Below are 135777 nucleotides of genomic sequence, written 5' to 3' on the forward strand. Positions count from 1 at the left end.
GCCCAATGCATGCTGAGTTAGGGTCCAGCACCCTTATGATCTTGACCAGAATTAAGCGTGTTTGATAATGGATGGATGGATGGACTGATGATTCTCTAAAGTAACAGTTGAAGCTATCATATGGTTTTAGATCATTGCCCATGATTAGACAAAATTGTAATATTCTTTCCATTGCATCTAACCTCATCTTTTGATTATGAACTTCTAGTTTACCCACTACAACTGACACACAAAACTGCACATAAATTATAAACCCATCTGTATGCCAAAAACGGGTCACATTAATTTCAAACGTATAAGTATTTTCATTCCAAATCTGCAGATATTTCTTTGTTTTAAGAAAACATTCCTTATTCCCCTTAACCATTACTCCTCAGGATATCAGTACCTTTATCTCAGTGTTATTCTGGATATTTTGTGCCCACTGCCTTTACACTGCCGAGTCACACCACTTTTCTGCCAGATCCCATAATGAAATGCCCCTGCGAAACAGGGCTAGGACCAAGGGGGGAGAAACAGTGGTATATGTGCTCACACATACTCCACTTCTCTTATCTCTTACATCTTATAAAGATTGAAATACCCATTTAAATCACAGAGGATGTTATGTCTAATAATGCTGCTTTGTTTCTGCTTAATTTTATCATTTTGTTTGCCACGTGAGAGCAAAGACAACTCTCCAGCTAGTTTAAGAAACACCTGCACAGTGGGTGGATAGAGGCACTGCCAATCCTTTTTCTTCGAACTCATTACAAGTACTGACACTTTTCTTTGAAACAGAAGCATACTTTTGAAATACCATGAAAGCATACTTTCCCGTCATTCTCAGCTCCACCCCCCCCCCCCCCCCTCAGAGTGATGACTCGCAGAATTCTGTGAAGAATGTTCCAGCAGTATTATTCAGCAATATTCACAGCAGCAATGATTAAATGGCATGGTGTTCACAACCTGGGATCCAAATTTTCATCTGTCCCTGTGATGGGTTTTTGTTGAAACACCATCATGACCATCCTGGGTTTCTGCACTAAAGCAACGTTGGTAAATAATGTTGATGGTACTCTATTCTAGGAATAGGGATATTGATACCAAAGTAACTGATACTAAGCTCCAGTATTTATAGAAAAGCTTATTTTGTAACAAAGTGCCCTTTTAAATAGCTTCACCTCATTTCTTAAGTCTACACAACAAGATCAAGAGCCAAACCGCTAATTGTGTTAATGAGGTTAGTCAGAACATTCGCTTCTCCATGCCCAAGCAGAGTGCAGATTTTTCACGATGGGGTCATTTTGCAGTAGTATCCTCGATTAAATGAATTAGGCTAGTGGAGGGAAACCACTCCATCATAAGAATGAAATAGCAGTAGGAATTTGAAAGAGCTTGTAACTGATTTGTACCCTGTTTTGACCCTAGTAAGTACTGTTCCCAAGCCTGTCCTGCTTTGCACCCTTGTGAACTCTAAGCATATTAGCTTTGAGAACATCACAAGACCAGGTTTCTTAAGGACAAACTATTGCAACCACTTGGGTGGGCACTGTGGCTACTGATAAAAGACTTGCAGCACACAACTGCCAGAGTCTGTGCTTACCTTGGGTTCTTGACCAGCAGGGACTTTATGAAATCAATGGCCAGGGACGAAACTCCCTCAAAGACATCTTCGGAGTAGTCAACATTGACCTGAGAGATGTTGAGGTATGTCTCCTGCTTATCATTGCCCAGGAAGGGGGATTCACCAGCCAGCATGACATAGGTCAGGACTCCAATACTCCTGATTGGGAGAGGCAGTTGAAAGGGTCAGTCGAGGACTAAATCAAACTTATTCTCCTAATTCACCAGGATCCTCTTAGGACCTAGGGACATCCCTCAGCTAATGGAGCCAGTCAGTCTAGTATTGGTTGCCAGGTCAAATTTCCTTTTGACATGCATCACTGGTATAATATGGAGATGTTTTTCCAAAGTTATTCACAAAGACTTGCAAGTTTTAAGTTTCATCAAAGTTTAATAAAATTTCCTGAGCTCTAACAAAACCTCATGTAGAAAAAAATGTCACTGTGGTTAATATATTTCCACACAGAACAAAAAGGACCATAGCTTGTTAGCTCATGCTTACCACATGTCTGTTGCTGTGCTGATTGGTTCATAGCTCAGGATCTCAGGAGCTACAAGAAAATGACAGAAACAATTAGCTCCAATGACAAACGGAATACTAAAGTAAGAAGAGATACAAAGACATGGATTAAACATCAAGGAAACGTTCAGTCTGCTTACCTACATACTCTGGAGTGCCCAAGATTTCTCGCACCTCCTTCATGTTGTCCATGCGTCGGGACAGGCCAAAGTCTACGATGCGGATGTCTCCCAGTGGCCGAGCACTGGTCAGAAGGATGTTCTGAGGCTGGAGGAGGACATCAAGCAATTTTAACACATATTCAAACAGAAGGACTCAAATTATAAACTGCAACAGATAATCTGTCATCCGGTGGAAGAAGGATGGTCGAAAGCATTATGTAACCTTCCATTTAAACAGATGCACAGATGTGTCTTCTAACTGGCGTATATACTCTTAAAAAAATAAGCCATTTTAGTTTATTGGGTTCCATTGTTTCAATCACAAGTAATCATTTGTTTCACAAGCCAGTTTGAATGCAAAACTAAACTGGAAAACCACCAACAGAGCTTGATGCAGGCTGGCTGACCTCAGTGGTAAGGTCAACATTGACATTCTGTGGTGAGATTCCTCCGTTGACACAGTGGTGTAAAACTCTTAACATTCAGTTTTTTGTATTGGCCTTTGGCTAAGAGCCAACAGCATGGCAGTGTGACAACTCGTTGTGTCTCAGACATCTAGAGGCTAAACTGGGGCTCTAGTTACATCAATCTTGTGTTCATTGGTCTGCCTGGCTCATCCCTTCAACGAATTAGCAAAGGACGATAAATGTCCTGATGGTATTAATTACTTAACGTGTCAATGCTGAGTGATGGTGCCAACAGAAATTCCATGACTGAAATCTTACAAATGAATGAAAAAAAATAAAAATAAGATTTGGTCTTATCAATGGAGACAAAGGCAAGCCACTGCCCCCACCACTTCACAATCAAGAGACCATTTCAAATATATTAAGGCAAAAAAATTCTGTTTTTCATTATGACATATTGTAGTCATTTAGAGTAAAAAACAAAAACAGTTGGACAAATCAGAGTGTGTTTCCAAACTTTCTACAATACAATCAATTTTTAAAAGAAACTGGCAACTTTTGTAATCTCTACGACTCTTTCACCTTCTAGTGGTAAACATGGGTGTTGCACCATCACCCAGAATCAAAAAGGTATTCACATTCACGTTCTCAAAGACACTTATTCCCAAGATGAATGACTGGACTTCCAAAAGAGAACATCCTGATCGAATGTGGTCACGATGCCGTTTACTCCACCCAGAACACCATGATATCCCCTCTTCATGCCTCCCTTCTCTACTGACCTTCAGATCCAAGTGAACCACATTGTTACGGTGCAGACAGGCCACGCCAGTCAGGATCTGCCTCGCCAGCCTGATCACATCCTGCTCTGTGAAGGCCTCATCATTGTCTGCCACGCACTGGTTGAAGATCTCTCCACCAGCAGCACTATGGACAGGGAAAGGAAAATGGAAAGCAGATGAATTACCAAAAGCTACAAGAAATTCTTAACACTCTTATAAACTGATGCTAAATGATCCGAGCTGAGAGTTAACAGGGGTTGCTTTCCTTCAACACTGGGAAGCTTTAAAAACGTGTTGGATACACAAAGGTCTGTTCTGAACATGAAAACAGTTCACGCTTAAATCTTTATTTCAAGCTTTTCACTGAACACAAACAAATGGTAACTCTTACTGCATATGACAACACATTTCCCATACACTGACAAATCGCAAACAAAACTAGATGGGATTCAGGAATTTTAAGAAAACAAAACAAAAACAACCATTTGCACCAGCTCCAGAAATATGCTATAATAGTCACTGTATGTTCTTCCAAGAGGAACCACATTGGCTAAACCAATTAGGATTTCTGAGAAAAAAGCAAATGCCCTTTCATTCTTCTCTCTCAAATGTGTAACTGCAGGAACACACCAAACCTCAAATCAGATGGGCTTCTAGGCAATCAAATGAGGGGCAGTCCCGCCAAAACCACGTGTACGGCTTTTAGCCCTACAGATGTGTTTCATCCGCAGAAGGGATCTGTTAATGCCCTATGGGCACAACAGATGTAGCTTTGCCTCTCGAACCCCATCTCCCCCTACCGCATCCCTTCAACTGCTTCCTCCTCACCCCGTGTTCACCCCCCCACCCCCAGCTGTCAAAATATGGGACTTATTTTTGTGGACATCTCTAATCCTCTAATCTCGCAAGGGCACATGAATGGAAAGGGGGATTTCAGAATGCTGTGGTGTGTAACCAAAAAGTTACATAAATCAGGCTGTGCCCTCTGGTAAAACCCAGGTTTACTACACATGAAGCTTATCAGCAGTTCAGTTCATAGGGTTAACTGGAAACAGCAAAGTCTCCTTCCAACGTACACACGCTCAAACAAAAACAAAAAACAAGCAAGCCTGCATTAATACATGGTAATACTGCTGGCCACTAGGAATAGAGAAATGATGAAATGGAGCATGAATGTAGTTTGTCCTGAAGGCAATTTATACAACTGCAACATGTGTAATCATAGTTATAAAACTGGGTTCTGATGATGAGACTGAATTAATATATTTAATTTTTAAAAATTAGAACAAACCTTCCCAAGGATGCAAGTTACCTGCATGTTACTATTTACAGCAGTCATGTTTCATTCCATGCCATTCCCAACAGATAAAGCATGTAAAATAGACAAGTTAAAACCAAACCCAGAAACTTAGCATACTTGTTTATCATGGTCATTTTCTCCTAGTAAGGGGAACATCAACCAAGAAATTTCCCAAACACAAAGTACGACACTGCATGGTGGAAATGAATCCACACTTTTGTATCCAGCTGTTTTCAGGGACACGTCTATCGGCCTGAATGTGCCTAAAGAAGATTCAGCACCCTGTGGTTAACCAATGCCCATGAATGAGAAGAGGAAAGACAGAAGGGGAAAGGTACCGTCTCTCTGACTTCCTTTCCCAGTCTGACTTGCTTAGGCTTAAGAGCTCCTAGAATAGGCCACAAGTGGTAAACATGCAGCACCAGTTCCTTCAGTGCAGTCAACTCATGAGGTGAGGCTGCGTACACGGACATCTGCTACACTTCTTAAAATCTGACCCCTCTGGCAAGACCTGATGGCGCTGCTCAGACTGCCATCTTTATTGAGTGGCTCATTTCAGAGAAGCACTCTGGGGCAGGGAACACAATGAATAGAAAATGTGCTGTGCTAAACAGAGGAAAGCGATGCTTGCTTCTTCAATTTGGCATGATAGCCTACAGTGTGTGGCTGGCCTTTGTTTCCTTTCTAAAACAGATCCCATCCAGACCTTGGGAACAGTTAACATGATCGACTGGTCAACTTCGTACTTTGCTGCAAAGACATTTGCATTTGTGCCGATTTCTTTTTCCCAAAGATGATCCAGGGTGAATTGTTTTAACTTGACATTTTCACGACATATTAAAGTGTTGACGCCTTCTGTGGGCAGCAGTTTCCTGACGAAACCAGACAGAGAGCAATTTTTAAATAGTGTGGCTTTATATGTTGAGCCCACAGGCTTAGACTCTTAATAGTCCAATAATCTTAGATGCCCTTCAAATAATCAAGAACACAAGTTGATGTCTAAACCTGTTAAGGACATTCATTTCTTTTTCTATTTGTGATAACATGCTGTACTTGGCACGATTAACAGTAAAAGCTAACTGAGGTAATCACTAATGACATCAGTGAATGAGCCGAAAGAACATCCAAATAACAAAACAGCCTGGTGTACCAAGAAGAGAACAAAAAAAAAAAAACAATGTGACACTGATCAGAAATGCAGGCATTTCCAGGTTACATAAGGATTTGTTAAAGTTGCTTGTGAAGAAAGATCAGATACCATCATGTATGAGCAGATGAAAAAGGGCTCAGAGAGGAGTGGGAGCAAAAGGCGGCATTTATTTAAATTAAAACGGGGCTGAGAAAGATCAGAGTCAGTCATATTAAAGTCCACTCTTAAACCCCAGGAATGCCACGGTCGGTCTTAAAAGTTCAGCCAGGCCTCTAGAATTACACAAGAGATGTATTTTTGTGAACAGATGCGGTTAAGCTGGCCCAAGTGCAGAGAGTTGCAATTAAGCAGACAAGGAGAGAAGGACCCAGGCTTTTTGGGCATTGAGGGGTGGACTGCTGTAATTTCAGGTATCACCCCTCAGTCAATGGCAAAATGAAGGGACACAGCAGCCCACACTCCCGTCCTGTGGGTTCCAGATGAAGGCGCATTCGCGATTGCACAGCCAGCCTTTGTGCAAGTAAATGCCTCCAAAGAAGGCAAAGTCACAGGGGAAATACTTGTACAGAAAGTGACTTTCTGGGATCACGTGCGATTGCTGATGCACTTTGCCCAGCAGGTACGCTGAATGAAAGAAAATGTACAGAATGCAGGGCCAGGACGTTCACCTCTGGTTCACTGCAATTGTTCCAGTTATTCAGGTTTTCGCATTGGTATCCCTTCAGTTTCCTGATCGACGAGGCAACGGCTTCCTACAGCTCAGCTCCACGAAAGGCCTTTGCCATTTCATTGAGAGAACACTCTGGACACAGCAGGAGTGTTCAGCTTGGAGCAATTCAGCGCTCGGCCGTGAATATTCACAGTAAACTGCGGCATTTCGGATGAGAACTACAGTGGAAACAATGGGGAGCACAGCGGACATTTCCACAGTACACAGAGGACATGTAGGCACCAGACAGGTCTTCTGACCTAACTCAATCAAGCCCTGGCAGGACTCTCATTGTAACAGACCCAACTATTTGGGAGGGGGGAGGGTGGTTGGCAAATTTGATGTTATGATTGACGATCAATATCAATGTTATATTGCTTTAAAATTTGTTCGATCTGTATGATGAGATGTAATCCCTTGCCCAACCCAAATGCAAGGATCTTGCATTTCAGGCCCATTAAAAACTGTACCAGACAGGTCTGAACCATAGCTCCAATCTGCCATTATGATATGCATGTGCAAGCCTATGTACTACACTTAAATAACCTGAAAGGCTACAATCCCACCACCCTCATACATGCCTCATTCAGATATGCTTGCTTTTCATGCTTTTGGTAAACCTGATCATCAAATGGTGCTGGTGACCAATGTTGGCCAAGTACAAAAGTCACCTTAAAGAAAAACGTTCAGCTGAGCCTTTTCTAGAGCAGAAACACAGACCATAAAGAGATCTTAACCTAAACCATCTTGGCAACCGAATACCCGAGTCACATTGCAACAATTCTTGTGTTGAACACTTGAAATCTATGGCATGTATGCATACAAACAAGTAATGGCTTCACATCTGATTGCATTACATAACCTAATATGGACAGGCGTCTCCCTTTTCTCTGTATGGACATAGATCAGAGTGGGTGGCTTCAGTGCTGTATATACTGTAGGCAAAAATCCAGGGCAATACATCAGAATTACACAGAAAGCAAAAGCCGCAAATTTACTTTAAAACGTTACAGCATATCAGTTCTAAGGTATCGCGCCTTCATTTCACCGAGGAACTGTGTTGGGCCTGCCAGTAAGTGCTCTTTTTTAACATGCAGAAAACGCATCAAAACTGAATGGGGAGAAGGCAGCGCAGCTTCTCGTTATCTGCTTCTCATGCAAGCCTAAGGATGTGGTTGCGGCAGTGCAAGTGCGAGCGTGCGTGCTGCTGCTTTTGGGTACGCTCCGGCTCACCGCTTTCACGCCAAAGGAAATGGAACATTTCAGCTTGCTCCGCTTTACATAGAAAAGCACCCACGCTATGGTTGGAGCGCCAAAGAGAGCTGCATCTCTGGCAACCACAGCTGACAGGCACAGGTCACGTGGTTTTCTGCACTCTGGTTGTTTTTTAATTTTTTTAAAAGGCTGTGAGGCAACGCTGCTTTTGAGAAGAGCCCCATAAGTGCCTTTTTGGGGGGAGAGATCCCAAAGCAAAGACGGGCAATGCAAGGTCAAACTGATACCGCTGCCCTTTTTCACATTGAGTGAGGCAGATGGGGCTTTCAGTTCTCAGAACATAAGCCATGGGGTTATTAAGAGAGCGTGCAGCGAGGTGTTGTTGGAGCACACAGGATGCACTGGCTTGCAAAAAGTGTCACAAGAGCAGCTGACTTGAAACTTGTTGTTTGGGGTCTGCGGTGTCTGGTCTGCTTCCTGGGGCGGAGCGCTAAGTGCCGCAAGCCTCGGGGCGGTGTAGCCAGGAGGCGACCTGCAGCTGGGAACGGCCCAGGGGCCCTTTCTGCACAGCGGTAATGCAAAGGTGATCAGACAGCTCAGCTTCTCCGCTTCCCCTTTCACACTTTCAGCAATGCTAAGAATGTGTATTCCACACTTTGTGCTCAAGACACAAAAAGAGAGTTGGTTGAAGAACAATGATGGGAGTGAGCTGCTTCTTCAGCAGGGGCCGAAGAAGGCCTGTGTTCACTTCACACCACTTCCCTTACAGTGACAACAGGTTAAAAAACAGGACAGGGATATATGCTCTAAACTCATTCCCAACATTTAAGCACTGACCTGACTCTCCAGGGCTGCATCTGGGCCAGAGTAATGGTGCTTTTGAAAGCCAGTAACCATGCATAGCACCAGTGACCTCACGCTATCTCACCCAGCCAACAGTTTCTCAAGAAATCACCAGCTTATTTCAGCATCATGTCATCACAACCCAGCTCAATCGTGATGTCTCACATGGACATGTGAACAAAAAACCCTGAGCACCGAAACAAATGATATCCATTCATTTAAAGAAACAAAAGCCAGGAGAAGAATCAGAAGGATATTGTGATACTCTTAGCACAGAAATCTCAGGACACTCTTGAGGTAGCAAGATGGGCAATTTTAAGCAGGACTGCAAAGATCTCCTTATCTCCTTATAAGGAAATAAGCTTATTGCTGGGGCCAACTGTGGTTTAACGGTGAGAACAGTCACGTAGCACTATGACGCCTAGATCATCTTCCGTAGAAAGGCATGCTCAGATGTTTCTGAACTGAAGATCTAATCTCTCATTTCCCATCAATGAGAAACCCAAGTCAGCAGCACTACATCCTGCCAGCAGTTTAAAAACCCTTCATGACTAAAAAATCAGTCAAATCAAAACTTCTGAACAATACAAAGAACCACAGACTGAAAACCCATTTTAAACTGATTTTGACTGTCTTTTCAACTGATTTTTAAAAAAAGACCAGGTCAAAACCTAGTATATGGTAGGACCTAACTCACTTCATCCGGCCAACCAATGGTGTAACTTCATAACTCGGCCGAACAATGGTGTAACTTCATCACTCAGTCAGATCACTCAGTCACTCAGTCACAGACATTCGCGTTTGTAGGGCTGGCCCCGCTGTTGCAGTCCAGCCAAAAAGAATAATTTCATTTTTTTGTACAGGTAGGTCAGTTATCCAATAAATATATTTATATGACCTGGACTTCTTTTTATAAATAAATAACTATTATTAATGTTGCATTTTCTTGTATTTATAATTTGTTATGGTGCTTTGTAGTGATGCTGTGATGTTACTTCTGGTCTATTACAAGAATGCAGACATCAACAAGCCAATTATATCTATACCAAGTAATCTATTGCGATTTTAGGCTCATTACTGAACCATTACATACACCAATTTGTTGCATGGGGGAACATCTACTGTATATCTACTGCTGTAAAAGTTCACAGGAGATACGTCATTGCGAAACGGGGTTAATCACTGCACTCATTTCTAATGCTTTTTAAATACAATATACAATCTCAGAGAAAACTGAACAGAAAAATGCAAAAAATTATGGAGTGAAAGAATTCCAGGAATAGTACCGTGTTGTGAATTCCGTTCATGGAATGATTTATTCATGCATGGAAACTGTTAGAAGGGAATGCCATGAAAATAAACAATGTGTCAGCCTGTTGTATCTTGTTTGTTATTACTTCCAGAATAAGAACACTGAACTTGGAAAAACATCCAACACATGCTGGCCCTTTCTGATAGAAAGTAAATGCACTGAAGATGAGCAAGTCTCTTCCCAGGAGGGGGCTGAAAGAGCAGGTTAATGGTCAAATCAACAGGCTGGATTAAATCCTTTATCACCGTGGTCAATCATGCAAATCATTCAGGGTGAACATTAAACAGTAATTCACAGACATATGGTAACAATGACATGTATTCCTTGAGGAAATTGTTCAGTAGTGGCCCCCCAAACAATGTGGTCAGTAAACACAATAGGGCCCATTTGGCTACAAGCGGTTTCTCCATGGCATTCAGGAAAGCTGTCAACACTGCATTCAAGGTGGGGTACGAGTTCACTTTCCCATTTCTTAGACTAGCGTGGGGATAAACTTACCACTCCAGGACAAGGATGATCTCTGAGGTAGTCTCGTAGACCTCGTGGAGTGACACGACGTAGGGATTGGACTTGGCGAACTCCAGAATGGCGATCTCATTGATGATGTCCAGCCGGCAGTCCTCGCCTTTCCTCCGCTTCCGCAGGAACTTGGCAGCGTGCTCCTTCCCCGTCTTCTTCTCAATGCACTTCTTCACCACCGCAAATTTCCCCCTGTGGAGATGAGCATGGAGATAAGGCAAGGTCTTCTTTCAGCAGGAAATTGCCTACCTGTTCTGAGATATGTTCATTAGTGGGAAACCACGTCATGTCTACCAAATCTGAAGACCTTGATTTAAAGTAACTGCATTAAATACTAATGCAGTCAGCTTGATCTTAGTGAACTTTTCCAAATGTTACGGCATTTTAGTTACATTTTCTAGTAACCCAAAAGCATTTTAGTAACATATCTAAGCTTGGGCCTCATATATTCCTTGCCTACTAAACACAATTGGACATTTTTTCTGAGGTCATAATTAAAAAAGGTTTGGAAATGGAGAGCTTGTTGTGAACAACTCATGAAAGGTGGCCACTGCTTGTACTGAGATGTGATGTTTTTAAAAAACCTATGCCCATCAAAAACTGAACTCTTGCTACTAAGTGAGCTTATTTCAGGCTGATCAGACACATCCTCCATATAATACTTGCCAGTGTCACACTGCAGACATCACTGTAAGGGAAGAAGAGTCTGACACTCAAAAGATAAAGGGGGATGGTTAAGCTTGAATGCCTGTGAGTGAGGGAGTGATAAGACCAGTTACTGGAGTGTGGACCATTTAAGCCCTATTCATATTTCAGTGTAGACAGAAAATTATTTCTGTCTGGCGCTACCCACTACTGGAAGTAGAAAACCACTCACTCAATTATACTGCCAAACTATTAGAAAAAAATTTTTAAAAAAAATAAATAAAAAAACACTAAAATCAGGAGATATTGGAGAACCCAGGCAAAAAGGGGATGACAGCACTGATGGACTGAAATAACACATGCCCAGTACCTACTTCCCCACACCCCTCATTTCCCAATTCTTGAATTGCAGCTTGTAAAAAGGACAAATGGAATTACCAACACCTCCACCCAAATCAGGGCTGAAACCATGATCCCTTGTGCCAGCCTGACAATGGGACCTCACATGGCTGCTGGGACACATTGCCTCGCCTGAGACCGACCGGACTCATCTCTGCTAAAGCACTTTCTGTATACTGCACCTACTGAAATCAGGGTGACATCAATACAACCATACCGACAAAGTATATCCAAGCTGTTTCTGCTTTACCAGCCAGTAGAGCCTTGCAAAGGAATCCCTGTACTCAAAGTCTATGGGTTTCTTTATAAAGCTGTTTTAGGGAGGGAAAGAATGATGGATTACTTCAGTGCCCCTTAGGGTTTCAACTTAGACCTATCAATGAATAGCCTGCTGTAAAATGATTAAGTAAGGGCATAGTAAGAGGTCTGAGGCCTGCTCACACTCTCAGCGAGTGGGGTGTAATGCTTAGCAGATGGGAGACAGGTTCAAGTTCACGTTTCCACTACGAGGTGAGGAGGAGGCAGGGGTGAGAGCAAGGTAAGCACTCGAGGAAATCTCACAGATGAAAAACAATGGCCCCACGCCGTGCTGCAGAGAGGAATTAAGAATAAAGTGGATATTCAGCTCAGCAATTGCATTTCACACGTTTACTCATGGAACGTTGCGCTCTGTAGACTACAGCTTAGCTTTTTATAATAATGTGCTGCATTAGTAACGGGGAACTTGGTTATCCCACAAGTGCAAGGGCGAGCTAATGCTTGTAATTCTATAGCTTTGCACTTCAGTGAGCAGGGGCAATTGGGCCCACACTGTAACAGGAACAGCCTTAAGCTCCCTTTGAAGGTTTGAGTAGAATAATTAGTTGGAAGATGATGTAGAGAGGCCCCAGCTAGGCATATTTGGACCTTTCAGGTATTCCACTGGTTCCACTCAGTGATGTTGAAGCATAATCCATAACACAATAACCGAGGAGTGCAACCGAAACATACGCATTGATTTATTACTTAAAACCATGTCACCAATGCCCTTATTCTACAATTCAAACCACAGCCAACCAAAGAAGGTGCAAGCAACAGCAAATATTTCAATGAACTGAATGCGCATTATGACCCAGAACAATACTCTAATCTAACACTGGTTTTCCTGTGTAGTCAGTGTTTCAGTCTCTCTCAGTATCAGTCACATCTTAAGGGCTGTAAGTGAATTTTTTTTTTTTTTTTTTTTAAGAGACACAGAGAGAGAGAACCATCCCAACCACTTTTCTACTTAGACCGGTGATTAATGTGAAGAATTGACACATTAAAACTTCGCTCTTGCTAATGCTGACTGACATCTCACCTGCTGACACACGCACTCTCTGGGTTATGAACTGACACAGTAATCGCATCATTCAGAGAAATGGAGCACATCAGAGCAAACTCAGCAGCAATCTTTCCTGGCCTTCAAAAAAAGCAAACACTAGGCCTACTTGACTTTAAATTTGGCTTCCCGTTCAGTAAATATCAGCATCCCATTGTTCATATTTAAAGCACTGAGTGTAGAGCTAAGTAACAGCAAAGGTGCTGATAGAGATGTTCTCCCACCATTCAGTCTGACTTCCAGTATATCCAACCACTTCAATTAATTAAGTCTAGGCCTGCATTCATTCAGTCACCCCACAGAGACATTTTAGTCCTTCTAGATGCAGACTGAAAGTGATGAACAAAGAAGAAACCAGAACAAAACGTTCAGAACAGGTCTCCCATGCAACCCCTAGAAGTCAGGGAAGTTCCCTAAAATATGTCCTTTATTAATAAAGTGAATAGAGTGAATAAAGAGACTGTATACAAATCAGGATTAAGCATCATATAGAAATGTGTATTGAACACCCGAGAAAGCTGCATAGGCTATGGAATGCCTTACTATAATGCTCACTGGAACAGTAACAACACTTTCAGCAGCTTAGCCTGAGGGGCACTACCTTTATAACCTTTGTATTAATATGTAGAAGTCTCCTTCGCATCCACAAGCATACAAGCAATAGGGTGCGGTAGCTGGAAGCCCATAAAGCAGTTTCAGCAGCCGGATATGGCTGGATTCAGGCCTAGCAGTAGGTGTCATACCATAGAGATAGCTTGACAGCCTTCACTGCTCCATTACTGACCTTCTAATCTTGACAAGCTAGTCTCCTGGCATCATCTGGCATTCCTGCAGCTAATTAGATTGACTAGCTGTACCTGGAAATGCATGCAGGGGTGAAGAGGGGGCAGCAGACAGAGGGCAGCAGACAAAGGCTGCACAGCCAACAGGCCCTGGGTGCTTGCCCAGAATATCCCATAATGTCTAGCGAGGAAATATCTACAACCAGTTGGCTGACATGGAAGTGTTTATTTATAAAGACCTTGTTATACCACTGAAGTTCTTAGTGAAGGTGGGTGGGATGGGGGGGGTCTTCCTATTGTTCTACATAAAATTAAATTATAAGGCAAGACAAAAATAAAAAAGAGCAAATATTACAAGGTCCAGGTATGTTTAATGAAATTCACACACAATGCATGTTTTTTTGGACCTGTCCAGGGTTCAACACTAACCTCCAAGGATGTATCCCATTTATGCTCCTAAATAATTTTTCTAATTAGCACACATCAGATTTCAGGAGCAAATGCTCTTGAAGGGAGCACTGTATAGTCCAGCCAGTGCACATTTTCTACCAGCTGACAATGTGATGAACGAGAAAAAGCAAACAAGTCAAAAAAAAAAAAGAAAAACCTTTAAAAATCCAACTGTGTGCACAGGCATGTGTGTGTGTTTCTTCCAGAGCCACAGACTTAGAAAAGAGGTCAATTACACTTTATATGGAAAGGTAAAGGGGAAACTGTGGAAGCATTTTATTTCACAGAACCTACAAAAACAGTTTTTGGAATAACCTAACGCATCCTCAGAGCAGAGCCTAAACTGCAGGGCAAATTACCCGTTTACATCAATATAAATAATGTTCTGAAATGTAATTTCGCGCACCTGAGGTCTTCCTCTACAATTCCCTCATCACCTCTAACGCACAGGAGGGTGCACCACCGTATGGGGCAGTAGATATACTGAAGGCTTTCTTTCCATCGCATATAGTACATTTTTTGACGTTAATGTTTTTTTTAATATTTTATTATTGCTGTAAATGCAATTTGCTAGAAATTGGTGGTTGGGCGTTCGGAAGCTGATCATCATGTAATCACACAGACCACAACAACGTTATGAGAATGAACAGAAATGTGGGCGCACAAATGAATAGCGATGAAAAGTCTTTTGCCATGTAATTTCCCCGTGTTTTCCTCATGTTATCTAAAAGCTCAACTAATAAATAAATGTAACTCAAATTCACAAAAGTCATGATTGATTGCTATGTAAATGAGTGACCACGTTGATCACCAAATGTTGATTAATATTAGCCTACTCTAATTCTTGATCTAACCATCGAAGGGAGGCACCAGCCGCGGCGCAAAACCAGAAAATGTAGCCTAATGCTTGACATAATCCCACAGAACAATTAAGACTGAGAATGTTCACTCGTTACCGAAACCATTCGGAAAACTTGAATCTGTGCAGATCCGAGAACAATCAGCTGTTAATAATCATACTTTATTTCAATAACTGATGTTATATCCAACTCCAACGTTAGGACCTCTCGGACTTACGGTTCGGAAGGATTTACATTCAGCTTTAAGTGCCTTCAGTTACATCAATGAACATACAAAAGAAACGGCGTGTCTGCGGCGGGTTTATCGATGGCAACATTCACTCCAACCTTGAGACTTACCTGCCCAATTCTTTGCCAACCAAGTCGTAATTGTTCTTGAATAGATCGGTCCTTATACGGGTCTGTATACTTGACACCATCCCGTTCTTGTTCATCATCCTCGAATCAAGCATTTGTTAAAAAACGCAGAGTTTAGCTACTAGCTTTAAGAAGCCTACGTTTTAGACGACCTCTCAAGTTCGTATAAGGCAACAAAATCAAGCTGATGAATAATTAAATACACAAGCTCTAGCAACTAAAACGCCAAACACGACAGAAAAGTTGTCACACCGGCAAATACTCATAACACTAGTTTGAAACCTGCCGCACATCCCCAAACACCAAGCCATTTCCCAGAACCAGCCCCTTTTAATGACGCAACCGTAAAACACCCAATAACTAACTATAGTTATATAGAAAGGGCGGGGTAGAAGAAATTCACAAATCTGCTTTAAAATCTGTTGGGCAGACAGCAGAGGAATAGACTTGATGTGACAGAAGAGCACAACTGTCATAATAACGCATTCGCTAGATACGTTTGTACATTTTAATAAAAATCATTTTGCATACAGAAAACAAACACGATATTTTACAAATACTTATGTAAAGTTAATGCTACACATTCTTGTTATAGTGATAGGCTGTCTACCAACAAAAACAAAAAAAAATTTCTCCGGATTAGTAGTAGGCTAGGCCTATAGCTTAAAAGTTTGACAAAAATGGTGCACGAAATTGTTTAGCTATTAATTTAGCTAGCTTGCAAATGATGAGGAGAAAATAGGCTACATTGTTAATGCGTTCAGAACCCCAACCTGAGTTCTGAAAGCTGGTTTACAAACGAAATGCCAATTAATTAGGTTTGTTTGAGATGTTCATTTGACTACTTATCTGTAACTGGTATTGCTTAACAAGTACCAGCTGTACTTAATTAGCCTAGATACTGGCTTTTGGGAGTGCTTTTGCGAAAGATACGAGTGCAGTTTGACTGTACTACATAAGGCCAAACCAAAAGTCTTGAGATATGAAATTTACATTTTTTTTCACAAGAATTAATGAGCAGCTTTAGATAATACTCAACAAACTTGAGTTTGCTAGTGTCAACTATGTTAAAGGGCTAGTTCACGTTCTTGGGGTTTTTTATATTTAAATTGTTTTATTTTGACTGTTGTATACATTTGTAGGTGTGATGAAGAATATTTTAGATATTTAGAGAAGTGGCTGCGTTGGACTAATTTGAACTGTATTTTCTTGCTTTAGAACCACCACCCCTTGAATACCCTATACGTAAAATATCATCCCTCTAATAGCAAATGCACAAAAGACTGAGCTAATATATATATTTTTTAATTACAATTAGTGAACTCTCCTTTCGACTCTCAATTTTTATTTTTTTAAATCAACGGAACGTTACTGAACAGGCTGTTTCAATGACCTTGTATTTATCCGAGTGGAAGAGTTATTGTTATTATTATTTTGCTATTTCAAACGGATCCTTGTAACTGAGTGCCCATCTGAGTTGAGTTTATTGCGGTTCTCTATGTGGCCAGTTTGATTTTTATGGGAAATCTTTTAATGGAAAAGTAATTAAAAAAATTCCAATAAGTGAACTCGCTTTTTGGAGTGTTAAACCACACATGAACAGAATGCTTGTTATATGATGTAAAAATTGGTGTGATGTACATTCTCTGCTATGGCTGGTGACAGCTAATGGTAACGACATGCACGTAAATTTTCAATTCAGGTAGAAAAGTTCACGTGCACACGTGCAGTTAAGGCAGATGATCAGGACCTTGTTTTTAGTTATAGTAAATACAGCTTCAGATTATACATTGTTTAAGGAATAATTCAGCAATTTTGTAATGGTAGCCAACAATCTTGGCTTTCAACATCCCAAAAAGTATTTACAAAAAATATGGGTACCTCTCCCCACAAACACACATACATGTATATGTACACACAAATAATAATTTTGATTTGTAGCATTAATAATCACAAATCCCATGAGTGTTTTTGATGACAAAAGGAATGGTCAGGAATGTTACCAGTGCTGCTTTGCATAGCTGCAAACAGAATCCAGAAAGCGCTATTGAAAGTTAACATTCCAGCAGCTTGTGAAGCCATTAGGCTGAGTAATGACAGGTTACATAACTTTGTTGTGCTTTCTAAAATTGTTACCTTAAGTCTGTAAAATGCTCCAAGTTGTGACCCTGTGGCTGCCCTGTTGTTCATGAGAGGTCAGGGTTCAGACAGACCATGGTAGTGAGGGCTCAATTAGTCCCTTGAGGCCCTCAAAACACATACCAGTAAATTAGCCTGTCAGTTCTCAGCTAAACTTGCATAAGTTTGGGAAGTTTGTGTATATCCTCAAGCATTCTGGACAAGAAAAATATATTCAGGTTGAAGTCATTACTGTGAATGATATGCTTGCTTTGCTTCATTTGAACAATGCGTCTAGAGTATGGGTTTTGGATATTTGTCTAATACTTTGTGATTGTGATTCTACCAGGAAAAATAAAAGGTTTAGAAACACCAAAACAAAAATAGTAAGTTAAGACATTTTTATTGAAATACAAGGAAAGAATGTTTTTTTTTTCAGTTTAGGCGGGAAGGATCCATGATTTTCACATACATGCCTTTTTGACTGACTGTTCAACTGCCTTGAAACTTCAAAATCCCAACTTCCTTTGCCCCTTAGTGTGTTTGGCCTTTCAGTTGCCAACAAGAAAAATATCATTAACAAAATAAATTAAATTGTTCCTGTGGTTGGCTTGTTAATTCTGGCAGTGGCAAGCAATATTTACTTACATTAAGTTCCCAACAATAATTAATTGTACAAGTGAATCTTAAAATAATTATCGACTTGATATTAGTTCTTATTACATTTGGGTTCAACTGGTTAGGAACCTTAACAAGTGCTCAAAATACAAGGGACCAGGGTCACAGGACAAAAATGTATAGGTCTGTTCAGAACAACCTGATAGGATGGTTAAGCATTTATGTAGGCTGAAACATAAACATCGTTGGACAAATCTATTAGCCCCACTGACAATGTCAAATAAAATCTAGAGCTAGTCTGGATTTAACAATCTCAAGAAGAAATGCAATGAGAGAGTTGTTCACCCAAATGAGAAGATATGCTTCTCATTTTATGTATTGGGATGCATGAGCGATATTGGGTGGACTGTAATTTTTTGTTAAACTAGTTTGTGCAACAAATAGCCTTTTGTTTTCATAGTTTAAGACATTTCCTTCATGAACAGGACCATATAATGAAATGGCTATATATTTTTTTCTGCTGAGATCATGTGATAAACCTCCTGGGGGAAGTTCCATGAGGCGGGGGGTGAGCTGAGTAATAAAGATTTTCTTTGATTATGTTCAAACACTGGTTCTGTTTGACTTTTCCCTTTCTTCTCAGAAGGAACATGATGACCTGATTTTGTGTTAATGAGCCAGCCTGCTAGGGAAGGACTCTATAGCCGCGTTTCCACCGCAGGAACTACCCCGGAACTAGGAACCTTTTGAGGAACTAGGGTCTAAATTTAGTTTCTGGGGCTTTATTTTACCCCCCAAAAAGTTCCTGCTCGGGGGGTAGTACTTACCGAAAGTACAGGAACCTTTTGGGTGGCGCTTGCAGTGCTGAACATTTCTGATTGGTCGAGTACTCGCAGCATTTTTTTGTATTTATTTTCAACCGCCATGTTTGAAAATATGCAGCCGCAAACCAATTTATTTTCATAATAACTTCAAATCAAACTTGTATGTTATGCGGCGCAGTAGCCTAGTTTTGGTTATAGCCTGCCAACGTCTTGGAATTATAACGTGTGCTCTTCTGTTCTTTTCTTGCTTTAGTATTCGTTTTATAAAATGCTAAGCATTCGTGCTGGGACAGCATATTACGTAGGCTACCAAAACATTCAAACAGATTAATTTGGTTGCTGAATATTTTCTTCCGGATTTTCTTTGTTAGCCCGTTGTAATTGACTCAAAATGTTTGATACAGTTATGTGAGGTATGCGGTAGTTCTGCGTAATTCACATTGGTGATACAGTAAAAGCAAACTGGAAATCACCTTCTGCACTTTTTGTCAGGGTAAAATAACAGGTTAATTCTAGTAATCGTCCCTTTAGCTTTTTCAGACTGCCGTAATTTTACTGCCATTCGTCAATTCCACGAAAAGACCAGGAAGACTATGGACTAATTTATGGTGCATGGTTCGCATCTGGGGGGCACACTTCGCTGCTCGGCTAGCAGTAACTTCGAAGGAAAGCAAACGGTGGCTGTACCACTACTAATTTAAATGTTCACGCAAGTCCGAGTTTTCGTTCTATTCTTGTCATTTTGCGATTAGCCTATATGGAATTGACGATGAGAAAGTAATCAAACAGCAAATTGTTTCAACGTGTGCATGTTTTCTGCTGTTGTTGCCAGTTATATTGGAAATGTGAATGCATTCTGTCGCTTCGGATGTCAAGACATGAAAGCGAATGTTCGCATAAAAACATAATGAATGTGTTTGAGAGGATATATAAAACAGTTACAATCTGACTATTGGCCTATTATATACTATTTGTTGCAAAACAACGGTCCAAGTTCAACTACCAACGACATTTTTGCTTGACAACGGTAAAATATGCCCAAACGGCTGCAGAAGAATATTTCAATTCCAGGTGATTAAATCGATAAAAATCAATAAACACAAAAGTAACCATATACAGTCATTGTTGGTAGCCCGTTGTATATAAGTGGAATAAACCCCTCCGGGCTGTCCCGGTTATTAGAAAATAATGTAGGCTACTTCGGTGATAGTATGGGGTTACAGAAGAAATCATAGGACAGATGGACCGACGACAACATCGCTTTTTCATACGTCAGTGGGGCTAATTTGCCTAATCTTCGCGGGACTTTAGACCGCAGTGGAAACGCAGACAACCATGGGCTGAAGGAACCTTTCAGTTCCTTGAAAAGTAGTTCCTGGGACTAAAAGTTCCGGGTAATTTTGGTTGAAACGCGGCTTAAGTCTGTCTCAGTGCTCTGGTTGTGGCAGATGGAACATTGGGGGCAGGTATCGCATTTCACACATACTGCCACAGCTTATGCAACAACAGTAACAATGAAACAGCACTGCAATTCCTGCATACCATTCATGTAACTGACATGAATCCATATGTGATACTGCACATGTGGCTCCTGTTTAGGAGATTTGTCTTCTGTGTTCAGTTATGAGACATAGTTCCTTATATGTCACTGTTATGTCATGTCACCCCAAAAACTGCTTGTATTGTTTAGTATTGTATAATCACACTGCAATTCCAGGACACATCAGACAATCACATATACAATAACAATATTCAAGAAGTAAGGAAAGGAAGAGAAATATTATTCAAGGAGGAAAAATAAAGGAAACATTATCAAGTACCATTGGCCAATGTCTCGAACAACACGATGACATCCTAACTTGAATCAGCTTTAAATTACTTTAATATTTAGGGCTGTCAAAATCAAGTCCTCTAGGGGTTCAGAGTCCATAAGTATTTATGATTTCCTTTCATTCAACAGGCAGTTAAGATTTTGAGAACATTTGTATTTGCATTTAGCCAGAGCCCTCCAGCACTGGATCCTGACATCCGTGATTTAGTAGACGTCATGTAAAGTGACAGAGTACTGCATTAGATGTTGGATGTCTAAGTGGTGTATTTAAGTAGAAATGGTTAATTATGCAGACTATTTGCTTTAATGAAAGGTTGAGGTCACGTATGTTAAACTGTAATCTAACAGCCCATGGGACAACTATGCTAAAGGCCCCAACAAATACAAAACCTTTTTGCCCATGCAAATCACTTTTTTGAGCAATGAAATTTAATTTTGCTATAGTGAACACCTTTAGCACATGATAATACCTTTAGTAAATCCACTGATAAAAAGTATGAAATAATTGTCACACTTATTTACACAGAGGCTGCTTTTCTATTTTTTATCTCTTCATTTTCCTCCCAGTCTCTGAGCTGCTTGTTTGTTTTTATAGTAAGAAGCGGCATGTCTCTAATCATGTTTGATCATTTTTTCAGTTGATCTCAAAGTGATAATCATGTAAGTGCATCCTGGTTGCTGGAAACCAATGACATTCTTTAGCCTGGAATCAGGAGGTTGATTCTGAGCATGAATTACATTACATTACATTCATTTGGCAGACGCTTTTATCCAAAGCGACGTACAAAAAGTGCATTTTCATGATCGTAGACAACTGCTGAACACGGGTTCAGTAAGGTACAATCACTTATTTTGTACAGCTATTTCTAGCCGAGAACAATGAACACTATCCTGGTCTAACATCTGCAAAGCCAACTAGGCAGAAGAATAAGCTACAGTATTAGGACAAATACAATTTACCAAGAAGTGCAGGGATGGGGCAACATGTAACAAGTGACAGGAAAAAGGGTTTTTAAAATTTTTTTATTTTTATTTATACAGCGTGGTGGTGGTTAGTCTAGGTATAGTCTGAAGAGATGAGTCTTCAGGCCATGGCGGAAGATGGATAGTGAGGGGGAGGTTCGGAGAGGGACGGGGAGTTCGTTCCACTGAAGAAATGTCTGCCTGGAAACTGTAACAGGCAGAGATGGAAGGATGGTAGAGATGGCTGCCTCTTACCCATCCTTTACAGGTCTCTCCTGTTTGTCCCCTGTCCCTGAGTGGAGGACAAAAGGGAACTTGATGCTGTCATGCACCATGCCAATGCAATCACCATTGTTCTTACGAAGTATTGTGCTTCACCAAATTTCTAAAGACAGGTGTACTCATGGCGTACCTGATTGATACGCAATGACTGCTAATGCATTATCTGGATGTACATGTCTTACAATCAAATTTGCAGGTGAAAAACAAATAAACCTAATACAATTTGTATTTACTTTCGGAGATAGATGATCGTAGATCCGAAATTATGAAGTACAAAATGACTAAATGAGAGCTGATTTATTTTGCTTTGCATAGATAAGAACCATAATGCAGGCACTTCGCAATGAAATTCAGTAACATGTGTGGATCTTCATATAACCTTGATAAGCTAGAAATTACCATAGGCCATGTGGCAACTGACGGTAGGTTATGATATTATTCTTGCCAGCCTTATGATCAGCAATATGTCCTCACTGACTTAGCATTATATATCATATGTTTAATGAAAGCAATTGATATATACTGTTGTAATATGCATGTGCACTTATGATTGTAAATCATGATGAAAATATTATGCATGATGCAAATAATTATGGACACTAATTCAAACCCATTTAAAGAGTAACTTGGAATGCTGTAGGTCAATACTGTTTTCTCTCCAAAACGAAATGAGTTAATGTCCAGTATTAATCCTGCACTGCATGTACACATTTAACATTATGATTTAAAGCATTTAAAATGAACCCTTTAGGCTAACAAATTCACGCATACAAAACACACACACACATACACACACAGGTACGTACATACACACAGACACATGTGCAGGCACGCACACACACATACGCACACACAGACACACACACACACTTTAAAGTGTGTCTCAAGCTAGGAATTACCTCTGGGGGTTCCCTGTATCTTTTAAAAGGAATTATGTGTTTAATATTTTGTTTGTACTCCCATGGGCACAGACTTATTGGTTATCCAGACAGGCCAGTTTTTTCAGTCCATGTGTTTTTTTAACTGCATTCTTCAGTCACAGGCTACCATTCTGGACTGATTTCCACAGTCTTCATATGTCTTGCATGGGTGCAGTATTTTGCAGTTTGTCTATAATACAGGCATTAATTTGTTGAGCTGCCACAGGGCGCATTGTCCACTAATTGCTTACGGCAAAAAATTCAGGAAAACAGCCAAAGCTAACAACTTTCATTATGGATGTATAATATGAGCCAATGTTTGCACTCCCTTGCACTCTCTGCTTGGCAATATTAGTTCACGTGACCATAATACCTGCTAACTGACAAAGAGCTCTCGAGGACATCAAAGATATATGTATCAGTTGAAGTGAACTGGTCCATGACAGGGTCGTAGTTCGGTAATCGTTTTGCCTTGCACTATTTACAAGTTACAATTCTAGCATATTGCATATTTTTCTGTCTGGACCACACTAGTGTATTATAACGTACTGCTTATGCACTGTGAAATCAATATACAGTATTGGCAAGTTTCAGTTGAGAAAGTATGAAGAGCAGCTTACTCTGAAAGCAGGAAGAGGTAAGAGGTATGAGAGTTATTTTGAAAACAGGAAGAGGTTTTTCACTGCAGATGCTGGGCTCTACATTACAGGCAGATACAAACCAGACAAAAGCACAGGAAAGAGAAAATGATAAAGACTAAAGAAGAAAGCCAGAGTTGGGTCATGGTGACAGAGACATCTTTCCACATACTGTTGAACTTCAAAGCTGTCAGAGGTTTGAATCTACTGCTACAGAACTGTTTATCAAAAATCTTTCTCACACACCTATTCCCATCACACATGCACAGTACGTGAATGTACACGCAAACACAGATTTGCACTGTCTCTTGTGCAGATACGAAGACATGGGAAACATATGCTTCTGGGTGTAAATTGACCAAAATGCAAATGCATTTTCTGCAAAGTTCCTGATGGGAGACATTAGCAGAACACACATGCAGAGGCAAAGGCAGGGTCTCGTGCATTGTGGGTCGCTTGAGAGCTGGGCTGAGGGGAATAGTGAAGCTGAAGCATCTGTTGGGTTTGTTCCCTGTCAACAGAAGAGGCCTAGGCCTCAGCCCATTGTCAAGTGCCTCCAGTGACAGGCCAGCCTGGTGTATGAGACAGGCTCTTAATGCACAGTAATGAGATTTGAGCTCGGATTGATATGCCACAGGAAGACCAGACTGCAGGGGGTCTGGGCATCGCACCGCTACACAGCCACCACATTCAAATGAACACCTGGTTGGAGAGAGAAAGAAAGAGAGAGAGAGAGAGAGAGAGAGAGAGAGAGAGAGAGACAGAGACAGAGACAGAGACAGTGAGAGAATGAATTATGCTTAAATTGTTAATTGACATCCAAAATAACTATCACATTGCTAAGAAATCTACTTAATTCACCATGCACTCACTAGTCCAAATAACATGAAGCCTTCCCAGTGGTTTATACCATGCATTTCAAAATAAAATTAATATAAAATTAGTTAAAGTTAAAGTTAAAATTTTGTCATTATATAATGGGAACACAATGATTCCCGCTGATGTCACTCAGAATCTGGGGTATCAGCCACAACAGATGGATTTGGTCATGTGATAGCCAGCCATTTTTTTGGCAGTGGAGGAATCTGTGTCCCCTGACAATGCTGCCCCAGTCCTGTATTGTAGCCTCACCCAGACACAAGGAGCATGAGCAATGTGGCAGAAGGTCCCCTTATCTGCCTGGTCTAATCTCCTCCCCCACCATCACAGACAAGACATTATAAATATTTACAAGCCTGGTGTTCCTCAGCAGTCACAAAACTACCTCCAAACCAAACAATGTCTTAATGAAAGTCAGGTTCATCTCAGCTGTTGTTGCTGATGGACCAAAGTTGCCTTGCCTTTGAAAAGTCGAGAGACAGACTGTGGAAGAAAGGGCTGGAAACCTTGCATTCAATGGCATTTCTTTTGTGCATCCTAAGCAGAGAGCTCAAACAAAGCGAACCACCATTGTCTGGATGCACAAGAGCCATTGAAAAAAAGGCATATGGCAGAAAGTCATACAAGAACTCCTTAAAGCATGATCTCCACCAACTGTTAGAGTGTCAATGTGCCTTCCTGGAAAAAATAAATAAATAAAAAATTTTGGAATGGAACTTGACCTGTCAGAACTTTTCCTTAAGGCAAAGCTTCTGTCTGATGCTGTCTGCAGGCAAGACTAGTGCCTGGTGAGAAATATGGATGCCTCCCCGAGCTTGGGAGCCAAGATTCCTGGAGAGATTGAACTGTGTGACAGTTGAAGGGGAGCAAGGGGGAGAAGGGGGGCATACCGCCTTGTCAGTCCAAAGAGAGTGATCTCCTTAGTCATTGGATGGAATCTGCACAGTGTTTAACTTGGCTATTGTGAAGCCCCAACCTGGAAGTGTGGAACACTCTGGTTGTGGAAATACCAAACAGTGGGGACAGCAGCTGGAGTCACTCAGAAATGCTGCTGCTGTCTCATAAAATTTCTAGCAATAAACTTGCACTGTAACTTCAAAGTTTTTCCCATGGACTAGCCACTTTTAAAGTGCACTAATTTTATTTCCTTTTATAGCTTTTTTCTACAGTTGGGGTTTTGCAACTCAAAGCTAACCCAATTGGGCATTTAATTTCATTTTGAAAACTAGTGATACCAGCTATAACGTGCGTATTTCTTTGCAGGTTGAATATTTAATAGGTAAATGCCGGGCACCTTCTTCATCTAAGGCAAACATAATTAACAGCTAATAACCTCTCAATTTGTGTTGTGTTACAGCAACTGCTGGGGATCAGCCTAATGCTAATGATAACCTGCCCAGGTGTATGCTTGTTCTTATGTCTGGCTACCGTGGGAGGAGGCTTGCCCGATGATTGTGTCCTGTAAAACAATGCAAGCGTGCCTGCCTATTTTCTGTCCTTTATTACTGTAGACAGAATAGAGTAGGGTTACAGAGATTACCATCACCTGCATCAATTCTGAACTGAAGATAAATAGTACCTTGCCTTGACACCTGTTTAGACCACACAGATGTATGCCAGGAGAGCCCTACCAAAAGCAGAAAGCTGTGAAACAAAGTATTTCTACACCTGAATACAAAGACATAGAGAACAGTCTTGATATTCTACATGCAGATAAGGTTAAGTGGATGGAAACACTCATTGCAAATGACTGCCAGTACTATAGCCAGCTCTTGTATCACAGAGACCAATAGGAACTATTTTGAGGATTGGGCTTTTAAGGGATGCCCATTTTTCAAGTGCTGTGAAGAAATAATAACAGAAGTAAAACAAATGCAAAATTAAGGGGTTGTCAGGGAGAAGACCACATGCTGAGATTCTCTCCTGGCCTTAAAGAGCTTTAAGGGATGTGTGATATGTGTGAAAAAAACAGCTGAAGCCAAAGTTGTAGCACTCAGGGAGTGTGAGGGCCCCTCTGTCCTGTCAGACCACACAGAGGTATCTGCCATATCTGCATGGTGGTGGGGACATTTGTCTGCTGACAACCTGTACTTTCAGACAGAAGTGGATCCTGTGTGGTCTTCACATGCGAGTGGCCCCTTTGTGTCTCCCTCACAACTGTCACCTTTCTCTGATCTACAATCACCTTCAATATGTGGACCCCTCCTCTTGACCCAGCCAATCTTTTCTGTGTCTAAGTGCAGTTCCCAGCTCGTCAAATATAATGGTGGAGAGAATTCCACTTGTGTTGAGGGCTGGAATTTCTATATTTTATTTGCATTGATTTGCAAAACACAACCATGCCTGACACTGGTGTAATAGAGCTGACCTAATAGAAGGTCTGATGCCTCTCACTGTTTTAACTGCATCTGCACTGTAAAGAATATACACCAGGGTGTTACGCTACTTAACGTGTTTAAGTTTATACCAAAAGCAGAAGCCGAAATAAATTTTGGAACTCGGCTGAATATTTGCGAGAGAGAAGCCTGAGCCAAGGATCGTGAGAGTGGAGGACTTCCTGTCTTTAAGAGGGTGCCTTTTGTCTAGGAGAGTACCTCTCAGCTTATCATCATTTTCAGGAGGTGGTGGCCTCATCTACAGAGGCTCCCCAGCCATAGCTCTGAAACTGTCTTTGTTCTTTGAGAGTTCCAAATGGATTCGAACAGACATCCGTTCAAACACCTTTCTGATGGGCTTCTATGTGGGAACAGCCTCAGACACAAAGAACCACTCAGCCCCTTGTTTCCTGGCTATTGACTGCTGCTCTCCCCAATGCAAAAAGAGAAAATAGCACTGGACATCCCCCGAAATGCACATCCATTCCTGTCTTATTCAACATGGCTCTGAAAATAGCCTTGTCAAGTCCTATTAACTGAGCTATGGAAGGAACTCAGACACCGGTCTAGGTGAAAATGTATGTCCAGTCAGCCAAAACGTTTGAACAGGGAGTTAAAGGCAAGTTCTTCTTGGTCAGACTGAACAAACCTATAGGTAAATGCTTCCTACCCCACTTGACGGCATAAGCTGCCTTGTGCTTGCAGCTATGCTAAAATTTTGTTCATGGATAAAGTAGAATAGGAAGCAAGAAGCCTTCAGTCTCCTACTGGGCCAACTGGACTGTCCTCTAATACAAAGTGTCCAACGCCTGGGTGAGAAGAACTTAAGCTCGAACACAAAAACAATCCTTGTTCCCCCCTGACTCAATGGCCACTGTGGTCTCACTTATGCAGCACAGAGTACAGACAATGTATCAGTCCATTGCTGTTCCAGGGCATCACCATAAATCAAAGTGATTAAATATTCTCTCTCTCTCTCTTGCCAAAGCATACATATAAATAATATGTAAAATAAGAGTAATATTAAAATAATAATGATAAATGTAATAAAATATAGCAATAACAGAAACAACAACAACAGACGTAAATCAATAAATATGTACATGTTTATATGGGGTGGGTGGTCACTCACCGTCCCTCAGGCTTTGGCTGGCTGAAATGAACTGTGCTGCAATTGGGGCTGTTGATCCTCTCTCTCTCTCACACACACACACAGAAAAACAAACACTTACAAACATACTGAAAACATATTAAAAGAAATTCAGTGCCCTGCTAAGAGCCCTTGGAATGCAGGTGCCTGAAACCTGTCTGCTGAAAATATGAGAGGAAGAAATCACCTCTTCTTTCAGTCCTTTGTCAAGGTGAATTTAAGTTGACCACTGGGAGCAGGAGAACAAACTGTTAACAAAGCTAAAGCTATGTGAGCCATTACTTGCCCCTAGCATTTCCTGACCTGAATTTCTCTCATTGAAGCGAGACCGCGACTTGTTATTTCAGGGGGTATTTTCTCTGGGATCTGGGATTTCCTGTAAATTATATTTCAGAGTGAAGAGGAGAAATGGGGAACTGGTCTATTTTCAGCTCACTGCTGGTTCTCCGCAAGCTCCAGGGGACCAGTGTTTTCTGATCTTGCTTTGTAGTTCATTACCCTCTGTGGATATGCATGGCAACATTCATAGCAGCAGTCATACCTCTCTCCACATGCAACTCTGGCAGGGACCCAGCACTGAGTTTTTTTCCCTTTTCTCTTCAGCTCTGTATACTTTATACATTAAGCACTACAGTTAGTGCCCTGGTACTTTGCTATCCCAATGGTTCCTTCTAAAGCTATTTTTCAAATGTATTTCATTACACCGCAAAGATAAAAATGGTATTAATCAGACGTGTTTCTGTCCTGCTTCTTTAATGTTTGCTATTTTACCTCACATTAACTATGATACATTTATTTATGAAAATAATTTCCCTAAAACCACCTCCTGATGAACAATAATGATTCAAAACATTATTTGACTTGTGGCTTGAATGATTTGGACATAGTTTTGGCACAGGAGGTACTCTCTGAGCACTGTACCTTTATATTTGAAATAATTTAAAAATAAAACCTGGACAGCAAAATTTAATGTGTTTTCAATGAAGAGAAGAAAGAAAAGCCATGTAATTGGAAAAAAAGACAGTATAGGTCCGTTAAACTGCTTTTGCTATTTTCTGTGAATAATAAAAAAAACATATTTCTCATGTAATGTGACCCTCCACAGTGAAGAGGGGTCTGAGAGTTTCAGATTTAACAAGCATTGTTTTGGCTCCAGCCCATGGACTATTGGGGCCACTGAATAATATGGCCATAAAATACTCTGGCAATAACTTTATATCTTTGTCTGTTTTAATGATTGCAATATTCCCATGCTGTACACTTTCCAGAGTGGAGATTCAACTCTGATTTATGACAGGCCCTCACCTTAGTGCTTTGAAAACACGCCATTTAAATCATCATAAATCCACTATCAAATTTGATACTCACTTTGTTCTCCATAAGCTTTTTTTGGTCAGGAATGTACACCACATCCTCAATATGATTCATGGAGTTCAACCTACAAAGGTATTTTTTCCACATAAATTGAACTCCAGATATGGGTTTGTGGTTTTACACCACATGACTTTCAAACAACCTATTTATATCTGCAACAATCCCCTATATTCTGAAAGTATCACGCTTCACATTTTAAAATTAATTGTAGAAGTAATGGGTTATTATGCATAGTTTTCATAATAGATATTTGCACTATGAGAGCTGGAAACAGGTAGATTTGCAAAGTTATGGTTCAGAAAACAGTTTTGTTTTTTTTAAATTGAATTACAGTTCTTCAGCCCCTTAATGAATGAAGAATTGTAATTGTCATGCCTGGTGCCAGGTACTGTCCGTTAGGTAAAAGGATGAAATACAGTAGCGTCCTTTCTATCTACCTGAAAATTAAGAGTCATTCACATTGTTTTTGATAAAACATATTTCTATTAAAAACCATAAAATGGACTGCTTCCAGTGGTGTATTGCCCACTATTGTGTTGCAGAAATTTGACACCTGTAAATCTCTCCTGTTTGGTTTGGCCTGTTGGTGGCTATGATTGACTGAGTGTTACTCTGAAAATAAATGGAATGGAAACATGAATAGGAACTAGTCCGCATTTTGTACATGTAGTTAACTACTCATATTTCTCATTCTCCTGTCACAGGATTCAGTAGTAGAAAACCCTTTACCATTGGTTGAGGAGTTAGACCACTTGCTACACAAGCATTTCAGTCTTTAGAGATATCAGAGATGACACACAGTACAAGCAAGGGACAAAGCAGCCATCACATGGCTACAGTATGTCTCCTGTGGAATATTCATCTGTGGAAATTATAAGACAGAAAGAAATGAGGCTGTGGAGAGCAATCCGCTTGATTACTTTCATAGAAACACTGAACACAAGTCCTGAGCCCAGACATATTTCTTATGCTGTACAGCCGTGTAACCAGGTGCTACTCAACAACTCCGTTGTTACTTTATTGTGATAATGGCACTATAGTGCATGCATTATTCAAGAAGACAGCAGTGAATGCATTATTTAATGAAGACCAAAGGAAAGTCAAATTTTGTAACTGAAAATTACCTCATATACTTTTCTAGTTTGACATTACTTCAATATAACATTGTATTTTCATTTTTTATAAATGATTGTACTAAGAAAGTGAAAAAAATTGTAACCAACTTCTAAGCATTGCAATGCAGAGACTGAAATGTAACATAATACAAATCAATTGACCCTCACAGATGAGAGGGTCAGTTCAAACCCATGTTGGCAAAAATCTGTCCTGACCAGCATCGATTCAGCAGAGACATCAAAGACCATTAAGGGTATGTGCTGATGGTGGGAATAACTATGACTTTTGCCAATCTAACAAAGAGACAATACCTACTGTTTTTATTATTGGGATTTTTTAAAACTTATCTATTTTTCAAGAGTAGAATGGCTGCTGAATTGTTTTTTTGGAGATGAGGGCTGAAAGAACTGAAGACTAACTGATCAGCTTCATTTCACTTTACTGAGCAATTACAGAGGAGAGAGGTGGTTTTCTGAGACAGAGAATCATAATATTTCTTTTAAATTAATGCTCACAGTGGATAAGGCGTGTATTTATTGTAAAGGTGTTTTACAGACAGCACATTCTATGTGATGCTCAATCATAACCAATATATATAACAGTGGAGAATGTGTGTATGATTTCTCAAAATTTCAACAATTAATATTTGGCCCAATTTCTGTTTTTTTTTTTGTAATCAACATTTTTATTATCAGATAAAATTTTTTTAAAAATGCAGAGAATAGTCAGGGCTAAGGAACATAGACAGAACAGGTTATGCATATATTAAAGAATGAGAATAACATTGATAGTTCATTATTTCTGGACTATTTTTACACCTAGGAAATGATGTTTTTTAATGATAAGATGCAGATATGCCTACAGAATGCTTTTATGGGTACATCATCAGATGGGGAAAACCTATGAAAAAAGATGTCATTGTTCACCAGTCATACTATGGTCATTACTCGACATAGATTCTTTCAAAATCCCTTAGATCCTTTGTTGTACGCTTCTGAACGGCCTCCTTCAGTTAAAACCACAAATTTTTATACTGGTTTTTATGTCTGGAAACTGAGCTGGCCTTTGCAAAACAGTAATTCGTGGTCAGTTAATGGTTGATTTTGAGGTATGCTTGGAATCATTGTCTTGCTGAAAGATCCATGGTCCTGATGGGAGATTATGTTTCCACTGACCTTAACAAGAGCTCCAGGACTGGTACATGCAAAACAATAGCATCAAAGTTCCAATGCCATATTTCACCACAGGTTTGACATTCTTTTCTACATGCGCACCTGTCTTCTGATGCCAAATCCACTGTTGTATGTGTGGCCAAAATGCACAATTTGATCTCATCTGACCATAACACCTGATTCCAGTTGAAGTCCCAATGCTGTCTGAAACAAATTGCTTCACTGAGCATGAATATGTCTTTTGTTTAGTCGCAACATGGCTGTTGAGCATACAGTAACTAAACAAAGCCTGACATTAATCTCATTTAATCCATGTCTACATTCTCAAAACAGTTTACTCCTTTTTTATATCTATTTGTTTTTGTGCTGATGGTAGTAGGGGCAGTAAATCACTACAAAAGCATAGCTTTCTATATTGCATATACTGCATTCTCATGCTCTTGTTTACAACAACTGTGAGTCATTGTCACTCTCATCACTATTTGAATCCACACCCAGATCTAACGATAGGGAATAACAAAATAATTTCAATTCAAAATATTCCAAATATTTTAACCAAGCGCTCTCCTGCAGGACATACTGAACACCGTTTTCCTCAGGTGTCCATTCAATGGGAAGAGGGAAGATCGGTGGAGGAGAACATCTGGCCAGGCACATACTACCAGTTGGTCAGTAGCATGCACAGCATTTGACAAAACAGAACAAGAACAACTGGCATTCAAAAAATGAAAGGTCTTTCTTTCATTTTGTTCATTGCTTGCGCGTGCCAATTCGGGTAGAGGTTAATGAAAAATCCGAGAAGTCTGTTGCAGGAATGTGAAACTGTTTAAGGCTAAACAAAGACAGATAAATGAGCTGACGTGAGGAATGCAGTATGACCTCAGGTTTCAGTGGAAATTCAAGTGAATCACATTGCATAAATGTTCTCACATACCTGTCAAGAAATTGACATAATGTTTTCCGGGTACTGGGAAATGGCACAGTGGTATCAACAAGACTCCAAAAAGATTTTCATCAGAAAACAAAAAGCTTACATAAATGTATATACATTCAGTTTATCAGCATCCTGGGTCACTATTACTGACAATTATTTCTGCCAAGTAATGCATTAACAGCCATAATTTGCCAGATATTTGCCTGAATATCCTCTACCAGCTGAAACAGTCAAACTGAATCATTTCAGTAGTTCAATATGCATCTGTGCTTTAGGTCAAGTTAAGTGCGATCTATTTATAAAGATGTTTTTGTTGTTCATTTGCAGACTGATCTGTTATATTTCATTGGGCTATAAGATATCTGGCGGCTGAGATCACCCGTATTATTCTCACACAGAAAGCCTGAAAGGAAATAGATAATACTGGTAACTGAGAGTGGCACAAAAAGTAATCCTTTCACCTTCATGATGTCTCGAGATGGTTGTCTCAGTTCTGTACCAAAATCAGGTCCAACAGCAACCAGAAATACTGCTGTACAAAGGGCTTGGCACAGGTGATACAGGTTAAAGGAAAACCCCTTGATATTGATTGTAAACAGTCATTGGATGTAAATGGAAAAAATGTCAGATACACATAGTGAAACAATATATATTACAATATAAACCCTTAATCGGCCATCTTTGTTTTACCTTCCAGATCTTATCAAGAGCTGCCTGGCTGCCTGGAACCTGAGGCTCTTCCGAAAGGGAGGAAGCAAGCACAAAGAGGGCAAGAGCACCTAATATGAAGTCTGCACAAATATTCAGCTGTTTACTGTTTCCATGGACACAGGAATATAAACAAACTGATGAGTTTCTCACCCACAGAAAGCCCCTAGGAACCACTGGCATTTGGGCGTGTGAGACGGAACTGTGTTTCGGTATTCAATACACTATGTAACACCTACGGACACTCCTGCAGAAATTAGTTGCTTACTCACCGACAGCAATGTGTTTTGTCATGTCGCATTACTTTCCCACATTACTGGTCTGACTACAGGGCTTAAGAGTACCAGACAAACCATGGCTGTGACTCTTTACTTGGCAGCGTGGGTCTAAAAATCTTGTTTAGCCTTAAACAGGAAAATTCTTGATTGAGGAATGCAAATATCTGTTACTATTGTTCAAAATAACTTATTTTGCATTATTACTTGTTTGTGGCTTCATTGTCTTATTCTCCATTATAAAAAACCACACCCCTTAAATTTAAATTATTTGAAATATGTTTAGTATATTGTATACTTAAATCAATATTGCAATCATTTGCTGAGGTAGGGTTGTAACACAACACAGAAAGGTTCAGAGGGTGTATGTCATATTTGTCGCAGCCAAATGTGTGATCAAAAAAAATTTTGGTCTTGGCATTAAAAATGTAAGAACATACATTATTTCTATATATCTGAATCTTAAAATTGGATACTCCATTTCCACAAAGCTCCATTTAACAGCCAAGATTAATTTGTATCTTGTAACGTTTCTGTCAGTCAGTGCTGGCCTATTTAGCCTACAGATGTTTTACTAAACAGGCCTGCAGGAAGAGGATGTTAAAAATTACGGACAAGACTCCTCAGCAATGTCGCATAAATTCCCACGACACAATCCCAGGCATTTCCGGAACACTTGAACTGTGTATACTAACTGGTCCTGTGGAATTTCCAGCCTCCAAGCTTGGTTATGTTATGAAATGGGATAAAGGATGATGCTAATGTCTCCCTGGAGACTTCATAGCAGGCTATATATCCTCTGCAGCTGAGCATTCTGGGAAAACACAGAATCCGCAGAGGTGGGGAGGGGCCCACAGTCACATGTAAACTATACCACCTCACAACAGATGAAGAATTAACTTTTTTTTGTAAATCTATAAAAGTATAATGGCCTTTATGTATTAAAAGTACAGATTTATTTCTGTTTTAAGTAATGTTTCCTCAACTGATTGTCCATGGCTCTTTTGGTTTTTATAGATATTTGACTATGCAGTTTCTTTCTTTTGAACTGAAATAACGATGAGTATTCTAACTTGTCACAGTGACATTCTGACTTTTCGTTTCCCACTTCCCATACTGTATATATTCTCTGTTCGTAGACAGTTAAATAATTATTTAACAAAGGTCTTAACTGGTATAATCAGTGTTAGCGCAAATATTAATTTCCCACACCGTCACACTCACCTTTTTAATACCACTGTATTACAACTAATAGGGAAATTATTCCATTATTGACATTTCATTATGTGTTTATGAGCTATTTTCCCATAAAGGCATCATTTGCAGGAGCACAATGTGCCAATATTGGTGATTCATTTGTTTTTACACATCTCCTGAACACCGATCTTTCCAAATTAATCCGTAAATAATGCTAAATGGTGGTTACTCCAGCAGTCAAGATTCCAGTGATTTAAAAGTTATCCCATCCCATCTTTTGGGTCCATGTTCTTCAGCAAAGTATACAATTCTAATGCCCACATCCATAAACAGGAACAGGTGTTTAAAAAAAGATTTAACAAAGCTACGATAATGCAATTCTCACAAAACCGTTGTTCAATCAAAGGTACAGTGCCCGTTTCAACCCAGTCAGTTCTTGTCACTTGCAGTATATTCAGAGGAGCATTATACAGAGTGCATTAGATGTCACCGTTTTCACTGATCATTTTAGCTTTAGTTTGAGTCAAATCACGTGGTCATGGAGGGCCTCAGGCATGCCAGACTAGAAGGTCATCCGGTCAGCTCACTCCCCCAGCATCTTCACAACATGATCAATCTGTCTAACTGACATGAAACGTACAGCTTTGCCCAAAGTTCAGCTTCCACAAGTAAAGACTACATACAGAGATCTACATTCCCAGTTTTGGAAACATGACACCCTTCGGCTTCCAGCTCTAGATTTTTCTTTGCTGAGAGGGTGGTGATTGCTGCCATTGCACATTTACATAGCCTGTCATAATGTATGCATTGTATATGCTTATCAGTTTGTTTTAATGCTTCAATTACATTTAATTACTTGCTTTAATTACAGTATAGGTCTCCAAGCTGAGTACCTGGTGTGGTTGAGCATCTGACAATAATCTAGTCTCTAGTCAAAAGTAATTTAAGTATGTACTGAATTCTAAAATGCTTTTAATGGGAAAATACCTTTTTTTATGGGAAAATACCTTTTTTATTACATTCATTCCTTATCAGCAAATAATCCTGAAACTGAAACTACTGGACTGGGATTCAGAAACACCTGAAATCCATCTAACACTGATGAAAATTATTTTCATGCTAGAGCTATAGTTAGCATCCACCTAATACTGTTCTGGCACCGGTCAATCGGACACGCTTGTCTTACTTTGGAGGCTGGCTGCCTGGATTGGCAAAGTGAAAGAGATTATTAAGCAGGCCCAGGGACCCGCGCAGATGTTACGTCACACCTGTCCTTGGCCTGCCTGTGGCCTCAAAGGGACCTCCCGGGGAGTGAGACTGCTGGATTAAGAGGCAGAGGTATTTTCATAATGCTCGTCTGGCATTCTGCCACTGCCCTGCTGCCAAAAACACAAATACCTGATGCAAGGGACGGCCTGGAAGTAAAAAAATATAAGTCATTGCATGTGTGTGTGTGTCTGTGTGTCTGTGTGTCTGTGTGTTTGCGTTTGTGTGTGCATGTGTGTGTGTGTTTGCGTGTGTGTGCGTGCGTGCGTGTGTGTGTGTGGGTGTGTGGGAGAGAGAGAGAAAGATATTATTTCAATTAAAATGAATCATCATTTTTATCTGATCTTCAGAGCACATTTAATGAACTGTTCATTCAAATCAATGGTGCGATACAGATAAGTATGCATGAGCGTTTGTGTGGGTGGAGAAACTTAGGGTAAGCATGTTCTTAGTACTAACCAAAAAATCCAGCTCTGAATCACTCCCACAGGCTCAAAGGAGCACTGCAGTCTTAGATATAAACACAAAAACAAGAGACCGGAGGTATGAAAACCTGTTGTGCATACAGATCATGGTGTGCAGATTAGCAAAACCTCAATGGGTGCAAAATTCCTGTTGAGGTTTCATTTCCGCTAAACACAGCTGAACTGACTTCCTGTATGTTTTGGTACAGAGATGTACGTGCACAATTAATATTAGAAATACACTGAGAGTTTGCATGCTTGGCCTTGATATTTAAATCAAGAGGTTTCTATTCTGACTCCAGGTCCAGAAGCTTGGAGTTTGAGCAATGGCAATAGATACAATTTTAATAATGTGCAATAATATGAGTTTTTGCTTATGTTTAACATATAATCAAGCATCTTTAGCAGCCAGAATTGAATCTTTTGTATGAGTTGGGGATTGGGGATTGTCTCATTTAGAAACCCTGCTATCTCCCATTCTCATGCCCCCTCCATCAATCGTCTATGAACTAATGACTGTCTACAAACACTTTGCATCTGATTAATATGCAGTTGCTGCACAGTACTATTGCACCCCCCCCCCCCCCATCTCCCCACTCCTGGCTTTAACATGAGGCAGCTTGTATGGCTTCCACAGTTCCTCACACACAATAGGGAAACTTGTTTCTAGGACTAACAGCCCCATCTACCATTTCTTTTATATATATTTTTTTAATTAAATGATTTGACATCCCGCTGAAATTGGTCTATCATTTACTGAAATCTGGCATGCATCATGAGTAATTTCCCAAACATAGTACCCATCTACTCAAACAGCTCAAAGTTCAAATGAGCATTCTGTGTAGTCACATGTAGTGAGGCATGAGGCTGACAGCCCTGGGCATCAGTCAGTGCTATCAATTCCCTCTGATTCATAATCTAGACTGAGAGAAAGTTATTCTTCCACAAGCAAGTCAGAACAAACACTGGCAGTTTCTGTGAACATCATCAGGATATGCAATGATTGTACAGCACAAGATCATAATTTTAACACTTGTGGGTGTATGTACATGCACAAGCCTGTACAGACAGACAGATACACATACAGACACATGCGCACATGCATATGCACACACACACACAAACACATGTACACACACTCCAACAAATACAAACAGGTGGGATTGATTGACAGACAAATTATGCCTATCTGTTCTTACATGATATAGGTCCATTAGGAATTCCCCCCCTGTTTCACTTGTGGTTCTGCTAATTCTAATTCAGAGAAGGATATGCCGTTGTTACTGCTGAAATGTTCTTATCTCTCACACAGCCACTCAGCCAAGATGGTCTCAGGGGGATAAAAAATAACACCAAGAGTTTAAACAATATAAAATGACAGGAAATTCCATTCCATTTGGGTCGCTGTGACATATTTCACCAGAATAATGATCCACATTGATATTAAATAACAGCCAGGGTGGGCCAACTCAGAAGGGTGAAAATAGCTATTTAATGTTTTCAAAAAGAGAATAATCAAAGCATGTAGCATAATCTAATGTAAGAAGAGAATCACAGCACATGATGTTCCATATAAGCACATATAAAAATGTTTTTCTAAATGCACTTGCGGTAGGCAAGACCATGCCACTGATACACCTATATGCTCATTAGTCCATGCAGAACTGAACCCATCGGTCAAACTTCCCTTTTATGATAAAGATTTATGATAAAACACTAATATATTATTCTTGCAAACCATGGTTTGCAAAACAGTGCTTGAAAATGAATTACTGCCATCAGTACATCTAAATACATTGCATAGGAAGTGTGTAGGTCTGGAACTAAACTGATATCACGAAATGACTGAACTTTTATCACCACCTAGTGGACAAATAGAATATACAAGCTCAAGATCAAAGTATTCACAGATGAATTATGTTAAATATAATTTTGCATTACTGCCATAGGACAGTTCTATAAAGTGCCCTATCATCATCTGTAGAAGTGCTAAGAATTAACAGTAAAGTTACTTTGCCAATATGAACAAGAGTGCCGGCCCATATGAAAAATCTCTGGCAATTTAACAAAATTTACATGAGCCCAACTGACCTCACATTTTCTTGCATTTTTATGTCATATATGCATTTTTATGTTATATATTGAGTGACCAGAATGCTGCTGCTTACCTGATCAACAACTTCCCAAGGCTCAGCCATGTCACTCCACTCTAGCCTGTCAGCCACCCTAGGATAGAAGGCTCACTGATGATGCTGGTGTGGAACAGCCATTGGAAACCAGGGGTTGGGCCCCAATGATATTTTTCTGTTCCCCAGTAAAATAATGTTTTTGCATTGTGTTTAAAAACATATTAAGAGGGGCACATTTGGTGGTGACTATATTTTATAGTGTAGATTAGTCCCAGATAGTGACCACTATCACTGTAAAAAATAAAATAAACAATTACTGAAAATCCAAAAGAATAGGAAGAGGGCTTTGGCACTTCTAGAAAGGGTAAAGCCGAAAAAAGTATTGTGAAGGTTCTCTTTGGAAAAAACCGGGGGAAAAACTGACAACATTTTAGCAGTTCCTATAGATATAGATTTATGATTATTTTTGTACTGTTATTGTTTATATTTGTGTATTGTTACTCTCAATTTTCAATGGATTTAGCATTACACTGACCTCTGGTGATGACGGGTCTATAGTGTTTTCTGTACCAACTGATTTTCTGATGAGCTGTTAGCCATTTGAACTAATTGCTACTCCTTTGAATGTTTGCCTGAATTGCTTTCATTGTAACGCCCTGACGAAGGCCGTGTGAGGCCGAAACATGGTGTAGTTTTTAAATGTTTCTATATGAACTAGCTCTTCATTAAAGGCTTTTTATTCTAAGAAGAGTGCCTTGGACTTTCTGTACTCAAAATAAACAATTAGCTGACAACTGTGTAAATCTGTAAATATCTGCTCATTAAATTAAATAAAATTTTATTTGTTTAGCACTTTTTACAGAGAACTGTCACAAAGACACTTTACAGAGTAGCAAGGCAAAAGACAGAGCAAAGAAAAAGCAAACGCAGCAAACACCAGGCCTGTACCCCCAAATAGCAAGTACATAAGGTAAAAAAAACTCCCAGTTGGGAGAAAACCCCTCAAACGGCAGCAAGAATAAACTCTCCAACTTGAAGAAATCTCGAGAGGAACCCAGCTATAGAGGGGGAGTCCATCCATCACTGGTTAGCCTGGTGTAAAGTAGCAGACAGAAAATAAAATGGGTTGAGCAGGTTACAGCTGAGGTGAAAGCTAACAGGAATAATAGAAGACCAAATGGTATAGTTCAGAATACTGAAATTTAGAGGAGCTGGATGATGGATCTGGAGCTCCAGACAGCGTCAAGGCATGGACAGGGGAAGAACAAGGCTGAAATTGATGGCTTTTAATTGTTAGGACACCGCACTGCATTACCGGTCATCAAACCCATTTAAGAGAGGTAATGCATGGGAAAACACTTCATATGAGGGGAGATAAGCCACAAATCGTACGGAAGCCGGGGCTTTGCATGGTACACCAATTTTCCCAGGGAGAATGTAGAAATAAAAACCTATAGGTTATCACCGGTTAGCACATACTTGCATTATTTGACTTTGGTGATTTTCAGTCATTTCACAGATCGAGTGATCACACAATGCGCTCGATCCCAAATCGATTCCTAGCATTGGGAATAATCTATGCATCTTGAGCACGCGGCACCACACGTTGAATAGAAAATGCATGCAGGCATAACAATCCACAGCAGTACCCACCTTTTTCCATAGTCTTACTGCTTAGCATATTGTGTCCATAAACACAATCAGTGTGAAAAACGGTATGATACAAAGAATTTTATACTCAACTCACAAATGTTGCACACGCACAAAACTAATATACAACCGCTTGGCTGAACAGCCTCTTCTTTGGTGTTTTATGGTAGTTCGAATCCTTTGTAGTTGCATTACCGCCTCCTTCTGGTTTTAATCATTTATTGCTGGCTGGTTCTCTTATATCCTTTTACTTAGACCAGTTGTCCTCAAAAAACTAAATATCTCCTTCTTTCCCTCCACCGTGTCCCCACATTCAAGCAGATCTGTAATCCTTGCCTCCACTCCTAGTCTCTGTAACCCTGCAAACATTACCCTTCTTTCTTGATCATACTTCCTGCATACAATCAGGATATGCTCCACTGTTTCTGACTCCTGGCACTGATCACAACAGCCAGTTGGATGTTTTCCTATAATAAAGAGTGTGCTATTCAAGTTGCTGTGACCAATTCTTAATCTGCTCATGATTACTTGCTCTCTTCTATCGGTTCCACTGTTTCTTGCCATTCCTACTTTATTTTGTATTTTATGTGTTCCTTTTGTTGCACTATCCCAATGTTGTTGCCATTGTTTGATTACTCCCCTCCAAACTATGCTTTTCCCCTCTGATTTCGAAAGTTTAACATACTCTCTCCTGACTGCCTCCTTCGCCAATTTATCTGCTTTCTCATTTCCCTGGATTCCTGAGTGTGCTGGTACCCACATGAACTTTATGTTTTTCTCTTGATTAGTTATCCTTGAATTATTAAAGAACAATTCATATAATATATCTTGGTGATTATTTCCTGATCCTGTTTTAATGCTTGACAATGCTGATACAGAGTCACTACAGATGAGTATATTATTTGCCGTCACTTCTTCCACCCACTCTAATGCTAACAGAACTGTAATTAGCTAAACAGCATATACGTGCAAATAATCTGATGTTCTCTTACTGATTCCAGTCTGGTGACTGGGAATCACCACTGCAGCCCCTGTTACCTCTGTTATTGGATCCTTTGACCATTCTGTAAAAATCTGTAAATAATCACTGTAATTCCTGTCTCTATGCATGTAATATTCCAGAATTAAATCTGCTGTTTTATTTCTGTGCTTAATATTCAATAGTTCCATGTCCACACAAGCATTTTGCAACATCCAGGCTGGCCTCACAGGCCACAACACAGTTGGACAAAATTCAATTTCATGAACTTGCATTTGTTCTGCAACATCCTTGCCTACCCATCCAAAGCTTGTTTTTTGTGCTTTTTCCCTCTCCCAACTAGTCTCCAATACCTTCTTAGTTGGATGACTTTCTGCATGTCCCCTTAGATTTATCCAGTAATTGGCCATCAGATGTTTTCTAGGAGTGCACAGTGGCATTTCTCCTCAACAGAGCATTCACTGGCTCCGTTTTCACTGACCCTAAGCAAATCCTCAGAGCACAAGCCTGCACAACATCCAGGTCTGACAGCACAGTCTTGGCTGCTGAGCCATACACCACACTACCATAATTTATTCTTGCTGACTGGCTGCTGGATGTATGCCTTCTTTTCCCGGCTGTGAAGTAGCATCTGTTCAATCAAAGCTTCAGAAAAAATCTCTTAATTCATGTGGATCGGTCTGATAAACGTAACGAAAAAACAAAACAAACAAAAAAGAAAAAGAAAAACAGGGGCACATTAATTACACCTTTTTCTTGGAAGCATTAAGCAATCTAAACATTATATCCTTTTAATGAACATTTTCTTTCTCCCACTATCCATCATTTCTGAGTCTTTATTTTCAGTGGAATTGCATTCGTCTATTGTGATATTGGTGGGAAGCAGTTTGCAGTGCGGTATAATTCCTGAGAATGCCAGCCCAGCTCCATAGTATTTGACAAAGAAGTCCACTGCAACTATGGAAGTGATGGCAGATGCGGCACTACAAACGCTGAGCCCACATCCTGTTCCTCTGTTCAGCTGAGAGGGCCCGTGTGTGGCTGATAATGCAAAATGTTACTAATGTACTTGTTGCTTCCGGTGGAATGCAGTAGCTGCCTTTGGTTAGGTTTGCAGCTAAGTAGCAGCTAAGTAGCACTGCCATCTTATTACAATATGAATTACAGTCAACATTTGTTTAATTGCATGGTGGCACTATCTATGTACAGCGGAACATAAAATGCACTGGAGTATGTTACGTTTATTCGCATTGGAACCTGGACAATTTATTATTATCAATATATGCCCTGGTGTTTTCCATTCGAGGTGTAAAACTGCAATCTGAATGACAACTGCTACAATTCTTCGGCTGTTGTGTTGTTGCCATTCAAAAGCAATACGACATGAGCGGTCTGTTAATCGCCATCTCAACTTTGGACGAGGAAAAGAGTTTTTCCAGTCAGAACATTTTTTACATTGCTTGAGTGATCGTGACCTATATCAAACTAATTGGACTTCAAATGCACTGTTTTCGCCACTCCTCATTTGATTTAGTCATGTGATTAATAGTACAACATTGTTGCCGTCGTATACACATCCTCGGCTGTGATTGGTTGTGAAAGCTCTTGGTTAACCAAGATCGAACTCTGATTGGCCAATGTAAAGTAAGAAAACACGCTTCCTGTTCACTTTAAGAAATAAAAATGAATGTGTTGCATCGTCTTGCTCGGATGCACAGGCTGTTTGCCGCAAATGACTCTTTTCAAAATGACATATAACTTACAGCATTACAGTCTCTCGATTAGCCTACTCGTGATATTCGCGGTAACGTTTTCTGTAGATGGCGAGTTTCTGTCTCTGGATCATTTGAAACCTCAAGCAAGCGACAAAATTCAGACAAGAGCGGTAGCCGACCTTCTGAAGCGGCTTATAGGGAACAGAGCTCGAGAGTTCAAAGTGTTAGTCGACAGAACTTTGGCCAATGGCAGCGTTGACGTATGCGAACTCCGGTCAGCTAGTAACAACAGAATCGCCGCGACAGGAAGCACGGGGGTAGCACTGGCTACCGGAATATACAACTATCTAAAGTATTTCTGCAACTGTCATGTGTCTTGGTCAGGTAGCCAGCTGAATATTCCGCAACCACTGCCCGCCGTCACTGGGGTTCTGAGAATCAGTACCCAACACAGGTATGTGCACGAAAGCTCTGCCGTATTCAAACTGTTGCTTCTAGTTTGGCTGCACTCTAATGCGCAAGTGTCTTCTCTGACTTGGTACCTGTCATCATAATCACTTTACGCAGATAGAACTGTAAAGGTAACCAATAGCATTTCAGAAACGTCAAATTACGTTCATCGTTTCGATTTGCTGAACATTATGCCGTAGACTTGTTTAGCGCATCTCAGTCAGTACTGAATAACGCTTAAAACAAGCCAGTATAGTATAAAATCCATCGCAATTATTTAGAATGGCGTTATTGTTTCCAGTGCATTCTCCGTTGTATCTGAATGCTGTCACTTGTCGCTCACAGTTGGAACACGAAGAATCCTACTGTGCCACTAACGTGCCAAAAGTGATCATTTTGCGTTAATCTCGCACGAACGCTATTGAAACTCGTGGTGGGATAATTGCTCGTCCATGCATGACTACATAAATGGGCACATGGCTGGCTAAATGTTGCTAATAATTTGTCGGAATTCCACAAATCACACGCACAACCACACATGTAAGCACACTGAGTACCCCCCCCCCCCCCCCCCCAAGTACACAAGGAACATTGGCTGACCCGATTGCGTTTCTCTGTCTCTGGATGTGAGACAAAGAGCTTCTGTGAGAAGAATATTTTCATTGGATGAGGTGATTTAGGTATAAATTGAGGAAACGATTTCACTCAAAGCGCTTAGCGTCCAATTTCTTACTTTTCCAAAAAAAAAATTGATGGAATGCGTAATTGCATTTGTTTGGTTAGTATTCTATGTGAGGATGATGTTATACTATACTGTAGGTGTATTGTAGAGTACGCAATGATGGAGTATAGCCAGTGTTCTCTTTCATGAGCCCCACACTGTTAAGACCTGTTTTTGGTCTTGTTCTCAGATACTCTTTTTTCATATGCTAGTATTTGGCAGTATGTGTCTTTCACAGCTTGTTTTTGGCCTTTGTCTCAGAGCTCTGGCTCTTTGACTCTAGCATTCCCGCCCAGTCGAGTTTCCCGGTATGCTTTCTGTCTGCTTCAGTGAAGGACAGGGGTCAGTGAAAAATTGAGGCACAGTTGACATTTTGTTGTCGTTGTCCATTGTGAGCACAGCGGACACTTCTCCCGTGGCGGCACTCTGTGATCAGGCTTTAAAGCCCTCTCCAATTAACTGTGGCTCATTAGGAGCGCTCCAGCTGACCGCAGCTATGCGTGGTGCTTAGGCTGTAAACATACAGCTGCAACAGCAACAACTTCACACTGTTCCTTGGAGCGTACAGGTGCTGTGCATCCTAGGCACGGTGACGGCTACACTGCACACTGTGTGTATCTATGAGCAGGACAGGACAAAAATTAGCCTACAAGACAAATTAGCTTCAGGCTTTTTGATGCAGTTTGAACAATTCCTTAGTTTACCAGTGACCATCAACATGACTACCACACTGACGGGCAGTTTTTGCAGGGTTGCATACAGAATATATATGCTTTACATTGCAGTCAGTGGTGTGTTCACAGAAGTCACCACATGACTTCTCTTCTCACCATTTTGGTGTGATTTCTTTCTTCTGATTTGATTAATCAGGCGACATTACTGTACAGTCACTTAAACTCTCTTCTGGGGTGTCTTACAGCAGAAGAATGTGATTATACTGTACCAGGGTAGCCTAGCAGAAAAGCAGAGACTCAGAATTCTGATTTGGAAAAACAATGTGACAGCCTGCTATTATCATAAATGAATCATGGCATACAATGACATAGAAGGCATGTAACATGTAAAGGATTACACAGTGCGAGTTCCATTGCTCAAATTTGACACAATGCTCATTTACACTTCTGGACCATTACTGCAACATTTCATTATAATGGGGTTATCAGGGCTGCAGTAGCAATATCCAATCCAATATTAAAACCGGTAATCTCATGTCCACAAACACCAGCTAACCGCTGCACTACAGTACTGCTGTTTCATATTAATTGGGATATGACATTAGATTGATTTGCAGTCCTGCGTGTGGTAGCTTACTTGTTCTCCTCCGCTGTGTTGGCAGGTTCAGGTATTACCAGAATGTGTGCACTCAGAGCTACTCCACAGTGTGGTGGGACTGGCCACGCTGGGAACAGGAGATTGACTGGATGGCCCTCAATGGAATCAACCTGCCCTTGGCATTTAATGGGCAGGAGGCCCTGTGGCAAGAGGTGAATGACTTTCCCAACATTAATGAGTGTAGGTATTTTAGACTGCAAGCGTGATTCTGCTTTTTGTCACTCATTTTCCCAACCCAGGGACAAGAGAACAATGTGTTTAAAAGGAAGTTTCTCTAAATGAATCTGCATCCTAATATAGCACCAGTTACAGAAATCCTAATATAGGCTAACGCCTGTGCAGTTCAACCAGGCCATCTGCAGCATGTCAGTCTTTTAATATTTATATATTTAAACTACTACATTCCCCAAAAAAGCTGTTACTGTCTAGCACCCTTATTAACCTTCTGCACATTTTCAAGGGCTGCAAGCATGTAGCAGAGGGCATGCAATTTTTTGGAAGGGGAATTCCAAGAGTGAAGAGTGAAACAATGGGGACAAAATTGAATGCTCAAGTGTGAGTTTTGTTGTCACATGTCCTGACGTAAGTTCAAGATGACGAACGTTTGTGGTGAACTATGTTTGCTGCTGCCAACAGTTACCGTTAGACAATTTTAAATGAACATTCCATTTAGTTCACCACCAACGCATTTTAAATAAAAATGGAATGCGACTAAACGACAAAAGCTACTTGGCATTACCAGAAGTGAAAAAAGCTTGGTAGATTAGGTCTAACAATGCTAGCCAGCTAATTTTTTGCTTACTTGGAATTTTATTAAAGGTCAGAACAAACATATTAATAAAAGTCAATTATAACAGCCAAATGATAAACTTATTTGTTCTCTCAGTGTCTTTCCTGTCAGCAGCCATTTTTGTTTGTGGCGCACTACCTCTCAGACTGTTAGGTAACGTTAGCTAATGTTCGCAGCAAACAGAAAAAAGTTTGAATATGTTTCAATATGTTCGTGAACATGTGGGAATGGTCGCTGTCTTGAACGCACGTCTGATCCATAAGGTTCTAGACTGCAGTTTTTGTACGCAACAGAGCTATATGTTATCTGCCATTACACTCTCTCTGCCTGTTGTCATCACCCAGATACTGTATCAGTGAATATCGTACATTCCTGCAATCCGAGCCTTTATATGTCTGTTTTGTACACTGTATCTTCTGACATCTTCTCTTTTCTCCCTCCCTAAAGTGTGTACATGTTCAAGAATTAATTCTAGCTTTTGTATCACTGATACTTCATAAATATTGGAATTTTGTAGAGCTTGACAATTGTTTTGACATACTTTGAAAACATTTACCAACGTTAATGTCTCTGATATACACAATCTAATATAATGTAGTGGCATAATATACAAATGTAAAAAGTCGATGGAGCTTATCCAACTTCTGTCCAGGTTATACCACTGACCAGTTGCGATTTGTCAATCAATACATTTTCAGCATTGACATTTTAAGTCTGTTGACAGGGCTTACCCATCGCATTTTGAATTTTAGCTGACAATGCAGCGTCTCCTCTTCTCAGGTGTACCTCTCCCTTGGCTTGAATCAGACGGACCTTGACAACTTCTTCACAGGCCCCGCCTTCCTGGCTTGGAACCGAATGGGTAACCTGTTCCAGTGGGGAGGACCACTGCCTCAATCCTGGCATACCAAGCAGCTGTACCTCCAAGTACCGTTACTTGTCAAAGTGCAAAGTGTCCTTCTCTTTGACCGTGTGCAGTTATTTCACTCATTATGATTTCTCTTGTCCTCCAGTACAAAATCTTGGGTCGAATGAGAGCATTGGGAATGATGCCAGTCTTGCCTGCCTTTTCGGGGAACGTGCCTCAAGCCATTACCAGGTTTTTGAATCTTCAGTTTCTGCAGTAACCTGAAATATAATCAGATTAAGTACATAATGTGACACAGACCAAATGACTTATTGCAAAAACGTGTAGTTTTATGGTTTAACTTGTATAAATGTTTGTGTCATCATCAATCATCTAAATAAAAACTGCAAAATATTCTTTTGGATGAAGAAGCATCTCTTCATCAGTGTATAATCAAGTGCTTTTGCACTCTTTACAGGCTGTTTCCTCAAGCAAATGTGACCAAGCTGAACCCATGGAGCCACTTTAACTGTAGCTACTCCTGTGCTTATGTTCTGGACCCTCGTGACCCCCTCTTCCAGCGTATTGGTGGTCTGTTCATGTCCGAGCTAGTAAAGCTGTTCGGGACGGACCACATCTACAACACTGACACCTTTAACGAGATGACACCCGCTTCTCCAGATCCGGCCTATCTGTCCGCAGTCAGCAGCTCTGTGTATTCTGCCATGACATCAGGTAAAAATGGCAACCAAGCCATCCCGAGTTGCTATTGTTGGACTCACTGTGGCTCGTAATTGTCCTAGTTTCATGTTCCAGTCCTGGTCTGTTTCTTATGTGGGCCCAGATGGTTTCTTTGCCCCCCCCCCCCAACTGTGTCTCCAGTCATAATGAAGGCCATGCTTTTCTTCTCTCTCCCACCATGTCTTTGTCTACAGTTGACCCCCAGGCAATTTGGCTGATGCAGGGCTGGCTGTTTGTTCATGATGTGGTCTTCTGGAAGCCAGCCCAGATCAAGGCCCTACTACATGGTGTGCCCATTGGCAGAATGATAGTGCTGGACTTGTTTGCAGAGACCGCACCGGCCTTCTCCTCCACCCAGTCGTTCTATGGCCAGCCTTTCATATGGTGCATGCTGCACAACTTTGGGGGCAACAGTGGGCTCTTTGGCACAGTGGAGAGCATTAACATGGGACCCTTTGAGGCTCTTCAGTACCCCAACTCCACTCTGGTGGGGCTGGGCATGGCCCCAGAGGGCATAGAGCAGAACCCTGTGGTGTACGAACTAATGAGCGAGCTCGCCTGGCGCAAGGAGCCTGTTAATTTGGGGAAGTGGGTCTCCCTTTATGCTGCCAGGCGCTATGGTAACACCACTGAGAACCTGGCCACAGCCTGGAAGCTTCTGTTTCGAAGTGTGTACAACTGTACTGTGCCACACTATAAGAACCACAACCACAGCCCCCTGGTGCACAGGCCATCCTTACGCATGTCAACTGATGTGTGGTATGACCCCAGGGACCTGTATGAGGCCTGGAGGCTCCTGTATGAGGTCGCCCAGCCCCTCGTGTCTGTGGAGACCTTCAGGCATGACCTGGTTGACGTCACACGACAGGCCTTGCAGCTGCTGACCGCCGAGTTCTACAGAGAAATTAGGGACGCCTTCCAAAGCCAGAAGTTGCCAGAGCTGTTGACGGCCGGCGGGGTGCTGGTGTATGACCTCCTGCCCGAGCTGGACCAGCTCCTGTCCAGCGAGAGCCACTTCCTTCTGGGGGTCTGGCTGGAGCGAGCGCACTCGCTGGCACTGAGTGAGCAGGAGCTGCAGCAGTACGACTTCAATGCCAGGAACCAGATCACATTGTGGGGCCCAGAGGGGAACATTCTGGATTATGCCAGCAAGGAGTGGGGCGGACTGATGGAGGACTATTACTCCCAGCGCTGGAGCCTGTTTGTCAACACCTTGGTAGAGTGCCTGGATAGGGGCTGGCCTTTTAAGCAGGAGACATTCAACAAAGCTGTCTTCCAGGTGGAGAAAGGTTTCGTTTTCAACCAGAGGAAATACCCGTCCAAACCGCATGGAGACACCTACGATATTGTCAACAGAATCTTCTTGAAATATTACCCACAAGCCTTGAAAAGACTGAACTGACTTTTTTTGTCAGTCAAGTAAAGACTGTTCTCTACTGCAGCACAAAGAATGTCTCTGCGTCTGTCTTCCCTGCTAGATGAACAAGGATAGGAATCGGTGTTTAGCAGATGCTGAGAAAGACAGTGCAGTAGGGATGTTTTATTCTTTTTTTGTGGGGAAAAATGGATGCTAAGATGGGATGAATGTTGTTGTGGCTTCTCTGTTAGTCACATACTATGTCCTGAGAGCAGTGACACAGTGAGACAACTTCATATACAGTAAAACCTCAGAGATATGAACCTTGAGAGTTATGGACCAACCAGTCAGTGGAACAGAGTATGAACCTGGAGATAGAAGGTGCAATTATGCCTTTTCAAGCTCTTTTTTTATAGATTCTTTTTTTTTATTATGACTGATCCAAAAAGCAGTAAATGGAAATATGTCAATGTTTAAATTGATTTTAAAAGTGGTAGTACACCTTGCATTTTATCTTTGCGTGGTGTGTTTCTGATGGAATGAAATGAAAACAATGGCATTTAAGTAGCCTATGGTTTTTTGGTGCATTGTTTGACAAGATGGTGGATGTGCTTATTCATTAACTGTGCTTGAAGCAGTGTAAGGGCTAATATAATACTTTTTGTTACTTACAAGTTGACTCTTCCAATCAGTTTTTTAAAACATTGAGGTGGAACACAATTTGGAAATGAAATGTTAAATACAGTATAGCTACTTTTATAAGCAGTGCCGTTCTGCTGCCAAACATTCTGCCTTTGAACAGACCAGGGATCACATATAGCTCTGCAACAATTTCTCTGGAAATAAATGTGCCAATTTAATAAGTATAAACCCGATACTGCCTCATGCAAGATGCATAGTAAGCTTTTAATTGTGGAATGAAAATAGTATGTGTTTTTCTCACATATTCACTAAATGTGAATAACTGCTTTTGCATTATTCATCAGTGGGTGGAGTCTTTATTTAGTATATTTTTTACACTGTGTCAATTTATTGCATTTTCATGATCATTTATCAGACCAAATACAATGTTTGAGATGGAAAGAAAGTAATTCTGCTTGGTGCAGAGCTGACATCAGTGGGCATTAATCTAGTGTGATTGTTGTTGAGATTCCATATGCATGAATATTTTTACTGAGTCCACTGTATTTAGTTCTTAACAGTAATACATAATAATGATTATTATAATTATCCGAAGAAAAAAGGAAAGAAGAGTTTCTACTTATATGCCCAGGTATCAAAACTGGTTTAATAGGGGTGGGCATTGGAACAGGCTGTGATATTTTTATTTGTGTCCATTGAATAGTGGCAAAATATAGGCACATACATGTGCAAGAAAATATTTTGTGAGAAATCGTCAAAAATTACACATCATAGATAGTCATTTTTCATAGAATCTCACATATTAGTGGATAATCACCAATGTTTTCTTTACATTGTGTGAACTGACAATTGATATATTGTTTTTATGGTTTTGTTGCATGCCATTTGTATGTATCTCCATTTCTGCCTAAACACAAATAATGTTTACATTTAAAATGCTGTATAAATATTTTATAAGCTTACTCAACAAATATGTTTGAAGAAATTCCTCTTAGTCATTTTAAGATATTGCAAGAAAATGTGATGATCATTCAAATGATATTGCTGCACTTTAAATAGCCCGTGGCGGTGTACTGTATATACAGGGCGACTGGCACATGCATACTGCACAGTTGCACAGAGGCTGTTTTATGCAGCATCAGATTGTTTTAGTTGAACTTGATTGTGTATGTTTGTATTCAGAGGATGTTATGGGTTCCCTATTCAATACAGTTTAGTTGCAACAATCAGAATGCTGACAGTATTGTATTGAGGATTTGTCCCCATAGGTGATTTTTAAGGGGGGGGGGGGGGGGTAAAATGCCTTCTCTTTTTTTGTTTTATTTGAAAATTGTGTATAAATAACTTGTATAAATAAAAGTACAAATTCAAATTACATGAAGTATAAAAAGCTTTTACAGTTATTTTAATGGAAGACCAATGATATTACAGGTCATTTTACTTTACATAACTTGTGGCTGATTATGAACCCACAAGAATTCACATTTTTTCTTACCTCTATGCAAAATGACTGATTTGTTTCACTTTGTGAAAAGTTGCATATTTGCTTGTCAATGCAGTAATCAATTGTTTCTGTCTCTAATAATTGACTCGTTGATCCCTACCACAGGAGAGGACAGGCAACATTCAATCTTAAAATTTGCTTGAAGCCAATGGCATGTTGCACAGCTAAGCAGGAACAAAATAGCATGACTGAGGTCATGAATTCCACTCATCTGATCACTTAATCATCCCCTACATCTGATTGGCTACTCAGTCTCTTGTATTTCCTGCCCACTTTGATTCCCCATGTTTTCAAATGAGACCAAAATTCTCTGTTGACCTACCTGATTAAATAGGGGGTAAAATGTTTTAATGGATAAACCTAAAATTTTTACTTCAACTTGTTACCTTTTTTTAGGTTTTCTGAAATTCAAATTTTAAGTCAATTTATATGAACCACTGCTAAAACTACTACTGGGATGGTAATGTCCTCATGTGAACCCCTTCAGCTGAAGAGCATAAATGGAATGCTAAATTGTTCCATGTGGTTACTGTCCACAGATACTGAGCTTGCCTTGTGACAATGCTCTGTCTGGTCATTGGGGGATCAGTAAAACCTAAATCATATTTTTAATAGCTTCTTTTGTTCTGGTTTGAAACTGATTTGTGTAGGTGCTGTTGCTCATGTCATGCATGCCAGTTGACTGGTAAGCCAAATAAAGTGATTCCAAAAGGGCCTCTTAGTCAACATCTGGTCACCAGTACCTCTTGATTTTGATGTGTGCTCCAACTTGATGCAATGCCAGGGCAATGAGGCAACAACTTGAAACAATGTGGGGTTGATAATCAGGAGAACCAGGGAGATCATTGGGCCGGTGACAACAGGGTTGGGACACTGTGATTTTATAAGTAGATCATGTAGCGTGGGCTTACGCCTTGACTTTTTACCCAGCTGGTTCTCTGAGCCTCACAGAGAATACTCAGCTGACATAACTTTGTTCCCCTGGAAATCAGCTGCACCAAAAGTGTAGTTACTGCACTTTACATTTGTTTCCACTTTGGCTCCAGTTAATGCAGTCAGCCTTGGGATTCAACTGGGGAACTACTTCACCCTCTCACAATTATTGCATGGTTTCATACAACTTTAAGAAACCATTAGACTTTATGAAGTAAAGAGTAAATAAATTCAAGTGAGATCACCTTATTCTGACCTGTCACAACAACTAACACACACTCCTCAGTTTCTTTATTATCAGAACTTTTTTTTTCTTCAGTTAAGTACACATCATGGGTGACTCTGACAGGTATCCTTTTTCAGTGTACAGTCTTATAGTTAAACACATTTGTAGCAAGTTTTCAGTAGCAATTCAGGACCTGGCTCTCCAGTCACTGCACATCATTTGGTCTCCTGCTGTACAGCAGCATTCTGGGAGTTTTCAGGAGCAGTCTAAATAGGTAAAAAGAAACCGGCGAGAGAACCAGTTCAGGAAACACAATTTAGGCAACACTGCAATATCACATATTACAGGCTTGGGGTTTATTACATTTTAATTAAGTAAATCTGGGAACTGCAATTCAACTAATGAATTAAAAAGTTCATGGATGGACATCAAATACTGGTAGACCAACCGCCAACAATCTTCACTGATGTTACTGCAGGTCTAAATTAATTATGGCAATCCATCACTTGCCGCAAATTGACCACAAATTACTATTCTCGTGCACAAGCATTTTATTCATGAGACAACGGCGGCCTCTGTCGAAAGATATCGAGACCAGACAGTCTTGCATGAGCCTAACTTAGCTGGCAAGCGAACTAGAACTGGATCTACCTACTCGAAACCAGAGACTGTAAAAAATATAATACTGCTCGAAACATAGACCTACTGCCGATAAGTCATATGTGACGAGTCTGATGTCAGTTTGCTTACAGTACACCGACAAAAAGTTTTCGTTGCTTTCACAAAAAATGTATACGGATGACGACATTTCCCAGAAATACATGGTCATATTGGTCATGTGACAAAACCTGTGCACCAATCAACATGCAGTACGTTATCAGACGGCTGTGTAGGTCAAAAGCCGGTTCTCATTACGGAAGCAAAACAAAACCCCTGCAATCGAAGTGTAGTTTATGAAGCGATTGAGTATAAAAAACATGCCCATCGCTATATTATTTTAACCCTCCCAGTACTTACACTACGATACGGTAATATATCATGCTGTTCTTTATGCATCAGATCCTTTCATTATTTAACGCCTAATTTTAGCTAGCCAACAGGCTAGTTTCTGCAGCTAACATTACCTTAATTACTAACTTGGCTAGCTGAAATCAGAAGCTGCCTGAACTTCGTCGCAAATTCTCTTCGTCGGCTGGCAGACTAAATCGGCGCGTTTGCGTAACTACCTAATTCATACTATTAAGGGCTTGCTTGACAGCTACCCTAGTCTTTATAGCAACCAAGTAGGCAAGACACGAGGTTTTGGATGTCCGATTTTCTGTGCCTTTTTTCAGTTCTTACTCTGTGGTAGCCAAGTCTGAAGTACTTTAACTTCCAGAATGTCTAGTTAACGGTGCTTTCTAAAGCCGTTGAAATAAATAATTTACAGAGGTGTAAGACTGGTCCTGGAGGGCCACGTCTGCTGGTTTTCTGTTCAGTGCTTCAATAATTCATTTTAAGTCATTGATTGGCTAAAATGTCGACCCACCTTGTTTCCCAGGAGTACATTGGCTACTGATTGAAGCAAAACGGCAAAAACCTGCAGACGCTGACCCTTGAAATAAAACTGGCTAACGCTTTACCTCGTTAGAGACTGTTAAAATACTAGTTTAGACTTTAACGTACTAATATAGAAATGCAGTCTTTTGACTCGTAAGACTGGGCATACTTCAAATGCAGATCTATGCCTCATCTTACTCAGTCTTCTTGGTTTTTTAGCGTTGTTAGCTGGACAGGACGTGGACAGTTACAGCAATAATTTAAGGAGATTTAAGCTCATATTGAACTGGAAAGATTGACTGCACTTTGCCCTTGTCTTCAGCTGTTAAGTATTGTCTTATTGCAGACATGGTTTCATTTAGTTAGGATTAGCTTTCGTTTGTCAGTCAGACTTTGCACTGTACATCTACTGCAATAAATCTGGTCTTTTAATTATTCATCAGAAAGTTGTACTGGTCCATTTTTCCTGACTTCCAGGCAGCCCCACTCCAGTGTGTGTCTGTCACCGGCCAGGCAGCATGTCTATGTTCAGCACGGGCATCCTGGTCCTCACGTCTCCACTGCACACCCTCCCGCTACGCATCGCACCCGTCCTCAGCTCGGCTGCCCAGGTGGTGGAGCGCACACTGTACGTGCACCTGCACCCGGGACTCAACCTGGGCAGCGCAGGCCAGGCCCGACCAGTCTACATCCCCCCGGCGGCAGATGTCTCCAGCCTTATTTCCCGTCTCTACAGCAACGCAGCCGACGTGTGCGGGCATCTGGACGTGCGGGTGTTGCTGACCAATTTCCGGGCTCAGCAGGGCCTGACGGGGACGAGGGGAACCAATGACCCATTCCCTTCCCCGCAGGCCCTGTCCCACTCCCCGGAAGTTGTGCTGACTGACTTCCCCCTGCAAGACCCGGGCCAGTCTTCGCTGGTGGCCCAATGCCTGCAGAGATATGCTGGGTGCTGCTACACTTGCACCCCGGGGTTGACTTCCGTGCTGCTCCATCCCCAGCTGAAATCTCTGCAGAAGGGTGGGGAGCGGCCAGAGGAGGAAGACCTGAAGCAGGCTGGGGAAACTGAACCAGAGCTTCTGCAGACCTACAGTGACGTGGTGGTGGGTGGCACATTCGACCGGCTCCACGGGGCACACAAGACCCTGCTCAACATCTCTTGCCTTCTGGCTAACAGACGCTTTGTGATTGGGCTTTGCGATACAGAACTGTTGAAAAGTAAGTGGATGGGAAGGGGCAAGTGGGTGTGACGTGTCAGGACTTTGACTTTAGATGGTTGCAGATTTGAGTTTCAGAGCATTTAGTGTACAGTCCAGCAAGGTATCAAATTTCTATTTCCCCATTTGTAAATATCGGAGTGTCAGATGATAGAATAAACAATGCAATAGTGTATTGTAATGGTGTTATGGCTAGCTTAATTCTCCAGTGTTGCCATGTTTAGCAATACAAAATTATATTCATACCTTATGAAACACTTTTCATCAATGGGCTTATGCTACAACTATTGAGGTTGCAAGACGGGTCCAGTGTCCAGTTCTGAAGGTTCTTGGTTGCTAACTAAAATTATATCTCCACCATGTGACCTGTAGGGATTTACACTTGTATTTCATTGGTTATACTCCAGGGTTCCCCATAGGCACTCCAACAGACTAGTCTAGTGCAGTGGTCTCTAGCCCTGGTCCTGGAGAGCTACAGGGTCTGCTGGTTTTCATAGTGACTCTGCACTTCATGAATCAATTAGAGCAGTTGATTACACAGTTAACTCAACTCACCTGGTGTCTTGGGTCTCAATTGGCTGCTGATTTTAAGGTGAAAACAAAAACCAGCAGACCCTGTAGCTCTCTAGGACCAGGGTTGGAGACCACTGGTCTAGTGACTACTCATACAGAGTTTCTAAACATTTCTGACATTTATAAATAAATAAAAAATTAGTTTATCTAATATGGGAAGAGCCAGGAAGGAAAGTGAACATGGATAAAAGTTTAAATGTTTTGAAAAGCATGTCTGTGAGCCAGTGTCCTCATTCCTGGTCTAGTCCTCCAGGGTCTGCTGGCTTTCGTTGTTACTCAGCACTTGAGGAGCACAGCAATTGATCAGTTAAAGCAGCTCATTACACAGTTAATTCAAATCAACTGGTTTCTTGGGTCAGAATCGGTCGATCTTAAGAAAAAACAAAAAGCAGCAGACTCTGTGGCTCTCCAGAACCAGGAATGAGTATCACTGCAGTAAAAAGAAAAACGCATTTGTTTAAAACAGCGGGGTCCAGTCTTATTTGAAAAGGACTGGTGTTGGTGCAAGTTTTTGTTTTAGCCCAGCACTAAAACTCCTGATTCTCTTAAATTACTGAGGTGGTGCTTTTGGGATAATGATTTGAGGAGGGGCTTGACAAAGGGGCTGTCGCGACCTCTATCTGGTGAAGGACTGAAGTACCATGCGAGAAAACAAGGGGAGCCAAACTGGTGGCCCTAGATAGGAATTATTGTGCCATGAGTGCATATGTTCCTCGGCAGTTGTGATTATGCTTAGAGTTAAACTTTTACCCCCGCCCCCCCCCCCCGGTCCCTGAATCCGTCCTCTCCTACTAAGTGGGCCAGGGCAGTCCAGCCAGCTCACGGCACTTGTGTCATCTCCCTCACCCCAGAGAAAGTGCTGAAGGAGTTAATAGAGCCCTACGATCTACGATCCGAGAGGCTCCTGGAGTTCCTCCGAGACATCAAGCCCTATCTGCAGTATGAGATTGTGCCCCTCTCCGAGCCCTTTGGCCCCTCCATCACCGACTCCGAGCTGCAGTGCATCGTGGTCAGCGAAGAGACAAGGAAGGGAGGCGAGGCCGTAAACAAGAGGCGCCTGGAAAACGTGAGTACCTCCTCTTCCATCAGCGGCGTCTGAAAAAGGACCTTTCATGCATCATGCCCTTTCTTTTTCTGCCCTTTCTGAGTCATGGCTAAGTGGCTGTGCTAACGGTTTCAGAACTAGCCCAGATATTGCTTTGTATAACAGATTTTCCATTCAGTAGTGGTTCAGATCATATTCTACAGGGGTAATGATTAATTATTGCTTACATTGAAAGGGTATTCATTATTGAAAGTTGAATCTTTGTTTTTCAGCTGTGTATGTTTGTCATTCCTTAAAGGGGCAATTAATCCAAAAATGAAATTAAGGTATGATACCACTTATCCGGTATAGTATCTCTCTATCCAGATAGTTTTGCTGAAATGTGATGAGTTTTCTAGATATTCGCTACAGCTTGTCCTGATAAAACGGATAGCAACGTCTCTTCCCAAATATAATCCCGCAGTTACTCACGAACATCCACAGAGCCTTTGGTTTAACTGCCCCTTTATAATGTGATGGCTAGTTCTGTTTATAATAGCATGATGTGGTCTTATTCCTGTACACAAATAGCTGTGTATAAAAGAAAGCTCTAATTACAGTTTTATGTGTTCTGGCTGTGCTGCGTTACACCATTTTCTTCAATCTTCAATTAGTGAATCACTGTGTTCGCTAAACTCAATGACTTACTTACTGGGTCCAGTAAATCACTTGTGCTTGAAAGTAGTTAAAATACAGGAATGTTACATTAATAAGGATTATCAGAGTTACCCAACATTTGCTAGGTCACTAGTTAGTCAAGCTTTGAAAAAAAAAAAAAAAGTGTTGTTTTGCTAGGTGAAAACAAATACATATACAAAATTAATTGTAAATGGTAAATGGACTGCATTTATATAGCGCTTTTATCCAAAGCGCTTTACAATTGATGCCTCTCATTCGCCAGAGCAGCTAGGGGTTAGGTGTCTTGCTCAAGGACACTTCGACATGCCCAGGGTGGGGTTTGAACCGGCAACCCTCCGACTGCCGGACAATCGGTCTTACCTCCTGAGCTATGTCGCCCCATCAATATGTCACCATACAATTACAGTGTCCCAACAGAAGTTCAAGCAGCATGGCTTCTACACAGTTAATTGTTTTGTAAACTGGTTTCCTTATTTACTGAACATATGTATAAACTCTTGGTAGCTAACAAATCTAAAGAAAATTGCCATTTCCAAAGTTATTGCATATAATTAGGGCCACCAGTTTTTCTCCACTTGTTTTCTTGCATGCACTTCAGTCTTTCACCAACAGGTGCTTGATTGCCTTTTTGTTGAGAAATATGTCAACTGCGCCACCCAGTCATTTAGCTTGATGAAGCAATTACCTCTAATTAAGGTAGTTGTATAATTAGTCACTTGTCTGTACCATTTGAGGGCCTCCAGTGACCCCTTGAGGATAACAGTTGAAAAACATGCTTAAGGCTGAATCAACCCCGAACTGAAGCAGAATCAAATTTCTAATGGCATTTCTAATTTCTAAAAGCCTCAATAAAACCAATGGTAACAGAAAGACTGACAGTATAATGTTGTGAGTTTGCAGGGTTTGTGTGTGCGCCTACATGAAATGCTCATGTGCTGATTGTTCAGGACGTTCTAATTCTGTGGTTGCAGATGTGTATGTACAATAGGTTATAGCCGTGCCTGTTTGCTTGCGTGTGTGTGCGTGCATGTGTGCACATCCGACCTGGGTCAAATACGTATTTGTTTTGGATTCAAATACTTTTTTCTACACTTCACTGATCTTGTCTGGTGCATTGGAACCAATGAAATACTCTCAAAAAGTGCAAACCCTGCCTACTGGTAATATTGGCAGGCTCAGTTGCACCAGGCAAGATCAATAGAGCACAGAAATGTATTTGAATCCAAATGAAATACGTATTTGAACCTGATCTGGTGCGCATGTATGTAGGTGGCAGTATAGTGCTGTATGATCACAGTACCATGCATGTGGTATGTGTGGCAGATGGGAGTTATCTGACTGTGTTTCTGTGTTTGTGCATGTATGTGCTGTCACTGTTACAGGGTCTCTCAGAGCTGGTGCTGCATGAGATCCAAGTGATCAAAGATGCCCACCACAGTGAGATAGAGGAGGAGAAGATCAGCTCCTCCAGCTTACGCTCCAGACTGCTAGGAACTCTGCTCACGCCCCCCAAGGTACCGACACCCCTTCTCTAAAGCACAATTTAAGGGCTCCCTGTATTTCAGCTGCCAGACAGAGTGTTTCTCATGTGACACCTTACAGCACACACACAATATTTTTCATCTATCATATTTTTTTCATCTATTTAGATTTGGAAACTCGCGCTGAACTTTTTATATATAATTTAGATTTACTATTCTTATCTGTTATTTCAATGAACAGCATACATGTGTTTCTCACATAGCTGCTGTGCATGTGAAGGTGTTGAACTGCAGTACACTGCAATCGTGCTAGCCACATGGCCGGCTCACAGAACGCTGAGTAGAAGCTCCTGCATTATTTCTTTCCATTGTGTTTCGTTGGTTTACAAATACCAGTTCCTAAATTGATCAATGGGGACCCTCCTTTGTAGTAAATAATTTTTATTCTTTAGTCGCTCAGAACAGGAAACGTGCTCTTAAAGTTCATCAAGAAGTCACCTGTTGAGAAATCTATGATTTTCCCCCATTTCTTTCAAATTATGTTCTTTCTTCGGTTGCTTGTTTATTTAGTGTCTGAACGCTATTTCATAAATTTTGCATTACACGTATTATGCTCTGGCTGTTCTCGTTATTGACTTTTAGGTAGTGGAGAAAATATATTTCAGGAAAAAAGTTTTTTAAAGATATCAAGGGAACATGAGACTGAAAGCCATCCATATTTAGCCGTGGAACACAACCAATCTTGTGCAAGAGTGCATATTTTTGTTTTTTATGAGGATGTTGTTCAAATACGATTCCAGGATTATTTAGTCGTAGGGCAATGTCATACTGCCCATTGCGTGTAAGTGTTGAATGGGGAGCTTGAGTCCTGGGAGGGCCTTTGTTTCCCTGTTCAAACCCTGTTTCATATCAAAGTGCAGTGATTCACCATGTTTCCTCACGACTAACAATGAGTTCATGGTCAGAGAACTACACAGATGGCTCTTGTTTCTTTGTGTGAATTTATGATGTCATTTTTCTGAACCCCACCCCCTTTTCTTTGCTGGACTAAGAAAGTGCCATTTTTTTTCTTTGTTAATAACGTTAGGAGGCTTTGCTCTAACTTGGTTATTCATTGTCCTTTGAAAAGCAGCAGGGTTTCCCTTTAATATTTTCTTTCCTGAGACAAGGCAGTTGGACTTTTTTTTCCTCCTTCATGGAGCTCACTTATGATGAACTTTGTCCATGGTATCTGCTGCCTTGTGCCTGGGATCCTGTTTTGACTCTTCACAGCAGACCATCACAGCAGTAAGGCAGGGTATCCTCCCTGTCAAAATAAAACCTTGTTTCTTCACCCTTTTGCCACTCGACACCATCCTTCTTTTAATCCTCTGGGGATAACTTGTCCTCCTTGTTGTTTGAAAGCAACTTCCCCATTCTTAAAATGACTCCTACAGTCCAGTCCTGCTCTGGAACAAAGGGCAAGGTCACAGTGAGCTATACGACTGCTTGCTAGTGGCAAATATGAAGCTCTGCTCAGGCATCAGAAGCAGATGGAATATTTTTGGCCACATCTCTTAGCTTGCCTATGTTTTAGCTTGCTTGTTGTAAATGCAGTTTTTCTTTGCGTTTGCTCTGGTTGGTGTTGTCAGGAACAGCATCTGGACACTCCTCCATTCATTCTTTTGTGAATTAAAATGACAAGGTCTCTTGAAGAACTTTACCATTCCTGTTTCAGGGTTAGTTGGGTCATCAACACCTTCTCACATTACTACCCTTGTTGTGGCTGTGCCTTTCCTGTTCTAGAATTGAAGTTTTGAAAACATCACGCTATTTTCATACATTAAATTCTTTTTGCTTCAGAGAAAAACAGGCCATCTGCCCTCCTTTTGCATTTTTTTGCTTTATACAGAGAGATATAGAGGAGAGAGGGTAACAGATAGAGAAAGGACTATGGCTAAGAAAGTGCTATAGTGGGGATCGAAGCCCCACCCTCACTGGAGGACCACATATGGCTCAAAAGTCAGCCGCCCTACGGACTGCTCCACACAACCTTTTTTCTAGCAATTTAATCAGCCTCAGTTAATGCGTCCAGATTTTTTTTTAAATTAGTATTTCAGTTGAAGTGGTTAAGTAATGTGATTAATGAAGTTAATTAGGTTGTTTTATCCAGGACAAGTAGGGCAATACACATTCCAGCCCCCCAGAACCTAGAACCTTGGAACCTCGAGTTGAATGCGTTTAGCCTACTCTCCCATCCCCTCTGTTACACTCACAGGACAATCCCCTCCTCCCCCCTGTTCCGTATGTGATCGGGCTGTCAGGGGGCAGTGGCAGCGGAAAGAGTTCCATCGCCCAACGTCTGGAGGCCTTGGGAGCGGTCTGCATCGATGGCGACCAGTTGGGGCACGAGACCTACCGTCCTGGGGCTGTCGCATACAGGAGAGTGGTAGAAGAATTTGGCGAAGGTGTGAAGGCCTCCTATGCTGTTCTGCTCTACATAATGATCCACTGAAGTGCTTAGTTAAGTGCTCTTAATTGGGATGGTAAGTATGTCATCCTGTCAAGTTACGCCTTGGCGGGGTGGCATACTATTTCAGGTTCCCTATAGAAATAACCACAATGACCACAGACTCTCAGCCCTTAAAAACATTAATTTCTGTACCTTCTGACCCCATTTCAACTGACAGAATTCACAAACACCTTCATATGTCCACACAATAAAGCCCCAAACTTAGGGGATTTTGTGTTTTTTGATTTTTCTCCTGCCTGATTACATCATCACAGATACTCCAGGTCCACAAATAATACGTATGTCAGCCAATAAAAACATTGGATGTGCATGCGAAATGGCATATAGAAGTGCACTTATTCAAAAGAGCAAAACTTTGCTGCTACTATGTCTCCTCCTGTGGTAGCTCACCGGGTAGCGCGTCTACCTGTGACGCTTTTGGATGAGTGACAGGCTAGGTTTGAATCCCCCCTCGGACTCATGAAAACCTCTCACTCATTACACTGCCTTACAGGGTAACGAGAAGTGAAAGATTTAAACTATTGCTTTTGCATCTGTATATTCTTTGCGGGAAACTCATTATTACCGGTAGGTAACATTACCGGTCGTATAGAAACGAGCGCAATTATAACGACTTCTTCATGGCAGGTATGTCAATTTTCTTAAGTGTCAAGTGCAGTGTCATGTCAAACAGACTGCTCTGCTGTTTCTACTGTTCGATACTTTTTGGGAAACATTGGGTAGCATTGCTTTGGAATACAGCTTGTTTAATTTGTGTGAGGTAAGAGTCAATATTATTTCATGTAACTTGGCACAATTTTGATATCAATACTTTTAATGGCAGGCCTAGATCTGAAGTAATGACTTATAGCCAGTGCTTTGTATGTGTGAGTAATTTGGTATTTTTGTACTTTGGAAACATGTTTCTCATCAGATTTAATTCTAATGGATTCTTTTTGGACATCTTAGAAGGTCTCGCAGAGCTTAAGGCACAGAGACTGCATATCAGGGCCAAAATATTTAAAAGCATTAAAGGAAAAGCTTAATATTGTGGATAACTACTGGTTCTGCATTTTTCCTCCATTACACCGCTAACAAATTGTGTTCAAAATTCAGACATCACGCAATAGGCCAGATTTACGTACATAAAACTCACAATGCAAAATTGTGCGTTTGCAGTCTGCGTGAAATTAAGGTCTTATTTACTAAGGCTACAGCTACAGCAATCAGCGAGTGGGACTGTCTACTAATCACATTTTGCGTATGAAACAAAACTTAAAATGTGCAGTTCAAAAAACTCCTGTGTAGTGTGTGAATACCTTCATTAGATGTGGGAAAATTGATGTATCGTCTGGTGTGGCATAAGAGTGCATCCAGCACAAAGTTCAGTGCAGGACAAAATGCAGATTGTGATATTCCAGCTGTGGTGGCAATTATCGATTGAAATGATCCTGATGTGAGAGTGCAATGATGCAAAGCTTGACTATTGATGGGATGGAATGGCAATGTTGTGTGGGAGATTCTAGGTCATCTTTTATTTCTCCCAGAAGGGTAATTATTTCTGTGGCTGGGTGTTTGTCACAGAAGTTGCAGGATGTCACTGTTTCCATGCAAAAATCAATCCTTGATACTTGCGTAATGTTTTTGACACAGAATGCATCATATCTGTGCCTTAAAATAAGTTGCACAAGGCTTAGTAAATCTAGTCCAATGTGTTCTACACAAATGCCTTGTATGACTCCTTCCTGCTTATACGTTTATACTCCATTTTAGATATTCTGAATGAGGACAAAACAATCAACAGACGTGCCCTTGGCAAAAAAGTCTTTGAGAACAAGGTACAGTGTGGTGTCAAATTAAATTAATGCCCATGGTGTTGTGTAAATGTGCCATGTCATTGTGTGTTGATTGTGCTTTTACGGCATTGTAGGAGAGGTTGAAGACCCTCACTGACATCGTGTGGCCAGAGATAGCACTCCTTGTCAAACAGAATATCCAGGAGGCCAGAGAGGAAGGTAAGAACAGGACTGTGTGTGGGTGGATGGGTGTGGATGTACCTGCATCTGTCTTTGGAGGATTTCTTTTGAATACGCGTATGTATGACCTGGTTCCTTGACTTCCTCAGGTAAACAGGTGTGTGTTGTGGATGCAGCTGTACTGCTGGAAGCTGGCTGGACTGATATGGTGCACGAGGTTTGGGTCACCATCATCCCAGAGGAAGAGGTACCTCCATCCCTTACTCTTCACACATTTCCATTGCCAAATTTCCAAGATTACCAAGGTTCATTTTTCAAAGAAGTCGTCTCTGAAATTGACATTTTATGATGGCAGCAAACAATGGAAATGCAGACATGACCGCTTGTGTCGGGTGACTCGCATCACTATCAGACCATCCCTCGCTATGCCCTCTGAAAACTGAGCGGTTCTCTCCCTGCTTCGCCCCTGGCGGTTCCGCAGGCAGTGTCGCGGATCACGGCGCGGGACGGGGTGAGCGAGGAGGACGCGCGGAGGAGACTGCAGAGCCAGTGGCCTAATGCCCAACGAGTTGAACACGCCAACGTGGTGCTGTGCACCCTGTGGGACCCTGATGTCACACAGAGACAAGTGAGGATTCTCGCAAAGTCATACTTGAATGCTGGGAATCTTGAATGCTGGGAGGATGAGGCTTCATGATCGCCAATAGGCAGATGTACCATATGTAAAGAAGCACCAACTTTTGTGAGCCATAAAAAACGTTTTTACGCTCCATAGCAAAACAGACTGATTGGTTATTAATGCACAACACCACTACATTTCTGGGTAAATGAAGCCTCACTATCACCACTTCATGTAATTTTATAGTAGATAATTGCAGTAAAACTGCAAAATGTGTTCACGATAGCAGTCGTTTCCACATTGCGCAGTGATAACCGATGCAAAGTCATCTCTAGGGGATCTTACAGTACAGTAGGTAAAAATTGTGAAGTGATTGGTATTGACTCGGCAGGTGGGTTGTTGAAAACTCCATTGTCTATAATGCCTAAATTTTTAAAATGCTCTGTTAAGGGTATACTGTGTAGGATTTTGTGGCCCTTGTAGATTGTGTTTGTAAAGCCCACTCACCTCATTTGAGGACACACCCTTGAGTGCTACAAGCAAAATGTCAAGCAAAGAGGTGAGGTGGTCAGAGATACTTAAAATACATTTTTTAGCAAAAGGAACAATTCCATGTAGATGATAACAGTAATTATGCAGTGTCATAACGATCTTTACACTGAAGCTATCCGTAGCCTTTTCAAAGTTGTTAGCAACTTTGTTAGCTTTGTTAGTGAACTTTGTTTTCTTCGCCACTGAAGAAAAGCAATTACAAGGTTGACTCGAGTTTTTGAACGAGCCCTGTCGGCTCGTCTTTTTGCTTCGCTGTATCTTGGCATCTGCCATTGCAGCACACTAGCAACAAACACTTTGTTGAAATCTGATACCAAACCACAGGCTCTGTAGCTATGCCCACCCCTCCCCACACAGAAAAGGGCACCAAGCCCAGAAACATCCCAAACACATTTTATAATAACAAATACAGGTAAAAAGGTGCACACATTCCCTAAAGTGTGTAAAGACTGAGATTGCCAGTGCATCATAGATGACTTATCTAGCATAGTTATTTATTTTATCCTATATTCAAATAAAAAAATCCTGCATAGAATGCCTTTAAGCCTCTTGCTTGTTCCAACAAAATTAATCATTTGAGACCCACCTCTGTATTAGCTGCACCACCCTTTCATTAGACCTCTAGTTCTGGACAACTTCTTCAAACCTGTACTGTGGTACATTGTGAACCGGACTGCGGTAAATGTAAACACTTTCTGTATCAAAGAGATAATGTGGAAAAGCGTCAGCCCGTTGGCTATCCTGATCTTGTCTGATGCTGTCCTGACTCTTTTTGTTCTGTGTGGGTGTCCATCTGTAGGTTCTAAAGGCCTGGGCCCTCCTACAGGAGAGGATTCGCAAGAGTCAGGAGAAGAGCAACCCTCTGTCATGAATGGTGTTAACAGTGGCATTATAAAGGACATTTCAGCCTGGGTCTGGTTGAATATAAAGCCTGACATGTATAATGGGTTGTGTCATTGGTGACAAATAAATTGGCCAGCAGCGGAACTGTGTGCGAATTTTGAGAAGTGAGTGACTCAGAGGTTTGATTATGATATTATGTAATGTCAGCATCAGAGTCATTAGCCTGTCATGGTACCATATCCAGGCTTGTTTACGACCTAACATTTGATACACAATGTGCCTGTATTGTAAAACTTCATGATAGCTGGATATGTTTCTGAGTTAATTGTTATAAATTGGATATGTTTCTGGCATTGTTTATGAATGACACTACTGCTGTGAGGAAAAATACGAAAAAAAAACAAAAAACTGGCCAGACTGTTCCTATTATTTGTCACAGAAGTATACCTGTTATGTATGGTAGACAATCTGTCAGATTGCATTTTAACAGTGCTGCAAATACCATATTTTTGGGACATCGAACTGTAAAGATTGAGCGAAAGAATGTTGCACATGGTTTATTATTTCTATTTAAGACCGAAACATGAGTACTGCTATTTTAAACAAATGCACAAACACCAGTGTACAACACAAATGTAAAACTAATATTTTTTTTCCTTGGGGGCGGTAGGGCAAAAAAGCATTTATTTGGTTTAAGATAGACTATTCTAGGATTGAATATTATTGAATATGTATATAAAATGTTCTAAAAACAAAACTGAAAATCTGTGTTCTTTTTGCTTAAATGATGATTATGGTAAATCATTATTGGTTGAGTATCAGGTTTGTGGTAAATAAGACACTTGTAATTATGCACTTCACTTCTAAGGCGACACATTCCTAACACAGAATGAGTGTTGCCAGGTCATCATACAGCATTCATGCATCTCAGAAACAATTCAAAGAGCATCACTTCCAATGTTTCTGGGCTTCTCAAAATGAGTAAAAAGGGTTTAGGGTGTACCCGCCATTATTACATAACTTCTTTATGTAATTGTGTGTTGTAAAGAATTAAGGATTATGAGATTAAGGTTTAATTTGGTGGCTTTGAATTCTGATACTGTATTACACCATTGTAGAGAGGATTCCTCAGGCCTGTACTTATGTAAGACACTGTGTTCTGCCATTGTCAGAGTAGATTAAGAATCACGGATAAAGTGGCTACAGTATTCCATAATTAGATGGCCCGTCTTTTTCACTCACTATTTATAGTACAGGTGCCACTTATTCAAATTCCTCTGTTTTTGGTGTAGTTGCTCCCTACGTGAAAACTGGCATTGATGTCGATTTAAACACCGCTGATGTGTGAGGACTATTTAGCTATAAACCTTTGCACAAATTGTGCCTCAAATCAAAGTTTATATTTCTGGAGAATCATTGCCTCTACATTTAGACCGTGGAGGCACGTATAGTTATGAAACTAGATAAAATGAACTTTTGGCACATGCTGATCTGCTATTCAATGTGATCGACAATAAATTGTATGACTAAAACTTATTACTAATGCATTGTCTTACAATGCTCTTTTGAATCATTTAAGTTATTTCTCATGAAAATTGCAATAAGAAAATATTTTTGTGACTTTCCACCTCCACATGCTTGTTTTGTCCTTTAAAAATGTAAGAAACCCCTCAGATACACCAAACGGCGCTTTCATGTCACCAACAGCAAGAAACCAAAACTTGTCACATTGAGGGAACCAACTGTAAAAAACCCCTTCACAAACCAAACAGTATCTGAGTGGCGAGAGAACGTGTGTAGTCTGCTACAGGAACAGGATTAATTTAATGTTATCTGGATAATCTGGCTCCAAAATTGTGTTTTAACCTTTTCTCTGTGCTAACAGTTATGCATAGACGGAGGAGACTGCTGTCTGCCAGTGGTGTGGCTCTATACGGACCGCTGTTTAACTTGGTAGATGCGAATGCATCTCTGGCTTGTGTATCATCTCATCTCCTTATATACAAGAAGAAAAAAAAAAAGTCATTAAATAAAGACACAATGATGACAAAACAGTACAACAATGAATCCTGCGTGTGCCATCTCTGTAAGCATATTACACTGGCTTAACCTTTGTAGCTGAGACATCAACTTATTCCCCATGACATCGGTTTTCCAACTATGCAAAACATGATTACACTATTATGTAGAACCTTTTTTCCAAGAAGTTTTGCATAATGCTGATCCAATCGGATGCTTTGCAACTGAGCACTGTCTTTTAATCACACTTGCTAAGTCCCTGTCAGCACAGCAAACAGTCTGTTTTCTTACAGGGTCTGATAAGAGGCAGACTTCTGTGAACCGCCCAACAAATGTATTGCTGAAGTTCATCTGTATTTACTGTTAAAGCTGTATACTCACAGTCCTAATTAACGTTTGACGACATCTGCGTCAGTTATTTGTTGCGCAACCATCAGAGACAGTTTTATCAAAGTATCTCTGGTACAGTTCAAACACTTCCTGTGGACGTCCCGATCCTGCTCCACGACGGAGAACATAATACGTCACAGTGCAAGGGTTCACCCCAGTTAGGGACAGCACTTAATACGACTCAGCTGAACTAGTGTAGACACCGGTTTCAGAGGCACATGTCTGGATTATTGCATTATATTTAAAATTTATTAGAGGTCGTTCTCCGAATCTAAAACCATAAAATGACGAAAAAAACTGCTCCAATTTTCATGAAAGCACTTGTTGAAATGACGGATTTTCACTTTTCCAAATTTTTAAATGGAAACTCGGGGAAAACGAATTTCAGGTAAGACCACCATTGTGTAGCCATATAGGGCTAACATTATCATTTAAATAAAATATAGTTTATGGCGTAGCCATATAGGTATATAGTCAAATGACCGATATTAATGTACTGGTTTATTTAAAATTCGTTGGTTTGAAATCGAATTGGGCTACTGATGTGGTAAATGAATGGGGATTTTAAGTCTGGTATCGTATTAATTGTAAACCTATAATTCAAAATAAAGTCACGAGACGAGCGCACGAGACAAAGGGAAGGCGTACGCTATTATAGTTGTCAAATGACTGAAAAATTTGAACAATCCCTTTAAAATCAATCCCTTCATATACCAAATAGCCCATTTTTACCTACTGCATATGTCATGTAGACGACGTACTCGGATTTGTCAATAAAGAAGTAATTAGACCAATAGCTGTTAAATATCAGGGATAGCATCTCTCGACATGTAAGAAATATAAAAATTAAAAATAATAATCAAAAGTAAATTAAGAACATAATCGTTGTTTATTCATTGAAGTTCACTACCTGTTGACTAGGTTGAAACTGAATTTTTACTTTGCGCCCCCTCAGGCCTATCCGTTCCTATGCCATTCTGGCCCCCAAACACGCGAGTGTACTTCCCGCTCCTGCTAACCCAGCATGCACGCCCAGCTGTGGCTTCATCAGCCTGGCCTCTCCTCTCACCACACGCAGAATGGAGTACTCTGAGAACCGCAACCTCAGGTGAGAATCACTATTCACTATTTCCTCTCACGATAAAATGCTCATCCTGTGTGCAGTAAACCTCATAGATGCATGTAGGACTAAGATAAATGTGTATGGCTTGTATCCAGCCATCACTTTCCCTATATTTTTACGCATAGTTAAATAAAAACCTTCTCTTATCAATTAACCTGTTCTCTTATCAATTTAGAAAATGTGGTGAAACAGAGCACAGAGAGGAGACTTTGCACCTCATTTCGCAGCAGGGCACAGAATCATGGTGTGTCATGTCAGGGGGTAGCAGTGACTGTTAAAGTAACATTGTGGCATTCCATCACTCCAGATACTCTCCTGAGCAAATGTACAATCTGGTGGCCAGCGTGGACAAGTACCATCAGTTTGTGCCATGGTGCAAGAAATCAAGGGTGCGGAAGGGGCTGAATGGGGATGTGAGGGCTCAGCTGGAGATCGGCTTCCCTCCCCTTGTGGAGCGCTACACGTCAAATGTCACTGTGGTGCCCAACCACCAAGTCAGAGTAAGTCTGTCTTCAAGTTTGTGCCTTCACTGAGGAGGTCACATAATAACAGAAACTGAAACATTTCATATTTGCCGAGGTTCAGAGGTCCAGGGTTCAGAAAGTCCCACCATGTGTTTCTTCCACCTATGAACTCAGCCAGCTGATTTCACTAATTATTAATCCCGGCTGAAGAATTGTCCTAATTAGAAAATCCAAGTGATTTGGACAAAATACTGGGGAGGGGAGGATTTTTACTTTCTGAACCTGGATTTTACACCACTGCTAAGATCTGAAATTAAATGTACCTTCCAAGATCAGATAAAGATCATTCCAAGAAAGATAACCTTGTGGTCTTAAGTACATAAATTTGCCTTGGTTACACTTCCACAATTTCGAAGATTAGCATGGCTTTTTTAATTGATTAGCTGATTTGTGCCAGCATTGGAATGGTGGTAATATAATGTTTGTTTGCAGGCTGTCTGTACAGATGGGTCCCTTTTTAGTCACCTGGAGACAGTGTGGAGTTTTCTTCCTGCGGTACAGAACCAGACCAACTCTTGCAATGTGGAATTCTATGTGAGTCCTCAAATTTACACAATTTCTGATTTATTCTTTGTTTGAAATCATATTATCTCAGTGTTACCATGTGTTACCATGTGCTGCATAGCATTTGTTATAGACATGGCTCAAGATAACCAACATCACTTAAAACATTGAATTTAGGAAATAACAGAATATACACATTTTTAAAATGCTTATTTGAAATCTCAATTATTTTGCAACTGTCAACAAGGAACATATATCCCCTGAACCCGCTATACCTTTGAACACCTCATGAGGTCACATGGTGATCCAGGTTCCAGACTTCATCCCAGTCAGTCTTCTTCATTTTCATGTTTAATAAATTGGGTGCCCAACATGGAACTGAGCATGTCCAGTGCCCACCCAAATTTGGAGCAGCCAACTGTCTGCAATTGTAGCTGCATTCATATGCAAACCCCACTGTCGATTCAAGAGAGTGTAGACAGCCACGGTTCTCCCCTGAAACACACAAGTCTCCTTCATTTAGCACCGTAGAGTACAGCTAAACTTGCATTAAGTGGAGTTGGAGAACTGTCATATGCGGCTTTAAAATGCAGTCCACCATTGGCAGATCAATCTGCAGGGGTTGCTAGATAGCGATGAAACACAGACCTTTAACTGCCTGGACTGACTATACCCTGGGTAACATGATTGGCAATTGTGTATCACCCCATGGAGGTACCAGCCACAGTCGGCACTCGGCACTGGCATGGTCGGGATTCAATCCGAGACCATGCGACTCATCCATGCACTAGTGTGGTTGTGTTAACCAAATGAGCCGCCCATCTGTTCCATTTCAGTCTTAAACATATTTGTTCTTGAATTTCTGATGTCTGTATCCTATGCATACCGTTTGGATCTATTTTTACTGAACCTGGATAATCCCTGAGTTCCTCAAATAGCTGAATTTTATGAGGTAATGCTGAAATGCTGGACTGGGACAGCTGGCTGGGGCATTGTGACCTAAATACTTGGCAGGATTACCTGTGAAGGATTGCTGGACTTTTCTCTGAATGTGGCAGGATTACCTGTGAAGGATTGCTGGACTTTTCTCTGAATGTGGAAGCATTCAAGTACACTCATTGAGGAAAAACTGGTTGTGGCAAGTGAGTGCCACCCCTCCTGTTTAAACGCACACTCACGGGAGACAGTTGTTTCCTTAATCAGCACTGCTGTGCTCTTTTATTTACAGATGCGTTTTTACAGAAAATATTTACGCACAAACGACGGTTCCGCAGCCGTCTTGTTATCAGCCCTCTCGCTCCAGCTTCCGGTCTTCCTTTAAAAAACCCCAGGCTCACTGTTGAAAGCAATCAGAGGCAATCAGCGCAATTAAACAATTAACAATTATCGGCGCTGATTACCTCCAGCTGACAGTCGTGACGAAGGATCCGAGAGCCGCTCCTCTCACACTCTCTCTGCAGCCGACGCTCAAACCACGCCCACCCCACCACACTGGTCAATGCCTTTCAATGGGAATTATTGCTAAGCACAAACTGTTTATGTTAATTAAAATTATTCTAGGGAAATTCCGTGTCGGCCTTATTACGTGATAGTGACTTTTAGGACTTTCAAGGGATGAGAGGTACAGTATCTGCCAGTTACCTTTATTTACCAGTGTCTAAACCACTTGTTTCATTTCCAGGTTTGTTTTGAGTTCAAGTCCCTACTGCACACTCAGCTAGCATCTGTGTTCTTCAACGAAGTGGTCAAGCAGATGGTGAATGCTTTTGAAAAGAGGGCGGGCATGCTGTATGGACCCCAGTCTACCATCCACGAGGACCCACTTAACAGTGCAGTTTGATCCAGTTTTAATTGACTGAACTGACAGAAATGTCTTCTTTAAGACCCTCAATGCCCATGTCAAACGTGGTGCTACATAAGAAGACTGGCTCTTTGACGTTCAACTCTTCTGTGTCTCCAGGAGACTTAAAATGCTGCTCATTCTACCTACTTTGAAGAAATTTATTTATTTTTCTAGAGTAAATTATTGACTTGAATGTACATAACTTTTGTTAACGGTGGTTTTTAATTTATATTAAATACTGTTTTGAAACAAGATCAAAACAAATCTATGTATTAGTATGTTTTATTACTCTGCCAGACTTTGTAATTGCACACATTTATAACATATGACCTGTAATTGCTGTACAAGGTCAATATATGTTTTTATTTAAAGATGTCCATTTCCCTTTGTTTCCTTGTACCATGGTAGAACTTCATGACTGAAAATCGGGCAAATTCAAAACAGTTGTTCATTTTATCTATCTGAACTTACGAGGAACTTAATTGCATTATCCGAAGAAAAAAATTCAATGCCAACCAAGCTGGATCCAAGTTGGATCATATGAACCAAGCTTGGTTCAGATGCACTTGGTCACAAGCATATTTGTTAATGCTTTGCCCCTTGTTTCTGTTATTACAAGCATTCATTCCATGAAACTCACGTGGCTGGCTGTTACTTAATCGTAGTACACACACAGACCTCCAGAGGATTCACATTTTTATCGAAAAAACCATTTATATATCTTTTTTTAAACTGTCTTCTTCCCTGAATTTTCCAACAAAATATTTACACAAGAATATATATTGCTAATGAACATGATAAAATCTGATTAGTTTAGAAAACTGCCCATTATACATATCCATTTGCAATACAGAGGCTCTGTAGAAACATTTTCTTACCTAACAAATTGAGTTAGGCATTGATTTACAATGATTTTTAAAAACAGCAAACTGAAATACTCCCACACACTGCAGAAAACAAACAAGGGAACTGACATCAAGTGCTTTCTGCAGATTGAACTTTGGGCCTTGACTACTGAAGGGAAAAAGACAATTTATTACAGGAAAGTTTATTTCAAGCAAAAAAACAAAATTATAAACCCTGGTAGATTGCAATAGGCTACATTTGTGTCTGTATTATGACCCTTTATCACCCTGGCCCATTTTCCTGACTGGTCATATAGAACGGTCCACTGATTAAGAAGAAAAATGTTCCAGTGAGAGATGTCACATGCACATCTCAAGCACACAGTACATGTCTTGAACCTGTTCTGGAACACAACAGTAAAAACTCAATGTAGACAGTGCTTCTCTTGGTATAATTAAGCAAATGTGGGGAAAAATTGTGTACAGTTATTCTCTCGTTAGTACCCGTCAGGGCAGGATTGAGAGATTCTGGTTGTGCTTGTTCTGATGACACTGGAAGAAGAAATCGCATGATTTACTTTTTCACTGCACATACCTACTTATGGTTTGTAGCAGGGACAGTTCTGGTCCTGGAGGGCCGGTGAGTACGCAGGTTTTTGTTTCCACCAAAAACTGGCAGATTAGATCGCAGTAAAACGTTTCATATAGTGATACAAGAACAATCTTCGTCTGTCTTTCATATGCTTAGCAAGAAATATAGCTAAAATGTCAGGATGTGCTTATCAAGAAATATAGCTAAAATGTCACAATGGTGTAAATGTTGTGGCTAATTGAAGCCAGAAGTTGGCATGAAAATCAGAAACAGATATGACCGAAGTTGCCCTCCTCTGGTTTAGAGCAGTGGTTTTTAAACTCGGTCCTGGGGATCCCTTTTTATGCTGGTTTTTGCTACAGCCAATCTGTTGCTCAATTTTGGTTGTTGAACATGTGTTCTTTCATCATTTTTTCGTTAACGTTAACAGAATGCAGGTTTGGCTCGTTATCATTTGCTTTGTCTTTGAATTCTTCCAGATGGTTAATTTTGGTGGCCAGGTATCCACATTTTTTCTCATGAGGAGTGTATTCATTAACCTGTATATAATTTGGTTTAAAACTTCTTTTCATGTAATCCTTTGCAATACAGCACAATTAGCACGAGAACATGGGCCTTTTATTCTTCATGGCATGCATAGACATTTCGGACATAATGTGGCTAGTAGGCTAAATAATACCTCAAAACATGAAAAGCATAAATGAGAAAAATGAACAGCTTGTTAAAATTTTGGGATTGTGGTTGGAATGAAAATTAACATACACAGGGGTCCCCATGACCAGAACCACTGGCTTAGAGGAATTCCTAAAACCCAACTAGAAAGTGAAAACTGAGAATCTGTAAACTGCCATGTTGAATTGGAAACAGAGTAGTTCAGAGTAGTTCAGAACCTAATTTCATTTAAATAAAATAGACATTCCCAAAAACCAGGTATAGGAGGGCTATGATGCAAAAGCATAAAAGAAAAACTCAGAACTTTACACATGCCACCTCTCTCTCCTGCAGTGCTGCTCATGGCTGTCTTACTCTAATCAGTGTTCATTAGAGGATCTATTATTTCTGCCCACAGTGCTGGGTTTGTATGAAACTGATAAGCCAGGTGCAGCTAAGCTCCATGGGTTCAGATAACAGCAGCAATCTAACTGAGGTCAACAGTCATGGGACTCTCCTTATCAACTAGAAGAGGAAGTAACTTAAAATAAAAACAAATGTTTATGGCCACTGTCCAGCATGTTAACACATGAACATTTCTGCAGAAAATTCCTCCCATAACATTGCCAATTTCTCAAATTCAGATGAATCACATACACATACCCTTGCTTTATCAAGCTACCCTTTATATAATTTTTGTTTAAACACTTTGCATGCTATCTTTTAATACGCATGACCTATTGTATCCTCACAGCAACCTGGGTTATAAATATAGATATTTAGAAAGAGAATGTCGGACGTCGAACGATGTCATTCATTGCAAACAGAAATGTATGGTCACACACTATATGCCATTTGAAACTAGACTTTTAGATATTTAAATATGTAAAAACAGACATCAGTAAAACATTAACTCAAAGCCTCGTGTGAGCAAATATAGCAGTTAGATCAAACCTTCATTAGTAGGAAATACAAAATGTATTTGTTCTAGTCAAAATATTTTAATTTGAAAAGCAGTTACATTTACATGATGATCTTAAAGGGTTTGTAAGTGGTGCGTACATTTTCTATGGTGAGGCACTTTAATTCCCAATTGAATCCTTATTGTACAGTGCAGGCTACAAACAGGAATCCTGTAGGGTGATGCCTAACTGGCCATAGCTTTGCCAGTGAGGAGATGGCATTAATTAGTCTGGCGTTTGCATATTCACTGCTCACTAGTGACAAGTGCTCATGTGACAAGTGGTCAATTTGGTGGTGCGGCAGTGGTTTAACAGATTGCAGTGGGTTTTTTTTTTCTTGAATGGGAAGAACACACATTTGGGATTCAGCCTTTCAAACTGGAGAGGACTTCAAATTACAACAATAAAAATGTCAGAAGAAAGAGTTTAATCTGAAATGGAATAAAGTACATGATATGCTAAAAATATTATTTTGAATGTCCTCCGTGTGTCCGCATGGGTATTCCAGTTTCCTCCCACAGTCCAAAGATATGTAGGAAGGCTAATTGGAGACCGTTCCTGCCTATTGCCCAATGCACGCTGGGATGGGGTCCAGCATCCTCTGTGACCCTGCCCAGGATAAGCTGGTATAGATAATGGATGGATGGATGGCTGGATTTTGAAAAAAAAAAAAAAAAAACTTAATTTAACTTTGAGCACTAGCAATATCTACATTTGGGCTAAAGTGGAATCTCGTGACCACAAATAGACATTCTAAACTTGTTTATTGCATACATTGTACAAACATATTTTCATGGCTTCAACAGGTGTCATATTGCACACAGCTTTGTGATAATTTTTTCTTCCTCAAAACATGCATCTGATGATCAATGTTCTCCCATAGTAAATACCATTTGCAAGGTATTCATATTCGATTTGGTTCTGCGTCTCAGGTTGGAATATTTTATAAATATGGCACCTTGTGATTACAATATTAAAAAAAAAAAAACACCTGCCAGAGAAGGTTTTGTGCTTGTTTCCATGACAATGTAGACATTGGAGTGAAATGAGAAACTAAAGACCAGACATTTTCTAACTAATATACCTCGAATAGCTGGCTTTCTATCATTTCTATCAAAAGGACACATCCAAATAAGTGCAACATCTATTTCTTTAACTATCAAACAGCCACCTTTGAATTTGCCACCTTTGAAGTTCTCATACCCGTAGAACACTATTGAATATAAAACTACAGAAACATGCCATTACACATATCGTGGTTTTTATTATAATTAAACAAGTTGTTACATATTGAAAATTCTATACCAACATATTTTGAGCTTGCAAGGAAGGAAAGTCTTAAGATTTTGCATCAATCATAGGTAACAGAGAAAGACTAATAAATACGTATGTAAACTTGTGCTGTGAGTGTTTAACTGGAAAAATACTATGGAAAGATACCATCCTACCATCCAATGTGGTCAGAATGGAATTTCACACAATTCCCAACATTCTGGAATGCCTGGATTATGTGTGCCAATTTCCAAGGGTTCTTACCATCTGTGTGTGCCTGCATGTGCATGGAAATGCGATAGTCTAGCTATCAGTGTGCGTGCGTGTATGCAGGTGTGTATCTGTCCATCTGTGTGTATGAGCACTATATCTTCCCAGTCACTGTAAGTTTGCATGAGCACAGCGCCTCCCCAAGGCTGTTGATGGCCCTGCAGGTGTAAACCCCAGAGTCCTCCACCCTCACACTGGACAGGACAAGGGCGCAGCGACCATCCTCCTCATACTCGATCTTCACACAGGAGGACTCCTCCACAGGCTCCTCCCCCAATAACCACAGAACCTCAGGGTCTGGATACCCTGTTTAGAAAAGTCCAAAAATAGAGGGAGCCAGTCAGAACAGACCACATCAAAGGTTTTCAAAGTCTGCTGTTATTTAATCATCATGTGCAATAACTGTTTCAGATCAGCAAAGGGGTTCTTCTGAAAAACTTAGAAGGCAAAGTAGAAGGAAGCTGTGGAATTCAACGGGCAGGTGGTATAAGATAATGGGAGAACTGTTGTCCAGCAGAGGTCACCAGAGGAGTGGGGGAAAAGGTCTGATGTCAGAGAGGCGCTAGAGGGGAAACACCATACCCTGTATATGGCAGGTCAGGTGGACTTTGGCACCCTGGGGCTGGGTCTGGTCCTTCAGGACCTGGGAGAATTGGGGCTCACACTGCAACTGCTCTTCCAGAGACTTCAGGGCATGCTCCGCCTCCGGGGTCAGGACAGAGTCTGTGTGCAGGGAACATGACACAGGCGGAGACCCTCTATGAAGACCAGATCAATGGAGTTGAACGGGTCACAGCAAGCAGATATGGTGTGTGTCCATAAACTGAACCCACTTCCTTCCTTCACCACATTAATTAGGACAGATAGAATCAATAGGTAGTGATGACTCCATCAATCAGTAGTCACTTCACTTCTGGAAAAGGAAGAAGGGCAGCAGGACACTATTTGATAGTACTACATGACAAGCATTTAGCAGACGCTCTTATCCAGAGCAACGTACACAACTTTTTTACATAGCATTTACATTGTATCCATTTATACAGCTGGATGTAAACTGAAGCGATGCTGGATAAGTACCTTGCTCAAGGGTACAACGGCAGTGCCCTACCCAGGAATCAAACCTGTGACCTTTAGGTTACAAGACCGTGGTTACTGCTTGGTGCCTTACCCTCTCCAGGGCTGGCGGGGGAGTCAGACCCATCAGACTTGTTGGAGAGGACAGCCATCCTCTTCAGTGCCAGCAGAGCCTTTCCTGTTTTCTGGGAAAGAGAAGAAACCGGTATAGAGAGAAACAAGGAGGGAATACTGCAGATGCGCCAATATACCCAAACACCTTTTGAAACAAGCCAGCCAAAGCCTTGTACCTTCCACTTCTGTTTTGCCAGGAACTTCCTCATCTTGTCCTTGGACAGAGTCTTGGTGGAGCGGGGGTCCGCTGAGGCGAAGGCAGCCATCCAGGGGTGGGCCAAGGCCTTTTCACAAGACAGCCGTTGCCTATCGATTGAACCAATGGGTTAGCCGCAGCAGGGAACAGGACACATCTCCAGTTAAAGTTGAACTCAAGTCTGCAGACTGACCTCATGTCTTTCTTCAGCAGGCCGCTGATGAAGTCCTTGGCCTGGTCTGTGATCTCCGCGAAGCTCTCGTCGTCAAACTCCCACTGGGCTGCAGTCACCAAGGCCAGAGTCTCGTCATCACTGTTTCCCTGGAATGGTGACTCGCCGCTCAGGCTTATGGAGAGAGAGGGGGGACAAAAAACCTAATGGCCTCCATCCTTCTGTAGAGTACAGTACATCTGGGTAAAGGGTGAAACCTGAGCTCTCGTTGCATGTGCTTCATATCACAGGTCACTGCACACCTTGCTTTTTAAAAGATGGTTGTGCTTGGACCGATTCAAGGGTTTCTAGGCATTTTAGGTTACTTGACCCGGTCTGAATTCACCTACATTTAGTTAGTTCCATTTGCTCTATGCTGCTTATATCACATTTTTGCAGTTTTTCCACTGAAATACATTTCTCTTCATAAATGAATTAAAATTGAGGGCATTTATTTCATCATGGTTGTTGAATAAACATGATTTCCTAACCATGTTCACGGGGAAATTACATTTAGAATTTTTGCATTTTTTCACTTTCTGGAAGTATGTAGTCCACCGAAATAATCTTTTTTATCACGTCTGCACACACATTTTATTTAATTAATTTCATTATATTTAGTAATTAAACTTGATTTCCCATCTGAATGTAAAAAGTACATTAGTTCAATGATTATTTTTTAATGTTCACCTTTTGGATGCAAGGCTATAGTCGTGTATTTTGCAGTTTTCCCACTGAAACAGATTTTATCATAAATGTCTTTGAAGACATTGTAATTAATTTACAGCATCATGGCTGAAATGAAAGCTTGAGATGTAAAAAGTTGTGGTCTGAGGCCTACCAGCCACAGGCTATAACTCCACCCTACATCCTTTCCCACACAGCCTTTTCCCCGCTTGGATTGCACATCAGATATACAATTTCAGCCTGCTACCACAGCTCAAGAATTTATAAGCTGCCGCTTAGCTAAGTGGTTGCCGCATGTCGTCACAGTAGCAGTTAAAATAAGCTACTCCTTCACTGCTTCAATTATGGTACTTTTGATTAATTACATGCAAACTAATTTATCCAAGTTCCCACAAGACAAAGCGTTTCATTTAAGCCACTAAGGTTTCCTGTTGCTGGTTCCCTCAGTCCCAAATCCAAGGCTATAACATCTAAAAGTTGCTCACAGGGCCTGAGGAGAAAGGAAGATTGGATCAAGCGCTTACAGGATGTAGCAGATGACTCCAATACTCCACATGTCTGTGGCCGGACCCACCGGCTCAAAGCCGATGACCTCGGGAGCCACAAACTCTGGCGTCCCATGCATCACCTTGAGCGGAGTGGTGGAGTCTAAACAGGAAAGAACCAGAGAAGACACTCAAGCATTCACAAAGAGGAGACAACAGAACTAAATAAGAATAAAAGGCTAATGTTTGCATGCAAAGTCCAAAAAAATTCACATTTCACCATTGGTTCTGCAAAGATTGAGGTCACAATATATTGCATGTACTGGAGTGTAGGTATAAATAGAAACACTTGGTTCTACGCAAATTGTGCACCTCCGTAAATTATGATTAAATAAATTAAAATGCAAGAAAATTTCAGCATCACAAAGGTTGCTCCACCCTCAATTTTGTTCTTTTTCTGGCCTTTAAGGAACCTGTTATTTCCTGAGAACCCAGTTTGTTACTCTGAAATGTCACTGACAGGCAGATACGAATATACTCGTTTATAGTCGATCACAATCATTTTATCATAATTATTTTCAAATGACAAGTGTGAAGCTTAATTAAGTACAAAATTCAGCTCAAAAGTCTCTCCAAAACCCCATTACCAGGGACAAGTAGCAGTTTCAGTTAAAAATGACAGATGATAAACCATCAACAGTCCAAATTCATTTTTAATTCTTCTTGATTAACAGTGCCACAGTTATTTTAATAACCCACTGGCAATCGCAGCACTCTTTACATTGTGTCAATCAAAAATGCTGTCTCCATATCATATATACATATCTAAATAGATATCTATTTAGTAAAATGTATTTAATCATTAAGAAAGAATGCACCGTTAGCTATGGCATTAGCTTTTAGTACACAGTGAAATAAGGCTTGTGAATAGGTCAGTTCTTTTCACGGTCAATTAAACTGCAGAACCGGTACAAATTAGATTAGTAGAGCTTTACACTATAAATATTCCCTGAATGTGGAGAATGCAGGGTACACTTACTGCAACCACAAGTTCAAACGATACTTAGATATGGGAACAAGTTGTGATGCAAAGAAAATTAATTATAGTACAATGTTCAGGGAATGGGCTGCACCAGTTGCCATTACTTTTGTGCTGGGTTATTGTTGGATTGTCAAAGCAAACAGGAACATGTTGACTTCAAAGAGGAGTTACATTGTTACATTTCTACTTCCTCTGCAGCCACTGTAAAGGACAGTTCTGTGGGGAGTGGTGGTCAGACACAAGGTGTACTCTAATGCAGCAATGAGGAAGGGAGACTGGTATCCGTTTCTGGAGTTCATGCCAAACTGCACTTATTTCATGAGCCAGATCATTTAGGTGAGCTGACACCTTAGCTACATTTTCTTTTACTAAGCTCATGAAATTGAACACTGTTTTTATATTTATATATAAAACATTTTACTGTGGTCTCATTGATGAGTCTATCAGCATGGGTTAACACAGCTAACAAGAGTAATAAGGGGGGACAAAAACAAACATAAGCCTTCCAGGAACAGAGTTCCCAACCCCTGCTCTAATGGGCATAATTACTCCAATGAGTAGTTTTCCCCCATCCCATCAGCAACAAGAAAAGGATGCCATGCTCACACCCCATCCTGTTTGCATTCCATCCTGTCAAGACAGTCTGTTGCATAGATGCCAATAGGGACATAATGCAATTGGATGACCGCATGCAACAGAACATTTACATAGAAAAAAAAAAAAAAAGATTAAACATTCACTAATCGGAACTTCCAGAGAACATTAATTGCACCCTATCTGCAGTGTGAACACCAGTTAGCTGCACCGCACAGCTGATAGGGAGGAGATGGCAGTTCAATGAGATGGCAGTACTGTTCTGGGCTTTGTTATAAAGAAGTATGGCCTTTTCACAGGTCGGTGAGCCTTCGGGCCTCCCAGCTTTACACTCACCCAGCTTGCTGGCCAGGCCAAAGTCGATGATCTTGATGAGGGTCCCGGTCGTGTTCATGCACACAATGTTCTCGGGTTTGAGGTCCAGGTGCACAATGTTCTGCCGGTGCATGTACTGCACGCCCTCTATGATCTGCTGCATGTAGTGCACAGATGTAGGCTCCGTGTGCTCAAAGTTCTCATCCACAATGCGCTCAAACAGCTCTCCACCGGCAATGCTGCAGACACAGAGGGTCAATTTTAGCGTGCTTAGCTCCAAGTTTAAACCTCAGGCTCAAACCCCAGCATTATAACTGGAGCAGCTATCCAAATCTGAAATAACAATGAGCTGTCCCTGCTACAATGCAGTTTTTTGGTCCCCCCAATCCAGTTTCCCAGTTTTCTTCCACAGAAAGCTAGTCTTATTCCCAAAAACTCTGCTTTGCACTTCCCTCTACCACAGTAATGAAAAAAGAGCCTAAAGACTAGGGCAAATTACTCCTGTAATGGCAGGAGATGCAATCTACAGAAGAGCATCACTCACTACTCCATGACCATGACGATCTGGGAGCGACAGTCGTAGGCCCCCAGGCACTGCACCAGCTTGGGGTGGTGGAGATGGTTCATCAGCTCGATCTCCCGGCGCGCTGCTGCCTTGTCCTTGGACCCACGGGCCTTGTAGAACTTCCCAGCACACACCCGGCCTGTCTCCTTATGGGTCAGCCGGAACACCTGCCCGAACTTCCCTCTGAAAGGACAACCGATGCACGTCGACCACAAGGAAGGCCGCATATAGGGACATGCAAACTCGCATGCTTTCTTTGACCAATCCCGTTCATAGAGTAACCACCTCTCTCCTGTTGCTGTTCTCTTGAACTAGTTTCTCCTTCTAAAACTCTTCAGTTAAAGCAATCTTTTGAATGTAAAAACCTCTTGAACGCAATAATGCAACATGTAAATGTTCCCTTGGATTAAAAGGGAAAGTGTCCATGTTGACCTGCGTTTGACTGCTCTTCGATTTCAGTATTTGGAACACCATAAAATGTCAGCTTATGTCTTGCTTAACAAGTTTGAGAAGTGTTGCGTTCTGGTAAAGACCACATGAACAAGCTGCAGCTTGAATAGCAGCAGAGCAAATGGTGTTAAAGAAGCATAAAGAAGCACGGAACCCAATGACATTAGAAACTGCTGTGGGGAAGTCTACTCCAGGGCATAGCTTATCAGCTCTAACAGACACCTGAGCAGGAAGACGCACATCTTACGCATGACAACACATCTAGTAAACCGTTATATCATGTTGCAATAACAGATGCCATTTTATGGTTCTTTTTCCTCATGTCAAAAACACTAGAAGTCCCCACGTCCGATACACCACTATGTCACAGCCTCATGCAGGGAACAACATGGGCGGCCAGTCTGTTCTGATTAGGGTGCGTTAGGCTGGCAGGCCTCAGGATGATGTTGCAGTCATGAAGTACACTTACACCCCCAGCTTCTCCAGCACGTTGTAGTGGTCTGTCACTTGGTTGATGGTATTGATTGTGATGTCCACATACTCTTGGGGTTCTTCCACCACCTCTCCTTGAAAGCAGACACATAAAAGCATATTTCCATGAGCCAACAGCCTACATGCAGCTGAATTAATAGTACAACTATACAAAATTATATAAACTAAACTATAAAAATTGACTCTTTTCTATAATGAAGGAGAATGAAAATGCAGCCACTTACTCTTGGTGTCCATCTTGAAGGTGTCGGACTCCTGGCTGGGTTCGCTGACTCCGACGGCGTTGTAGGCCCTCACCCGGAAGCGGTACTCCCCCTGGGGCTCCAAGCCTGAGCGCACACGGTACGAAGTGCTCTTACAGTTGCCGGTCACCTCACACCAGTCCCCTGGCCTTCTGGGTCCTTCTTTCTTCGCCTCCACCACGTAGCCCGTGACCGCGCTTCCCCCGTCGTAGCAAGGCCCCGACCAGGACAGGACTAAGGAACTGGAGGAGAGGTGGGAGACGACGGGACAGGATGCTGGGGGCTGGGGGCGATCTGGGGAGGGGGGCAGGAAAACATCGGTAAAAGAATGGTCTTCCATTGTGTTAAGCAAACCTTAACCCTGCAATTCCCAGTTTTGAAAACATGCAACCCTGCAGGGGGGGGGGGGGGTTGTAGTTAAAACCCACAGCAGTACATTCAGAATACCTGCCACTGCAGATCATGTGACATTTTAAAACTGTGTAGAAAGTTAAATATTCAAGGATTATAACCTTGAGAAAGCAATTACAAATGAATTGTTGTGCCAGGTACATTTCCTCATCTGGCAGTGCTTGATCAAGGCTGCAGGTACTTCCTACCAATAAAAAACCATCCAGGATTGAGTTATGCCCTCACCTGCCGTAAAAAGTAAACACTAATCTGGGATCATTGCTTGAGGTCTGAAACTATTCCTTTTGAGCTCAAGTTTGAGCTCAACAGGGAAGGTTCACCTACAATTGAGGCACTGCATGTTTGTATATACAAGCAAAAAATGACTGAGAGGCACTGTGGACTGGTATAGGCAGGCATGGTTCACCTATGACTGAGAGGCACTGGGGATTGGTTCAGAGTGGCATGGTTCACCTATGACTGAGAGGCACTGGGGATTGGTTCAGAGTGGCATGGTTCACCTATGACGGAGAGGCACTGGGGATTGGTTCAGAGTGGCATGGTTCACCTATGACTGAGAGGCACTGGGGATTGGTTCAGAGTGGCATGGTTCACCTATGACTGAGAGGATGATGCTGTGTTGGGCGAAGCCTCGGCGGTTCCGCACCACGATGGTGTATCTGCCTGCGTCGTCAGGACGTGCTTCAGAAATCAGCAGCCTGTTGCCCCGATCGCTGTCCTCCACTCGAATCCGGGAGCTGTTTGCAACCTACAGAGTCAGGGAAGACAGAGTTAACACGATGGAAGGGAGGGGGAGGGGGAGATAGGAAGTGGAAATAGGAAGAGGGAGAGAGAGAGCGTTAGGGAGGGAGAGAACATTGGAGAGGAAGATGGTACTAGGGAAAAAGGTAAAGTGTTAGGGAGTGAGAGATCACTGAAGTAAGGGCATTAAGAAAAGTGTGATTGAGGGAGACAGACAGGGAGAGAGGTAGTGAGTGTGGCAGTTGCAGGGAGCCTGATTGTGCTGGGCTTGTCCCTCAGTCCGGGGCCCTGTTTCACAAAGCAGGATTACCGAGTTAGCTGGATAACTGCACCAAGTAAAACCTGGACCCCCTCCCAAATCAGGAACAATGACTGAAGTAGAGAGAGCGGTTCTGGGTTTTAATCAGCTGTTTTTTTAAATAGCCACTGGGGCTGACTGTGGAGGAGATGTACCCGCTGTTTGTTATGGATCCAGCAGGAGGCCACAGGGAAGCGGCTGCTGAAGGAACACTGCAACTGGGCTTGCTCTCCTACTCGCACCTCCACCTGCTCCGGGGGCTCCTCAAACCGGACCGAAGGGTCTGCAAGAGACCAAGGCCGCGTTTCTGCAATCTGACAACACCATGCGGTCACATGGAACGGAATGGTGGCATTCAATCAGGCCATGTGTTTTCCCCAAATAATCCATAACACAGATCTTTCCATGCACTATTCAATGAGCAAATACACGCAGATATAGGTATTGGTATTATTAAGACAGGAGATTTAATAAATCACTGGATGGACGTAGGACCGACAGACTCCATTTATGCTATGGTACCCGAAAGCTGGATTTCAACATTTACTCTAGTCTAATAATGACTGCACATTCATTCCAGTGTTCGGTTAGACTGTTTCTAAAGTCAAATTTTCTAAATCTTGTTTGAGTTGATGTTCTTAAACTGTCTCAGAGTCTGCTTTTCAAATTAGAGCTGATCCTGCTGACCCTCAGCTGTCACTGACCAGCTGCCCTTGGGAAACCCCAAGTCTGTTGTTTGAAGTAAGCATGACTCATGTGAAAAACCAGCCAAACAAATTTTCTCATTGTCTTTCATTGAAACAATTAACCTGGTTAATTGTGTGCACCAGTAGGGCCAGTAGAAAGCAGGCAAATCTTTGGTTTAAGGGTTTGAAGTGTGACAGTTAGTCCAATTTTCCCAGCAAGACTATATAAAGCACAAACCACCAGTAGATACTGCATTTCTTAAATTTCAGTTATATTTGTCTAGAGAAGTGGAGTTAGATTCTTTATTAGTGTCAGTTTATTTCGGAGTTTCTTCCCTTGAAACACCACACAGGGAACATTTACATTTCCAATTTAAACAATTGCAACTAAAAGTGCAAGCTTTTTCACTTTTGTTTCACTGTCCACTGTCTACAGTTTAGCAGAGAAAGGTACTTTTGTCTATAATGTGTGCCCATTTCATGTAGTGCAACACAAATAAATGGATAATTTGTCACAGTGCTACACTGTAATGACCTCTCTCAAGCAGGATACAAATAATTTCATTATAGACCTACAACAGGCATTAGTAATTTTATTCCCCATAAAATTACTAATCCTTTTAATCTTGTACTGCATGGCTGTGTCACATGAGTTCTACATTTACTGAGATAAGTGTCACAGCTGGATAACTACTGATAAAATGATCCTATGACAGTAATTATTCAAATGTAAAATGAAGTTCTACTTCATTCATTTGACTAACATAGCATGGCAGCTAAAAAGCTTGGACAGTTTTACATGATAGTTTTACAATGCTAAATTCACTATGGCACACACAGTTATGATGTGAAAGAAAATGTAAATGGCCAATCTTCACACCACAGTCATATTACAATATAGCTAAAAATAAATTAAGATCGTTTTTTTTAAGATCGAAGCATTACACCGTACAGTTTCAAAATGGAATAAAATAGGTTTGAATGAGATGGTGTTCTCTCATCTACTGTGATGAATACAATCACTAGTTTAACTCTGGAAATGGTTCCACATTGACCTATGCATTCCTGGTATGTTCATATGTGCTGAACACATACAATGCCATTATTCTAGATAAAGAGGAGTTGTGTCAGTACAGCTCAGAGACTGAGCAATTAAGTGCATACAAGAATGGGCTTGGCATAAATATAATCAGTACACATTTCTAGGTCATTACAAAAAAAAAAAAAAATAATAATTTTAAAAGTACTCTTATTGACAACAGCAGCTAGAACGTTATCCAAGAAGAAGACAGATAAAATAATTGCCATAAGGTTATAATTTCAGGATACAACAATTGCTAAAGAGAACCAGATAAATTCAGTACAACTGAAGTTGTTTTCCTCATAATTAAATCAAAGAAGCCAGAAGGCAAATGCACAAAAGGAGTCATTTCAGGATGCATTCATGCTTATCCAATCAAGCAGCTATATCAGAAAGCCAACTCAACAGGAGACTTTATTCTTTAATCCTTCAGCAAAGGACAAAAAATGCAAACTAGGGCAACTACCAGTCCCTTGTACTAAAATTAAATGGAGTATGAAGTCAAGGTCTAGCAGCCAATCCACTTAGGTATATTTGTTAAGCCCGGCAGAACTTACCTGTTCCCGAGGACGCTCTTCTCTTTGGAGTGATCCCTGCGAAGAAATGAGAAGAGAAGCAAATGTCATTTCAGACAGGTGTGTAATGGAGGGGTAGAGCCTCGTGACAATCAGATACGGGCAGGAGGGTGTGTGTTATAGAGGCTGAGGTATGTGGCCGCGACTGCCTGGTGCTACTGAGCGGAACGACATTCTATCTCAGCAGAGGCTACAGTAATTCAACCTGCCAATTCCTCATTACTGAGGAGGCTTCAATGCTCAACGTGTCATATTAAAGTATTGCATTCTAGTGAGACTGTGCCTGATTTTCAACCGAACAGAACACACCTTACTGCTGTGGCAAACATTTTCCCTGCTGGAGGCATAATTGGGTTCAAATTGCTCTGATTGGTTGATTAACCACAGAGGGGGGCAATCAGTGAGAAATTGGGCCTCAGTGTAATTCAAACTCAGGATCAGCTTGGGCAGGACGGGTAAACAAGCAGTGCAAAAGAGGGCATTCTTCTTCCATGCAACCATCAGTGATTGTTTTTATTACAGCTACACATATTATAGACACTGATACTGATATGAATGTCCTCTGCTTCTATCCACTGAGCTAAATAACTGCTATATTGCCAAAAGGGCAGTGCGTGCCCACAGCATTGACACAAAGGAAACAAAACAAAGCACCCAGATGATATTGGATGTTATGCAGATGAGTCCCACGAACCAACAGCGATCAGGTGTGTCAGCTGCCTGTCTGAATTAATAACTATGAGCAGGCAGGTTTTTTTTCAATAAATAATTTTATTGTGGGGTTAAAGGTGTCATGCATCTGAGCTTGGTGATGGAACCAGCTTGTAATGTAGCAAGATGTATGAATGTATTATTGAAATTACTTTTAAGCAGCAATAATAGTCATTTCAAATGTATTTAATGTATTTCTAATTTAAATTCCCCAAATTTAACTTCAACCAATTTAATTAGGTTATTAAAAGACCAGCATCAATATTGATAACCATCTATAAAATTCAGTTAATGTGCTTTCTGTTTTCTTGAGTGTTGTTGTGATCAACAAACATATTTGCTTCAGGCTTTTTTGTTCATTTACTACTTTATTGTGCAACTCTTAAAAGCATCCTGGCTCCAGTGCAGTTTTATTTTCCTTTTTTATTAATAATGATTAAGTACATTTGTTTCTAATTTTCCCCAATGTTAACATCTGGTCCTGCAGTAATATTTTAGAGCAATGCGTTTCTTTTTGCTAGAATTTCTTTGATAGAAGGGTCCCATTATGGTCTCATAGGACAAGATTAAATGATCTGGGTTCTTGTTTTGGCTTGTTACTAACTATTGCGTCAATGTGATATCATATTGACCTAACATTTATTAGGTCATAATATGTATTGACCTAATATTTATTATGAAGGTCTGGATATCCTAATAGGTCTGATTATTAATTCAGTGAGATCAAAACAGCTTGTTATTTCTTTGAGTTTTTTCCTATTTGATATTTCTGACCAAATTATATTAATCTTGAGAAAGTCAATCATTTCATCATCACATATCTGTCCCTATAAAGTTGTTTTAAAAGGTTTATCCAATGTTCACAAGAAAAATATTTATTAAGGGTAGTTTGTAAATACTCAGAGAAAAGGACATTTGTGTGGATAAAATGATTATGACTGAACATTACATTACATTACAATCACTGGCAAATTCTCTTATCCATTGCAACATACAGTAGTGGAGAAGATCAGTGTTACTCTCAGGAATACAAAAATGCAGTATCACCAAGAAGGTCCAGAGGCCCATTTATAATACTGAATTGCCTATTTACTCAATATCACATGAAGTTGATAATTCAATTTGCTCCCCCTTTATACTGTTTTTCAATATTTTCTGAAAATAGATTATCCTGGTGTGAGTAGGCAGCTTCCAGTGACAACTCCATTAACCATGTTTCAGATGGATAATAACAATTTAGATCCCAGTCTGAGCATTTTTTCAAGTTAATCGACCACTATAACAACAGAATGATCAACAGATGTGCAGAATATCTAGGGCTACTGGTGTTGATTATATTAAATCCTACGACAAGCACATATTTAACTGTCCCACAAGTTTTTCTACAAGATTGTTTTTAAATCAAATGTGGTTTACCATTTGGCTGACAAGACAGTCTTATTTTTCAAGCGTGAACTGATTAATGTGCAAATTTGTACAATTTGAATCGTATATTCACATTTTACTGCTTACCATGTCACCAAAGCAATGGTTACCATGAACTCACAGTTTAACACAGTTTAACAATAGTCAACTGGTCATTCAGGATTTAGTAGCATTACCTTTCATTGATGATGAAACCTTGGTCTGAAGCTTGTCTGAAATAATCCGTCCCCCATGCAAGTTGTTATTTTGAGTGGTACAGGGGTCCTTTGTACTTTTGTTCCCAGTGACACAGTTGGAAAGTAGAGCAGGTGACTTCTTGTTGTTGATCCCACAGATTGATTCAAAGTCTGAGTTGTGGTTTTGAAATTACAATAAAGAGCAAGTTTCAAAGGCACAGACTGTCAACCCAAAAAACTTCACACCAAAAGACAAATACACCAAGAAAACGTGTATGATTTGTTACTGATAAAAAAATATATAAATAATATAGACTGATAGGAAGTATTCAGCATAGAATGGGTTCAGTTGTAACACTTCCACAATCTTGCAACACACTGAATGCTTAAAACACATTCATAATTGACTCACTATCTATGTTCCTCTTATTTAAATAGCAGAATTAGAATCATCGACAAACTGAAAACCTGAAGTGCTAATTTGACTCAATGACATAAGGAAAGTTAAAGGAGCACTTGTACTCTGCACCAATACTGTGGTCATACCTCGGACACACACGGCTGCACTGCTGGAGGCCTTGCCCACACTGTTCTCTACCGCGCAGGTGTAGGCACCTGCGTCCTCAGGCAAACACTCGTGCACCACCAGTGTTGCCTGGCTGCCATCGAAAGAAGACTTCCCAAAGTTCACAGCGCCACCTACAGGCGAGAGCATCGGAGCACTTAAAATGAACACATGAGGAACAAAAACCCTGAAAATATAACAAGCATCAAAATTACACATGCATGAACAGAATGAGACTGAAGACTCTTCAACAGTTAAATAGCTGAGCGTAAAACATCACAAGCTAATCATACAAAAGAGAGACACAAGTTTAAGAATGTTACTTTCCTTCAGTTGCCTGAAAATGAAATGTCAAGATAATGGTGTTAGCTGAGAAAATGTGCAGCTCTCCAGATCTGAAAGCATCTGACAGAATGTCAGACACAAGCCAACATAGAAATACCACACAACCACACAGCCATAAACCATAAATGAGCTTTCTTTGGTCAGTTTATGAAAGAATGTGTGTCATAATCACACGTGCATGTAATGTGATTTTTGCTTGATGCCATACGACATCAGATGAGAGATGAAGAGAGAGTTGTTATGTGCATACAACATATTTTTGCTTGTAGTCATAGTACATAAGACGAGAGATGGAGAAAGAGAGTAGCTGTTGCCAAAAGATGGCTGTCCTCTCACCATTGTGCAACCAGGAAACTCGCAGGGGCTGAGTTCCTGTGATAACGCCTCGCAGAATGATGTCACCACCTTCCTCGACCGTACAGTCCTCCAGTGGCTTTGTAAACTGTGGTGCTGCCAGTGGCCTGACAAGCGCTGACTTGTCCTCTGGAGTAGGGATACAGAACAAGCACTGTTAGACCTGCCTTTCACATGACCAGGCCACTGACCCCTCACGTTCCCACCTCCTGCATGGATCCAAAATGCCCTCATGTAACCGCTATTCCATTCAAGCTGATGCTATATTCTGCTAAATGTTAAAATGTTAAAGAATTTGGCTCAATTTCATGAGCAAAGCAGTTAAATGCTAACAGAGGGTGCAAAAAAACAGCATTCCTGCTATTTTTAAATAAATAATCTTTGATGAGACAGGAAATAGCCCGCTGATTAACTTCTCCCCAAATAATGGCTTCCCAACATGGTTTATCCTGAGAAATTAAACAAAAACAATATAGTGTACAAATGAATGCTTCTCACATGACTCTGAGAGAAACACAATGTTTTCGGTGAAAATCATGCAGCATTTCCTGGAAGCTTGACCACTGAAGCCTGTCTTAATTGTACTAGTTCCTCTTCACCATACTCACCACAGTTTCCTCTTCTCAAAGGCTGTTTCAGTGATGAATTTTGAATGTCAGCACATTCATCTGGTGACAAAGGCACATAACTAAACTAAATGACTTATGCAAACTGTTCAACCACGACACAGAGTTGTTTCTGTTCTTGCCAGTGCTTTTCTTTTTGAGGTGTGAGTAGGATTATGATGACGCGGCTGGATTGCAGTTTAGTGTAATATTTAGTAATGTGACACTCATTGTGTTCTCAGTTGACTGCATGCCTCCCATACCACGGGCTGATTTTAGCTAAATGTTTTTCGATTGTTTAAGTCACATTCCATTCCAGTCAATGGATATCTGCACAAGCGTCCCTGCTTTCGTTATTCACAAAGTCCCCCTGTTTGCTGGCTGCTCAGATGGGTTAGCGCTTGTTTGCTTCGCTTGTGACATCTACTGTGCTAGAATCAATTCTTGGACCTTGAAATTCTGGTTGGAGCACGACATGTGAAAATAACAAGTTAGTTACAGCAAGAGAACTTTTGTTTGCCTCTCACAATGACTAGGCCACTGCACAACTAGCTCACAAGTCTTTGTGTATTTTGTATTATTTTCTGCATTTTTATTTGGCTTTTTTTTAAATGATCAGTGTTTTACAATTACAGCTATTATATAATTTAACATTTTGCTGGATAATTAGTACACATATTTACAAATTGACAAAGTAAAATGTTTAGCTGAATACACTAAGTATACACTGACAGAAGCAACCTCATGAAGAATTTCACAAATGCCTGATGAATCCAAACACTTTCTTGGGTGTACACAGTATGCCTCGCATATCAATCACTGGTGCCTTTAACTCTCTAGAAAACGTTTGGTGGCCTAGAGCAGTGTCTCCTGGGGTTTTAATTCCTATAAATAAAAAATCTTGTGAGGAAACATCTGTCTACATACAATGCAGATGGCAAGATGTGTGGTTTGGGCAGAGGTTCAATCCAAATATAGCACCTTCTGAGCTGTGAAGCTCTCCAACCTGATTGCATCGCTGTTGTCGCAGTTGTATTTCTGTTTATGTATGCATTGCATATAATGCAGAAGCAGGGAAACTACCTGTGTCCAGGGAGAGCAATGCAGTCAGTCTGGGGGAATGCATGCACATCCGAAATATTCCAACAGGTGCAGGATAAAAAAAAATAGGTAGTATAGAAGAGAGAGTATATCTGCACACTGTTTTTTTCTGCTCCCTTGGAAGCATAAAGAAACAGTGTGCGGATATACTCTCTCTTCTATAAGAGCAATGCAGCTACCCATCACACAAAATATGAAGTGCTAGAGCATGATTGCACTAATAAACCTATATATTGCTAATAACCAATTCCTCCTGGTAAGCTGGATGCAAGGTTTTTTTTTATTTTTATCATGTCACTTGCACAATTATCCTACTCAGGTTAAGTCTAGGTCTGATAGGTTATCTATCTAGTGGTATTTACTTTTGTTACAATACAAATAGTTGGTTTGTCAGGTCAAAACTCATTGATTATAACTGTGCATTATGTACCTTGGTGATATTGCTCTTTTGCTTCTCTACTTCTGTAAGTTGTTCTGGATAAGAGCATCTGCTAAGTGATTGTACTGCAATGAAATGTGCTAACGGGAGTCACACTCTTCAGATATCTGACTGCCTCAGTGGTTAAAAACTGCTTACCCATGGAGGCCAAAGATTCAGCCTGCAGACTTGGAGTCAATTGCATTGCATAATGGTCAGAGAAGTGGATTAGCAACTCCAAAGTTGTAAATTTGATTCCCACCTGAGACATTGCAACTATACTCTTCCGGTATATATAGCCATATTATAGACTAATCAGATGGTCAGCTGCTGCATTTCTTATGTTATGTACAACAGGAGGATCGGTTAGTTACAGGAGTTTCCAGTGCTTCCATTTGAACTGTATTGCACTTACACCGCGAACTGCTGTAAATTTTCAGACAATGCATCAAAGTAGGATTCTCTGTCATCAAGGGAAGATAAACTGCTTTCAGTGTGTAAAGAACACAGAACTGATCACCTGGTTAGTCTATGATAATATTTGTGGAAACACGCAACTGTTGCTGTGATAAAATAATGTGGTTTGCATTTAGACCTTGATAGTTACACTGTATAACATTTTGCTTTGCTTTGGATTATTTATTTGCATGGCCCAGCTTTCAATTTAGACTGATGTCACTAAAATAGTATCTAGTGTATGTTTGTGCTTGCAAAGGTCTGTCTGACTGATATGCAACAGATTGATGATCCGCCCTATCTTGTGGCCTTCGAACACAAAGCATGTCCTTGGCTCACCAACACCCTCTGAACAGTGAAGCATTTTCAAACAATGAATCAATTGATGTCTGTAAACAAAAATTCACAATGGTTTAACACTGGTTCAAAATGAAACCGAAACTGAATGTGAATGTTTAGGGCAAGAAATGGAAGACTTATTATTCAGCAGTAATGACATATTACCTATTACATATCAGTTGGACCCAGCAGTAGGCTAATATAGGCTATGTATCGTGTTAATTCATCAATATATCTCGTTTTCATCTCCTTCCCTGTTTTATAGCCTGGCAAGACAAATGAATACACCCATACAAAAAAAGCTGGATAACTGCACTGAGTACCAAGTTAGGTGAATAACTGCACTGAGTAATACTCAGAGCTCTCCCAAATGTGGAACATGCACTAAAGTAAAAAGAGCTGTGGTTTTACTCAGTGCAGTTATCCAGTAACTAACTCGGTAATTCTGCTTTGTGAAATATCCCCCAGATAAGATTAATCCATTAAGGGAAAAATATTACTGGAAATCAAAAAAGTAAAAGTTGATTTCTGAGGTACAAGTGGTTCCTCGGCTACAGTTTGTAGTGCATAAAAGTTAAGTCATGTTCAGTGTCTCACACTTGTATCCGATTAAGGAATCATGCTGTATTATTATTACCACCATATCTCTACTGCTACAGTTCCTGCTGGACTACTGAACAGCTACATATTTACTTAAATACAGGCTATAACTAGCAAAATATCACTTTCGGTTTCAGCTGCTTAAAGACAAATCATGACTGCTGCTGATGATACATGTGAAGACAAACTATCTCAAGCTTCATTTGGTTTCATTTGAACATGCTCTCACTTCTATTTTGCGGTATCTATGCACCGTCTGACATCCGCTGGCACCCCTGACCTTGGGTGGAAGAGCTTATAATTGATTTCACTGAATGAAAGTACACTGTACTTATTTTAGGTGGAACTCTTGCTTGTCTGTTATTCATACATCACTTTCCTTGATTTCCCATTTCACTGAGATAAGGGTGTAGCACCTCAAAATCTGGTTCAGCGACTGTGCCAAGTAGTCAGCTTAGTAAAGAATTAATTTGCCTATTTTTATCTTCACTCTGGTTGATACATACTTGCTTTATATTGTAAATCCTAAATCCAAGCCAACTGTGACGATGTGCTGTGATGACATAAACATGCTGTCATGTTGACATAATGTTATGAAGCTGGAGGGAGGCTGTGTTGGTTCCAGCGATACAGAATCTATTTTCTGTAAATACTGCAGCAGCAGTGGAGGAACATACACGTGTGTGATCCTTATCAATGTGATTTACACCCAAGGGATGTGAGCGGAATGAAGTGATGATGTATGCTTCCAAAAAAACTAAAAGGGAAGAAGATTATCAGGACGTGGCCAGTGTGACGGATCTGGAAATGGGCAAAGAATTCCAAAGAAGGATGTCTAACTTTACAGGATGTTTATGAGATATTTTACAACAGCTGAAATATAAATATACTTCATGTAGCATATTTCATTTATGGTTAAAGGAAAATTAGCTTTAGCTCAGATGCTGCTTAGCTCAAAGTTTATAAAGAAATTTGCTTCAAAGTTGAAAAATGGAATTAGGAAGGTTGCATCAAGGAGTAAGTCCTCTTCCATTAGAATAACATTCTCAACTAATTTTACTCATACAATCATTAATATAGCTATACTATAGCTACAACAAACACAATCAGAGATTATGGACCTTTAGTTTAAAAATAGCATGATTGCATCACTTTTCGGTGAACAGACAGGTACACGGTACAGACAAATGGAGTCAAATACAATACCTTCAAGCTGAAAGATATGATTTATGGGTTTGCCGGTAGTGCCTAGCGTGTCTCAAACTTATCAGATAAAAATAGCGTACGTGCTGCTACATGTTACTCACTGGTTTTTGGCCAAGGCACTATGAAACATGATTTGGTGTGATTCCAGGAAACAAATTAATGGTGTTTCATTGTCATTACTGCATATATAGGCACAGGCCTTGCAATAAAATGAGCCTTGCCAATAAACCGCAAACCATTTCTTTCTATTAAGCCTTGAATTTTGTTGAAAAATAGTTACATCCATTTTGTTGCAGGTCAAATTGCATCAACCCACACAGTGTAAATCTATGCAACGCAGTCAAATAACCCTAAAACAGTGAAAATGTTTCATTTGTCCGTCTGGCCATTCACAAAGAATAAATACAACAACATGTTTTATGTCAAACACTATATTTAATAACAATCTATTGACCATATTTGCTTTCAATGAAAATACATGAATTTTGATAAAACTATTCAACCAACTCCATGTAATCATTTTTATTAATCTTTTTTTTTTCATTTCATAAAGGTGACCATGAAACACTGTTGACCCAAATTGATCATGATCAATTTGGTCAATAACATGATCTTTGTACAGAAAGTGAAACATGATCTTTGTACACAAAGTGTGCAGAAACATTCCAGAGCACAGATGCTTGGGGTGGGGGGAGGAAAAGCCCATATAAGTCCAAAGGAGAAAATGTAATAAAATGTCATGGAGAAAAAGAGAAGTTATGTCGTATTTAAGGTCCAACAAATACTAAAATGGCTCAAAATAGACAGCAACACATAATAGGAGGGTTAGCCCAGTCATGCAGATCTATGAAGATCAAAGTGCAGTGCAATATAAGCATAAAATGAATTTCTCTGTATAAAGGTCCATTCTGGAGTTAGAAAGGTTTCACAGGAGTTATCAGCTATCTTGGAGAACTATATATCAATAACAGTTCAATTCTGTTCACAACTCGGGAAAGGTGCTGTTAACTTTGGACTGGTATTCACGGCGAAAGCACAACAGCCTGTTTGGCCTGAATTAATGCAGTAAATAACAGACCATGTTTGTTTCCCTTTCTTTTACTGGCACTGATTTCACACACATGGAATCTTGAACATCTGAGGCATACTCAGGATTTAAGATTAGCACCAATTTAACTAGTCTTGATCTGAAGTGTATTTTTTTACTTGTTCTTCAAAACACCACAATAATAAGGGCTTTCAGTAGCCACATTCCTTAAAAAAAAAAAAAAAAACATGAATGACCAGTGTTGACATCCAGCATGTCTATAGATCACTCTGCCTGTGCCCCTACATCTCTACAGCACAGACGCCTTTCACAAACAAACAAGCTGCCATCTTCAGACGGCACAGACAAACCCCAAGTGGGGTCAGCACTGCTACCTGGGCTTTACATCACCAGAGACCTGGACTGACCTGTTGAACTTGTGCACCATGGATCTCACACCCTGCTCTATATAAACCCTTGACATTTGTCCACAAAGTTATTTGTGTCATATAGAATGAATGCAGTGCCATTGTTATGACGGTGGGCTATATCATGTTGTCCTTTAATGTCTAAATAACTACACAATAAGGAACGCATTACTAGTTTTAGACACTCCTTGCCACTTCTATCAAACAGTCTATTGAAACCTGCAATTTTCCTTTATTTTCCAGTTGGGACCATTGTAAGGGATTTAATACCAGATTGCTCTCGATTTTTACACAGGACCAATTATTCACATTAGGGAGTATCTAAGAGGAAATCTAAGACAACATCAAAGCAGTCTTTTCAGTGTCAAGGCTGAAATTGCCTCCTTCAACTTCCATATTAATGACCCTCTGTCTTATTGGCTGCCACACAGATAATTACGTCCAGGCTGGCGACTACATCTTTTTGTTCTCCTCCACAGGCACATAAACCCATGCAGGCTGAGGCACCCGTCCTTAAAAAAAGATGTTCTACAAATGTGGTAGTATCCGACTTCATGACTGGCAAACAAATTAGAAAAAACATCCAACCCTGGGGTGTAAGTTGACATTTCCTGTGAGATGTAAATGCTAATTAAAGTAACACTACACATGCATGAGCCTAATAACTAGAATGAGTACACCAGCCCAACAACTAAGTTACTGTGCTGCTAAACCTGAACAGAACTAGAATTCAGTATGATGTCACCACTCAAGCAAAGCATGAACAAAAAAGGCAGCACTCAGTCATCTTGATTCAAAAACATATCAATCCTATTTTTACAGTATTAGTACACTCTTTGTACAATATTCTTCTATGGTAACAGCACTACAGGAAACAATTCTTACTTTCAAGTGCATCTTTCAAAGTTGGTGGCTTTTTTAGCATGCTGTGAATTCACACATGCAACAAGACTAGGGGCAGAGAAATGAACAAGCTGACTATGATACAAGCGTGCTGCACCCCAAAATACTACTTTTGCATTTGTAACAGATCATTCTTGATTTTCAGGTTAACTTGCAGATCCCATTCTTTAAATGCAAAGCTAGCTAACAACAAGTACTTTTTAACACTTCATTTTGAGAACTTTATAATACTTAGTATCTTATATTCATGTTTAAATTGTGCAGTGCAGTTATGTACTCTTGTCACTGAATTCATTTCTCATGTCAATGCAACGGATAAACACTGTATTTACGTAATGGGCCTTCTTTTCAATACTACAAATGCTTTAGTTGTAACAGTAAATTGTAAATAATACAAGAAAGTAAAAGAAAAATAGTTGCAAAAAAGGTTCAAGTCTAGTTCTTATATGTTAGTATATTTTAAAAATGCATGCTGAAAAAGAAAATACAGATTTTTGTACAATCATTTTAATGTGTACATAATCTCTGAGTGTAACCCTAAAGCATCCTGCTGTTACATGTCTAGCAGGAAGTCAGACAAAACATACACCGGCTCATAACACATTAGTCTTCCATTATTTGGGCTACTAGACTGAAATGCCTGACTGGTTACCCATAGTAAGGATGGTCCTTACCTGAAACTGATTTCTCCTCCATCCTGCTTTTAAAGGTGGTATTCCTGACTGCTGGTCCATTATCCAACACCCTCCTGCTGGCACTGTTGTCCTGTGTTGGTGTGGTAGGCTTAAGCTGTACCCTGAAAGTGGACACATAGGTCTGTTTTGTCTTGTTGCTGCTCATATCTATCTGTGGGAAAGGGCTCTCCACGCCAGACTCCTAACTCACTGTCTGTGCCCTCTCTGTGAATCCTGTTTAACTCTCTCTCTCTCTCTCTCTCTCTGTCTGTCTCTCTCACACTCTCTCTCTCTCCTCTGAATTGTCCTGTGTTCCCTCTGCCCTCATTCACATCACTTGCATTTTAGAGTATACACGGAGCTCAAGAATATCTGTCCCCCCACACTGTTCGCGTCCTCCGTACAGGAAGCCGCATGCTTTATCAGGTCAGACGTCGCGCTGCAGTGCGTGAACTTTAACTGAAGCGCGAGAGAGCGGAGAGAGAATGAGACTCGGAAGGGGTGGGGAAACCTGCTGCATACCTGGTGATCGCTGCACGAAAGCCCCACAGCCGTGCTCTGTCAACAAAGCCGGTGGCAAAACGACGATCAGACTGTCGCTATGAAAAAAACATTAAACGTAGCCTATGTTCGACTGATGGAGGTAGACAAATTCCTGAATAGCCACCCATCGCCCATCTTTTGCATGGACACTTCGTGATCGTGTAACGTTGCAGTCTAATGGCCCTAGGATTCGCGAATTTATCTTTCAAAATAACTGTGATTTTATACATCTGTTACGCACACAGTTGTCAGTGAAAACGTTGGATTTTACAGCAGTGACTGATGTGTGAATCTAACTGCTCTTTGAACAGACTGAGTACTGCCGCCGATCTGAATGGTTTGTACTACAGGCTATGACTGATTGCATTGTCGCTGAGGATGGGCATTCTTTGACATAACGATGAAAAATACCAATGAATATGTCACTGGCTCCAGCTTCATCTTGCTACCTGCGGAGGCGTGTAAGGCGATGACATCACAAGAATCTGATCCATCCAGTGGAACAGCTTTGTATACGAACCACAGTGTAGAAGCATGTCTTGGGTTTAAGCCTTTTGCTAGGGCAATGTGCTATTACTCTGCTTACAGAACACATCTGATGCTCATGGTTGGTCCCTTGCCTTGAGCATCCCAGCCTATCCTTAAGCTGTTGCCTACTGTAGGTACAGCCAGGTTAATAGCCCCAGAAGCATTTGTCATGTAAGTGGGAGCTAGCTGACTACCTGACTCAGAGGGGATGGTCGCCCTAGAAACAGCCAGGTTATAATATACCCAAGAGCCCTTGGTAGAAACAGCAACAGCAGTCCTTTTCACCAGACAGCACTGAGCACATGATAAGACCCCAGACAAATAAAGCAAATTGTGTCCTCCAACATAGGTCACCAGTAGTGAGTATGTTTATGTCACCTTCACAGGTATACTAACCAAGATGACAGGCAGGGAAGGTCTTACACCATGATCACTAATGCTAAAAATGCTGTATTAGATACAATCCTTTGTAAAATAAAAGTTCTATGAACCAAAACACATATTTATGGTCTATTGCAGGCAAATAAATATATGGTGCAACAATACCAAATCGGAGCCCTGGAAATCTTAGTCACTAGTTCTGTGACTCCAGAGACTGATTCACCACAGTGTGAACACACACAACTCTGGCAGCTTGAGAGAAAAACACTGAGGGACACTAGAGGGGAAGGCAACTTGTTCATAGGTCCTCTCCCCTTTCTCACTCTCATGGGAATGTGTACATTGTCAACACTATGGGCTCAAAACCCCTCTTGAGGGAGGCAAACCTAAAGTCCTGTTTTCTGTTTCACATCAGTAACTACTGAACTTCATCAGGGTGCCTGATGTACTGTGTGACTCCTTGGGGTTTTCAATAGCAATGCCATGAAAGGTAAACACACTAGATGCCAGACCTGAGCTCAGCTGGAGGAAACCTTATTGAGTGATGCGTTTCTAAGTGTACTACTATTGAAAATGCAAACAAAATAATTGCCACAGATTCAAACATTAACGTACCCCGTTGGCAGATTATTTTGTTGGCATTTTAACATTGAAATTGACATTTTACATCGCTGGTTTTTCATTCCAAACGGAAGCGGTTGTTGATCACTTGCGACCCCTACTGGCCGGTTAGGAGGAGTGAGGAGTTAGAACTCAATGTGTTTCAATGGACAATGATGGAAATTAATTCAAATAAAATACTTGTCGTTGACCGATTTGCAAAATATTCGAGAATTCAGGTCCTTGGCCTGCTGCCAGCATGCACAACAAGTATTAGGCTGATCGGCTCAGTAGTATGCGAGATTAGCTGCGGACAGATACACAAACACAGGCACAAACACACACACGACCAAACGCATAATCCCCTCCAGGCTCTCGCCTGGCGGAGATAATAAATTGACTTAAGTAAATAAGAAATTTACTTCTAGGTTTAATTCCCGAATATAATGCCACAGCGTTACTCTGAGCTAATGGGCCCCTTTACCTCTTAGTATCGTTTAAATATGATTCCAGCAGCAGTGCCAGAATCTTAACAGTGGTACTGTGCTGCTGCTGCCTCTATGTAGAGGAAACTGTTTTATTCACCTCCATGGTTATGAACCACCTTTTAGCAGATGGTTTACATAAAATTGTGATAACAAACACAGAGTTCAGTAACTTTAATTATCCATGTTATGGCAGGCTCTCTTGCCCTTTGACACCAGCCAATGCGCGTACGACTCTCATCAGAGAGAGAGAAGAGTAAGCCCAACTGTGAGGGTGGAGCAGAGGTCTCTTTCTCCACACCCACTCAGAGGGAATTAGGGGATCAGCAAGGATGAAACCATTTCACAACCAGTCCTCTGAACTGAGTACCTCTCAGTTAATGGGATCTCCATAGAGACGACCTTACAAAAGATATTCTTTGCATTCTTGTGCTGCTCTAGACATAAACATGATTATCGCAGCATCATTTTTTAACTTGCATTTCCCTCTCCATTCATATTACCCAAACAACTGGATATTGTGGCAGTGAGAATATCCAGGAGAATCTGAATCTGCAAAATCTGTTTTACATCAGAGGTTGTTTCCACTTTCCAGGTGACAGACATGCCACAGAAAAAAGCAAAACACATCACTCAACACACTGAACCTTACCAGGGTATCTGAAAGCCCACAAATGACCAGTAGGTCTGCATTATTGTTGTCTAAACAGGCAGGAAATAGTTCATCCATCCCTACAATGGCCTTTAGATTTATAATGCTCCATAAGGGAACTTCAAATATTTTTTTGCTTTCCAAACTATCTTTCTTAAACCATTTTTCACTTCTTTTCCCAATTATTTTCTCAACAACTAAAAATAATCTCTAATTGTGCCTTTTGATCTTGCATTTATGCAAGGATTAGACATGGTCAACTTGCAGCATAGCCAAGGCTTAAGCTTGCAACTACATATAGGGCCCTGTCTGTGCTCTGGGTGAATGACTGCACACACTAAAGCACTCAGAAGCACCATTCACACTGTCTTGGGGATTGATGATGACAGCCATTACAAGTATTACAGTGCCTTCTATAATGTTGGTAATCAAACTATTCACATGTAGCTAAAGTGCAGAATCTCAGGTTTTATTAAAAGGGTATTTTTAAAATCCCTTTTGGTGTCGAAATTACTATGTAGATATTACACCACTTTTTACAACCACCCCCCCCCCCCTCCCCATTTCAGGACACCATAATGTTTTGAAAAGAATGGTTGTGTTTCTGATCAGACAGGGGCGTTTAATTGCTCCCTTAATGCAGGTATAAGAGAGCTTTCCGTATCTAGTTTTCATTCTATTATTTTGATTGTCTTTGGAGTCTGTTATTGGCATTTGTCAACATGAGGACCAGAGTTAGGCCAACGAAAGGATAGGAAGCCACTATGAGGCTGAAAATAAGAAGAAAGAAAACAGTCTGAGGCATAAGCCAAACATATTTGGAACATCATTAAGAAGAACACTGCTGAGCCAAGTAATCGCAAAGGGCCTGGTAGACCAAGGAAGACCTCTACAGTTGATGACTGAAGAATTCTGTCCATAATGATGAAAAACTTACAAACACCTGTCCAACAGATCAGGAACACTCTTCAGGAGGCAAGCATCGATGTGTCAGTGACTACTGTCTGCAGAAGACATCACAAACAGAAATACCGAAGCTACACTGCAAGATGCAAACCACTAGTTAGCCACAACGACAGGATGGCAAGGTTACAGTTTAATAAAAAGTACCTAAAAAGTCAGCCTGCTGACTTCTGGAAAAAGATATTTTGGACAGATAATTCCACAATTATTGTGGGCAGATGAGGCCAAGATTATCCAAAGCATAATCCTCATCTGTGAAAAATGGTGGTGGGGGTGTTATGGCTTGGGCATATATGGCTGCCACAGGCACTGGCTCACTTGTGTTCACTGATGATATAACTGCTGATAGCAGCAGCAGAAATAATTAGCAGAGTACAGAAATATCCACTCAAGTTCAAACAAATGCCTCCAAAATCACTGGACTACATCAAGACAAGAATCCCAAACATACTGCTATGGCAACAAAGGACTTTTTCAAAGCCAAAAACTGGAAAATTCTTGACTGGCCAAGTCAGTCACTCGATCTGAGTCAAATTGAAGATGCATTTCATATGTTGAAGAGAAAACCTAAAGCAATCAGCCCCTGAAACAAGCAGCAGCTGAAGATGGCTGCAGTACAGGCCTGGCAGAGCATCATCAGGAAAGATACACAGCACCCGGTGGTGCCAGCCAGATCCCAGCAGTCATTGCATGCAAAGAATATGCAACAAAGTACAAAACATGATTACTTTCATTTACATGACATTAAAATGTCCCAAATGTTATGGTGCCCTGAAATGGGGGGCAATGTATGAAAAGTAAAGTAATTGTGGAGCACAGAGCCAAATTAAGAAAAAATATGATTTTGTCCCAAATGTTATGGAGGGCACTGTATATCTGGTTGCAAGGCTCCATGTACCAGTTCCAATGAAGTACAGGTTTTGCATTGTAAATCCTTAAGGCTTTACCTGGCAATATGTCATGGAAGTAGAAATAGCGTGACTGACACAACCTGCATAGACCCAGGGCTCCCCCCAAGCATCACTGTACTTACTCATTTGTCATGTAGTTTGGGTTGGGCCTGGAGCAAAAACTTTCATCTGGAAAGAAAGAAAAACAAAAAAACCTGTCCGTAGAAAAGTATTCTCTTGCAACATCTGTCACTGCTGAAATGTTTCATTTGTTTAGCACAATTTAATAGGGCATGTAGGGTTGTTTGAACCACTCATAATTTTTCTTTAAAAATCAGTGTGCCTCAAGATTCATGTAACACTTTTAGTTCAGCCATCTCCCTGAGTGTACTTATAGTCATCTATACATTCTGTGCCAAAATCAATACTCATAAGTTTTACATCAGTCAGAGATATACTTGCACTATTATATTTTAAGGCGGGAAGAGTAATATATCATTATACTGTAGTATCATTAAGGACTGGCACATTATTTTCTATTCACACAGTCCCAATGGGTTTTCTCATTGACTCATACATGAAAAGGAAAAAAGCTAACAGACAAGTATATTTTTAAAGTCAGCTGAAAGTGGTACTTTTTTAATAAAGAAAAGAAAATATAATTGTCAATAAGACCTTTATATTTTCTTATATGTGTGTAAAGATGTGTTAACATATATCATAGAATAAGTAAAGTGCACTGGCTGATCAGGTCAGGAAAATTGTCCTGTCAACAGCACATGCCATTATGGCAGGCCACTGTAATTTACTGTATATAAAGGGAAATAACTATATGATGCATGCACATAACGTGATATGTAAACGAAAACTGTAAAATAAAATAGACAGCAGAAATGTTTATTACTGAGTTTCCACCAAAAGGGACTACATTTAATAAAATCAAATTGCATCCTTTCTCGAAGCAAATTCAAAGTTGTGACATGGCATGACAAGGTCTTGTGATGGGGTTTATGTAATGTGTCTGTGAGCGCAATACTAATGCTTTAGTCAGGTTTGGGTAATGTACCTCAGGCTGTTAGCTGCACTTGGTTTGCATATTGTACCTGTAACAGTCAGCTGTGCAGACGCACTGCTCTCCCCAGCTGGGCTGTGTATTTGACAGGTGTACAGGCCCTGATCCTCCCTCCGCACCACCTGCAGCTCCAACAGGTGAAAACCAGCAGAGAAGAAACAGTGAGCTGTAGACCTCCCTGGCAGCGGGGCCCAGTCCTACCAGACAGAGAGGGAGAGAAAGAGAGACATAGAGTCAGGCAGGTCTGCACTCCGATGCCTAATTCAGTCGCTATTCTTCACTGGCACTGTTTAAGGATCTCCTATTGTGTAACAGTTTAAGGAGTCCTAACAATGGTCCTTTTGTTACTGTGGAACAATGTTGACTTGCAGAGCCTATGACTCAGACACACCTTTATCAATGCTTTTGGGCACCCTGTGGCTATTATTATATTAAGCCTCATAAATAGGGTTCTAAGGGTCCAGAATTTCCAGTAATTTCCAGGAAGCTTTCTGCAGGAAGTTAAGCTTAGGAGTTTTGGGAATTTAGCCCAATTTCCATATAAAATGTTGACTTATAATAGTTAATCATTTTTGGTGGGCAAAATACACCTTAAAAGGTCATTCAAGATATTGTGGCATGTTTTGGTTAAAATATCTCCATCTAATGGAAATTCAGTAGAATTATATCTCTGCCCTTTGCATTCTTCCTCCTCATGTGCAGTGCACTCTTGCATACCATGCACAGATAATTGTCAGCATTCCATTTACTGGAAATTCAGTAGAAATTCAATCGTCTGTATGCATAGTGCATTCTCCCATCAGAGGGAATATGTTATTCAACCTTCCTGTGTTTAATTGCTCAGTGAAAGAATCCCATGTAAAAAGTAAACTTGTCTCCTCTTTTGTCTACAATTTTTTATTTCTATTAGTAAGCTTTGCATGTCTGCTTATGACATGGTAAAAGGTCTATGTCCATAGGTAAATACAGCCTGTGCATAATTTTCCTTTTTATTCCCTTTCATTTTCATATATTCCTGATAATTCCTGTATATTCCCATTAATTCCCAAGGAAGGTTTCCACCCTTGAATATTCCTGAAATTTTGCAACTCTAATAATAAATATAGAAGCACAACCCAAACTGATAACCCTTTTTCTAAGCTGTGAATTATATACACCCCTACCCCAGTCCACCCCTCTGAAATGATGCTAATCTGCTGTTTAAAGTCACACAGAGCTCTGAAAAGTTGGACAGGAATCCAAAACAGGAAAACAGCCTAATTGGTGGCAGAACACGGAAAGTGACTGTTTTATGTACAACAATAAGATTCCGAGAAGCTAAATTAACTGCAGTCTGTTCCCATGACCTGTAATAGATGGCAGTGAGATTGTTTCTGAAGAAACTGATTCCTAAGGAAGTTGTGCTTCAGCTTGATTGCATTTGACTGCCAGCGCATTGTGAAATGTGACAGTAGATCAATCTACAACAGTCAAAACCCTCCCAGGGCCCAAAAATACAGTTAAGTAAGGAGTAAAGTACAGTGAAGTCAAAGAGATAGTTTAAGTCAGCAGCAGTGTTAACTTAGCACACCACAGGATAAAGGCAAAGGGAGGATTCTGCCTTCTACACATTTCATGCCACACAGCACACATGCAAGTCTGTGTGCCATAAAACCCAGCACTTGTTTTCTGGTCAGATGAAAGGATAAATCTCAGAGCAGGGCTCTCTGCCAGTTATCCTGTTATCACAACTTTCATCAGAACTACTCAAGCGTACAGCTATTTCAGCCCCTTCCGCCAGTGGGTCTCTTTCTCACACTTATATAGCCAGAAGTTTCTGCTCAAGACCTTTCTCTCTGTTTGACCTCAGTTCCAGCAACCATTATGTAAGGAATAAACCATGACGTGCTGTCCCATTATTGGAAAATAATGTACGACGGGGGTGGTGATGCGGCCGAGGCAAAGCCGAGGGTCGCTGAACCAGCCCCGAAGTACTTTATTTCCAATAATGGGACAGCCCGGAGAGGTTTATCCCACTTATACAACGGGTTACCAACAATGACTATATATGGTTACTTTAATATTTATTGATTTTTATCGACTTAATCAGCTGAAAGTGAAATATTCTTCCACGACCGTTTGGGCATAGGGGAGAACGGGGTAAGTTGTCACATGGGTAAGTTGTCACACTGTTCATATTTCAAACAGAAGAGGTGCTATCTCAAAAATCAAATAGCTACTTTGTGAACATGTTCTGTGATAACTTCCTGTTCAAATGTGGTCAAAGTCACTCTATTCTGAGGTGAGCACAATTTTCTTATTTTTCACCTTCAAAAGTAAAAAAATGACATTTTACATTTTATGTAATAAAACTTTGGTAGGTATGAATGTTCAAAATTATATTTTTGTACTGAGTAGAGGAGAGATTGAAGTGTCTTTTGATACTTTAGCTGCAGTCCTATGTTGAGCTAACCTTGAGAGTTAGCCAACATTAGCACACATGTCAGTTTGGGGCAAGTTGTCACATGTAAATTACTGTACTCTGATTCGGTATTTTCAAAAGGTTCCCACAGGCAGGCAGCCGTGCCAACATCAGTGGTTAATGATGTTGAATTTGGTTTTGAATTTGAAATTTAAAAAATCAATATTCACACTTCAGTAGTTGTGTTTTTATTTGTTGATAATCCAATGTGACAACCTTCCTCGACATAGTATGACAACTTACCCGCTGATGGGGCAAGTTGTCACAAGTGCGCACACTGTATTTAACTGTCTACAACTTTGTACTGAAATGAGATATAAAGATGTAATGAATACAAAATATGTACTTATTTAAATATGTAATAAGACTTATTTTTTTCATTTGGTATGACATTTATACCATTGTGATGTATTGTGCCCAGTCAATGTAAGAAAGAGTGAAAAGTGTGACAACATACCCCGCTCTCCCCTATTATTTTTAGCAAAACTCTGGTTCGTAGTTGTATTTGCACCATTGTTAAGCAAAAACCTAATTCTATGAAATCAACGATTCCATCGAGAAAAATAGTTCCTTCTCGTTTTATACCATACAATTACCACCAATTTAGGTCATTTTTGTCATTACATTATTAAGAAAACTAAATGAAACCATTACTCAATCAAATTAATCTCCCTAGCTGTCTTGCTTTTTTAAAATTTTGCCGTCTCGCAGTGTAGACATTGCGTTTTTCCAAGACACTCTGAAACCGGGTTTGAATTCCAGTTAGCTTTATGATAGCTTCGCCGCCACTTGTCACCTAGTCAATATTAAAATTCTGGGTTTTAGGTCAGCATGCTTGTTATCCCGGCTAGCTAGCTAGCTAACTATTGAATTGTATTCAAAACAGCGGTACTACAAACGGAATCGTTCACAAAGATACGGATGAAAATGCGTCCCGTAGCCGTGAGTTAAATACGGAACGCATATTCTACTGTCCACATAAGTGACGATTCCGTATTTTGCTGGATGGCTGGCATCCCTAAATGAAGCCAGTAACTAGAATCGTGATTCAACGTTGCCATCTATTGCGAAATTGGACATTGAAAATGTAAGGGGACGTAAAAACAATTCAAAACGAAAGAGTAATGTCACTGTTTTAACTGCTTTAGAATGCTGGATTTTGTAGCGCATTGATTTTAGAACTGTTAAAAGGCCCGAGGTGTCCCTTTACTGAGAAATAATGCACACCTTTTGGACCAATCAGAATGGAGTATTCAGCCAAGCCGTTGTATAAGTGGCATTATGCTATACTATACTATACTACGCACATTCAATGACATAATGATTATGATGTTTTTAAAAAATATCATCAATCCTTGAATTAACCTGGTATTATTTAAAAAATTAAAATGACCTTTATTTTAACAAACCCCTCTAGTGAAAGTTTGTGCATTTTGTGTCACTAGTGTGCCAGTCTTAAAGAAGCAAATGCACTGACACAAATGAGCTCTACCAATCCACTGAGTCAGTGACTATTTTGATGCTACAGTCGATACAGTACTGCAGCTAAAATACAACTGTATGTCTCTCTATGATGATAACTGGTAGCCTTGCACAAAGATGGGAGGGACTGACTCAACAGTAGCTTAAGGAACCCTGGCTGACTGAAACCCACAAAAAACACCGATGGCACGTAACCAATTGTGTACTACTGTGGACTGCTTGTCATAGTTGGCTAAAGACATAGCTGAAGCTCAAAGCTGGAACTATCAGTCTGCTCTCAGTGAATGGCTTCATGGGCTGAGACTCTCATCAAACAAACCTTTTATTTAAATATGAGACATATTTTCAATGTGTCACATGCCGTGTGATTGATTGAAGTTGCTGGCAGTTGCTAGCAGCAGGTGCTGGCTGTGCCTCAGGTCAAGTACATGGGAGCGCACCTGTTAAGTGTATATTCACGTTAGCATTTAAATACAGTGTGTGTATGGTACCTTAAGCCAGGCAACAGAGGGAGGGGGCCTCCCCGTGACCCTGGCCTTGAACTCCACTCGGTCCCCCTCCTTCACTGTCACAGCATAGGGCTTGGACACAAAGCGGGGGTGACTCTCTCCCCAGCTATGAACTCGCCTGAGAGAAAGAAAGAGCCAGAGAAAGGGGGAGAAAAAGTCTGAAGATTCCAGATAAAAGTAACATAAAGGACCATCAACAAAATATTTTCGAACTTAAATAATAAAATTTAATAGTGCTTTAAGATTGTCCCTCAGCTTTCCTTTTGAAAATATATAATGTTCAAGGGGCACTGTAAACTGAATAAATGTACAAATTGGAACATAAACCTAACTTTCCTTATGTTCTGGGAATGTTGTGAGAATGAGAGTTGTTAACTGGTCTCCTGCTTGTTATACAGAATGTTTCATAGACATTTCTCCTGCCTGTCTAATGATGTTGTGCCTTTCGGTGTGTAAGAAGAAACCTGTTCTGCAATGTCCCATAAAAGTTGCTTACATACTAATTACATAAGAACTGATGTTATAAAAGTAATTACTGCTTCCTTGTTTTGGTTCTATGACAAGACAAGTAGAGCCTCTAACAAACAAAAACTTTGACAATGGAGATTGTTTAGAGATATGCTGTCTGGAGATATGTTAATAACTTGGACATAACAAAGTGACATGAAAATGCACTGATTTTAAGAATTTTTACCCTTTTTTATTTTTTCAAAGACCCATTATCTTTGGCTCTTACTTGAATTTGATTTTGTTCCCTTCTTTATATCGAACAATGTTGACTTTCACATATTGTCTAGAGACAGTATTATGACAGGTCATTTTAATTTATTTTGATGGCATTCAATGATGGCGTTTTTACGAATGGAATTTATACATTTCTATAAGTGTGCTTTGTTTCTGTGTAATGCTTGCATTTTTGCATCATTGATACTGAGCCTGATATAGTTTATTTGCACATGATACTTCTTAACTCTAAAGTTTGTATCTCTGAGGCTATAATGTAATTGACTGCACTTAAAAGTTTATACTTAAATTCTGCACAGCAAAATGCTAAATTATGGTTGCTAGCTACAACACCTACAGCAACAGTAGTCGTGAACCGAATAGGATGCATGCCAATTTAGTTTAATACAGAGTGATACCAATTCCAAAAATATTCACATATGAAAACAAAACATGTGACTTGAAATGGCACAGGTTACCATTTCCCACTTTTATCTTCTAAGTGGGATTATTTTTATCGTTTACATGTGTACTCTTTGCATGATTGGTGTTCATATGCAGTTTTTGGGCTTGATGTTTTCATAAGGGTCTAGCCTTTTAACTTTTTAAAATATCAGATACTGTTTTATTCTTCAGGAAACACATTTCATATACAGACTGACATGCAAACCAATGACTGTTTCCTGAAGATGTTGAAAAAAGCCCCTCATTGTGTTTTTACACACACCTAATGACACATCCGCTTTGTTTTGGCAGTCAAGAAAAGGCACATTTCCTTATGTATGAAAACATTGATACAATAAACAGTGGGGAATTGCATTATGTCTCAACGGGGAGTGTTAGGAATTGAAATGCAGTATTTTGATAGAAATTTGATATAGCTGTTTTTACTCACCTCAGGACACGTTGGATAGGCCTTCGTCTGTCTTGATCTAAAATTAACAACGAATAAGTTCCCGTCATAAGCACAGCCCAGCCACGAAAAGATCGATTGGCGCAATTGTAAATTGGTTGAACTATCAATCATCAGATCATTTCTTGTCTTCATTTGTCACTCCAGGTGCCCTAAGTATCCCCTAACCTGCTTCCAGGTTTTCCCCAGGACCAGGGCACAACCTTTCACGCTTACCTTTAAGCTGGAGTCGGAAGCTGGCCTGTACCTGGCCGGCACAGTTGATGACCTCACACATGTACCGCCCTGCGTTCGTGGGGTTCACGTTGGTGACAGTGAAGATGTGGACGCCCCTGCCCAGCTGTCGGAAGCAGTACTGTCCACCGGGGGCCACAGGCACCCCCTCAATAAAGAAGGCCACTGTCGGCTCTGGTTGGCCCTGTACCTAATCAGACGGAGGAAATGTCAGTGGTTTGAAAGTGAAAAAGGACATAGTACTGCAAAGATGGTTGTTGTCTTACATTAAATTTAGTTACGTAAATGAAATGATACCACTGAAATTGAGATATGAGCATGAAATAAAATAAATGAAATAAAAATAACAAAGTCAAATTCATGCCAAATATAATCATTCTAAAAAGTACAGAAACTGCACAATACATCTCAAAAAAATAAAAAAATAAATAAAACAAATGAATTCTATAATGTACAAATAAACACTAGGATCAAATGTTGTGGATATTTTGACTACTTTGATTAAATATAGAACAACTGTGAAGACAACATTCTGATTTATTTGGAAAAAATATGTTTTTTCTGTCATTAAGTAGTTGAAAATGATCTCTGATCTCTAGCTGGATGTATCAAGCACAAGCAAGTGAATGCCCTGGCCAGTTCTCCAGGCTATGCTTATACACAAACCATTTGCCTATCCAAACATTTACAGAGAGAGTCCAGCATTTTTTTATTTTCACACAGAACCATTCCAAATGTCTTTAAGTATTGTGCATTATGTGAACAGAATCACAGCAGAGTGATTAAACTGATTCATTCAAGTGCAGAGGACTCAGAGGAACAATGATAAAGCAGTTAACTTTGGCGTTTGAATGTTCCTTTGGTGTCATTTCAGTTTGTGTTTAATAGTGGCTTCCAAAACTTAAGCTGTGTAACTTCAGCACCATGGAGTCAACTATGAATACGTGGGTGCCCTCTGCTGGACTTAAAAGGATATTAAAAGGATATTAAAAGTAAACAGGGGAACGGATGAGGAGAGCAAAATAGCACAATAAAGTACTCATAGTAGAACAACATTGATAAATTTACTTTGTCAAGTAGCAGACTTGGCGCTGGTGTCATTGTGACTGTAGTGGCTCTGATTATAATGACCAGCAGCTGGCATTGTCCCCCAAGCCCACACAGATTCTCACCCCGCCGTGAACCGGGTCTGCCACTTCATTAGCAAGACAGTCCTGACCACTGGGACTTGGTGTCACACTTTTCTCACAGTCTACGGGTCTCCAAGGTCCTCAGACCATTGTGCATGACACTGAAGCTTTCAGGCTGTAGGCTTCTGATTAAGCTCATATTTCAAGGAATGGTTGTACTTGACTTTGTATTTAGTTTTGACTGAGTTTTGGCTTTAAGCAAACTGTGTGGAGCAGTAACCCAGTCACCATAAGACTGGCTTGCTGTGTAAAAGCTGTTTAAAACCTGGTATACAAATTTACAATAAACTTTTGTCTCCTGCTCACCGCTACCTGCAGTGAGAAGAAGGGCATTTTTCACAGTCCCTCCCACCTTCTACATCCGTTGCTTTCAAACCCGTTTCAACATACAGTACCCTCTCTTTCTTCTCTGTACTCCAACATCTCTGGGCCACTACAGAGTGGGTCACAGTCCCCTTACCCCCAGCCCCCCCCCCCCCCCCCAACCCCCACACCATACCTTGACAAAGAATGCAGCAGTGTCGCCGGGATACACGGCAGCGTTGCGGGGCGGAAGCAGGAAGAAAGGCGCCACTTCTTGCCTGACGGGGCTCCGTTGCCTCCGGGACCCCGTCTTCCGCAAAAGGGAGGACATGGATGACGGACCTGCGGAGATGGGGAGAGAGGGATCGGGACTGAGGGATTCCCAGGATCGTAATGGGATGTCCTTACAACAGCCTGCCATCTGATGTCATAGGGAAACATGCCCCTAGATGGAACCGTGCAGAATTATAGATTTTTCTTCACTTTGAGCTATTATATTTAAGGGAATGCTACAGTATTGCGTTACTTAAATTTGTCATTGAAGTTTCTTCTTCAAAGTAGTTCATAGTTACATTGCAATGCAATCATTTGACAGAAGCTCTTATGCTGACTGACATGCAGATGTGGAGAACATCTGTAGCTCTCAGCTTAACTCTCATTTTCTTACATTTGTTGTTACAAGTTGAGGCCAGACCCCAATGCTGACAGGTGCTGAGTTATAGGTTGTTTCTCTGAGCACTGAGCAGTCCTATTTTTGATTGGGGGAGGGGAGGCAGCATCTATCAGTCAAGTTCAAACCTCAGACATTCTCCTTGGATTTGATAACTAAGGAAGAGTGATGACAACAAGTATAGCAGGTGTTCACTGCCAGTTCTGAGCATATGATTCTACTGTCACCATGTGGCCAGTTGGGAAATGAACACAGGAAAGTTCACATTGCAAATGTACCCATGAAAAAGCTCTGCTGAGCAGTCCTCAGTGTTACATGATGTCAATGCATTCATTTCTCGAGAACATCGCTGCAGTCATGCGCAACAATGAAGAGCCATTGTTGTCTCCTGTTGTTTCTATTCACGACAGAAGAGCTAATCACAACAACAAAAGGGTGAGGAAATGCAATAAAAGCTAAGAATACTTTATAGAGTCCTCAGACAAAGGTCTTGGAATAAAAAGTAATCAGCAATAGAATTTGAGATTTGGGAAGAGACGAGCATTTCTTAATAATATGATATAATATTTTCTCTCTAGCACGCATACTACTAACAACAGGGTTGCAAACAGTGTTATAGTATATTACTATTAAGACAAAATCACACTTTGCCAGAATCCCCAGTTTATGTAATATGGCTTCCGTTTATTCAGAGAGTGCCAAATATGAATCTGTTTGCAATGAGACTATTTCTTTGAGGAAGCAGAGAACAGAGTTCAATGAACTGTTCAGCCGAGGTTGGTTGAGAGCATCATAGAACAGGCCATATATTACATTCATCTCAATTAAAGCAGTTCATGGAAACTTTCAAGCAAGTATGCTTTCAACTTCATGCCCAAAGAACTAAATCATCTTCACAAGTAATATGATGTGATAATAGGGGTTGCCATAAGGACAGTAATTGTTCAGGAGCCTACCTGTTCTCTGACACACCCTCTTCAGAAGACTGTAGCTTTGTGGGAGAGAGGGAACTAAGGAAAGTGCAAAGGCAATGGAATAAAACAATAGAGAATGTTTGCTGAGAGTGGGAGCAATCAACCTCACTATAGAAAATATACATGACCTTCAAAAGGTTTTCTAGATATGTGAGTTTCGTGTGTCATAATCTTACCTACACCATTTCGCTATTGAATGCAATGTTTCATGTTACTACGTTTGTGCTATTTTCAGATGTGGTTCCATGTGTCTGTGTATGCAGTGAAGAGTTCAGGCAAGGACCCGACTTCTGGTAGTGTCACGAGAATAGAGTACTACAGATTCATACATATTTTGAAACTATGACATTACATAATGTAATAATTTCAATTTATTCAAGTATTTCAATTCCCCCTTTCCCCAAAAATTATGTTAACATCCTTATTGCTTGTGAATGACACATCAAGATAGGCTGACACAACCTAAAACCGGACAGCTCTTGTGACACTTGTGACATCACTATGAATACCCAAGACAAAGTGGTTTTATGCACAGATGGATAGGAATGAGTTAACCAAGTGCAGAACCCAAGAATGAAGAAAAGGTATAAAATCCCCAGTACTTACTTCACAAATTAAGAAGGGATGGTGTATCTTCCTGATAAACAGGTTTGACAGCAGAGCACAGTAAAGTAAGTCCTTGCGCAGATATTTGAAGAGTAGGTCCCCGTAAGTCTTAATGCAGGCGACCTGTGTGTTCACAGTGTAATTAAAAAGAGCAGAGCTGCAAAAATGCACAAACTCCCAGCACTGGACGGCTGGGACAATGACAGTGGATGAACAATCCCTGTAGTGTTTTTTTCTGACTTGTTTGCATTGTGACACAATCAGGGCTCTGATCTCCAAGTACTTTTTGCAGCGTGTGTGTGTGTGTGTGTGTGTGTCTGTCTGTTCATTCGGGTATGTGTGGTTGTATGATGGTGTGTGTGAATGTGTATGCATGAATCATTCTCTCAGTAGTCAGGTTTCAGGATAATGGTATGTTCCTTTCTTTCTCCTTGTAAAGAGATGCTCTCTTTTTTCAACAGCCATGGTCCACCTGGAGTGATGTCATGTTTGCACACAGTTAACCCTTTCACCTCTTGTTCTTTAGAGCGCAAAGACGAGGGGATGGCGACCCAGGAATTTCAGGAATTTCCTCACATCCTTAATAATAATAAAAATTAAAAAAAGAATTATCTATTTGAGGGGTGACAATAAATGAAATGACTCAAGAAACAGTTAACAGTGTCACAAATACAACATTATACTGTTTAAATGAAATCTGTCAACAGTGCCCTCTATGGATCATGGGCAATGCCACATTTCTTGAATGAGCTGAACAAAAAATTGACTGAAAGGAAAACGTTTGTGCTGTTTTCTATTGAACACAATTTTGCACAAAATATTTAACATCATAATTAAATGTTTAGCAATAAGAAGGGAATAATGATCATAAAGATAATTACCAGGGGTCATAAGACAAAATTGTAACAAAAACAAAAGTGATAGAAACATAACATTATTTTCAAAGGTTACAAAGGAGATACAGGCATGAATATTTTGTGACAAAGCACATAATAAAAAATATTAAAAAAAAACAATTTAGTAAAGATTCCAAATCTAAGAAAGACACACTCTTCAAACTCAATTTTAAATCCTTTTTTAAATGTTCACTCACTGGATACATTGGTGAAATTATTCTTTCCTTTACTTTAGGAAGCTTTTCCCATTGAGATGTACTGTAAGGCAGTCTTCTAGATTGATAAAGAGAGAAAGGTAGATTCAAATTCAAGCACATTCAACCCTCCATCAGAGTGACTTTTGTTTAATTATCCTTTTCAAATTTAATGGCCTTTATTCCATCAACTTAAATTAAAGTTATCAACTTAAATTAAAATTATTGCTGCTCTGGCATCAATTAATTTTTTTGTTGAAATACCATCGACTAGCTAAGGATCCACACACCATGTTCTCAGAGCTGTCAGGTGAAATTCCTGGGACAAAATGATCTAATATAATTACCGGGCCTGGGACGATAATATTTATCACAAGTTCACAGATGACTGCCCCCCCCCCTAGCCCCAAAGGGCCTGGGACAACATTTCTGGGTGTGTCCCACTGACGCCAGCCCTGCTTGCTCTCAGCTGGCTGCTGCTTCAAAGGAAATCACCAAAAAACTGTGGGCCTCCAGAACATGAGTTGGACACTGATGGCATTCAGTGGAGAAGCAGCTAATGAGTCTACTTTTCAATCGAAATTTAACAGCTGCACTACCTATAAAGGCTGCCTGCCCCATAAAACTGGGTCCGCATCTCAGGAACTTGGCTGCATAACTAACCGCTAACCCTAAAGGGAAAAACCGTTGCAAGCCTGGGAATTTCATTTCAAAATACAAAAACTATTTCAGCGCTGACCACAGGGTTGAGCTAGTGGTGTATTCAGACCGAAACTGTAGTGCTTTCTGCCCAACATCAAGATACTCCTTGATGCCAAAATCAACTGCAAAGGCCCTTTAGGCTATCAGTCCCACACTACACTCAGTTTTTTAGCAATTACATCTGCCCTAAAAGGGTCCCTTGGAAAAAAAAAAAAAAAACCCAGTTGTGGTAAATGAGAAGGAACAGTGTGTGTGATGGTGTATACCAAAATCAACTGCTAAAGCCCTTTTAGCTATCAGTTTCCACACTAAATCAGTTTTTAGCAATTCAACATCTGCCCTAAAAAGGGTCCTTTGAAAAATAAAACATTTGTGGTAAATGAGAAGGAACATGTGTTGTATGGTGATATACAAATTATCAGTACTCATTTAGCCCTTAGTATAGTGGTGAGTATCTCTGCTTGTCATGCAGAGGCACATGTAGATGTAGAATGCTAAATGGTAATATTGGGGTCGAATCCAACCTTGGGCAAATACATAATTATTTCTAATTGATTCACTGTTTTTTGTAGTGCCTCAGATCATGTTTTTTTTTTTTTTTTTAGGTTTGATATGAAATTTTCAGCTTCATTTACAAGAAGGATCAAAATCTTCTGCATCCCTATGATTAATAGTACTATAACATATTACTGTAAGATGTAGTTTTTGGCATAAGTTGAAAGCAATTTGCTTAAAGTTTCCATTAGCTGCTTTAATGGATGAATGTAATATATGGCCTGTTCTATGATGCTCTCAACAACCTCGCTGAACAGTTCATTGAACTCTGTTCTCTGCTTCCTCAAAGAAATAGTCTCATTGCAAACAGATTTATATTTGGCACTCTTTGAATAAACGGAAGCCATATTACATAAACTGGGGATTCTGGCAAAGTGTGATTTTGTCTTAATAGTAATATACTATACAGCATTATGGAGGTGTTAGTTTCATCAGTCCTTTCCCGTACTGTGCACTGTTTTGATGTATTTTTAAATATATTGTTTTTTAAGTATATTGCTTTTTAATGTAACTTTTTGGTGTGTCTCTTCTCATCTTTACAAAATATATATTCAATGGATATCTATACAGTGGATAGTAAGCAAGACCAACTAACATCAACTATTTGGGTATTCACATATCAAACCAATTAAGTAAACTTTTTTTCCTCGACTACTCTCTCCTGCTTAAGACAACAGACAATGAGATCAGCAGGCGGAGAGTTCTATCATTGTCTTTTCTTGGGAAAATTTATTGTATTAAAATGGACATATTTATCCAAATGATTGTGCTTACTTCAAATGCTCGCTGTTACAGTGCCCAAGGCATTCTTTAAGAAACCTAATTCATGTTTGAATCTGTTTATATGGAAAAAGCCACCCAGTAAAACTGTCAGTGTTACAGAGGGCAGTAAATGAGGGTGGTCTTACTATGCCAAATTTTGAAAAATTCTACTTGGCTGTACAAGCCAGGGCAGTGTGGACATGGCAATCTAACTTTTATAATTGCCCTACATGGAAGAAATTTTCTTAGTGTCATCGGTTGCTTATAGTCATAATTATTTAAATTACGCCAAACCTTAACCACTAATCCACCTATTCAACATATATACAAGGCATGGAAAGAAGTTGCACCCAACCCATCTATGAAAAAACTCTCTTCCATGTAAACCCTTTTCTGCCAGATACCCATAGGGATCGACTCACCCAGGTGTGGTTTAGGAATGGTACAATAACATCTGGTCACATTTATAAGGAGAGGTCCTACAAGCATTTCCAGACCTGGTTCTCAAATATGGCATAAATAAAAAAAATAAATAAAAATAAATCATATCATTGCAGTAAAAAAAAAAAAAAAAAACACACATTTGTTTAAATAAAATGCTTTATACCACACTGTAGACAAGATATTGGCAAAGGCATACATGAAAAAAATAAGTTGTTATTCAGCTTAGTTTTCCCGGTGCCACCAGAAAACGCAGCAGGTTAGCTGGCAGTGGCATACTATTCTATAGCTGCTGGGGATTTGGAATCTAGAGGCATGTCTCCTTTTCATCGTCATTACAACAACAAAAAAACCCATTTGTAAAACTAAAATGCTTTATACCACACTGTAGATAATATCTTGGCAAAGAAATGCATGCAAAAATGTTGTTGTTCAATCAAGTTTTCCCAGTGACTTAGCCACCAGAAAGCATGTACACTCGTAGCTGGTTAGCTAGGTGTGGCATACTCTATTGGCTGGGTATTCGGATTCAGAAGGTGGCACAGGTCTCCTTTTCACCGTGATTACAAAAAACACGCATTTCTAAAACTAAAATGCTTTATTGGCAAAGATCCGTTGGCAAAGATATACATATAAAAATACCATTGTTCACTCAAGATTTAGCTGTCTAGCCATGTCAGAAAACATTTTATAGGGCCTCTTTCCCAACATAACTTGGACAAATCAGAATTGAACAGAATGATGTCAAGACAGGGGTTGGCTACAATTTGAATAACATTTCATTTCAGCAATGCAAAATTCAGTTCTTTTGAATAAAATAGTGAGCGCCGATTTTTTTTTTTGGTGCCATTTCACTTCTGAAATGGCAGTAGAATTGTAAGTCCCCCAGGAAGTTGTAATGTTTTTATGACTCCTAAATATATGAACATATGAATAGAAAATAACCAATTAACATCTAAAACATTTCACAATGACGTTTTTCTTGTGATAAAATGTCTTTTTTCATGAACATTATAATGCCTTCAGTGTGGTTAAATATTTAACAATGACCCCACTGATTTTGGTGAAGCGTCCAGGCACAAATGCTCGTAAACATTCAGATTAGCATAATTTCTGACTTCTAAAGTAAAAAAAGTAACATCGCTGAACTGTCAGTGCTCCTTTGGAATGATTTAATAGCTTTGTCTACTTCAGCTAACTTGCGTTTGTGTGGGTGTGGTTGAGACTGCCCTCCTTGATGCAAAAAACTGACTTTACACATAAGTGTAGCCAATTAGCATATGTTCCAAACATTTAGTTTCTATATTTAACATTTGCATTTACATTTAATATTTACATGTATATTTAACATTTAAATTGATATTTAACATTTACATTTACGTTCAACATTTACTTAACATTAGCTGTAAAAAAAAAAGTATCGATACATTGGCTTGAGACAAATGGAACATGGCACTTAATTTAGCTTATATTATTAAAGGTTAGAATGTGAAGACATGGATTCTGTTATGATGCAGAACAGTCATATAACACTCGCATTACTACCACTGTTTGAAGAAGACCGGAACAGACCAGTATGCATTACCGGGACTTCTACTTTTGCTCATACGTGTACCAGTCAAAATATACAGTGTCACCACAGCATCTGTCCTTTCTTCTTTAAGCTCTGGCCATCTAATAAACTCATCTCTGATATGAATCCTTCTCTGCATAACACTAGCGCTCTCCAGAAAATATCTTTGTCAGGCTTTCTTTTCTTGTGCTGTTCTGAAGAGTGCACGCTCGTGGTAAGGGAAGATTTGACGTCAACTGAGGTCGCCGTTGGCAGGATCTGACAACATAATTACATCCAATCAGATTTCATTTTTTTTTTTTTTACCTGACATTACCCACCTTCCGCACAGATCCAGTTGTCTCCCCAAGTCTCTTGTGGGCAGATATATAAGGAATGAAACTGGCAACAGCTTTAAGAAATGAAGGAAATTGAACAGTTTAACCTCACCATGTGTATTCTCAACAATTTGCCTTGTACAGTAAAGCTCTCCATTCTGAACTGAAGAGCAGTCACAGGAAGCATCTGTTTTCCTAAGGGTGCATGAGAGGAAAGCATGATCTATGCAGGGATGGCCCGTCGCTGTTACAGGATACCTAACTGCTCATCCCAGACGGCAGAGTTCAGGAGACGTTTATTCAGGGAACTGTGAGTACGAACAATCTAAGTATTAAGATAAAAAGACCCAGTGATTAGGGAATTATTTAAAGATTAGGAATTACCCTCTTTCTAGTCATTTTAAAGGTGGACCTGATCCAATAGTGTTCCAGAATACAGTGTGCTGGCATGTACAGGATTAAAAAAGAAGTTCCCGAAAATGCCAAAATAATATTCAAATGGCAAACATCCATTGAAATGTTGACATCTATGGGAATCCCCCTGGAATCCTAATCAGTTCTCTATTAGCATATAACACACAATATTCATTTCCCATAGGTCACAGAAAAACCGTGCAGACAGCATCACAAGGAGGGAAAATGCAAGACATTTGGCATTACAAAAAGAGAAGGGTAAGATAATTAGCATTACAAGGCCTGGAAAAGAGTTTGCTTTAAAAGAATATATCCAATACATTTGACGTTGTAAGAAGTGCTTTAACTTGTCACCACCCCTCACATCAAAAATGATTGTTTCAACTCCAAATGGTGTATAGTGTATTTGAGTTCTGCAGTCTTCTGTCTCAGTGTCCTTTTTGTCATTCCTATTTAAAAGGATTCACAATGACACTGAAGTCTAATAACATAAGCGGAATTACAGTGAATTAAATTTGTAATGGACTAGATTCTTATGAGAAAAAAAGTTCAACAAAGAAGGTGGTTTTTACCATGTGGCTGAGCGTGCTCTAAAGGTATGGTGAGTTCTTTGCAACCTTATAAGGCAAAGTCAGTGGGTGGCATGTGGCTCTGAAATTATTGTGAGGCTTGAGGTAGTGACGAATAGAATGATTCCAGGCTCTGAAACTTGTGTTGTGACGAAGTCCCATTTCTTATTATGGAGAGAGCACACACCTGGGTTGCGTTAGCTAATCAGGCCAGGTCCTTAAAGGTGTGCTGCTCTCCACAGTTCGAGGCTAAGACTGGGAGCTCACACCGAGAGCGTGTTTCTTAATTTGAGCTGCGTTTAATTTTAATTTTGTTTCTTTTAACTCAACGGAGAAAAGTAATCCACCACTGAAAATTCGGAGGAGCTGGTCAGGTGAAAATCTGGCCAGCTACAAGCGGGGAACTGAAAAGTTGCCGCTGTTTTACTTTATTTTGTCTTTGTTATTTAACTTGTTGTTTTAATTTATTGTTTTTGCCTGGAACCCGTGAGGGGGAAGGGTGAAGGGTGAAGATGGCATTTATTTTATTTTGCGTTTGTATGGGTGCGCTCTCTCTCTCCATGCGGCAACCAACATCCCTCTCAGGGGTGTCACGCAGGCATGTGACACTAACATTTTATTTGAACTCAATATTTAATCTAGTTCCTAGCTCAATTTACTCTGTTTCACGTCATCCCTGTTGGCTTTTTTTCTGGGGCCGCACCACCAGTATAGAATGGAATAAGTAAGGTATACGTTTCTTTGAATAATTTTAAATCTCATTAAAAAATGTCCCATTTAAACAGTCACTACTTTTCTCTTTTACTCTTTTATAGCTTATACCTTTTTTATCCTTTTGGTGTCACAAAAACTGAACAAAACCTTTCCTAAAGAAAACATTTTTTTTCCACGGGAAACATTGTTCTAGTTCAACACTTGGGGAATGTTGGCTGGAACTATCTTCCATGGCTGCTGGAAGAATGTCAAATCTTCCAGAAATACACAATGGCCCCTGATTTAGCATATCTGTTTACAGGGAGCAGGTCACAGTAAATACACATGCCCCATGTTTATATAGATTGTTGTTTACAGTATTTTATTATTTAAAATTTCATTGATATGATTATTTAAAACTTCTCATTAACTGACTTTTTATTGGTGAAACAGTTTTCATTGGCTTCAGATAATAATTTCCAATGTGGGGCTTTGGTCAAATATCTTTTGGATACATTTATCCGGCTGTTACAAAACCTTCCCATCTACTGTCCATACCATACTTTAAAATTCACAAATGTGAGCAGTATTATTCTTTTCCAACAAAAATGGCTAAATAAATTATAGCTAATTATCCCTCTGCTTGGACAACATGAAAAAATGATTTACAGATGGAAAAGAGTTACAAAAATGAATGAAAAACTAGGGGTACCACATTCACTATTCGGTCAAACTTAATGCATTTAAAATCACTGGAACAGTGGTAAACCTGCCTGGTAGAAGATGGGTCACAACTGGCCTATAAAACTTGTGTCTGGGGACACAGTGTCTTCAAATGTATCACCTAATCGATCTATTTTAGCATCAGCTTTGTGGCAACAGACGTTTTGGAAGGGTTGCCAGAAAAATCTCTATTGTCGTCAAACAACAAACCTGGAATTTAGTAAATAACTATTTTACTAAAAATCCATAGTGTTGCTTTCCTCTTTAGTGCCCTCTATGGGTGAATATGATGGGCAAACCAAAAAGCCACAAAGGATTCTTCTTGTATAGCTTGTACAGCATGTGCCTTGTAATCAGGCAAATTTTCCAGATCTCTTTACCAATAGTATGTGCAGTCACAGAATACAGCATATTTTGCAATCAGTAATTATGAAAGCTTTTTTCAAAAATAAATTTACAATTTGAAAAAGAATGTGCACATTTGGTTGATTCATTTGAATCATTAAATAGTACAATATTTTACTTCTGGTAAAAATTTAAATAATGTCAGCAGTGGTAGTCTTTTTGTATATCTTTAAACAAATCTGTGTGTTTAAAGATATACAAACTATTCCAATTATCAGTGCGAGCCATTCCACATCTTCTGGTATGCACCTTAGATCTCGCTTTGACTGAAGTGCTATGAAAAGGGACTTCAATGTATAGCCCTAGACTGAGTTTATGTGGACACTGTGATTGCTGTGATCTTTTGTGCTGCTGGACAAACAGCAGCACCATATTAAACTACTGTGGCCTGGTGGACCCTCCTCACAACCCCCTGGGGCCATCCACCAGTTAATACCAGCTGCTGAGTCCTCTTGTTAAAGTGAGCCAAGGAAAGGTATTCCCATCAAGGGTGATCAAGCTGTCCTTAAAACAGAAAGGAAAGTTAAATTAGGTCAATTAAGGCATCAATTAGGCTGAACTAGGTACTTACTATCACAGTTGGAGGGAGAGGCTTCAGATTCTTTGGTCTCCCCGAAATCCTTGTAATCCATACATTTTCACACAAGAGTTATTCTGCCAGAGCTGAGATGTTGAGTAAAATAGTGCACAGGGTAACAAGGCCGATAATGCAACATGTTTCATAATGACTTTGCTTGTGTTAACAACCTCTATACTTGGAGGTGACGCAATTCAGTGTGTTTACCTCAAAATATTCAATCAAACAAAATGTTAACCTCGATTTATGCACACGTCTTCTCATTATAAGTTGTGCTGGATAAGAGAATTTCCCAAATAATGTAATGTAATGTGAAATCATAGCCAGTTGCCCATTTGGAAGAAAAATAGCCAGGATTAGGCCGAAAACTGACCAGTTCACAGCTGGTGAAGGTCTCTCCTTTGTTCTTTGGGTCCTGGAAGTATTAATGATACTTAGTCTGCTCCACTATTTATGACAGAGAAGTGATTGTTTATTTACACAATATAATGAAGTATTGTTCATAATCTAACTACATTGTAATTCCATATGATTATCTGTGAAATACCACAAGGAATACTTATATATTTATCAAACCAAGAAACCTCAGATGATTATATTTAAAATAATTGCATTTTATTGATGACATTTCTCCTGTAATTTTTCATTTTTAGTAAGGAAAAAAATCCATATGAATCATATGGCTAATGGATTGATTTATTTTATACGAACCTCAAGTGAAGCCTTGAAATGACACTTGTTTATTTATTGGAGCCCCATTTGTCCCTTCAGTGGGTGAGGCCATCACATTATTTACCCAGCTGTGTCCTCCCCACCAGGAGTTTTGCCAATTGCTAATTGGCCGTAGGATAGTTCCTGAAGTGGCTCTCTGCAGCCATTTGCTCCTTATCAGTGGAGAAGGCATGGAGCTCAGACAGCTGGGAGCAGCAGAGGGTCACTGACCCCCACCGGCAACCCCATCCAAGTTCCATCTCTAAACAGCAGATTAAAAGACAAAAGACACTTTTATGTGTTTATGAGGCAGTCCCCCTCCAGCCCTCTAAGGCGCCAGGAAAAATGTAACACTTCGGCTGGACGATGACCCCTGACCTTTCCTGTAGGGGTGGTTCCTTTCTCAGTATGCCATCGGGTAAACTATCCCGCCTCTCAGACGAGAGATCCCTCAGGGGCTTGCTGGGAATTCTGGGCCGGGGTGCCGTCTGCATACTTAAGGAAAGGGAGGGGCCAAATAAGTTGCCTACTGTTAATCATTACACCATCCAGCATCGAACGACGACTCCACACTGTTCCATAAAAATCCTGCCTGAGAGAAAATAGAATACAGGAAGGGGGCGGGGGCGGGGGTGGGGGGGGGGGGGGTGTTGTCTTGTGATAAAGTAGTTCAACCAAGATAATGGTAGATAATGGTTACAAATTTTAAACTGAAATATCCCGTGGTATACTTGGTACCCCTTGAAACTACAAGTTTTGTTTTAATTCCGTGTTCATGTAAGCACTTCAATTAACTTTTTAATGAATATGAAGAAATGGGAGATAAATGCTTGGGTCAAGCCAAACCAAAGATCCAGTTATTATCATCTATAGTCTAACTGCAGTATGTGCAGAGTATGTCTTGTGTGACAGACAATAAAAAAAAAAAAAAACCAAAGAAACTCAGAAACAGGGCAGATAAATGTTTGTTAAATATTGGCTGGAGGACCTGAGCACAGTGAGCAAGTGAAATCACCAGCAGGTGGCAGTGCATTTAAGAGGCTCAGTTTAGATTTGTGCAGTGCTGATGAGAAAGCATTCGCAGATTTATATCTGTTCCGCCTGTCACATTTGTCTCCCTGTTGAATGATCACTTCCCCTCCCTAAACCTCTGTTGACTGTTGACTGTTGCCACGTCGTAGGCGACCTCCTCACCGCAGCCAGCTCTCCTACAGAGGTGCATTTGCTCACACCATTCCTCCTTCGTTACTCCCCTCCCTCCCCCCTTTCTCCACCCTCTCCCCCTCCCCCACTTCCCTTGCCACCGCCTCATTGCCTCTGTGCTCACGGTGTCGTGCGGCCCACTTCCTCTCCCATGTTGGCCCACCGAGCTCTCACCTCCAGCCAAGGCGCACACAGCCACACTGTGGGACTGCCACCTGCAAAAAAAAACAGATTGGTGGGTTCTTTGGCGCTGTGTCTGTAAAAATATTATTTGATTATGTTACAAGGAGATTTAAATTTTTTGTTCCAGGAGTCTGGGCATTCAGTATTTCAGATTTTGGATGTGTACACGAACAAAGTAGCCAGGAATACTAATATAATTGGGCCTGTATTGAACTAGCCTGGCCAGAACTACCTAGGTGGGCATTCATGATTGGTAGTGGTGGTTCAGCCAAGGTAAATGGGTGGGCCAGCATATAATTTTGGTGGCCGTACAGTACCCCACCTCCCAAAAAAGAAATCCAAAATGTTTATGCTATAACATTTCTGAAATAAAAACTGGTTAAACTTCAATATTTAGACAGGCTAAAGGGTTATATTAAAATTAACTATAGTGCCATGAAGAATGTAATTTTGTGTTTTTGCAAAAAATTGTTTTTATTTGATGACAACAATTACAAAACAATGTATCGTTATAGTTTTGTAAGACTTCACCTCCCCCACCGCCACAGGTGAGAAACCCCCCTCTCCTCGTCCTGCCTCCTAAGACATATACAAAGTTAGAAATCAAATTAGTCACTGAAAGATTGACCTTGTCCAGGATTCAGTCTCTATGGGTCGAGTGTAATTAATCCTGCGTGCGGACAACTCCAAGTGCATAATCTAATGTCTATGTACATGTCTATCTATAATGTTTATATAACTCGAATGTCTGAGAAAGACAATAATCAATGCGTCTAGGATAACATATAGCAGTAACACTGCTACACAACAAGTCATGTTACATGAGAATTGAAGTGGGGAGTGTAGACAGATCATCAAGAAGAATTTGTGCCTCCATCTGGATATAATAATTATCTTGGATAATGCAGACATAACTTTGCTCCGAAAAACCACCACATTTGGAAATGTCCAAAACATGTGTATAAATGTACCTGGAATGCCCCAGGAACAGAACCCACATACAGATTTACAAGAAAGACTTTAAATAGACAAGAAAGATTTTAAATCTCTCAAGGAGTTTCATAAGCCATGTAGCACATTTTGAAATTACCTGATTAAAATTGTTAACTGGTGGTCATAATTCTTTGAGACGAGAGAAATGCTAAGCCAAATGTAATTCCATTATACTTCTTTGTCAATAACTTGCATGTTATTTTTCAAGACCAATGAATCCCAAGGGAGAAGATCTTAACTTTAAGTAAGAATTTCAAGGGGATATTTTTGAGTGGTAACCCAAGAAAGGGGAGATGGGCCTTTGTGCCAGTGACTTTGGAGCAGACAGGACATGGAACAGCAGGACTTCACAGAACTATCACATAATCTTACATATGTATATGTATTAATTGTACTTTTAGGAAATATTGCATTCGGACACAAAATGTACACAACATCATTGACCCACATATATTTTAATATTCATTTTATGAAAATGTAGATGTGAACATCACCAAATGTCAATGCATTAGTACAGTAAGTTGGTACATTTGTGGATCTCATCCAAATAATACTGGTCTCCTATTCAGTACAGTGTTAACTAATGTTAACTTTCTGTTTTGTAACATAGACCAGAAAAGTAGACTGGCAGGATAAGCAAAAGTCACGTAATGAAATCGGATGAAAATAATTTATGGATAGCCAGCTAACTTTCTTGGAAGGTACCCTTTTGATGGCTTGAAATTGAGTCGTTTTTTTTAAAAATTGGGCTCTTCAAAATGCATGGTTATTAGATAGCCTTTTTAGATTTTTGTTGCTCTCTTCAGCATATAGCTATTCAGCTTTTCCCTGCAAGGGAGTCTATCATGTTTCATTTGCCACGTATAACTAAATTGATCAATTTAGCTAAATAGACAATACCAGTTACACCCAGTATAAAATATACATAGTTACTAAAATCATTAATCCCCATTAAATAACTCGATGGTTAGTTGCAATTTTCTTGTTAAATCAAAGTATATATCTAGCTACAGAACCCTCAAAAATATAGTAATGCAAATGCTTCTGGCTGAGTAGCCAATCTTAATTAAACACAGCCTGTGAAGGGCATAATACCTACAATACTACATAGAAATAGCATTTCTAATGCTTCCTGACATTTAACTAACTGCTATATCCAGCTTGCATCGCTCGCGCGCACACACACACATACACACATACGCACACACATACGCACACACATATGTGTGTGTGTATGTGTGTATGTGCGTGTGTGTGTGTGGCTGTGTGTGTGTATGTGCGTGTGTGTGTGTGTGTGTGTGCCTGTGTGTGTGTGTGTGTGTGTGTGTGTGTGAGTGTGCGTGTGAGACACACCTCTGCTCCGGCAGCAGTCTCAGGCAGAGCACAGATGGAAGCGATTACGCCGCACCGGGAAGGAGAAACTGCCGAGCAAATGTTGCATCCCACACCCCACCCCCTCTCCGTGCCCTGATTTGCCCATCCCCCCCCCCCCCCCCTCTCCAACACTACTGCCATCACCCTGCCTCCAACAGTACATTTCCACTCCAGGTTCCTACCAAACAATGCACCAGTGTGCTCCCCCTGATCCCCCCCCCCCCCACCTCACACCACCCCACCCTCCCGTTAGCCCCTCTCTACAGCGGTGCCGGGCCAGAGCTGTAAATTCCTCCAAAGGAGCCGTCAGGGAGGTTTCCGCAGAAACGCGGAGCCGAGGTGAAAGCGGGCGCCCGCGGCGAGTCGCCGCCTCGGCGGCCCGACGCGTCCCGAGCAGGCGGCCTGCAGTCGTGTTCCTCCGGTCGTTCATCAAAACGTCAAGTCCCCCGCGACCGCGCGCAGTCTGGCAGGCCAGGGCGCAGCCTCAGGGCGCGGCCTGCTCGGAATGCCTGGGAGCCAGGCTGGTTTCACGGCAGACCGGAGGCACTTCTGTTCCTGAGAGGCTGAGAAGTGCCCCGACCCCAGAACTTTGACGGACCTGACCACTGTTGTTTGTTTGTGGGGAAAGGGGGGAGGAGGAGGGACTGGTTTTTTGCCTGGTGCAGTAGAGTTTTGAGCTGAAACTGCAATACCTCAGACAACCGCCCACCTGGGGCGAGGCGTGGCCGGTGAGAACCGGGGGCTTTGATGACAGATTGCGGCCTGAGATCTGAGCGGCTTGGGTGGGTCATTAAAAGGGAGTGCCCGCTGGGGCCGTGGTGAGGCTGGCGTGGGCACTGAGAGAGGTGCGGTAATGACTAGTCAGGGGTGTAGAGGAGGCAGGCCGGCAGCAGCCGGAGACCACAGGTTCAGAGCAGCAATCTGGGCCTTTATCCCTCCACCACCTCTACACCCCCCAGATCTGGAGAGCCGCAGCAGTGCACTGAAGAGGTGTGGCCAGGGGCTCTAAGACTCTGAATTTGGCTTACAGCCTTGTCGGTCACGTCAGAATTAAATGCAAAATGCGCATGCATGGACAAACAGGCAGTCGTGTACGTGCAGAGATGTTTACTCGCAGTCTCGCCTACTCAGACGCACACTCAGAGACACATTTACACACTGACACACGTGCATGCCCAGATCCCCAAAGCGCACCGCAAAAGCACAGCACTCCAGAAAAGCTGCGTATTTACAGAAGAGCTCCAAACACATACACATCCAACCAAAGCTGTAAACAAGCTAACACCCTCAGCCTGAACAAGATCAGTTCCGTCTAAATGCCTACTGCTGTACCGTGTGCACTTCCAAGAATCCGCTCACTGAGTACACTGTCACAGCATTCGGTAAACCCACTCTTAAATTGATTACATCACTGATATGTATTTTTCAAGTATGTGAGAGGCCATATTTGTGCTACGGGATGTAGATCTGCCTCGGATGTGGGGAAATCCATTTACCGACACATAAAAACTAAAGAAATAGGCAGAAGCAAGTTTGTGGGCTCGGGCCAATGGTACCGCGGCAGCATTTTGGAAAAGAAGTAAGAGGCCACGCGCAAAATTGGCAGCAGCCCACCTAATGCACCCCGTTGCCCGGGTTACCCTCACACCGTGGGGTTTTTTCCACCGCACGCCCGTTAGCGTGCCTGTGCCAGGCTGCGCCCCTACTGTGCCCTTGTTTGTACAGAGCGGCAAGCTTGTGTGCACAACGCGAGCGAGTGCCAGCTCTCCACCACCCCCTCCTTGCACCGAATCAAGCCCGTCATTATCCCGACCGGGGAGCTTCGGGGTCCGAAAATATTTACCCAGCAGCTGTCGGAGGCTCTCCAGGCAACAGCTGGAGCAGCTCAGGGGCTCCCGTTTCAGCCGGGCTGGGGGACGGGCTCCACACAGGGCTTCTGTGGAGGGGGGAAAAACAGACAAGCTGCCTCATTCACTCACCCACAAAATGAACAGACGGTGTACCCGCAGAGAGCAACCTCAATGTGGTCAGGACAAGGCTAATGAGATCCAATACCTTGACCGTAACAAAACAAGACCAGGTTAAAACCTAGTATATGGCTGGACCTAACACACGTGATCCGGCCGACCAATGGTGTAACTATATAACTCGGCTGACCAATGGTGTAACTTCATCACTCAGTCAGTCAGTCAGTCACTCACAGACATTCGCGTTTGTAGGGCTGGCCCCGCTGTTGCGGTCCAGCCAAAAAAGAAGGAACACATCTACACCTCTGATTATGTGATAGTGCCCAAGGACTCTGAAACTGCACTCACCTTAACAGGCCTGAGGTAGAGTTGCTGGCACCAATTTTCTAGGACTGAATGGCTAAGCCCAAAAATACCTCGGTTGTCGACCTCACTGAATTGTTTTTCTACAGTTCATAAATCATCACTATTCTCCCACTCCTTTCTCAGCACAAGATGGTGTACGCTCAGAGAATGAGGGAGAGAGTGTGCATAAGCCCCCCCAAAAGTCTGTCGGCATTAAGCGCATTGAAAGAATACCCAGTGTTTCTAGGTCATTCAATTCTTTATCCTTTAGCAACCATTCAAGAACAATAAAACACACTTGAATTGCTTCAAAATATCTGTCTTCAATATTGAAATCAGAAAAAGAGCTGAAAAGGGACTTCTCTCAATACAAACATTGTGGAACCGCAGAACAACGGCTGCTGTTTATTTTGGGATAAAGCAGCCTTAATTGAAAAAACATATGGCAATAAATGCCATGGAATAATAATAATAATAATAATAATAATAATATTTAAACAACCTCAGCATATAGGCCATATCAAAATTAACTCCATCCATTTACAGAAAGAAAATTACAAAACTTTACTTTGTATGCAGTACAAGTCTTCGCAATAATGCGTTCGCATCATGGCAAGCAGATACAGAGTTTGAATCCTGGCCTAGGGCATTTCTGTGGATTTGCCATGTTTCATGTTTGCGTGTCTGCAGGCTTTTCCTCCAGGTAACCGGGTTTCCTCCCACAGTCTAAAGACGTGCAGGTTTGGTTAATTGGAGAGTCTGAATTGTTCTTGGGATATGAATGCGTGAGTCAGTGGTCTCCAACCCTGGTCCTGGAGAACTACAGGGTCTGCTGGTTTTCATAGTGACTCTGCACTTCATGAATCAATTAGAGCAGTTGATTACACGGTTAACTCAACTCACCTGGTGTCTTGGGTCTCAATTGGGTGCTAATTTTAAGGTGAAATCAAAAACCAGCAGACCCTGTAGCTCTCCAGGACCAGGGTTGGAGACCACTGGTATGAGTGAATGGTAACTGTTTGTATGACTTTGTACAACATTATATGACTGGGCTGTAGTAGCTCGCGAACTGAATATACTGTATAACTAGCAAAAATCATCCAGTCATAACTGCAACAACTAGCTAATGACATTGCTGGTTACTAGGCAAAACATATGACACGCTTGAGGTGTCATTTCTCAATGTTACATGCAGTGATACAACTGGTCAAACATACAGGCAAGATAAATGATGGTCAATTTGACTGTTCATTGCCATTTAACAAGTAAATGTCTTTTTTGTCCTTATGCAATATTGATATTCAAATTATATCAGAATGTTCAATACATACGTTCAGGAAAACTCATGAAGGAGGCGCCATATAGATTTCATGATGACAGGTTTATTGATTTTCTTAAAGCATTAAAATAGACCACTGTGGCGCTACTAGTGTTAATGATTCAAGTGAGTCAATGGTAACAGAGCTGATTCAGGTCACGCATGGCACAGAGGCAAGCCAAAAGACCTTACAGGGCATTGTGCCTCTTCGCATCGTTTAATACTTACAACATCCACATTCTTGCCAAAGAAGTCCGCACAATAAATATCGCTGCAATTCCTGGAAGGTCAAGAGAGTCTACCAAAAAGTCCTCCAGCCAATCACTAACACAGAGACACAGAACATAACTGTTGATTCAAAGCAAAGAACAAATGTTTACAAAAGTTTTCAAATACTGTTTCAGAAATGCTGCTGTGAGAGGGGACTTATTTTTCTCAACAATCTGCACAGGCTTGTGGCCAGGAACTGTGAGGACACCCAGGAAGAAGGACAGCCAAAATTATCTACAAAGGGGGAAGGCGGTCCACTGGGTGTGCTGTGTGAAAATGGAACACTGAACTTCAGTTCTGCTTCCATTCCTTATTCCATAATGTTGTTTCATATTGACTATAATGACATTGGATTTATAGAAGCATCTGTGCTGCTCCCACCTTTTCTGTGAGATATGGGTCTCAAGCCAGAGTTAAGCTTAGGGTTCTTAAAGCGGAAGTTCACCCACAAATGAAATGAAGGTACGTTTACACTTAACCAGAGTACTAGCTATCTATCTAGATAGTTTCAAAATTTGATGAGTTTTCTAGGTACCCACTGCAGCTCACTGTAATACAATGGTTCTCAATTGGTCCCTTGCTTTTGTTCGCTCAAAATGCCAAAAATGTATATTCGAGAAACTCAACGACGTCTCTACAGATATAATGCCACGGTTCCTCTGAAAAATCTGCAGAGCTTAATTTGTGCACAGTTTCATCCATAACTACTTTCAGCAAAGTACCCCAGCTGCGTATATCCGCGCATAGTCTCAACCCTAGCACGCTGGTATTCTAGGGCGCAGTGCCAACATTGTTAAAAAAATGTTTTAAAACAACTTTGACACTGTGCCCCAGAACACTGGCGTGCCTTAGTTGAGACTTAAAGTACTTTGTAGAAAGTTGTTTTTGATGAAACCGCGCACAAATTAAGCTCTGTTGATGTTTGTGAGTAACTGTGGCCTTATATTTGGAAAGAGATGTTGTTGTTGAGTTTTTTGAATGTTAGTTTTCGGCGCTTTTAGGCCACAAAAGCTAGTGACCCGTGGAGGTCTGTTGTATCAGGGTGAGCTACATTGGATATCTAGAAAACTAAAATCTCTGTGAAACTATCTAGATAGATTGTTAGTACTCAGGATAATTTCACTTTTGGGTGAACTGCCCCTTTAAAAAGGCAGAAGCCTACAAACCTTAGACAGAAAAGAGGGAGAGGGGAGTAGATGGACAGAAAGTACACCACACAGCAGTGCTATCAACTCAGCATTAGAGGGGTAAGGCAGGGGTAAGACACACCTTAATACAGGCACTGTGCACCAATGACAAAGCACTTCATGCTTTCGTATTGATACTGAACAATTCGCTATTAACAACAGGCACTGGATACTTTAAGCATAGACACTTTGGTACTATCAAACACTGCACATTTTATGAATAGACACAGCACACTTTGGTAATTAATATCCAACATGTGCAATTTAATATCCCCCAAACAAAAGTTTAGCTCCCGGAAACCGAGTAGCACTTGTCATTTAACTGTTTTATTATTACCCTACCCACCCGATTTACAAATGAAATAGTCCTTCCCACTAGTATTGCACAAGCTCTATATTTAAAATAAGGCAAACACAATCAAAACTACACAGGATTTAAACAATGGATCTATTAGTAAGTCCTAATTATGCAGTTTTTACAACTATTCCCTGATAGTGATTATTGCACTTCACATCCTCAAGCCAAGCAATGCACTCCCCCATTATATTACAGTAAATCTTCTGAATATTACACTGTTAGTTGCAGGCTTTGCACCGGCCCAGATTGTAGCATTGTAAATGGCAATTACATTCAAAGTATGGCTGCTTGCCCAGTTATCAGTATTGCACTCTATTTAGACATAGCATTCCCCAGTCCCAACAAGATATCAACAAATTACCCACTAACATGTATGAGTTAGCAAGAGAAGGCTAATGACTGGGAGAGTTTTCTGATACTTGGTGAGGCATGAAAAAATAATTATGCAGAATAATTGCAAGATACAACTATGAAGGGGACAGTACTCAAAGTTTCATGGTGGGAGTTAACTTGAGTTTGCAGCTGCAAATGCCAGACTCCCAGGTTGATAGTTGCTATGCCAAACAATAGTCAACACAAGCATGACTTCCAGACTTACATCCACTCTAACAAGTTTACACCCTCTACCTGTCTAATACTGTTCTTTCCACCCTGATCAGTATGATCTTTGGGTCCCAAAACGTGTAATAACTTGTTCAGTTACTTAAGGCCTTCAAAATAGTGATACTAATAACTAAAGGGTGCACACAAAGAATACATTCTTTCATTTACACACAAAAACTACATGTCTTTCTTCAAGGCCTTTCAAAATGTACTGTTGAATCCAGATCAGTAGTGAATGATGCCTCAATCAAATCTAATTAAGGGATCAGAATAAATACCATGAAAAAAAATACACACAAAGGAACAAAGAGGGTGAGCAGACAACCTCTTGGCCACGTGAGTCAATAATCACACCCAGTCCTAATTTTTCATAGTTTCGAGATCCTGTTCCTACATACATCCAGCCGATGGGGACACATGTAAAATAACACCACACTGAGAACAGACCATCAATCATGTTTCCCACATCTGCTCGCAAAAAACTGAAGACTGAGAATAGGGTGGGACTTAAGCATTATCGCCAGGAACGTGGATTGCTGGAAACTACTACGGCTGTCAAATGATTTATTTAAAAAAAAAAAAAAAAAAAACATTAACATACATCTCCACACAGAGCAGACATGCATATCCTGACCAAATTCCACTAATTACATTTTTACATAGAAACTATATGTTTTATTAAAGCAATTCAGCATGAGCATCTTGCTCACAGGCACAGCAGCAGTGCTCTTCCTGGGGACTGAACCAATCTGCATTGCAAGACCCTTACCATTACAATACACTGCCAATTCAGTGCATCAGCTGACTAGCCAATCACGATGTTTGCTGTGCTGGATCACAATTAATCAAAATTCTTAAATTTGTCCAAATGAAGCCTGAATTAAAGTTATTAGTATAACGCACGTTTTAAAAATATATATTTTAATATATATTTTTATAAAATATAAAATATATATTTTAACAGCATCTTAGCCATATGAAGGACAATGCCAAAGGTAAGAATACCCCCCTTTCACACCTTAAAACATTCCTACTGCTACCCCTATTAAGTAGCTCAAATGATAATCAATGCATGTCATTCAAAGTGTTTCGAATGATAATTAAGTTGGTCTTGTATGGATTCAGGAATTTTAAGAGGAAAACCACTGAAACATTCCCTTAAAAACCTACTGAAATATCTTATTACCCTCATGCTTAATCATCACTTGTTTCTATGATATACGACATAGCTCAGAGTAATCGATGTCTGGGTGAGTTGCGTTAACCCTGATGTCAGTGTCCTTGGAAGACACCTAACCCTAACCTCTAACTGCTCGCATGAGAGCATCATGTAGCGCTTGATAAGCCTATATAAATCAGTCTTTTACCATTTATATAAATTAACACAATAAAAATCTCAAATAATCCCTGAATTTGAACCTTACCCTTTCATTTATTGTTCACTTAATTTTCCCCTTAATTATCGTGATGGGTCTCTCAAAAATGTCAGGTCTTTTAATGTGTTTTTTTTGTATGGATAAGAGTTTTTATTCTATGCTGTAAAAGCCCTGTAGTTGCCCCTTAAACAGCAGATATAATCCCAACATTTCATATTCCCTTACATTTCCACCCAGTTATTGCATTAAATATTAAAGATTGAATTAAACATTTTTTGACTAAAAACAGAATTTTTCACAGCATGGATTACAGAAGCCGATAGGATTAAGCATTAGCCCCTTCATTACCCAAGCATTACCCAAATTCAGGTAATTACACAACTCATATCTTAATTTCAATTTCAATTTAAATGAAGGTGCTTTTATACCTTAAACAGCACTTTTTAGTTTTTGTACTCAAAGTGGATGTGAAGGGTCACTGGTTCATTTTGAAATGGTCTAATATTTGCTAGAAAAATAAAGTTAGTTTTTTGCAGCTACTAGCATCAGCTCAGAACAAGCTAGGATGTGACATCAACAGGTTGGTTTGTCTCAATTGCTCAAGCTTTTCCTATTACTAGACAGCTGACTTTCACTGAGCTCAATGATGAATCCTGAGGAAAAAAACAAAACAGGGTCCTTTTGCATTGCCCCAGGATGCTGAAATGAGTATTCGTGAGCAAAACCTTATTAATTTAGGGCCATACATTACAGAGTGCTTAGTATCCCCTTTCAAGTTTCAAACATGTTTGT

At 40.6% G+C, this 135777-nt stretch overlaps 5 protein-coding genes and 1 long non-coding RNA gene across 9 annotated transcripts in view; 3 read left to right on the forward strand and 3 right to left on the reverse strand.

The window, feature by feature from the left end:
* The window catches only part of LOC135247758 (serine/threonine-protein kinase 17A-like), a 17718-nt gene extending 2021 nt beyond the window's left edge, over nucleotides 1-15697 (reverse strand). The window contains exons 1-6 of the mRNA XM_064321554.1: nucleotides 15359-15697; nucleotides 10503-10715; nucleotides 3476-3620; nucleotides 2266-2392; nucleotides 2108-2156; nucleotides 1586-1765 (exon numbers count right to left, since the gene is read on the reverse strand). Of these exons, the coding sequence (XP_064177624.1) occupies nucleotides 1586-1765; nucleotides 2108-2156; nucleotides 2266-2392; nucleotides 3476-3620; nucleotides 10503-10715; nucleotides 15359-15471 (827 nt within the window). The 5' untranslated portion in view covers nucleotides 15472-15697. The remainder of the gene's footprint in view (nucleotides 1-1585; nucleotides 1766-2107; nucleotides 2157-2265; nucleotides 2393-3475; nucleotides 3621-10502; nucleotides 10716-15358) is intronic.
* A 27197-nt stretch (nucleotides 15698-42894) lies between these two features.
* naglu (N-acetylglucosaminidase, alpha) lies at nucleotides 42895-49886 on the forward strand. Its single transcript, XM_064321555.1, has 6 exons — nucleotides 42895-43407; nucleotides 45461-45608; nucleotides 47027-47173; nucleotides 47260-47345; nucleotides 47572-47828; nucleotides 48029-49886. Exons 1-6 carry the CDS (start codon nucleotides 42926-42928, stop codon nucleotides 49234-49236), a joined length of 2328 nt encoding a protein of 775 aa, XP_064177625.1. The 5' UTR covers nucleotides 42895-42925; the 3' UTR covers nucleotides 49237-49886.
* Nucleotides 49887-51450: 1564 nt separating this feature from the next.
* LOC135247761 (uncharacterized) lies at nucleotides 51451-55820 on the reverse strand. The gene is made up of 2 exons (XR_010328300.1): nucleotides 55499-55820; nucleotides 51451-52762 (listed from the first exon to the last, which is right to left on the reverse strand). It is a non-coding gene; the product is annotated as an uncharacterized LOC135247761 (long non-coding RNA).
* On the forward strand, nucleotides 53366-66267 carry coasy (CoA synthase). 4 transcript variants are annotated; one of them, XM_064321557.1, is made up of 10 exons: nucleotides 53366-53524; nucleotides 54513-55253; nucleotides 56677-56891; nucleotides 58931-59062; nucleotides 61287-61476; nucleotides 63294-63358; nucleotides 63451-63535; nucleotides 63646-63743; nucleotides 63978-64124; nucleotides 65467-66267. In XM_064321557.1, exons 2-10 carry the CDS (start codon nucleotides 54554-54556, stop codon nucleotides 65536-65538), a joined length of 1704 nt encoding a protein of 567 aa, XP_064177627.1. In that variant the 5' UTR covers nucleotides 53366-53524; nucleotides 54513-54553; the 3' UTR covers nucleotides 65539-66267. The 4 variants fall into 4 exon arrangements, with proteins under 4 accessions (XP_064177627.1, XP_064177628.1, XP_064177630.1 ...); XM_064321558.1 differs by lacking the exon at nucleotides 53366-53524 and adding an exon at nucleotides 53553-53714; XM_064321560.1 differs by lacking the exon at nucleotides 53366-53524 and adding an exon at nucleotides 53743-53843.
* A 1749-nt stretch (nucleotides 66268-68016) lies between these two features.
* si:ch73-141c7.1 (coenzyme Q-binding protein COQ10 homolog, mitochondrial) lies at nucleotides 68017-72286 on the forward strand. Its single transcript, XM_064321561.1, has 5 exons — nucleotides 68017-68307; nucleotides 68875-69027; nucleotides 69350-69542; nucleotides 69999-70100; nucleotides 71752-72286. The coding sequence occupies exons 1-5, from the start codon at nucleotides 68204-68206 to the stop codon at nucleotides 71908-71910; spliced, it is 711 nt and encodes a 236-aa protein (XP_064177631.1). The 5' UTR covers nucleotides 68017-68203; the 3' UTR covers nucleotides 71911-72286.
* Nucleotides 72287-76207: 3921 nt separating this feature from the next.
* mylk5 (myosin, light chain kinase 5) lies at nucleotides 76208-112368 on the reverse strand. The gene is made up of 23 exons (XM_064321562.1): nucleotides 112223-112368; nucleotides 110516-110723; nucleotides 110282-110318; nucleotides 108646-108781; nucleotides 104243-104408; nucleotides 103283-103328; nucleotides 98098-98219; nucleotides 90323-90469; nucleotides 89623-89775; nucleotides 89077-89247; nucleotides 86747-86782; nucleotides 84578-84705; nucleotides 83978-84131; nucleotides 82955-83266; nucleotides 82708-82804; nucleotides 81768-81971; nucleotides 81245-81462; nucleotides 79312-79435; nucleotides 78083-78235; nucleotides 77870-77999; nucleotides 77674-77764; nucleotides 77088-77228; nucleotides 76208-76811 (listed from the first exon to the last, which is right to left on the reverse strand). The coding sequence occupies exons 1-23, from the start codon at nucleotides 112355-112357 to the stop codon at nucleotides 76600-76602; spliced, it is 3321 nt and encodes a 1106-aa protein (XP_064177632.1). The 5' UTR covers nucleotides 112358-112368; the 3' UTR covers nucleotides 76208-76599.
* Nucleotides 112369-135777: the final 23409 nt, after the last annotated feature.

The sequence above is a fragment of the Anguilla rostrata genome, chromosome 2 (assembly GCF_018555375.3).
Source record: "Anguilla rostrata isolate EN2019 chromosome 2, ASM1855537v3, whole genome shotgun sequence".
NCBI lineage: Eukaryota > Metazoa > Chordata > Actinopteri > Anguilliformes > Anguillidae > Anguilla > Anguilla rostrata.

What these genes read in the sequence shown, in the direction of transcription:
- naglu (XM_064321555.1), top strand. Translation starts at nt 42,926, where the DNA reads ATGTGTTGCATCGTCTTGCTCGGATGCACAGGCTGTTTGCCGCAAATG. An exon ending in GTGCCTCAAGCCATTACCAG is followed by an intron (nt 47,346 to 47,571) that starts GTTTTTGAATCT and finishes CACTCTTTACAG; the next exon opens with GCTGTTTCCTCAAGCAAATG. An exon ending in GTATTCTGCCATGACATCAG is followed by an intron (nt 47,829 to 48,028) that starts GTAAAAATGGCA and finishes CTTTGTCTACAG; the next exon opens with TTGACCCCCAGGCAATTTGG.
- mylk5 (XM_064321562.1), bottom strand. Translation starts at nt 112,357, where the DNA reads ATGTCCTCCCTTTTGCGGAAGACGGGGTCCCGGAGGCAACGGAGCCCC. An exon ending in CTTCCGACTCCAGCTTAAAG is followed by an intron (nt 110,319 to 110,515) that starts GTAAGCGTGAAA and finishes TGTTAATTTTAG; the next exon opens with ATCAAGACAGACGAAGGCCT. An exon ending in CCTGACCTGCCATATACAGG is followed by an intron (nt 76,812 to 77,087) that starts GTATGGTGTTTC and finishes TTTTCTAAACAG; the next exon opens with GGTATCCAGACCCTGAGGTT.
- si:ch73-141c7.1 (XM_064321561.1), top strand. Translation starts at nt 68,204, where the DNA reads ATGACGAAAAAAACTGCTCCAATTTTCATGAAAGCACTTGTTGAAATG. An exon ending in TGCCCAACCACCAAGTCAGA is followed by an intron (nt 69,543 to 69,998) that starts GTAAGTCTGTCT and finishes GTTTGTTTGCAG; the next exon opens with GCTGTCTGTACAGATGGGTC. An exon ending in CTTGCAATGTGGAATTCTAT is followed by an intron (nt 70,101 to 71,751) that starts GTGAGTCCTCAA and finishes TTTCATTTCCAG; the next exon opens with GTTTGTTTTGAGTTCAAGTC.
- coasy (XM_064321557.1), top strand. Translation starts at nt 54,554, where the DNA reads ATGTCTATGTTCAGCACGGGCATCCTGGTCCTCACGTCTCCACTGCAC. An exon ending in GGTAGAAGAATTTGGCGAAG is followed by an intron (nt 61,477 to 63,293) that starts GTGTGAAGGCCT and finishes ACTCCATTTTAG; the next exon opens with ATATTCTGAATGAGGACAAA. An exon ending in CCAGGAGGCCAGAGAGGAAG is followed by an intron (nt 63,536 to 63,645) that starts GTAAGAACAGGA and finishes TGACTTCCTCAG; the next exon opens with GTAAACAGGTGTGTGTTGTG.